General features: G+C 47.7%; 1 protein-coding gene across 1 annotated transcript; it reads left to right on the forward strand.

The window, feature by feature from the left end:
- The first annotated feature begins 26,406 nt into the window (after positions 1–26,406).
- LOC143998142 (uncharacterized) lies at positions 26,407–96,126 on the forward strand. Its single transcript, XM_077493883.1, has 8 exons — positions 26,407–26,754; positions 35,581–35,707; positions 39,586–43,944; positions 73,279–73,399; positions 77,993–78,191; positions 84,525–84,651; positions 93,561–93,647; positions 93,722–96,126. Exons 1-8 carry the CDS (start codon positions 26,740–26,742, stop codon positions 96,040–96,042), a joined length of 7,356 nt encoding a protein of 2,451 aa, XP_077350009.1. The 5' UTR covers positions 26,407–26,739; the 3' UTR covers positions 96,043–96,126.
- Positions 96,127–144,179: the final 48,053 nt, after the last annotated feature.

The raw sequence follows: 144,179 nt of genomic DNA on the forward strand, positions 1-144,179 counted from the left end.
TTAGTACCCTCTCCTGTCTCCCTAAATTTACGGATGTGGCATTATGAGTGCTTCCCCTTCTCATTCCACCAATCATCACACTCTAACCTAGGCCACTCCCCTTGACATATTTTCCTCCTTCCCCCAAATATGCCCCCCCCAACCATACATGTACATCCCTCACATATACCCCCCCCACCCCCATCCATACCGGGGACAGGCAGCCTGCCATAAACATTTTTCAAAAAAATGAGCTTCGAGGGTCTTAGCTCAGCGACCTGAGGGGGGTAGGTAGCCAAAGTCCCACCCCACCACTGCTAAAAATTTGGGGCTCCTTTCATTGATTGACACAGTTGTGTAGTGGTTAGCACTCTCACCTAGCAGTAAAAAGGGTCCCTGGTTCAAATCCCAACCACGACACTACCTGCCTGGAGTTTGCATGTTCTCCCTGTGCCTGCGTGGGTTTCCTCCGGGTACTCTGGTTTCCTCCCATAATCCAAAGACATGCAGGTAGGTTAATTAGCTTCTGTCCAGAATTGGCCCTAGTATATATATGAATGGGGACCTTGGATTGTGGGCTCCTTGAGGGTAGGGACCGATGTAAGTGTGCGATGTACAGGGATAGGTACAATTCAGGGACTCACTCAGGTTGAACTGGATGGACTGGTGTCTTTATTCAACTATATGTAACTATCTATGGTTACAGGACTCCTTGTACAGCCTGTCAGAAGCTGCATACAGAGCGGCCAGTATAAATACAATCAGACTGAGATCACAGAGCCTCTCCTCACTTACTGTCAAATGCACTGAACTCAATGGACAGCTTGGAGCCTTAGACCAATAGTAAAGCACCATTGGTCCAATAAAAATGCTGCAGTGGAGGCACACCTCTCACTGCAATGTCATAGAAGGGGGCGTGTCTTAAAGACAAATGCTCCCTTCCAGCCCTCTTGTCTACAAGGACATACACGTGTTTATGTGTATAAGATTTACCCACAATCCCGTGTTTTTCTCGCACAGTTAAAGCGGAGGTCTGGCCGTTTAAAAAAAAAAAAGTCAGCAACTACAAACACTGTAGCTGTTGACTTTCAATAAGGACACTTACCTGTCCAGCGATCCCACAATGTGACCCCCCCCCCCCCCCAGGCTGATCCGTACATTGAATCGGGTGCCGGCGCCGCCATCCTGACTAAGGGAAACGGACAGTGGAGCCTTACTACTGTGCATGCGCGAGTCGCGCGGTGCTTTGTGAGTGGCCCTGTGGTTTTCTGGGACACACACACACGTCCCAGAAGACAGCGGGGTGCCGCTCGCCCAAGAGGAGGAAGTGAAGGAGCAGCGCTGCGCAATAGGAAGAGGCAGATTAGGAAGACTGCCTAGCAACAGCCATTTCTGGTAAGACATTTTTTTATTTATTTTTTTTCACATTTTTTTAAATATTTTTTTTTGTAGAATGTTAATGTCATTTTTAATTGTAGGGTGGATCTCCGCTTTAAGGGGGAGAGTGAGAATCTTCTGCTGCTGAAAAGGTACAAGATAAATCACATATTATTATGTTACATCTTATTAGATCATCATTTATTATTTATCTATTTACTGTGAAATTATTATGATGGAAGTTATAACCTCAGTCTTCAGAAATTTCTCCGGTAATCCATCTGCTCGAGTTCAGGTTTTGAGAATATAGTAAATTACCTTAAAAAAATTTATAATAATTATCTGTATATTACTTATGGCAATTAACCCCTCGCCACCCGGGCCAATTCTGACACTTCTCTCCTACATGTAAACATTTTATTTATTTTTTGCTAGAAAATTACTCAGAACCCCCAAACATTATATATATATATATTGCTTCAGCAGAGACCCTAGGGAATAAAATGGCGGTCGTTGCAACTTTCTATGTTACACGGTATTTGCACGGCAATTTTTCAAACGTGTTTTTTTTCTTTGGAAAGAAACTGTTTCAGGAATATAAAAAAAACAAAAAAAAACACTACTGTTAGCTCAAATTATTTGGATAATGTGAAAGATGATGTTGTTCGGAGTAAATAGATACCCAACATGTCAGGCTTTGAAAATTGCGCACGCTTGTGGAATGGTGCCAAACTTCAGTACTTAAAAATCTCCACAGGAGACACTTTACCATTTTTTACAGGTTCCACGTTTACAGTTACAGAGGAGGCCTAGTGCTAGAATTATTGCTCTCACTCTAACGATTGTGGTGTATGTAACCTGTGTGTATCTGGCTCTGATACCAGTCACTCACCTCACCGCATTAATACATGTATTCCCCCAACCATATATACACCCCCCCATCCATACATGTATCCCCTCCATCCCCCACATACACCCCCCATCCATAAATGTATCCCCTCCATCCCCCAGATACACCCCCCATCCATACATGTATCCCCCCATCCCCCACATACACCCCCCATCCATACATGTATCCCCCCCATCCCCCACATACACCCCCCATCCATACATGTATCCCCTCCATCCCCCAAATACACCCCCATCCATACATGTATCCCCTCCATCCCCCAAAATACACCCCCATCCATACATGTATCCCCCCCATCCCCCACATACACCCCCCAACCATACACCCCACAATCCATACATGTATCCCCTCCATCCCCCAGATACACCCCCCATCCATACATGTATCCCCCACATACACCCCCCATCCATACATGTATTCCCCTCATTCCCCACTTACACCCCCATCCATACCTGTAACCCCCCTATCCCCCACATACACCACCCCATCCATACATATACCCCCCAATCCATACATCCCCACATACATCCCCACATACAACCCTGTCCATACATGTATCCCCCACATACACCCCCCCATCCACAGGGGCGGACTGACAACTCATGGGGCCCCCGGGCAATAGGAGATTATGGGGCTCCCAGGCAATAAGAGATTATGGGGCCACACAGTATACAAAAACACACACAAACAGTATACAATCACACAGTATACACAGACATGTACACATAGTATACACAGACATGTTTCTATTGGCTGAGAAGGCACTGGAGAAGATTTTTACATACTGTCCCTGGTTTTACTGAGGCTGGCAAACCTGATGGGGCCCCCTAGTGTCCGGGGCCCTCGGGCAGTGCCCGAGTTGCTGAATGGTCAGTCCGCCCCTGCCCATCTATACTATCTCCCACATATACCCCCCATCCCCTACCCATAGTAGAGAGAAGGGTGGAGGACACTGAATGGAGGTCAGTGGAGGGATCAGCAGAGAAGGGTGGAGGACATCCATACATGTATCCACCACATTCACCCCCCCCCCCCCATCCATACATATATCCCCCCATCCCGCAAATATACCCCCAAATCCATACATGTACATCCATACATACACCCCCCATCCATACATGTATCCCCCACATACACCCCCATCCATACATGTAGCCCCCCATCTCCCACACATACCCCCCCATCCCCTACCCATAGTAGAGAGGGGTGGAGCACACTGAATGGAGGTCATTGGAGGGATCAGAAGAGAGGGGTGGAGGGCACTGAATGGAGGTCAGTGGAGGGATTGGTAAAGAAGGGTGGAGGACACTGAATGGAGGCCAGTGGAGGGATTGGCAGAGAGAGGTGGAGGACGCTGAATGGAGGCCAGTGGAGGAACAGTAGAGAGGGGTGGAGGACACTGAATGGAAATCAGTTCAGGGATTAGTAGAGAGGGATGGGAAAAGAGGTGTGGAGGACACTGAATGGAGGTCAGTGGAGGGAATGGTAGAGAGGGGTGGAGGACACTGAATGGAGGTCAGTGGAGGGAATGGTAGAGAGGGGTGGAGGACATTGAATGGAGGTCAGTGGAGGGAATGGTAGAGAGGGGTGGAGGACACTGAATGGAGACCAGTGGAGGGATGGGCAGAGAGGGGTGGAGGACACTGAATGGAAGTCAGTGGAGTGATTGGTAGAGAGGGGTGGAGGACACTGAATGGAGACCAGTGGAGGGATCAGTAGAGAGGGGTGGTGGACACTGAATGGAAGTCAGTGGGGGGGATTGGCAGGGAGGCGTGGAGGACACTGAATGGAGGTCAGTGGAGGGAATGATAGAGAGGGGTGGAGGACACTGAATGGAGGTCAGTGGAGGGAATGGTAGAGAGGGGTGGAGGACATTGAATGGAGGTCAGTGGAGGGAATGGTAGAGAGGGGTGGAGGACACTGAATGGAGACCAGTGGAGGGATGGGCAGAGAGGGGTGGAGGACACTGAATGGAAGTCAGTGGAGTGATTGGTAGAGAGGGGTGGAGGACACTGAATGGAGACCAGTGGAGGGATCAGTAGAGAGGGGTGGTGGACACTGAATGGAAGTCAGTGGGGGGGATTGGCAGGGAGGCGTGGAGGACACTGAATGGAGGTCAGTGGAGGGAATGATAGAGAGGGATGGAGGACACTGAATGGATACCAGTGGAGGGATTGGCAGAGATGGGTGGAGGACACTGAATGGAAGTCAGTGGAGGGATTGGCAGACAGGGGTGGAGGACACTGAATTGAGGTCAGAGGAGGGATTGGCAGAGAGGGGTGGAAGACATGGAATGGAGGTCAATGGGTGGATTGGTAGAGAAGGGTGGAGGACACTGAATGTAGGTCAGTGGAGGAATCAGCAGAGAGGGGTGGAGGACACTGAATGGAGACCAGTGGAGGAATTGGTGAAGGACACTGAATGAAAGCCAGTGGAGGGATTGGCAGAGAGGGGTGGAGGACACTGAATGAAGGCCAGTGGAGGGATCAGTAGAGAGGGGTGGAGAACATTGAATCAAGGTTAGTAGAGGGATTGGCAGAGAGGGGTGGAGGACACTGAATGGAGGTCAATGAAGAGTTGGAAGAGAGGGGTGGAGGACACTGAATGGATGTCAATGGAAGGATTGGTAGAGAGTGGTGGAAGACACTGAATGGAGACCAGTGGAGGAATTGGCAGAGAGGGGTGGAGGACACTGAATGGAGGTCAGTGGGGGGATTGGCAGAGAAGGGTAGAGGAGACTGAATGGAGGTCAGTGGAGGGATCTGCAGACAGGGGTGGAGGACACTGAATGGAAGTCAGTGGAGGGATGGGCAGAGAGTGATGGTGGACACTGAATGGAGACCAGTGGAAGGATTGGCAGAGAGGAGTGGAGGACACTGAATGGAAGTCAGTTCAGGAATTGGTAGAGAGGGATGGAGGACACTGAATGGAGACTGGTGGAGGGATTGGTAGAGAGGGATGGTGGACACTCAATAGAGGCCAGTGGAGGGATTGGCAGACAGGGGTGGAGGACACTGAATGGAGGTCAGTGGAGGATCTGCAGAGAGGGGTGGACGACACTTAATGAAAGCCAGTGGAGGGATGGGCAGAGAGGGGTGGAGGACACTGAATGGAGACCAGTGGAGGGATTGGCAGAGAGGGGTGGAGGACACTGAATGGAGACCAGTGGAGGGATTGGTAGAGAGGGGTGGAGGACACTGAATGGAGACCAGTGGAGGGATTGGCAGAGAGGGGTGGAGGACACTGAATGGAGACCAGTGGAGGGATTGGCAGAGAGGGGTGGAAGACACTGAATGGAGGTCAGTGGAGGGATTGGTAGAGAGGGGTGGAGGACACTGAATGGAGGTCAGTGGAGGGATTGGTAGAGAGGGATGCAGGACACTGAATAGAGGTCAGTGGAGGGATTGGTAGAGAGGGGTGGACGACACTGAATGGAGACCAGTGGAGGGATTGGTAGAGAGGGGTGGAGGACACTAAATGGAGGTCAGTGGAGGGATTGGTAGAGAGGGGTGGAGGACACTAAATGGAGGTCAGTGGAGGGATTGGTAGAGAGGGGTGGAGGACACTGAATGGAGACCAGTGGAGGGATTGGTAGAGAGGGGTGGAGGACATTGAATGGTGGTCAGTTTAGGGATTCGCAGAGAGGGGTGGAGGACACTGAATGGAGACCAGTGGAGGGATTGGTAGAGAGGGGTGGATGACACTGAATGGAGGTCAGTGGAGGGATTGGTAGAGAGGGGTGGAGGACACTGAATGGGGGCCAGTGGAGGGATTGGTAGAGAGGGGTGGAGGACACTGAATGGAGGTCAGTGGAGGGATTGGTAGAGAGGGGTGGAGGACACTGAATGGAGGTCAGTGGAGGGATTGGTAGAGAGGGGTGGAGGACACTGAATGGAGGTCAGTTTAGGGATTGGTAGAGAGGGGTGGAGGACACTGAATGGAAGTCAGTGCAGGGATTGGTAGAGAGGGGTGGAGGACACTGAATGGAGGCCAGTGGAGGGATTGGTAGAGAGGGGTGGAGGACACTGAATGGAGGTCAGTGGAGGGATTGGTAGAGAGGGGTGGAGGACACTGAATGGAGGTCAGTTTAGGGATTGGTAGAGAGGGGTGGAGGACACTGAATGGAAGTCAGTGCAGGGATTGGTAGAGAGGGGTGGAGGACACTGAATGGAAGTCAGTGGAGGGATTGGCAGAGAGGGGTGGAGGACACTGAATGGAAGTCAGTGGAGGGATTGGTAGAGAGGGGTGGAGGACATTGAATGGAGGTCAGTGGAGGGATTGGTAGAGAGGGGTGGAGGACACTGAACGGAGGCCAGTGGAAGGATTGGCAGAGAGGGGTGGAGGACACTGAATGGAGACCAGTGGAGGGATTGGCAGAGAGGGGTGGAGGACACTGAATGGAGGTCAGTGGAGGGATTGGCAGAGAGGGGTGGAGGACACTGAATGGAAGTCAGTGGAGGGATTGGCAGAGAGGGGTGGAGGACACTGAATGGAGGTCAGTGGAGGGATTGGTAGAGAGGGGTGGAGGACACTGAATGGAGACCAGTGGAGGGATTGGTAGAGAGGGGTGGAGGACACTGAATGGAGGCCAGTGGAGGGATTGGCAGAGAGGGGTGGAGGACACTGAATGGAGACTAGTGGAAGGATTGGCAGAGAGGGGTGGAGGACATTGAATGGAGGTCAGTGGAGGGATTGGTAGAGAGGGGTGGAGGACACTGAATGGTGGTCAGGTTAGGGATTGGCAGAGAGGGGTGGAGGACACTGAATGGAGACCAGTGGAGGGATTGGCAGAGAGGGGTGGAGGACATTGAATGGTGGTCAGGTTAGGGATTGGCAGAGAGGGGTGGAGAACACTGAATGGAGACCAGTGGAGGGATTGGCAGAGAGGGGTGGAGGACACTGAATGGAGACCAGTGGAGGGATTGGCAGAGAGGGGTGGAGGACATTGAATGGTGGTCAGGTTAGGGATTGGCAGAGAGGGGTGGAGGACACTGAATGGAGACCAGTGGAGGGATTGGCAGAGAGGGGTGGAGGACACTGAATGGAGACCAGTGGAGGGATTGGCAGAGAGGGGTGGAGGACACTGAATGGTGGTCAGGTTAGGGATTGGCAGAGAGGGGTGGAGGACACTGAGCGGTTAGTAAGGTCTGGCAGCATCATTCATGATGGACTGAAGAGGGAATAGTTTGTGCGGAGGTTGGCCAACGAGGGGGCGGAGTTGAGAGATAACCAGGGAGTGAAGCTTTGTGGTGTCATTGGTTAGGAAGGGGTGTATGTTGGAGATGTTGCGGAGGATGAGGCGGCAAGCTTTGGACAGTGATAAAGCATAGTTCAGAGTTCAGGATTACACCTCGCACCCTGCTATGGGGGAAGGGACTGATAGTTGTGCCATTGATCTCAGAGGAGAAGTCGGGGCACATGGGAGAGGAAATATTAGGAGCCGGTTTTGTATAGATTGTGACAGTGATGTGACCTCCAGGCTGATAGGTGAGGAGACTGATGGGGTGAGCTGAGGGGTGGAGAGATACATTTGGGTGCCGTTACCATAGAGATGGAAGCCATGAAAGGTTATCAGCTGACCCAGCGAGGAGGTGTAGATGGAGAATAGAAGAGGACCAAGAACAGAACCTTGGGGGACCCCAACAGAGAAAGGAGGGAGAGTTGTAGGCGGCACTGAAGGCGCTGAAAGATACAGTACGTAGGATGACCTTCAACCAAGAGCACTGAGACCAAAGATGAGGAGTCTTTTGAGGAGGAGGAGGACCGTGCCAAATACAGCAGAGAGGTTCAGAAGTAGGAGGACAGAAGAAGGAAGACAGAAGAAGGAGGACAGAAGAAGGAAGACAGAAGAAGGACACAAGAAGTAGGGCAGAAGTAGGAAGACAGAAGTAGGAGGACAGAAGTAGGAGGACCAAAGAAGGAGGACAGAAGTAGGAGGATAGAAGTAGGAAGACAGAAGTAGGAGGATAGATGTAGGAGGACAGAAGTAGGAGGACACAAGAAGGAGGACAGAAGTAGGAGGACAGAAAAAGGAGGACAGAAGTAGGAGGATAGAAGTAGGAAGACAGAAGTAGGAGGATAGCAGTAGGAAGACAGAAGTAGGAGGATAGAAGTAGGAGGACAGAAGTAGGAGGATAGAAGTAGGAGGACAGAAGTAGGAGGATAGAAGTAGGATGACAGAAGTAGGAGGACACAAGAAGTAGGACAGAAGTAGGAGAACAGAAGAAGGAGGACAGAAGTAGGAGGATAGAAGTAGGAAGACAGAAGTAGGAGGATAGAAGTAGGAAGACAGAAGTAGGAGGATAGAAGTAGGACAGAAGTAGGACAGAAGTAGGAGGACAGAAGTAGGACAGAAGTAGGAGGACAGAAGTAGGAGGACAGAAGTAGGACAGAAGTAAGAGGACAGAAGTAGGAGGACAGAAGTAGGAGGACAGAAGAAGGAGGACAGAAGTAGGAGGACAGAAGAAGGAGGACAGAAGTAGGAGGACAAAAGTAGGAAGACAGAAGGAGGAGGACAGAAGTAGGAGGACAGAAGTAGGAGGATAGAAGTAGGAGGATAGAAGTAGGAAGACAGAAGTAGGAAGACAGAAGTAGGAGGATAGAAGTAGGAAGACAGAAGTAGGAAGACAGAAGTAGGAGGACAGAAGTAGGAGGACAGAAGTAGGAGGACAGAAGAAGAAGGACAGAAGTAGTAGGACAAAAGTAGCAAGACAGAAGTAGGAGGACAGAAGTAGGAGGATAGAAGTAGGAGGATAGAAGTAGGAAGACAGAAGTAGGAGGACAGAAGTAGGAGGACAGAAGTAGGAGGACAGAAGAAGAAGGACAGAAGTAGTAGCACAAAAGTAGCAAGACAGAAGGAGGAGGACAGAAGAAGGAGGACAGAAGTAGGAGGACAAAAGTAGCAAGACAGAAGGAGGAGGACAGAAGTAGGAGGACAGACGTAGGAGGATAGAAGTAGGAGGATAGAAGTAGGAGGACAGAAGTAGGAGGATAGAAGTAGGAGGACAGAAGTAGGAGGACAGAAGTAGGAGGACAGAAATAGGAGGACAGAAGTAGGAAGACAGAAGTAGGAGGACAGAAGAAGGAAGACAGAAGAAGGAAGACAGAAGTAGGAGGATAGAAGTAGGAGGACAGAAGTAGGAAGATAGAAGAAGGAGGACAGAAGTAGGAAGATAGAAGAAGGAGGACAGAAGAAGGAGGACAGGAGTAGGAGGACAGAAGTAGGAGGACAGAAGTAGGAGGACAGAAGAAGGAAGACAGAAGAAGGAAGACAGAAGAAGGAAGACAGAAGTAGGAGGATAGAAGTAGGAGGACAGAAGTAGGAAGATAGAAGAAGGAGGACAGAAGAAGGAGGACAGGAGTAGGAGGACAGAAGTAGGAGGACAAAAGTAGGAAGACAGAAGGAGGAGGACAGAAGTAGGAGGACAAAAGTAGGAAGACAGAAGGAGGAGGACAGAAGTAGGAGGACAGAAGTAGGAGGATAGAAGTAGGAGGATAGAAGTAGGAAGACAGAAGTAGGAGGATAGAAGTAGGAAGACAGAAGTAGGAGGACAGAAGTAGGAGGACAGAAGTAGGACAGAAGTAGGAGGACAGAAGTAGGACAGAAGTAGGAGGACAGAAGTAGGAGGACAGAAGTAGGAGGACAGAAGAAGAAGGACAGAAGTAGGAGGACAAAAGTAGCAAGACAGAAGAAGGAGGACAGAAGAAGGAGGACAGAAGTAGGAGGACAGAAGTAGGAGGACAAAAGTAGCAAGACAGAAGTAGGAGGATAGAAGTAGGAGGACAGAAGTAGGAGGATAGAAGTAGGAGGAGAGAAATAGGAGGACAGAAGTAGGAGGACAGAAGAAGGACAGAAGTAGGAGGACAAAAGTAGCAAGACAGAAGGAGGAGGACAGAAGTAGGAGGACAGAAGTAGGAGGATAGAAGTAGGAGGACAGAAGTAGGAGGACAGAAATAGGAGGACAGAAGTAGGAAGACAGAAGTAGGAGGACAGAAGTAGGAGGACAGAAGAAGGAAGACAGAAGAGGGAGGACACAAGAAGTAGGACAGAAGTAGGAAGACGGAAGTAGGAGGACAGAAGTAGGAGGACAGAAGTAGGAGGATAGAAGTAGGAAGACATAAGTAGGAGGATAGAAGTAGGAAGACAGAAGTAGGAGGATAGAAGTAGGAGGACAGAAGTAGGACAGAAGTAGGACAGAAGTAGGAGGACAGAAGTAGGACAGAAGTAGGACAGAAGTAGGAGGACAGAAGTAGGAGGACAGAAGTAGGAGGACACAAGAAGTAGGACAGAAGTAGGAGGACAGAAGTAGGAGGACAGAAGAAGGAGGACAGAAGAGGACAAAAGTAGGAAGACAGAAGGAGGAGGACAGAAGTAGGAGGATAGAAGTAGGAGGATAGAAGTAGGAAGACAGAAGTAGGAGGACAGAAGTAGGAGGACAGAAGTAGGAGGACACAAGAAGTAGGACAGAAGTAGGAGGACAGAAGAAGGAGGACAGAAGTAGGAGGACAGAAGTAGGAGGACACAAGAAGTAGGACAGAAGTAGGAGGACAGAAGAAGGAGGACAGAAGTAGGAGGACAGAAGTAGAAGGATAGAAGTAGGAGGACAGAAATAGGAGGACAGAAGTAGGAGGACAGAAGTAGGAGGACAAAAGTAGCAAGACAGAAGGAGGAGGACAGAAGTAGGAGGACAGACGTAGGAGGATAGAAGTAGGAGGATAGAAGTAGGAGGACAGAAGTAGGAGGATAGAAGTAGGAGGACAGAAGTAGGAGGATAGAAGTAGGAGGACAGAAATAGGAGGACAGAAGTAGGAGGACAGAAGTAGGAGGACAGAAGAAGGAAGACAGAAGAAGGAAGACAGAAGTAGGAGGATAGAAGTAGGAGGACAGAAGTAGGAAGATAGAAGAAGGAGGACAGAAGTAGGAAGATAGAAGAAGGAGGACAGAAGAAGGAGGACAGGAGTAGGAGGACAAAAGTAGGAAGACAGAAGGAGGAGGACAGAAGAAGGAGGAAAGAAGTAGGAGGACAAAAGTAGGAAGACAGAAGGAGGAGGACAGAAGTAGGAGGACAAAAGTAGGAGGACAGAAGTAGGAGGACAGAAGTAGGAGGATAGAAGTAGGAAGACAGAAGGAGGAGGACAGAAGTAGGAGGACAGAAGTAGGAGGATAGAAGTAGGAAGACAGAAGTAGGAGGACAGAAGTAGGAGGACAGAAGTAGGACAGAAGTAGGAGGACAGAAGTAGGACAGAAGTAGGACAGAAGTAGGAGGACAGAAGAAGAAGGACAGAAGTAGGAGGACAAAAGTAGCAAGACAGAAGGGGGAGGACAGAAGTAGGAGGATAGAAGTAGGAGGATAGAAGTAGGAGGACAGAAATAGGAGGACAGAAGTAGGAGGACAGAAGTAGGAGGACAGAAGAAGGAGGACAGAAGAAGGAAGACAGAAGAGGGAGGACACAAGAAGTAGGACAGAAGTAGGAAGACGGAAGTAGGAGGACAGAAGTAGGAGGATAGAAGTAGGAGGATATAAGTAGGAGGACAGAAATAGGAGGACAGAAGTAGGAAGACAGAAGTAGGAGGACAGAAGTAGGAGGACAGAAGAAGGAAGACAGAAGAGGGAGGACACAAGAAGTAGGACAGAAGTAGGAAGACGGAAGTAGGAGGATAGAAGTAGGAGGACAGAAGTAGGAGGATAGAAGTAGGAAGACAGAAGTAGGAGGACAGAAGAAGGAGGACAGAAGTAGGAGGACCAAACAAGGAGGACAGAAGTAGGAGGATAGAAGTAGGAAGACAGAAGTAGGAGGATAGAAGTAGGAAGACAGAAGTAGGAGGATAGAAGTAGGACAGAAGTAGGACAGAATTAGGACAGAAGTAGGAGGACAGAAGTAGGAGGACAGAAAAAGGAGGATAGAAGTAGGAGGATAGAAGTAGGAGGACAGAAGTAGGAAGACAGAAGTAGGAGGACAGAAGTAGGAGGACAGAAGTAGGAGGACAGAAGTAGGAAGACAGAAGTAGGAGGACAGAAGTAGGAGGACAGAAGTAGGAGGACACAAGGAGGAGGACAGAAGTAGGAGGATAGAAGTAGGAGGATAGAAATAGGAGGACAGAAGTAGGAGGACAGAAGTAGGAAGACAGAAGAAGGAGGACAGAAGAAGGAAGACAGAAGAAGGAGGACACAAGAAGTAGGACAGAAGTAGGAAGACAGAAGTAGGAGGATAGAAGTAGGACGACAGATGTAGGACAGAAGTAGGAGGACACAAGAAGTAGGAGGATAGAAGAAGGAGGACAGAAGAAGGAGGACAGAAGAAGGAGGACAGAAGTAGGAAGACAGAAGGACAGAAGAAGAAGGACAGAAGAAGGAGGACAGAAGAAGGAGGACAGAAGAAGAAGGACAGAAGAAGGAGGATAGAAGTAGGAGGACACAAGAAGTAGGACAGAAGTAGGAGGATAGACGTAGGAGGATAGAAGTAGGAGGACAGAAGAAGGAGGACAGAAGAAGGAAGACAGAAGAAGGAGGACACAAGAAGTAGGACAGAAGTAGGAAGACAGAAGTAGGAGGATAGAAGTAGGAGGACAGAAGTAGGAGGATAGAAGTAGGAAGACAGATGTAGGACAGAAGTAGGAGGACACAAGAAGTAGGACAGAAGTAGGAGGACAGAAGTAGGAGGACAACAGAAGTAGGAGGACAGAAGAAGGAGGACAGAAGAAGGAGGACAGAAGTAGGAGGACAGAAGTAGGAGGACAGAAGAAGGAGGACAGAAGGAGGAGGACAGAAGAAGGAGGACAGAAGTAGGAGGACAGAAGTAGGAGGATAGACGTAGGAGGATAGAAGTAGGAGGACAGAAGTAGGAGGACAGAAATAGGAGGACAGAAGTAGGAGGACAGAAGAAGGAGGACAGAAGAAGGAAGACAGAAGAAGGAGGACACAAGAAGTAGGACAGAAGTAGGAAGACAGAAGTAGGAGGATAGAAGTAGGAGGACAGAAGTAGGAGGATAGAAGTAGGAAGACAGATGTAGGACAGAAGTAGGAGGACACAAGAAGTAGGACAGAAGTAGGAGGATAGAAGAAGGAGGACAGAAGAAGGAGGACAGAAGTAGGAGGACAACAGAATTAGGAGGACAGAAGAAGGAGGACAGAAGTAGGAGGACAGAAGAAGGAGGACAGAAGAAGGAGGACAGAAGGAGGAGGACAGAAGAAGGAGGACAGAAGAAGGAGGACAGAAGTAGGAGGACAGAAGAAGGAGGACAGAAGTAGGAGGACAGAAGAAGGAGGACAGAAGTAGGAGGACAGAAGAAGGAGGACAGAAGTAGGAGGACAGAAGAAGGAGGACAGAAGAAGAAGGACAGAAGTAGGAGGACAGAAGTAGGAGGACAGAAGAAGGAGGACAGAAGTAGGAGGACAGAAGAAGGAGGACAGAAGTAGGAGGACAGAAGAAGGAGGACAAAAGTAGGAGGACAGAAGAAGGAGGATAGAAGAAGGAGGACAGAAGAAGGAGGACAGAAGTAGGAGGACAACAGAAGTAGGAGGACAGAAGAAGGAGGACAGAAGAAGGAGGACAGAAGTAGGAGGACAGAAGGAGGAGGACAGAAGAAGGAGGACAGAAGAAGGAGGACAGAAGTAGGAGGACAGAAGAAGGAGGACAGAAGTAGGAGGACAGAAGAAGGAGGACAGAAGAAGGAGGACAGAAGTAGGAGGACAACAGAATTAGGAGGACAGAAGAAGGAGGACAGAAGAAGGAGGACAGAAGTAGGAGGACAGAAGAAGGAGGACAGAAGAAGGAGGACAGAAGGAGGAGGACAGAAGAAGGAGGACAGAAGAAGGAGGACAGAAGTAGGAGGACAGAAGAAGGAGGACAGAAGTAGGAGGACAGAAGAAGGAGGACAGAAGTAGGAGGACAGAAGAAGGAGGACAGAAGTAGGAGGACAGAAGAAGGAGGACAGAAGAAGAAGGACAGAAGTAGGAGGACAGAAGTAGGAGGACAGAAGAAGGAGGACAGAAGTAGGAGGACAGAAGAAGGAGGACAGAAGTAGGAGGACAGAAGAAGGAGGACAAAAGTAGGAGGACAGAAGAAGGAGGATAGAAGAAGGAGGACAGAAGAAGGAGGACAGAAGTAGGAGGACAACAGAAGTAGGATGACAGAAGAAGGAGGACAGAAGAAGGAGGACAGAAGGAGGAGGACAGAAGAAGGAGGACAGAAGAAGGAGGACAGAAGTAGGAGGACAGAAGAAGGAGGACAGAAGTAGGAGGACAGAAGAAGGAGGACAGAAGAAGGAGGACAGAAGTAGAAGGACAGAAGAAGGAGGACAGAAGTAGGAGGACAGAAGGAGGAGGACAGAAGAAGGAGGACAGAAGAAGGAGGACAGAAGTAGGAGGACAGAAGAAGGAGGACAGAAGTAGGAGGACAGAAGAAGGAGGACAGAAGAAGGAGGACAGAAGTAGGAGGACAGAAGAAGGAGGACAGAAGTAGGAGGACAGAAGAAGGAGGACAGAAGTAGAAGGACAGAAGAAGGAGGACAGAAGAAGGAGGACAGAAGAAGGAGGACAGAAGTAGGAGGACAGAAGTAGGAGGACAGAAGTAGGAGGACAGAAGAAGGAGGACAGAAGTAGGAGGACAGAAGAAGGAAGAAGGAGGACAGAAGTAGGAGGACAGAAGAAGGAGGACAGAAGTAGGAGGACAGAAGAAGGAGGACAGAAGTAGAAGGACAGAAGAAGGAGGACAGAAGAAGGAGGACAGAAGTAGGAGGACAGAAGAAGGAGGACAGAAGAAGGAGGACAGAAGTAGAAGGACAGAAGAAGGAGGACAGAAGAAGGAGGACAGAAGTAGGAGGACAGAAGAAGGAGGACAGAAGAAGGAGGACAGAAGTAGGAGGACAGAAGAAGGAGGACAGAAGAAGGAGGACAGAAGTAGAAGGACAGAAGAAGGAGGACAGAAGTAGGAGGACAGAAGAAGGAGGACAGAAGAAGGAGGACAGAAGTAGGAGGACAGAAGAAGGAGGACAGAAGTAGGAGAACAGAAGAAGGAGGACAGAAGTAGGAGGACAGAAGAAGGAGGACAGAAGAAGGACAGAAGGAGGAGGGCGAAATTCAGACTGAATGGGGATGAAGAAGTTTGTTCTCAGTCGGTTGTAGACAGGCAAGGAGTTTGAAGGAAAAGGGGAGCGAGGAGATGGGGTAGGAGGAGATGGGTAGGAGGAGATGGGGTAGGAGGAGATGGGGTAGGAGGAGATGGGTAGGAGGAGATGGGGTAGGAGGAGATGGGGTAGGAGGAGATGGGGTAGGAGGAGATGGGGTAGGAGGAGATGTGGTAGGAGGAGATGGGGTAGGAGGAGATGGGTAGGAGGAGATGGGGTAGGAGGAGATGGGTAGGAGGAGATGGGGTAGGAGGAGATGGGTAGGAGGAGATGGGTAGGAGGAGATGGGTAGGAGGAGATGGGTAGGAGGAGATGGGGTAGGAGGAGATGGGTAGGAGAAGATGGGGTAGGAGGAGATGGGTAGGAGGAGATGGGGTAGGAGGAGATGGGGTAGGAGGAGATGGGTAGGAGGAGATGGGTAGGAGAAGATGGGGTAGGAGGAGATGGGGTAGGAGGAGATGGGGTAGGAGGAGATGGGTAGGAGGAGATGGGGTAGGAGGAGATGGGGTAGGAGGAGATGGGGTAGGAGGAGATGGGTAGGAGGAGATGGGTAGGAGGAGATGGGGTAGGAGGAGATGGGGTAGGAGGAGATGGGTAGGAGGAGATGGGTAGGAGGAGATGGGGTAGGAGGAGATGGGGTAGGAGGAGATGGGTAGGAGGAGATGGGGTAGGAGGAGATGGGTAGGAGGAGATGGGGTAGGAGGAGATGGGGTAGGAGGAGATGGGTAGGAGGAGATGGGGTAGGAGGAGATGGATGGGGTAGGAGGAGATGGGTAGGAGGAGATGGGGTAGGAGGAGATGGGGTAGGAGGAGATGGGTAGGAGGAGATGGGGTAGGAGGAGATGGGGTAGGAGGAGATGGGTAGGAGGAGATGGGTAGGAGGAGATGGGGTAGGAGGAGATGGGTAGGAGGAGATGGGGTAGGAGGAGATGGGGTAGGAGGAGATGGGTAGGAGGAGATGGGGTAGGAGGAGATGGATGGGGTAGGAGGAGATGGGTAGGAGGAGATGGGGTAGGAGGAGATGGGGTAGGAGGAGATGGGTAGGAGGAGATGGGGTAGGAGGAGATGGGGTAGGAGGAGATGGGTAGGAGGAGATGGGGTAGGAGGAGATGGATGGGGTAGGAGGAGATGGGTAGGAGGAGATGGGGTAGGAGGAGATGGGGTAGGAGGAGATGGGTAGGAGGAGATGGGGTAGGAGGAGATGGGGTAGGAGGAGATGGGTAGGAGGAGATGGGTAGGAGGAGATGGGTAGGAGGAGATGGGGTAGGAGGAGATGGGTAGGAGGAGATGGGTAGGAGGAGATGGGGTAGGAGGAGATGGGGTAGGAGGAGATGGGTAGGAGGAGATGGGTAGGAGGAGATGGGGTAGGAGGAGATGGGGTAGGAGGAGATGGGTAGGAGGAGATGGGGTAGGAGGAGATGGGGTAGGAGGAGATGGATGGGGTAGGAGGAGATGGGGTAGGAGGAGGTTGTTATGGTGGGGGAGGTCCAGTGAAGACTTTTCGTGTCCTTTTATCTGGACAAATAATAGAATAGAAATGTATCTCCAGTCAGAGGATCTTCCTGATCAAAGTAGATAAAAAGGACATTTTCTTCAAATGTTGTCACATTTATTATCTATAGAACGGGTCTCCTTCCTAAACAAAGGGCAAGGTCAATATCCTTCAGACTTTAAAGGGGCCGGACTGTGGCCAGTAGCAGTAGAAAATGTCCAGGCTTCGGTAACAATGCCCCATCATTGTTATCAGTGGGAGGAATAGTGCCCCATCATTGTTATCAGTGGGAGGAATAGTGCCCCATCATTGTTATCAGTGGGAGGAATAGTGCCCCATCATTGTTATCAGTGGGAGGAATAGTGCCCCATCATTGGTATCAGTGGGAGGAATAGTGCCCCATCATTGGAGAAGCAGTACAGCTGTCTGCAGTGCCCATGTGCTAACAAGGAGCATGCTGATAGACAGAGCACGCATATGGCTATATATATACACAGAATCAGAATTCTTTTTTTTTTAAAGAGACAATGTTAAAAAAAAAAAAAAAAAAATTAGAAAAAAATAAAAGATTTTTAAAACGCCCCTCCCCCGCGAGCTCGCACAGCAAAGTAAACACCCACGTAAGTCGCACCCGCAAATGTAAATGATGTTGAAATCACACATGTGAGGCATCGCCGCGATCGTCAGAGTGAGAGCGATAATTCTAGCCCTAGACCTCCTCTGTGACTCTAACCTGGTAACCATTCTTTTTTTTTTCAAGCGTTGCCTATGGAGATGTTTAGGTACCGTCATTTTTCACCATTTCCACAAGCGCGCAATTTCAAAACATGACATGTTGGGTATCTATTTACTCGGCGTGACATCATCTTTCACATTATACAAAAAAAATTTGGCTGACTTTACTGCTTATTTTTTAATTCATGAAAGTGTCTTCTTTCCCAAAAAATTGCATTTGAATGACCGCTGCGCAAATTCCGTGTCACAGAAAATATTGCAGCGATCGCCATTTTATTCTCTGGGGTCTCTGCTAAAAAATATGTACTGTGTATAATACTCGGGGGGTTCTAAGTAATTTTCTAGCAAAAAATATGGACTTTAACTTGTCAGAAATAGGCGGGGGCATGAAAGGGTTAAATGCTGAGCACTAAAGAAACAACATTAGGCCTCATGCACACGGACGTTTTTACAGCCGCTTTTTTGAGCTTTTTTTGCAGCTTAAAAAGGCCTGTCCATGTTAGTCTATGGCTTCATGCCCACCTAGGCGTTTTTGAGCTGCAAATGGCATAGGCGTTTTTAAGCTGTAAAAAAAACCCAGGACCAGTGCGTTCCGTGGCGTGGAGCTCGAGCTGTAAAAACGCGAATCGCGCACAAACGCGCAAAAACGCCAATGCAAAACGCTGTAAAAATCAAGTTTTTAACGACGATTTTTCCAGGCGTCGGAGCTAGCTTTGCAGCCAGTTTTTTAAAACGTCCGTGTGCATGAGCACTTAAAATGGGGAAAAAAAGATACAAATGTTACAATGTTTATATAGAAATGTTACAATGTTTATATAGAAATGTTACAATGTTATCTGAAATGTATCACTCTGCTCCATAGGAATGTACAGGGGAGATGAATAGGGACTTCCAGGCAGGGCCGGATTAACATAGGGGCTATTGGAGCTGCAGCTCCAGGCCCCTTTCTCAAGATAGGCCCATTTGCCCAAAAAAAAAGAAAATAAAAATAAATAAAAAAAAAAAAATTAAAAAAAATCGACTTCGAGGATTGTAGCTCGGCGATCAGGAGTCACAGAGACCCCATATTTGGTGGGTAGGTAGCTAAAGACCCCCTCCAGCACTGGTTAAAATATGGGGCTGCTATCATCTATGGTTCCGGAGATACAGGTCTCTTTGCGCAGCCTGTCAGAAGCTACATACAGAGCGGCAGTATAGATACAAGCTGGAACGCTCTGCAGCAGACGGAGAGGATGACATCACAGTGCTTATAATAATTATTTGTATATTACTTATGATAATTAACCCCTTGGCAACCAGGCCCATTCTGAGACTTCTCTCCTACATGTAAAAATCATCATTTTTTTATGCTAGAAAATTACTCAAGCATTATATATTGTTTTAGCAGACACCCTATGGAATAAAATGGTGGTATTTGCAACTTTTTATGTTGGAAAGAAACTGTTTCATTCATAAAAAAAACACTAAAGTTATCACGATTTTTTGTTGTGTATTAAACCATGCTTTACATTTTTTTACAGGTTACGTGTTTAGAGTTACAGAGGAGGTCTAGTGCTAGAATTATTGCTCTCGCTCTAATGATCTTGGCGTATGTAACCTGTGTGTATCTGGCTCTGATACTAACCAGTGCCTACCCAGGGACTGACTAGTATCTCTCCCCAGCCTGTCCCCACACACCCTCTCACCCGCTGACCTGTGAATGGGGCGATCACTCCCGCAGTGTTATTGTGTTCTGCCAGTGAATACAATGATTAGTGTTGCTAACTATAGCTGGCAGCACTGATTGTTTTGGGGAAAACCTGACAGGCTGGTTGCACTCAAGTCGGTTAATAGGTTGACTTGTGTAAAACCAGCTAGCCCATACATAGATCGACTATGGCTGGTCTCTGCTTAATTGGTGTAATTTCAATCCATGTCTGGCCAGCTTAACCACTACGCAGTCCCTAAACATCCTTCCACAAACCTTTACATTTTTCCTTCCCAGATTACTTCATCCTCCTCTCCTATACATAGTGCCCACTGTCATACTCTCCACACTCCTCTCCTATACATAGTGCCCACTGTCATACTCTCCACACTTCTCTCCTATACATAGTGCCCACTGTCATACTCTCCACACTTCTCTCCTATACATAGTGCCCAGTGTCATACTCTCCACACTTCTCTCCTATACATAGTGCCCACTGTCATACTCTCCACACTTCTCTCCTATACATAGTGCCCACTGTCATACTCTCCACACTTCTCTCCTGTACATACTGCTCACTGTCATACTCTCCACACTTCTCTCCTATACATAGTGCCCACTGTCATACTCTCCACACTCCTCTCCTGTACATAGTGCCCACTGTCATACTCTCCACACTTCTCTCCTATACATAACGCCCGCTGTCATATCCTACACTCTCCTCACCTGTACATAGTGCCCGCTGTCATACACTTCTCTCATGTACATAGTGTCAACTGTCGTACCCTTCACACTCCTCTCCTATACAGTGCCCAACGACATACCCTCCATACTCCTCTCCTATACATAGTGCCCACCGCCATACCCTCCATACTCCTCTCCTATACATAGTGCCCACTGCTATACCCTCCATACTCCTCTCCTGTACATACTACTCACTGTCATACCCTCCACACTCCTCTCCTATACATAGTGCCCACTGTCATACCTCCAACACTTCTCTCCTATACATAGTGCCCACTGTCATACCCTCCACACTCCTCTCCTGTACATACTACTCACTATCATACCCTCCATACTCCTCTCATATACATAGTGCCCACTGTCATACCTCCAACACTTCTCTCCTATACATAGTGCCCACTGCCATACCTCCAACACTTCTCGCCTATACATAGTGCCCACTGTCATACCCTCCACACTCCTCTCCTGTACATACTACTCACTATCATACCCTCCATACTCCTCTCATATACATAGTGCCCACTGTCATACCTCCAACACTTCTCTCCTATACATAGTGCCCACTGTCATACCCTCCACTCCTGTACATACTACTAACTTTCATACCCTCCATACTCCTCTCCTATACATAGTGCCCACCATCATACCCTCCCTCCACACTCCTCTCCTGTAATTACTGCTTACTTTCCTACTCTCCTGTACATAGTGCCCACTGTCATACCCTCCACACTCTTCTCTTATACATAGTGCCCAATTTCATACCCTCTACACTCCTCTGCTGTGCATACAGCCCACTGTCTTACCCTTCACACTCCTCTCCTGTACATAGTGCCTTCTGCCATACCCTCTGCACTCCTCTCATGTACATAGGGCCCACTGTTAGACCCTCAACATTCCTCTCCCTCACCTGCACATACTTCCCACTTTTATACCATCCACACTCCTCCCCTATGCCTCTTACCCACAAAAACTGTTCTTTAAAATTATATGTTAAAATTATATGTGCCTCAATGTTATCAGCTCTAGAATGGGCACTTTTGTCAGTTCAACTAAAGGAAATCTCACAGTCCTAATATTTGTTCTGCCCCATTATTAGTACTTATTTTATTTTGTAATGACTATTGTGATGTATAGAGGAACACGGGGGATGTCAGCTACTCTAAATATAGCACTTGGAAAAAAAGCGTCCCTAAAATATATTTGAAATGTTGACAACCATGTACTTAGGCACTGTCCAAGGGCCACAGGGTCAGTAGGGGCCCCATGAGAGGCTCCGGTGATAGTAAAGCGGTAGTAAACTTTTCTAACATTACTACTTTTTAGAGGCCCTTGGGGAGATTATGCAATAATGTACAAGTGTGCCCAGCATATTAGCACATTAGGGCAGGGCTCGACAAAACCCGGGCGCCAGGTCGCATTGGCGACTAGAATTAGCGACTGGCGCCTGGGGCAGCACAGCTGGGGGTATCCTGTCTCCGTGGACCCCCCCAGTGTGATTGCGTCGGGCCGCGCCGCCGGCGGCCGGTAATTGAGCCCCCGGCTTTGAGGCCTTCTGTGATGCTAGCTATTCCCTTCTGTGATCCTATTCCTTCTGGAATCTGGCGCCATCTTGTGGTGGCCGTTGGAATTACAACCATTAATGATTAATGCTAATAGATCTCCTTCCATTTACTTAGAAAACCTAAACATTACATACATACATATATATGTATGTGTGTGTATATATATATATATATATATATATATATATATATATATATATATATATATATATATACACATACATACATACACGCACTTTTTTTTTCTTTTTTATTCTAACAAACTAGAGAGTAAAATGGTGGTCGTTGCAATAATGTCTGTCACACCATATTTGCACAGCGTACTTACAAGCGCACTTTTTTTGGGGAAAAAATAATTTATTTAATAAAAAAAAATAAGACAACAGTAAAGTTAGCCCAATTTTTTTTATATTGTGAAAGATAATGTTACGCTGAGTAAATTGATACCCAACATGTCATGCTTCAAAATTGTGCCCGCTCATGGAATGGCGACAAACTTTTACCCTTTAAAATCTCCATAGGCGACGTTTAAAAAATTCTACAGGTTGCACGTTTTGAGTTACAGAGGAGGTCTGGGGCTAGAATTATTGCTCTTACTCTACCAATCGCAGTGATACCTTACATGTGTGGTTTGAACATTGCTTTCATATATGCGTTCGCTTCTGCACGCAAGCTTGGCGGGACAGGGCGCATTTAAATTTTTTTTTTTTTTCTTATTTTTAACTTTTATTTTTATTTTTTTTCACTGTTCTTTTAAAAAAAAAAAATGTGTGTCACTTTTATTCCTATTACAAGGAATGTAAAAATCCTTTGTAATAGAAAAAAGCATGACAGGTCCTCTTATATATGAGATTCGGGGGGTCAGAGAGACCTCACATCTCATATTTACACTAAAATGCAATTTAAAAAAAAATCGTCATTTGAAAAAAATAAAACAAATAAAATGTCCCTCTAATAGCTATGGACAATGACTTGGAGACAGGTGGGGGGGCTGGGGGCGCTATCTTCCCCTCACTCGTCTCCATGTCAGGCCAGGGACAGGTCCAGATCGCCGTCACGGACTTGGCTCCTAACTTTTTTAGCTGGCTCCTAGATTCCAAGCAAATTTGTCAACCCCTGCATTAGGGTACACTTAAATTGTCAGACTGAGCCCTCCAGTGCTGTGCTGTGATCAGTCTGGCGGGGCCCGGGCACTTCCATCTTCACCCGGTCTTCCTTCTGGGTTCTGTGCCTTCCGTCATTTGCCTTGGCCAGGCTGCGTTGATGTCATTCCCTCTTTCTCCCATCCCCCCCTTTCTCTCTCATCCTCCCTCCCTTACCCCTCACACCTCTTTCACCCCCTTTCTCTCTCTCTCTCTTCCTCCCTCTCTCTCTTTAATTGAATTTGTTATAACAAAAAAGTTTATTTTTATTTATTTATTGTTTATAAAAGGCCTCATCAAAATCCTCAGCACCAGGCCCACGATGTTCTTAATCTGGCCCTGCTTCCAGGGACAATCATTGCTGTCCCTACAATGACTCTGATTCCCTATACATTATATATGGGGGGCGGAGCTCTGCTCCATAGGGATGTACTGGGGAGATGAATGGGGACTTCCAGGGACAATATATAAGGGGGCGGAGCTCTGCTCCATAGGGATGTACAGGGGGATATTAATAGGGACTTCCAGGGACAATAATTCCTGTCCCTACAATGACTCTGAGTCCCTATACATTATATATAAGGCGAGAAGAGCTCTGCTCCATAGGGATGTACAGGGGGAGATGAATAGGGACTTCCAGGGACAATAATTGCTGTCCCTACAATGACTCTGAGTCCCTATACATTATATAAGGTGGGCTGGGCTCTGCTCCATAGGGATGTACAGGGGGGGATGAATAGGGACTTCCAGGGACAATTATCATCCCTGTCCCTACAATGACTCTGAGTCCCTATACATTATATATAAGGGGGCTGGGCTCTGCTCCATAGGGATGTACAGAGGAGATGAATGGGGACTTCCAGGGACAATCATCATCCCTGTCCCTACAATGACTCTGGGTCCCTATACATTATATATAAGGGGGGCAGAGCTCTGCTCCATAGGGATGTACAGGGGGATATTAATAGGGACTTCCAGGGACAATAATTCCTGTCCCTACAATGACTCTGAGTCCCTATACATTATATATAAGGCGAGAAGAGCTCTGGTCCATAGGGATGTACAGGGGGAGATGAATAGGGACTTCCAGGGACAATAATTGCTGTCCCTACAATGACTCTGAGTCCCTATACATTATATAAGGTGGGCTGGGCTCTGCTCCATAGGGATGTACAGGGGGGGATGAATAGGGACTTCCAGGGACAATTATCATCCCTGTCCCTACAATGACTCTGAGTCCCTATACATTATATATAAGGGGGCTGGGCTCTGCTCCATAGGGATGTACAGAGGAGATGAATGGGGACTTCCAGGGACAATCATCATCCCTGTCCCTACAATGACTCTGGGTCCCTATACATTATATATAAGGGGGGCAGAGCTCTGCTCCATAGGGATGTACAGGGGGATATTAATAGGGACTTCCAGGGACAATAATTCCTGTCCCTACAATGACTCTGAGTCCCTATACATTATATATAAGGCGAGAAGAGCTCTGGTCCATAGGGATGTACAGGGGGAGATGAATAGGGACTTCCAGGGACAATAATTGCTGTCCCTACAATGACTCTGAGTCCCTATACATTATATAAGGTGGGCATGGCTCTGCTCCATAGGGATGTACAGGGTGGGATGAATAGGGACTTCCAGGGACAATTATCATCCCTGTCCCTACAATGACTCTGAGTCCCTATACATTATATATGGGGGGCTGGGCTCTGCTCCATAGGGATGTACAGAGGAGATGAATGGGGACTTCCAGGGACAATAATTCCTGTCCCTACAATGACTCTGAGTCCCTATACATTATATATAAGGGGGCTGGGCTCTGCTCCATAGGGATGTACAGAGGAGATGAATGGGGACTTCCAGGGACAATAATTCCTGTCCCTACAATGACTCTGAGTCCCTATACATTATATATAAGGGGGCTGGGCTCTGCTCCATAGGGATGTACAGGGGAGATGAATGGGGACTTCCAGGGACAATAATTCCTGTCCCTACAATGACTCTGAGTCCCTATACATTATACAAGGGGGGCTAGGCTCTGCTCCATAGGGATGTACAGTGGGAAATGAATGGGGACTTCCAGGGACAATCATTGCTGTCCCTACAATGACTCTGAGTCCCTATACATTATATATAAGGGGGGCGGAGCTCTGCTCCATAGGGATGTACAGGGGAGATGAATATTGACTTCCAGGGACAATAATTGCTGTCCCTACAATGACTCTGAGTCCCTATACATTATATAAGGTGGGCATGGCTCTGCTCCATAGGGATGTACAGGGGAGATGAATGGGGACTTCCAGGGACAATCATCATCCCTGTCCCTACAATGACTCTGAGTCCCTATACATTATATATAAGGGGGCTGGGCTCTGCTCCATAGGGATGTACAGGGGGAGATGAATGGGGACTTCCAGGGACAATCACCCCTATCCCTACAATGAATCTGAGTCCCTATACATTATATATGGGGGGCTGGGCTCTGCTCCATAGGGATGTACAGGGGAGATGAATGGGGACTTCCAGGGACAATCACCCCTATCCCTACAATGAATCTGAGTCCCTATACATTATATATAAGGGGGCTGGGCTCTGCTCCATAGGGATGTACAGGGGGAGATGAATGGGGACTTCCAGGGACAATCACCCCTATCCCTACAATGAATCTGAGTCCCTATACATTATATATGGGGGGCTGGGCTCTGCTCCATAGGGATGTACAGGGGAGATGAATGGGGACTTCCAGGGACAATCACCCCTATCCCTACAATGAATCTGAGTCCCTATACATTATATATAAGGGGGCGGAGCTCTGCTCCATAGGGATGTACAGGGGGAGATGAATGGGGACTTCCAGGGACAATCACCCCTATCCCTACAATGAATCTGAGTCCCTATACATTATATATGGGGGGCTGGGCTCTGCTCCATAGGGATGTACAGGGGGATGAATGGGGACTTCCAGGGACAATCATTCCTGTCCCTACAATGACTCTGGGTCCCTATACATTATATATAAGGGGGCGGAGCTCTGCTCCATAGGGATGTACAGGGGGAGATGAATGGGGACTTCCAGGGACAATCACCCCTATCCCTACAATGAATCTGAGTCCCTATACATTATATATGGGGGGCTGGGCTCTGCTCCATAGGGATGTACAGGGGAGATGAATGGGGACTTCCAGGGACAATCATTCCTGTCCCTACAATGACTCTGGGTCCCTATACATTATATATAAGGGGGCGGAGCTCTGCTCCATAGGGATGTACAGGGGGAGATGAATGGGGACTTCCAGGGACAATCACCCCTATCCCTACAATGAATCTGAGTCCCTATACATTATATATGGGGGGCTGGGCTCTGCTCCATAGGGATGTACAGGGGGAGATGAATGGGACTTCCAGGGACAATCACCCCTATCCCTACAATGAATCTGAGTCCCTATACATTATATATGGGGGGCTGGGCTCTGCTCCATAGGGATGTACAGGGATGAATGGGGACTTCCAGGGACAATCATCCCTGTCCCTATAAATGATATATAAGGAGGGCTGAGCTCTGTAGCTGGCGGTGGGGGGAGGGGAGCCCTGGGGGATTCTGGGAGTCGTAGTCTGCGCTCAGCAAACATTAACCAGGAAGGCGATTGCTGGAGGAGCGCAGTGCATGATGGGAAGAGGCTTTGCTCCTGAGCTGTGGACTATGCAGAGTGTTTAACCCTTGCGGTGCTGTGTGGCTGGGCGAGCAAAGAAAAAAAAAGAAGGGTGACAGAGAGACCCACAGCAGCCTGCATGTCCCATCCCCCTCCCTGCTCAGGTTGGAGCCCAAGAGCTGACACTCCAATGCCACCCCCCTGCAGCCTCCTGTCACCTGCCTCTCCCTGGATCCCCTGATCTCCTCCTCCTCTGACCGGCCTGAGACTTCCAGCCCTGCCCTGGGGTGCAAAGTACCCTCCGAGCCTGACCGGGCACCGCCACCATGGCCGCCATGTGGGTGAGTACCCCCCAGAATCATAATTCTCTGCCTCTGCGGGGTGATTGTTAGGAGTAGATGCTGCATAGGGTTGGGGGGAGGGGGGGAGGGCAGCCTGCTGGGAGCTGTAGTTCTACAAAATAGTCGCCCCCCGTGGCTGTGTACACAGCAACTGCTAATGTTTACACCAAGCCGTGTCCTGCACTGATGAGACGAGGAAGACGGGAAACATCTGTATGTATCCCTGTGTGTAGGATGTGTGTGGGCTATCAACCCAGCAGAGCTCAGACTGGGAGAGGGAGAAGCAGCACAGCTGTCTGCAGTGCCCATGTGCTAACAAGTAGCATGCTGATAGGCAGAGTAAGCATATGGCTATGTAGTGTGTGTATATATATATATATATTACATACACACGGGGGGGGGGGGGGGGGGGGTTAACGATCGTCTCCCCTGCAGATTGTGTAAGTTTGCCCACTTACAAAGAAATGAAGAGTCTATAATTTTTCTCAGAGGTGTATTTTATATGATAGAGACAGAATATCAACCAAAAATCCAGAAAAAAAACAGGATATAAATGGAGTAAAATAAGTATTTGATCCCCAACCAAGCAACAATAACCCTCCCCCCACAGACTGGCTCCAGTAGGTGCTCATGTGGTGCACAGATCAGTCCCGTCAATGTAAGAAGGTTCTCCTAACGACAACTCGTTATGTGTATAGAAGACTCCTGTCCACAGAATCCCTTCCCTCCAATCCTCACCATCATGGGGAAGAGCAAAGATCTGTCAGAGGACGTCGGGGAGAAGATTAGAGACCTGCACAAGGCTGCGCAAGAAGCTTGGCGAGAAGAAGACGAGTGTTGGAGGGATTGGATGAAATACAAAATAACCATCAATGGTCCTCGGTCTGGAGCTCCATGGAAGATTTCTCCTCATGGGGTGAGGATGGTCATGAGAAAAGTGAGGGATCCGCCCAGAACTACACAGGGAGGAGCTTGTGAAGGATCTCAAGGCAGTTGGGACCACAGTCACCAAACCAACCATTAGTGACACAATACACCGCAAAGAACTGAACTCCTGCAGTGCCCGCAAGGTCCTCCTCCTCAGGAAGACACATGTACAGGTCCTCCTCCTCAGGAAGACACATGTACAGGTCCTCCTCCTCAGGAAGACACATGTGCAGGTCCTCCTCCTCAGGAAGACACATGTACAGGTCCCCCTCCTCAGGAAGACACATGTACAGGTCCCCCTCCTCAGGAAGACACATGTACAGGTCCCCCTCCTCAGGAAGACACATGTACAGGTCCCCCTCCTCAGGAAGGCACATGTACAGGTCCTCCTCCTCAGGAAGACACATGGACAGGTCCCCCTCCTCAGGAAGACACATGTACAGGTCCTCTTCCTCAGGAAGACACATGTACAGGTCCCCCTCCTCAGGAAGACACATGTACAGGTCCTCCTCCTCAGGAAGACACATGTACAGGTCCTCCTCCTCAGGAAGACACATGTACAGGTCCTCCTCCTCAGGAAGACACATGTACAGGTCCTCCTCCTCAGGAAGACACATGTACAGGTCCCCCTCCTCAGGAAGACACATGTACAGGTCCCCCTCCTCAGGAAGACACATGTACAGGTCCCCCTCCTCAGGAAGACACATGTACAGGTCCTCCTCCTCAGGAAGACACATGTACAGGTCCACCTCCTCAGGAAGACACATGTACAGGTCCACCTCCTCAGGAAGACACATGTACAGGTCCCCCTCCTCAGGAAGACACATGTACAGGTCCCCCTCCTCAGGAAGGCACATGTACAGGTCCACCTCCTCAGGAAGACACATGTACAGGTCCCCCTCCTCAGGAAGACACATGTACAGGTCCCCCTCCTCAGGAAGACACATGTACAGGTCCCCCTCCTCAGGAAGACACATGTACAGGTCCCCCTCCTCAGGAAGACACATGTACAGGTCCCCCTCCTCAGGAAGGCACATGTACAGGTCCACCTCCTCAGGAAGACACATGTACAGGTCCCCCTCCTCAGGAAGGCACATGTACAGGTCCACCTCCTCAGGAAGACACATGTACAGGTCCCCCTCCTCAGGAAGACACATGTACAGGTCCACCTCCTCAGGAAGACACATGTACAGGTCCCCCTCCTCAGGAAGACACATGTACAGGTCCCCCTTCTCAGGAAGACACATGTACAGGTCCCCCTCCTCAGGAAGACACATGTACAGGTCCCCCTCCTCAGGAAGACACATGTACAGGTCCCCCTCCTCAGGAAGACACATGTACAGGTCCCCCTCCTCAGGAAGACACATGTACAGGTCCACCTCCTCAGGAAGACACATGTACAGGTCCCCCTCCTCAGGAAGACACATGTACAGGTCCCCCTTCTCAGGAAGACACATGTACAGGTCCCCCTCCTCAGGAAGACACATGTACAGGTCCCCCTCCTCAGGAAGACACATGTACAGGTCCCCCTCCTCAGGAAGACACATGTACAGGTCCACCTCCTCAGGAAGACACATGTACAGGTCCCCCTCCTCAGGAAGACACATGTACAGGTCCCCCTTCTCAGGAAGACACATGTACAGGTCCACCTCCTCAGGAAGACACATGTACAGGTCCCCCTCCTCAGGAAGACACATGTACAGGTCCCCCTCCTCAGGAAGACACATGTACAGGTCCCCCTCCTCAGGAAGACACATGTACAGGTCCCCCTCCTCAGGAAGACACATGTACAGGTCCCCCTCCTCAGGAAGACACATGGACTGGAATGTCTGAAGTCTACCAATGAACATCTAAATGACTCAGAGAAGGATCGGGGAGAAAGTTCTGTGGTCAGATGAGACCAAAATTCAGCTCATTGGCATCAACTCAACTCGCCGTGTTTGCAGGAAGAAAAATGGTGACTATGACCCTAAGAACACCATCCCTACAGTCACACACAGAGGTGGGAACATGGACACCGTCCCTACAGTCACACACGGAGGGGGGAACATGAACACCATCCCTACAGTCACACACGGAGGGGGGAACATGAACACCATCCCTACAGTCACACACGGAGGGGGGAACATGAACACCATCCCTACAGTCACACACGGAGGGGGAACATGAACACCATCCCTACAGTCACACACGGAGGGGGAACATGATACTTTGGGGCTGTTTCTCGGATAAAGGTTCAGGCCGACTTTGCCGCATTGAGGGGCCAATGGACGGGGGTCATGTATTGTAAGATCTTGGAGGAGAACCTTCTTCCCTCATCCAGAACACTGAAGATGGGTCATGGACGGGTCTTCCAGCATGACAATCACCTAAAACATATCGGCAAGGCATTATTTCCAAAACTGAGGTGAAGCCACCAAATCAAATGATACCACATCCCAAATAAATATACAAATATAGAACAGGGAAAGAGGTAACCAACCTCGCGGGACTTTTTAAGGGTATCAATTAAACATAATATAGGGAGGACCCATAGGGATCAAACACATAGACCAAAGATAAAAAAAATCTCAGAGTTTATTACAAAAGACAAAAAAAAGAAACAATTTATGCTAAAAACATAATACATAAAGATCCATCCAATACACGAAGATTTTGGAGAATTTCTTTTGAATTCAATCAATATAGTTTATACCGCTATCGACATGTTTCACTCAAAACGAGTTTCATCAGGAGCTTTATATGAATAGATATAACGTTGTAATACTGTATGGATAGACACATAATAGATTATATAATAGATATATTTCTATATATGATGTGACTATTTATTTCTCTGTTTTATATCTAATATATACAGTGGTGTGAAAAGTGTTTGCCCCCTTCCTCATTTCCTGTTCCTTTGCATGTTTGTCACACTTAAGGGTCGGTTCACACTGCAGGCGAGGCGACTCCGACTTGCCTCGCGGCGACCTGCCGCGACCTCAGCGGCAACTTGCAGATGACTTCTGTATAGAAGTCAATGCAAGTCGCCCCGAGGTCGCCCGAAAGTAGTACAGGAACCTTTTTTCTGAGTCGGAGCGACTCGAGTCGCTCCTCTCAGAACGGTTCCATTGTACAGAACGGGGGCGACTTGCGAGAGCGAGGCGAGGCGAGTCGTGTCGCCTCGCTTCGCCCGCTGTGTGAACCGGCTCTTAGTGTTTCGGAACATCAAACCAATTTAAACAATAGTCAAGGACAACACAAGTAAACACAAAATGCAATTTGTAAATGAAGGTGTTTATTATTAAAGGTGAAAAAAAATCCAAACCATCATGGCCCTGTGTGAAAAAGTGATTGCCCCCCTTGTTAAAACATACTATAACTGTGGTTGTCCACACCTGAGTTCAATTTCTCTAGCCACACCCAGGCCTGATTATTGCCACACCTGTTCACAATCAAGGCATCACTTAAATAGGAGCTGCTTGACACAGTAAGGTCCACCAGAAGATCCTTAAAAGCTACACATCATGCCGAGACCCAAAGAAATTCAGGAACAATTGAGAAAGAAAGTAATTGAGATCTATCAGTCTGGAAAGGGTTATAAAGCCATTTCCAAAGCTTTGGGAATCCAGCGAACCACAGTGAGAGCCATTATCCACAAATGGCGAAGACATGGAACAGTGGTGAACCTTCCCAGGAGTGGCCGGCCGCCCAAAATTACCCCAAGAGCGCAGCGACGACTCATCCAAGAGGTCACAAAAGACCCCACAACAACGTCCAAGGAACTGCAGGCCTCACTTGCCTCAGTTAAGGTCAGCGTTCATGCCTCCACCATCAGGAAAAGACTGGGCAAAAATGGCCTGCATGGCAGAGTTCCAAGGAGAAAACCACTGCTGAGCAAAAAGAACATCAAAGCTCGTCTCAATTTCTCCACAACACATCTTGATGATCCCCAAGACTTTTGGGACAACATTCTGTGGAGCGATGAGACAAAAGTGGAACTCTTTGGAAGGTGTGTGTCCAAGTATATCTGGCGTAGAAGGAACACTGCATTTCATAAAAAGAACATTATACCAACAGTAAAATATGGTGGTGGTAGTGTGATGGTCTGGGGCTGTTTTGCTGCTTCAGGACCTGGAAGACTTGCCGTGATAAAAGGAACTATGAATTCTGCTGTCTACCAAGAGATCCTGAAGGAGAATGTCCGACCATCTGTTCGTGTACTCAAGCTGAAACCAACTTGGGTTCTGCAGCAGGACAATGATCCTAAACACACCAGCAAGTCCACCACCGAATGGCTGAAGAAAAACAAAATGAAGACTTTGGAGTGGCCTAGCCAAAGTCCTGACCTGAATCCTATTGAGATGTTGTGGTATGACCTTAAAAAGGCCGTTCATGCTGGAAAACCCTCTAATGTAACTGAATTAGGACAATTCTGCAAAGATGAGTGGGCCAAAATTCCTCCAGGACGCTGTAAAAGCCTCATTGCACGTTATCGCAAACGCTTGGTTGCAGTTGTTGCTGCTAAGGGTGGCCCAACCAGTTATTAGGTTTAGGGGGCAATCACTTTTTCACACAGGGCCATGATGGTTTGGATTTTTTTTCACCTTTAATAATAAACACCTTCATTTACAAATTGCATTTTGTGTTTACTTGTGTTGTCCTTGACTATTGTTTAAATTGGTTTGATGTTCCGAAACACTTAAGTGTGACAAACATGCAAAGGAACAGGAAATGAGGAAGGGGGCAAACACTTTTTCACACCACTGTATATATATATGGTTATTTGTGAAACATTTTTTGTAATGTTCTATTTAAGCTTCTGTATCTAATCTATTATGTGTCTATCCATACAGTATTACAACGTTATACATACATGTTCGCTTCACAGAACAGCTGTATTTATACTGAGATGAAATGACACACAGGTGGACTCTATTTACGAATTGGGTGACTTCTGAAGGCAATTGGTTCCTCTAGATTTTAGTTAGGGGTATCAGAGTAAAGGGGGCTGAAAACAAATGACCCTCATAAGTTTCACATATTTATTTGTATAATTTATAATTTTCCTTCCACTTCACAATTATGTGACACTTTGTGTTGGTCCATCACATAAAATCACAATAAAATACATTTATGTTTTTGGTTGTAACATGACAAGATGTGGGGAATGTCAAGGGTATGAATACTTTTTCAAGGGACTGTATTATATATATATAAATGGTTAAAATAAGTATTGAACACATCACCATTTTTTTTCTATTGACATGAAATGTTCCCCACATGTCGGTAACAATCCATACATACAAAGATACCAAAACAAATCCATTCAGAAATGAAGTTCCGTGTAATAAAATGGAAGGACACCGGGACAAATTATTGAACCCTCTCACTGAAACGTATTTAATATTTGGTACAAAATCCTTTGTTGGTGATGACGGCATCAAGACTCCGCCTCCTGTATGGAGAAACCAGTCACATGTGTTGCTCAGGTGAGATTCTTCAAATCTTGAAGGTCCCGTGGGCCTCTTCTAGGAACTCTGATCTTTAGTTCTTGCCATAGATTTTCTATTGGATTCGAGTCAGGTGATTGGCTGGGCCATTCTAGCAGCTTTATTTTCTTTCTCCTTGGCTTTGTGTTTGGGATGATTGTCCTCCTGGGATGTCCTCCTGGGATGTCCTCCTGGGATGTCCTCCTGAGATGTCCTCCTGAGATGTCCTCCTGAGATGTCCTCCTGAGATGTCCTCCTGGGATGTCCTCCTGGGATGTCCTCCTGAGATGTCCTCCTGAGATGTCCTCCTGGGATGTCCTCCTGAGATGTCCTCCTGAGATGTCCTCCTGGGATGTCCTACTGAGACGTCCTCCTGGGACGTCCTCCTGGGACGTCCTCCTGGGACGTCCTCCTGGGACGTCCTCCTGAGATGTCCTCCTGGGATGTCCTCCTGAGATGTCCTCCTGGGATGTCCTACTGAGATGTCCTCCTGGGACGTCCTCCTGGGACGTCCTCCTGAGATGTCCTCCTGGGATGTCTTCCTGGGATGTCCTCCTGGGACGTCCTCCTGGGATGTCCTCCTGAGATGTCTTCCTGAGATGCCCTCCTGGGATGTCCGCCCTCCTTCCATCTTCATCATCCTGGTAGATGGCAGCAGATTTTTTATCACCATTCATCCTTCCTTCAGTGATATGAAGTTTGCCAAAAACCAGCCCCGCCCCCACACCATGGTGTCCCCACCTCCAAACCTCATTGTTGGTATGGGGGGGGGTGTGTTTGGGGTGATGTGACCTCCAAGCATGGTGTGTATTATGGCATCCAAAGAGTTCCATTTTGGTCTCCTCTGAGCTGACTATATTCTCCCCGTATTTCACAGGCTTGTCTAAATGTTGTGCAGCAAACTTTAATCGAGCTTCACCATGCTTCTTCTTCAGCAATGGAGTGTTGTGTGGTGATCGGTCATACAAGCCACGCCGGGGGAGTGCATTACTTATTGTGTACCTGCCAATTCCAGGTCTTTCTGAAGCTTGCCACAAGCGGTCCTCGGCTCTTAGACAATTCTTCTGATAATTCTTTTCAATCCTCTGTCAGAAATCTTGCGAGGAGCACCTGGTCGTGGCCCATTTATGGTGAAATGATGATCTCTCCATGTCCAGATTATGGCCTCTACAGTGCTCAATGGAACATGCAGACGTTTAAAAGTCCTTCTGTACCCAATGCCATCCATATGTTTTTGTCAGGAAAAGTTCCACCTGCTGGTGGCGCTTTGAGACCTTTTGCTTGCAGTACTGGTGTCCACCAGCGGGTGTCTCCTGGCGGCCTGGAACAGTCAGGAATGGTTTGACCTGCTGGTGGCACTGTCTGATCCTTGGGCCGCAGTACTGGCGTCCACCAGCGGGTGACTCCCAGCATTATCGCCTGCGATCAGGCGTCACCGGAGCCTGATTGCGGGAGATGCGTATTAATACCCGGGAAACACACATACGCTGGCCTTGGTATTGTCTTTGTGCTCTGACCTGTACCTGTGATCTTTGAACCTGTCCCTCCTGTGACCCCGTTACCTTGTGCCCTTGCCCTGCAGCCTGATCCCGTCCACCTTCTCCCTGTCCTGTTTGCTCCTTGCCCCCATCTACTGATCTCCCATGGATGACCTTGGCCTGGCTCCGTTTCCAATTTTGGTATTTCCCATGTATTGTATATTCCTGTTTACTGTTGTTATATATGGGTCTCTGTCTGGTAGTTGGATTGCTGTGCGCTGTGCTGGAGGTGTTTGTATTTATATTTCACTTACCTTAATAAATGACACTATTTCACTTTACATGCGTTTTGGTTTCCTCTGTTGCTGTCCACGCAGTTCTGGACACACACTTGTTCATGACAGTTTTGCAACAATAAGGTTGTGAAGGTCTTCAGAGAGCTCTTTGCTGTTACCCATCATGAGATGTTTCCTGTGTGACACCTTGGTAATGAGACACCTTTTTCTAGGCCATCAGGTGAGACTGAACCGGCTGATATTAATTGGCACAGGCAAGGGTCAGGATTGCTTTCTAATTACTGATAGATTTCAGCTGGTGTCTTGGCTTTCCGTGCCTTTTTGCACCTTCCTTTCTTCATGTATATTCAATACTTTTTCCCTGTGTCCTTCCATTTTATTACACAGAACTTCATTTCTGAACGGATTTGTTTTGGTGTCTTTGCATGTATGGATTGTATGGGTTCTTACCGACATGTGGGGAAAAATTCATGCCAATATCACCTTTACCAATAGATTTACCTGAAAAAATGGTGATGTGTTCAATACTTATTTTACCCGCTGTGTGTATCTGATGTGACTGGAATTCAGATATAACTCTCCTGAAATATTCGTTCTCAGCCTCCAAAGTGCCATTTTGTACTCCTGATTCCTTGTTGCTCTTTCCTCCAGCTCCCGGTCTCCTTTGAGGAGGTGTCGGTGTATTTTACAGAGGAGGAATGGAGTCTTCTCCAGGACTGGCAAAGAGATCTCTATAAGGAAGTGATGCAGGACAACCTGGACTCGGTGCTCCTAGTGGGTGAGTGTGAGATCCTGGACTCTACGCTCTGTTTTATTCTATTTTCCATTCTATTATATTCCTTAATTTCCTTTTTTTTTATCCATTTTTTTCTATTATATTTTATTTTATTCTATTCTTATGGTACCAGCTGATTGGAGAAAAGCCAATGTATCACCAAAATTTAACAAAAGTCCCAAAATACATCCCTGGGAATTACAGACCAGTTAGCCTAACATCAATAGTATGTAAACTCTCTTGGAGAGGATGATAAGGGACTATATACAAGATTTTAGTAATCAGCATGGATTCATGAAGAATCCTTCTTGCCAAACCAACCTACTAACCTTCTATCAGGAGGAGAGTTTCAATAAAGGAAGGAAGTTTCAGATAAAGGAAGGCCCGTAGATGTTGTGTATCTAGATAAAGGACGGCCCGTAGACGTGGTGTATCTGGATAAAGGAAGGCCCGTAGACGTGGTGTATCTAGATAAAGGAAGGCCCGTAGACGTGGTGTATCTGGATAACGGAAGGCCCGTAGGTGTGGTGTATCTAGATAAAGGAAGGCCCGTAGACGTGGTGTATCTGGATAACGGAAGGCCCGTAGACGTGGTGTATCTGGATAAAGGAAGGCCCGTAGACGTGGTGTATCTAGATAAAGGAAGGCCCGTAGACGTGGTGTATCTGGATAACGGAAGGCCCGTAGGTGTGGTGTATCTAGATAAAGGAAGGTCCGTAGACGTGGTGTATCTAGATAAAGGAAGGTCCGTAGACGTGGTGTATCTGGATAAAGGAAGGCCCGTAGACGTGGTGTATCTAGATAAAGGAAGGCCCGTAGACGTGGTGTATCTAGATAAAGGAAGGCCCGTAGATGTGGTGTATCTAGATAAAGGAAGGCCCGTAGATGTGGTGTATCTGTATAAAGGAAGGCCCGTAGACGTGGTGTATTTAGATGAAGGAATTCCCGTAGACGTGGTGTATCTAGAAAAAGGAAGGCCCGTAGATGTTCTGTATCTAGTTAAAGGAAGGCCCGTAGACGTGGTGTATCTGGATAAAGGAAGGCCCGTAGACGTGGTGTATCTAGATAAAGGAAGGCCCGTAGACGTGGTGTATCTAGATAAAGGAAGGCCCGTAGACGTGGTGTATCTGGATAAACGAAGGCCCGTAGACGTGGTGTATCTAGTTAAAGGAAGGCCCGTAGATGTGGTGTATTTAGATGAAGGAATTCCCGTAGACGTGGTGTATCTAGAAAAAGGAAGGCCCGTAGATGTGGTGTATCTAGTTAAAGGAAGGCCCGTAGACGTGATGTATCTAGATAAAGGAAGGCCCGTAGATGTGGTGTATCTAGATAAAGGAAGGCCTGTAGACGTGGTGTATCTAGATAAAGGAAGGTCCGTAGACGTGGTGTATCTAGATAAAGGAAGGCCTGTAGACGTGGTGTATCTAGATAAAGGAAGGCCTGTAGACGTGGTGTATCTAGATAAAGGAAGGCCTGTAGACGTGGTGTATCTAGATAAAGGAAGGCCCGTAGACGTGGTGTATCTAGATAAAGGAAGGCCCGTAGACGTGGTGTATCTAGATAAAGGAAGGTCCGTAGACGTGGTGTATCTAGATAAAGGAAGGCCTGTAGACGTGGTGTATCTAGATAAAGGAAGGCCTGTAGACGTGGTGTATCTAGATAATGGAAGGCCCGTAGACGTGGTGTATCTAGATAAAGGAAGGCCTGTAGACGTGGTGTATCTAGATAAAGGAAGGCCCGTAGATGTGGTGTATCTAGATAAAGGAAGGTCCGTAGACGTGGTGTATCTAGATAAAGGAAGGCCCGTAGACGTGGTGTATCTAGATAAAGGAAGGTCCGTAGACGTGGTGTATCTAGATAAAGGAAGGCCCGTAGACGTGGTGTATCTAGATAAAGGAAGGCCCGTAGACGTGGTGTATCTAGATAAAGGAAGGCCTGTAGACGTGGTGTATCTAGATAAAGGAAGGCCCGTAGACGTGGTGTATCTAGATAATGGAAGGCCCGTAGACGTGGTGTATCTAGATAAAGGAAGGCCCGTAGACGTGGTGTATCTAGATAAAGGAAGGCCCGTAGACGTGGTGTATCTAGATAAAGGAAGGCCCGTAGATGTGGTGTATCTAGATAATGGAAGGCCCGTAGACGTGGTGTATCTGGATTTTGCAAAAGCATTTGACACAGTTCCCCATAAACGTTTACTGTACAAAATAAGGTCGGTTGGCATGGACCATAGGGGTGAGTACATGGATTGAAAACTGGCTACAAGGGTGAGTTCAGAGGGTGGTGATAAATGGGGAGTACTCAGAATGGGCGGGGGTGGGTAGTGGGGTCCCCCAGGGTTCTGTACTGGGACCAATCCTATTTAATTTGTTCATAAATGACCTGGAGGAGGGGGATGGGGGAAACAGTTCAATCTCTGTATTTGAGGACAATACTAAGCTAAGCAGGGCAATAACTTTTCCGCAGGATGTGGAAACCTTGCAAAAAGATCTGAACAAATGAATGGGGGGAGGGGCAACTACATGGCAAATGAGGTTCAATGTAGAAAAATGTAAAATAATGCATTTGGGTGGCAAAAATCTGAATGCAATCTATAGACTGGGGGGAGGGGAACCTCTGGGGGGGATCTAGGATGGAAAAGGACCTGGGGGTCCTAGTAGATGATAGTAGATGATCAACTCCAGAGATAAAAGGATAATTCTCCCCTCTACAAGACTCTGGTCCGGCCGCACCTGGAGTATACTGTCCAGTTCTGGGCACCAGTCCTCAGGAAGGATGTACTGGAAATGGGGCGACTACAAAGAAGGGCAACAAAGCTAATAAAGGGTCTGGAGGATATTAGATATGAGGAAAGGTTGTGAGCTCTGAACTTATTCTCTCTGGAGAAGAGACGCCTGAGAGGGGATATGATTTCATTATATAAATACCGGACTGGTGACCCCACAATATCTAAATACCAGACTGGTGACCCCACAATATCTAAATACCAGACTGGTGACCCCACAATATCTAAATACCGGACTGGTGACCCCACAATATATAAATACCGGACTGGTGACCCCCCAATATCTAAATACCAGACTGGTGACCCCACAATATCTAAATACCGGACTGGTGACCCCACAATATATAAATACCGGACTGGTGACCCCACAATATATAAATACCGGACTGGTGACCTCACAATGGGGATAAAACTTTTTTGCGGAAGGGAGTTTAACAAGACTCGTGGTCACTCATTAATATCAGAAGAAAAGAGGTTTAACCTTAAACTACATAGAGGGTTCTTTACTGTAAGAACAGCAAGGATATGGAATTCCCTTCCACAGGCGGTGGTCTCAGCAGGGGGGCATCAATAGTTTCAATAAACGATTAGATAAGCACTTGAAGGACCGCAACATACAGGGATATACAATGTAATACTGACATATAATCACACACATAAGTTGGACCTGATGGACTTGTGTCTTTTTTTAACCTCACCTACTATGTGACTATGTAACTATTTAATTCCTTTATTTTTTATTCTATTCTATTCTATTCCTTTATAGTCTATTATATTCTGTTTTATTCTATTCAATAAAGCAGCCTTATTTCACTTTTATGTCTTACTATATTTATTTCAATATGTTTCCATTTCAAACTTAAATTCATTTTGGAATTTGGATAATTTGTTTCGTTGTTGTAATTTATTTCGGATTTGTTGAAATGTGTTACTTTTGTGATTCGGAAATCTGTGTACATCCAAATGTCTGAATAACAAAAATTTTGTACAAATTTTGTTTCGTAACGAAACTAATCGCACGTTTCTAGTTAGGAACCTTTTAAAATTGTAGACAAGTTTTCTTTTTAAAACGGTTTTCATTTTTATTTGTGTTTTTCAGAAGACCTCTGGGAGCCCCATATTAAAACGGAAGATATTACTGTGGATGCAGAAGGATCACCATGGAAGGTGGAAGAACAGACCCAATGGGACACTGTCTATTCGACGAGCTGGTTTGATAGGTACAAGAACTTCAATGGTGTGCTGGACAAAGTCCACCACAGGTGCTCTGACTGCCGAGAGGTTGTGGGAAGTTGGTCTCTTCTCGTTGACCACAAACGAAGTCACCAGAGAGGTAACCACAACACAAACCATAAGCCATTTGATCCAATGATCCAACAAATAAAACACGACCAGGGGAAGCCCTATAATCTCCGCGGCATCAAGAAATGGTCTTCTAATCCATATTCACGTCCAAGGTGGGCTTTGTCAACCAATGAAGAAACATACCCAGAAAGAGTGGACACGATAGCAGGTGGCAAATCCCTCGCGAAATATAAAGAATTGGAAAATTTGGTCGGCACAAAAACCTTTGGCCAGGCGGAAAATGGAAAACAGTTGTTAAAATGTTTTAGCTGTCCGAAAATATTCACAGACGTTAACCTTTTCATCGTGCACAAAAAGTCACACAAAGAAAACAAGAGCTTCACCTGCCCGGACTGTGGGAAAGGTTTCGTCAGAAAATCCGTCCTGAAACTCCACCGAAGGACTCATACCGGAGAACGTCCCTTTGCCTGTTCCGAATGCGGCAAACGTTTCAGTCAGAGGTTCAACCTTGTGATTCATCAGCGGATTCACTCTGGGGAAAAACCTTATAAATGTTCCTCCTGTGATCGGAGTTTCCGCTACAAGCCGGCTCTTGTAAGGCACGAGGGCAAATGTGTGAAGACTAATCACAGAACACGTCCTGGAGGAAAGTCTAAGCACTCGCAACAGCCTTCTCCAACTATCGTTCATCCAGAAGCTAAGACCTTGGCCGGTAGACCACAGTCATCTTCCACCTCATCCAATGCTAAACCCTTTCCAGTATCCCTGACCACTGGTGGGCAAGGTACGGACACTTGCATCTTGCAGAGTTCATCATCTAAACCACCAATATCTTCAACAAGCCCTGTTTGTTCTCAGTTGGTTCCTAGAGATAAGTCATCTTCCAGACATCTCACCGGTCTTCAGTCTGCAAACAAACGATCCTCATTATCAAACAATTCAATTTGTGAACAATCTGGTACTAAGCCTAGGTCCATGGCATCTTCCTCATCAAGTCGTAAATCTCCATCTTCATCTGTCACTTCCATCCGTCATAAATCGGGGGATAAACCTTTGGCATTTGCACCATCTTATATACGTTATTCATCTGCTAATAGACCCCCAACTTCTTCTCACCAATTAAGTCCTTCTTCAAATGCAGTGGTCACTCATCAGTCTGGTATAAAGCCTAACTCAAAGACATCCTCTTCTACTTATCCTTTATTAAAGATGGGGTCTCCACCCAATTTGTCCTCAGAGTCGAGTCCCCCTTCAGGAGTACAACCTCATTTGATTTCCTCTTCTACAAACAATCATCAGTCAAGCTTGAAATCTCATTCGGTCTTGTTTCCTGCCATGCATCAAGCAATAGGTGGCAAACGTTCATCGCTTTCATTTGGCCAAGGCTTTAAATCTCCCACAGCTTCACTGTCACCTAAATATCACCCCATGTATTCAAAATATCATTCAATGTCGTCATCTTCTAATTGTATCACCAGAGGAACAAAGCCTGTTGTGTCTTCACCGTGTTCTATGTCTTGTCAATTGATTAATACCACTCTGTTATCGCCATGCAAACCCCCTCGATCGGCTTCCTCTAGACCTTCAACCTCAGACTATAAAACCTCGTTTGTGAAAAACGCTTCATCCTCCTCCTCCTCCTTGGTCTACCATGCATCCTTTGCTAAACATTCCTTGTACGAGCGTCCTAGATCTCACGTGAAATGCTCAACATCTTTTAGCCCCCCACTGTATTCCAATCATGCCAACTCTCCCTCTTCTTCGTGTACAGTTCTGCATCCAAAGTCTGGAACTGCATGTCCTCCCCCAGTGCAGCCCATCCTCCATCATTCATCCAGTTCTAAGCCCCATTCTACATCGTCCTTATCTAAAGTTCCTTCACCCCATACCTTGGCAGTAGGTAACAAACCTTCGTTTAGTCCACCATTGGTCTTGCCTTCCCCCGGCTGTAGTTCATCTGGTAATAAGTCTCCCTCACGGTCATCATCCTTTGTCTGTGATAAATCATTCCCCCATTTTCCGGCCTCCATGCCCAAAAATTCTTCTTCGGTTCCAACACTACAACAATCAGCAATGGCCAGCAAGTCCATTGTTAAAGCAACAAAACGGCCAGAAATTAAGGAAGGTGGTCAGACAATGCAACCCATTGAGAATGTGTTTGAATGCAGCCAGTGTGAGAGGTCTTTCACAGACCTAGGCCAGTTTACGGAGCACCAGAAGACCCACTTGGGACCTAAGAACACGTGCCCGGAATGTAACAAGATTTTCCATAGGAGGTCCACGCTCCTTCTCCACAAAAGAACTCACACGGGAGAAAAGCCGTACACTTGTACCGAATGCGGCAAGAGTTTTAGCCAGCGTTTTAATCTTGTGGTTCATGAACGCATTCACACAGGGGAGCGACCTTACACCTGCAACGAGTGCAACAAAGCTTTCCGCTACAGAACGGGTCTTCTCCGTCATCAGACCCATGCCCTTTGCATGAGGAAACGACCTGTTGAAAATTGTCCCGTCATACCACCACCAGCCTCTAGAGTAAAGAAATCTATCAGCTTGATAGATACTTGTCAAAGCCTAACAATGTCTAATGTATTATCCTCTTCTGGTTTGTCCAAAGATGAAACTAGGAAAGTACCACCTTCAGAAGATACCCAAGAGGACATCCCTTTGTTCAAACCAACATCTACATCCAAATCACAGACTCTGACTTATGAGAACACCCCAACAAAGATGTCAATGCCCCACAATGTTACCCAAGATAACATTCCACCAACGCCGCCAACATCTACATCCAAACCACAGATCCTGACTTGTGAGAACACCCCAACAAAGACGTCAATGCTCTGTAATGTTACCCGAGATAACATTCCACCAACACCACCAACATCTACATCCAAACCCCAGACCCTGACTTGTGAGAACAGCCCAACAAAGACGTCAATGCTCTGTAATGTTACCCGAGATAACATTCCACCAACACCACCAACATCTGCATCCAAACCCCAGACCCTGACTTGTGAGAACAGCCCAACAAAGACGTCAATGCTCTGTAATGTTACCCGAGATAACATTCCACCAACACCACCAACATCTGCATCCAAACCCCAGACCCTGACTTGTGAGAACACCCCAACAAAGACGTCAATGCTCTGTAATGTTACCCGAGATAACATTCCAACACCACCAACATCTACATCCACCAAACCACAGACCCTGACTTGTGAGAACACCCCAACAAAGACGTCAATGCTTTGTAATGTTACCCGAGATAACATTCCAACACCACCAACATCTACATCCACCAAACCACAGACCCTGACTTGTGAGAACACCCCAACAAAGACGTCAATGCTTTGTAATGTTACCCGAGATAACATTCCAACACCACCAACATCTACATCCACCAAACCACAGACCCTGACTTGTGAGAACACCCCAACAAAGACGTCAATGCTTTGTAATGTTGCCGGAGATAACATTCCACCAACACCACCAACATCTACATCCGAATCACAGACCCTGACTTGTGAGAACAGCCCAACAAAGACATCAATGCCCCTTCTAAAAGCTCCTATGAAAATAAAATTACTGGCAAATAAAAAAGAAAATGAGGTTTCTCGAGTCCCCTCTCCCCTTCCTCCTCCTTCTCCCTCTCATACTTCATGTTCTCCCCACCCTATGAATGTTATGCTATCAAACCCACCACCTCAAGCACCCCCAGTCAAGAACATTGACCAAAACACCAACAGACCAAAAACCAACGGCAATGATGCAAACAGCTCAGGTTGCAACGAGGCACTAAAATCGGATGAGGAAAAGATGCAGTTTAAGTGCGAACATTGTAAGAGAAGCTTCGATAACTTGGATAAATTCATGGAGCACCAGATCACGCACAGCACGGCGCGGCACGCGTGCGCCGAGTGCGGAAAGGCCTTCAGCAAGACATCTCAGCTGGTTCTCCACCAGCGCACTCACACGGGCGAGAAGCCCTATTGCTGCCCTAAGTGCAGCAAACAGTTCAGCCAGAAGTTTAACCTCGTCGTTCACCAGAGGATTCACACCGGTGAAAAACCCTACAGATGTTCCGACTGCAGCAAAGAGTTCCGCTACCGCACCAGCCTCATCAAACACCAGAAATACGGCCTGTGTTCCTGATCTTCAAAACCCCCAACACTACGAACACCATTCTAAAGACTTGCAGGGGGAGGGGGTATCTTTGCACAGTTCAGATGTCCAGAGATCCTCCTCCAGGCACTCAGGGATAATGACAAAACTCAATGCTAATTGTTGTAATTTAAATGTTGAGGGGCCACTCCACCCAAAAATGAGATTTCACCTGAGCTGATTCGCCTGCTGCGTTATTTTACCTGCCAACGGTGAGAGATGCCCCTGTGGTGTAGTCTACAATGGAAAAAAAAGGGCGTCCAAGGGGCATTAGGAATTTGATATGAGTTTATACAAGGTACTGAGAGGGCAAGAAACATTTGAAGAGCCCACTGGCTTAGGTTAGGCTCATGGCCGTCTTTAAGGCGGGGCAAAAGGGGCAGCTGCCCTGGGCCCTGTCATTGTTGTGGGGCCCAAAGCAGCTGCCTCATACTTTGCCAACTATTTCAGTTTAAATTCCCTTGTCCCTTGAAGTTTTAATCCCTTGCTGTGTCCCGATATCTCAGTGTGAAGTGCTGCCACTAATGCTGCCCAGCTCTGCCCTATGGTTGTGTACAGATGACTCACCTGCAGACCTTGTGTTTACATGTAAATAACCGGCATTCATATGCAAATAGCAGCATTCATATGTAAATAGCTGCATCCGGTGGCATAGATATGTATAGCATGCCCCCTGCAGTGGTGAGATGATGTGCTGTAACCTCTAGCAACCAATCAGTGAGCATTATTACTGTACAGTAATCTCTAGAAACCAATCAACAAGCAGAAATCGCGTGCTGTGACATCTAGCAACTATTCAGTGAGCTGTAATGTGTGTTGGAACCTCTAGCAACCAGTCAGTAAGCCGTAATTTTACACTGTATCCTCTGGCAACCAATCACACTTGCTTTCTGATCTGATACAGTAAACTGATTTTAAGTCTAGCTGCTAATCAGTGAGCATTATTACTGTACAGTAATTTCTAGAAACCAATCAACAAGCAGAAATCGCGTGCTGTGACATCTAGCAACTATTCAGTGAGCTGTAATGTGTGTTGGAACCTCTAGCAACCAGTCAGTAAGCCGTAATTATACACTGTATCCTCTAGCAACCAATCAGTGAGCATTATTACTGTACAGTAATCTCTAGAAACCAATCAACAAGCAGAAATCGCGTGCTGTGACATCTTGCAACTATTCAGTGAGCTGTAATGTGTGTTGGAACCTCTAGCAACCAGTCAGTAAGCCGTAATTTTACACTGTATCCTCTGGCAACCAATCACACTTGCTTTCTGATCTGATACAGTAAACTGATTTTAAGTCTAGCTGCTAATCAGTGAGCATTATTACTGTACAGTAATCTCTAGAAACCAATCAACAAGCAGAAATCGCGTGCTGTGACATCTAGCAACTATTCAGTGAGCTGTAATGTGTGTTGGAACCTCTAGCAACCAGTCAGTAAGCCGTAATTATACACTGTATCCTCTAGCAACCAATCAGTGAGCATTATTACTGTACAGTAATCTCTAGAAACCAATCAACAAGCAGAAATCGCGTGCTGTGACATCTAGCAACTATTCAGTGAGCTGTAATGTGTGTTGGAACCTCTAGCAACCAGTCAGTAAGCCGTAATTTTACACTGTATCCTCTGGCAACCAATCACACTTGCTTTCTGATCTGATACAGTAAACTGATTTTAAGTCTAGCTGCTAATCAGTGAGCATTATTACTGTACAGTAATCTCTAGAAACCAATCAACAAGCAGAAATCGCGTGCTGTGACATCTAGCAACTATTCAGTGAGCTCTAATGTGTGTTGGAACCTCTAGCAACCAGTCAGTAAGCCGTAATGATACACTGTATCCTCTGGCAACCAATCACACTTGCTTTCTGATCTGATACAGTAAACTGATTTTAAGTCTAGCTGCTAATCAGTGAGCATTATTACTGTACAGTAATCTCTAGAAACCAATCAACAAGCAGAAATCGCGTGCTGTGACATCTAGCAACTATTCAGTGAGCTCTAATGTGTGTTGGAACCTCTAGCAACCAGTCAGTAAGCCGTAATGATACACTGTATCCTCTGGCAACCAATCACACTTGCTTTCTGATCTGATACAGTAAACTGATTTTAAGTCTAGCTGCTATTTATCGTATGTCTCAGAGCAGGTGGAGAGCGAAATTATATGGGGGGGGGCCCCCCAAGAAAATGTTTGCCCAGGGTCCAATCAATATTAAAGACGGCCCTGGTTAGGCTTCTCACAACAGGCAAGGCTACCCTACTTGATTAATTTGATTTTTGTAGCGCAGCTTCTCTATTCCCAAGGCTACCCTACTGTGGGTGCTCCAGCAGGTCACCAGGAAAAGACGTGTACAATGGTTTTTCCCAAGGGACCTTTTCTACTCCCCAGGGCCACAGTCCAAACGTCTGAAGGACAGTAAACCGGTCCTTTTGTCTTAGAAAGTCTGGAGACCCCTGGCCTAGAATACACCAGATGTGCATACATGGAAGGAGCAAGATAATGCTGCGTACACACGACCCGACTTTTCGAGGGGCTAGGTCCGGCGGTCTTTCCGACGAAGTTTCGACGGAGTTCCGACGGACTTTTCCGTATAAAACGGACTCGGCCACACACAATCACACCAAAGTTCCGACGGATTCGAAACGTGATGACGTATGACCGGACGTAGAATAAGGAAGTTCATAGCCAGTAGCCAATAGCTGCCCTAGCGTCGTTTTTTGTCCGTCGGACTAGCACACACACCAACGGATTTCTCGCTCCGGTGGAAAAATTTAAAACATGTTCTATTTCTAAAGTCCGCCGGGATTTTTGGCAAGCAAAGGTCCGATGGAGCCCCACACACAAGATCGAATTGTCCGACGGACTCGTTCCGTCGGACCTTTGCCGTCAAAAAGTCCGGTCGTGTGTACGCGGCACAAGAGTCCACGTTAATTTATTGATGTTGCGTTTTGGAGGTCCGAAACGTGATGGATGTCTTTTAACGCAACATCAATGAATGAGTTTGGTCTGATGTTCCTTCCATATAGTCACATCTGGTGTATTCCGGGCCGGGGGGCCTCCAAACTAGCTGAACAAAGGACCGGCTGACTGTCCTTCAGACTGTTGGGGGGGGGGGCGGGCTGTGGCTCTTCAGAGTAGAAAAGGTTCCCACATCAGTAGGGAAAAAACAATCACCTACCCGTGAGTGTCATTGGGAGTAATTGTGCCCCATCAATGGTGTCTTCGAGCCCAATTGTTGGTATCACCGGGAGTAATTGTGCCCCATCAATGGTGTCTTTGAGCCCAATTGTTGGTATCATCGGGAGTAATTGTGCCCCATCAATGGTGTCTTCGAGCCCAATTGTTGGTATCACCGGGATTAATTGTGCCCCATCAATGGTGTCTTCGAGCCCAATTGTTGGTATCACCGGGAGTAATTGTGCCCCATCAATGGTGTCTTTTAAGCCCAATTGTTGGTATCACCGGGAGTAATTGTGCCCCATCAATGGTGTCTTCGAGCCCAATTGTTGGTATCACCGGGAGTAATTGTGCCCCATCAATGGTGTCTTCGAGCCCAATTGTTGGTATCACCGGGAGAAAGTGTGCCCCATCATTGGTGCCATTCGGAGGAATTGTGCTCCTCGGGCATGCGAGGGGCCGCAGTTTGGAGACCATTGTTCTAGGCTCTGCACCCTATGGCGTCTCACCGCACACTGCTACGTTATTCATAGAGTATTATATATGAAAAACTTAACCTGGAGTGGGGGACCCCTCTAAGAGCCGCAGCAGGGGGGGGGGGGCGGAGCTGGGAATTCAGGTGCAAAAATCTTACTGAAGCTGGTAGGTGATTCAGCCTTCGGGAGTGAAATTTCAGGGTTGGAGGTTGTGGCCCCTTTTAAAAGGTTTCATTTGTTTTTGCTGCTTAGTTGGTGAATGATTCCTCCGTTCAGCCCTGACAATAAAAGCTGCATTTATTAGACACCTCCGCCTCGTCACTTCCTCAAAGACACACGCCTACCAAGGACGTTCATGTTCTGGCAACCGATATTCTGCAAAAGACAAAAGGGAAGGTTTGTAGGCGGGGCTTATTTAATGACCAAATTAAGCCCCGCCCCTTGCATGGCTTTCCAAAATTATCAACCCCCATCAACCGCCAATGTCACTGGCAGGGAAGGGGTTTACCACTAGGGGGGGGGGGGCGATCAAGAGGTTAAGTGTGTTCCCTCGGTGTGTTCTAACTGTAGGGGGGGTGGGCTCACTAGGACATGACCAGAGATCACTGGGAGCAGTAGATCCCTGTCATGTTGCTATGCAGAACAGGGAAATGCCTTGTTTACATCGCGGGCCCCCGGTGGACATCGAGTCCCCAGGACCTGCGGGCACACACGCGCGCCCGCTAGCCGCCGATGACAGAGTGGCGTACGGGTACGTCGTTTTGCGCACCCGTGCCACTTTGCCGACGTATATCGGCGTGAGCCGGTCAGAAATTGGTTAAATCATTTTGTTCAATTAAATTTGTTTAATTTAGTTTTCAGAATTCCTTTAAGTTTCGCTTTGTTTAACCAGTTTCGAATTTGATTCAAATTTTCCGAATTTGGTCAAATTGAATTAAATTGGACTGAATTCGAAAATTTTGAATCGGCATTTCGAAATTCAAATTTCAGAAGAAGTTTAAACTCTATTTTATTCTATTCTATTTTATTTTCTATTCTTTTCTATTCTATTTTGTTCTTCTCTATTCTAATCTATTCTATTTAAATTCTAATTTATTCTATTTGACTTTTGGAAGACGGTTATAGTCTTTGCATTTTGTTCTATTCTAGTCTATTCTGTGCTATTGTTTTTCTATTCTATTCCAATTTGAATTTATTCTATTTGAAATTCAAATTTCAGAAGACGGTTGTTTCTTTCTATTCTTTTATTTTCTATTCTTTTCTAATATATTTTATTCAAATTTATTCCATTGGGAATTCAAATTTTGGATGACAGTTATATTCTATTTTATTCTATTTCATTGTTTTTTCTATTCTTTTTTTTTTTCTATTCTTTCTAATCTATTCTATTCTAATTTGAATTTATTCTATTCAAAATTTGAATTTCGGAAGTTAGTTATATTTTTTTCTATTTTATTTTATTCTATTCTATTCTTATTTTCTATTCTTTTCTAATCTATTCCATTCAAATACATTCTATTCGAATTTCAGAAGACGGTTATATTTTTTCAATTTTTTATTCCATTCTATGTTTTTTCTTCTATTCTATTCTTTTCTAAAATATTCTATTTTTTATTTTCTATTCTATTTCTTTTCTATTTTATTTTATTCTTTTATTTTCTATTCTGTTCTGTTTTACGCTATTCTTTTCTATTCTATTTTATTCTATTTGAATTTCAGAAGACTGTTATATTTTTTCTATTTTTTATTCCATTCTATGTTTTTTTCTATTCTATTCTTTTCTAATATATTCTATTTCTTATTTTCTATTATTTTCTATTCTATTTCTTTTCTGTTTTATTTTATTCTTTTATTTTCTATTCTGTTCTGTTTTACTATATTCTTTTCTATTACTTTATTTTTTAATTCTATTTTATTCTATTCTTTTTTTATTTTTAAGTCTGTTCTGTTTTACTCCATTTTGTTCTATTCTTTTATTTTCATTTTTTTTTATATTTTCTATTCTATTTCTTTATTTTGTATTCTTTTTTTCCTCCCATACTTGTTTTAAATTTTGATTTCCTTTTCAAATTCGATTTGATTCGAATTTAGGATGACATTTAGTTTTACTATTTATTTCTGATTTGTTTAAATTCGTTACTATTGTAATTTGGAAATTCGGATACAGCCCTGACAGTCTCTGGGGGAAATAGAAGATGAGGCCATGGTATCGGGTGGATCCGCCCCCCTGGGAGTCTCCAGGGGCCAAAGAATATAAGGCCATAGTATGATGCAGATCCAACCCTGGCAGTGACAGGATGCCAATGAAGGTATGGCCATGCTATGGCATGGATCCAGCCCTGACAGTCTCCGGGGGCCATAGAAGATAAGGCCATGGTATGGTGTTGATCCAGCCCTGGCAGTGACAGGAAGCCATAGAAGATAAGGCTATGGAATGGCATGGATCCAGTCCTCACAGTGACAGGAACCATAGAAGATAAGACCATGGTAGGGTGTAGATCCAGTCCTGACAGTCTCTGGTAGTCATAGAAGATAAAGCCATGGTATGGTTTGGATCCAACCCTGACAGTGACAGGATGCCATAGAAGATAAGGCCATGGTATGGCGTGGGTACAGCCCTGACAGCCTTTTGGGGGCCATAGAAGATAAGGGCCTGTATGGTTTGGATCCAGCCCTGGCACTGACAGGGAGCCATAGAAGATAAGGCCATGGGATGGTGTGGGTACAGCCCTGACAGTGACAGGGAGCCATAGAAGATAAGGGACTGTATGGTTTGGATCCAGCCCTGGCACTGACAGGGAGCCATAGAAGATAAGGCCATGGGATGGCGTGGGTACAGCCCTGGCACTGACAGGGAGCCATAGAAGATAAGGCCATGGGATGGCGTGGGTACAGCCCTGGCACTGACAGGGAGCCATAGAAGATAAGGCCATGGGATGGTGTGGGTACAGCCCTGACAGTGACAGGGAGCCATAGAAGATAAGGGCCTGTATGGTTTGGATCCAGCCCTGGCACTGACAGGGAGCCATAGAAGATAAGGCCATGGGATGGCGTGGGTACAGCCCTGACAGTGACAGGGAGCCATAGAAGATAAGGGCCTGTATGGTTTGGATCCAGCCCTGGCACTGACAGGGAGCCATAGAAGATAAGGCCATGGGATGGCGTGGGTACAGCCCTGGCACTGACAGGGAGCCATAGAAGATAAAGCCGTGGTATGACGTGGATCCGGCTCTGATAGTGACAGGGAGACTAGAATTTCTTGTTCATACATCGTGGGACACAGAGGCTTAGCAATTACTTAGTGGGTTAGATGGTCACCTTCAGGTGATTGGACACTGGTAACCGTAATTACAAGTGAGTTCCTCCCCTATAGAACCCCTCCAGTATGGAGAGTACTTCAGTTTTTGCGCCAGTGTCTAAGGTGGTTGGTCACGTTCAAGATGTGCTAAGAAGAAAGCTCTGCCTTATGGTCTCTACGAAGGTCTAGGAGCTATACAACGGATCCATGCCTCGGGCCCAGTGGCGGAACTACCGCCATAGCAACCCACGCGGTCGCTATGGGGCCCGCAGTCGCTATGGGGCCCGAAGCCTAGTGGAACTGCTGCCGAATGGGGGCCGCTGCCGAGCGGTCCGGGGCTCGGCAATGCATTGCAAACTTCTGTCCTGCCCAGAACACCGGCGTCAGCCCCCTCCCATCGTCGTGACGTCACTCGGCCGGAGGCTCGATGGGCGGAGCGTCAATGCAGAGCTACTGCAGCCTGCATACACAGGAACCAGGCAGCACCGCCGAGGAGGAACCAGACTCACCCTCACCCTCGCAAAATTTGCAGACCATTCATTGCAATCAGACAGAGGTACTGTACAAGCTAAAGTAAGCTGATGCAATGATGGGGCCAGACTGCAGTCTAAACATTTTGAACTGTCTGAGTTTAACTGATTTTTATAATATGCAGCATGGCGGGGGGGGAGGGGGGTGAATGTCCTGCACTGGTCACTGTAATTGTATTAATGTCCTGCACTGGTCACTGTAATTGTATTAATGTCCTGCACTGGTCACGGTCGAATGATTTTACTGGTTACGGTCACTGATGAATGATTTTACTGGTCACAGATGAATGATTTTACTGGTCACGGTCGAATGATTTTACTGGTCACGGTCGAATGATTTTACTGGTTATGGTCACTGATGAATGATTTTACTGGTCACAGATGAATGATTTTACTGGTCACGGTCGAATGATTTTACTGGTCACGGTCACTGATGAATGATTTTACTGGTTACAGTCACTGATGAATGAATTAACTGGTCACGGTCACTGATGAATGATTTTACTGGTCACGGTCACTGATGAATGATTTTACTGGTCACGGTCACTGATGAATGATTTTACTGGTCACGGTCACTGATGAATGATTTTACTGGTCACTGATGAATGATTTTACTGGTCACTGATGAATGATTTTACTGGTCACTGATGAATGATTTTACTGGTCACGGTCACTGATGAATGATTTTACTGGTCACTGATGAATGATTTTACTGGTCACGGTCAAATGATTTTACTGGTCACGGTCACTGATGAATGATTTTACTGGTTACGGTCACTGATGAATGATTTTACTGGTTACGGTCACTGATGAATGATTTTACTGGTCACTGATGAATGATTTTACTGGTCACAGATGAATGATTTTACTGGTCACGGTCGAATGATTTTACTGGTCACGGTCACTGATGAATGATTTTACTGGTTACAGTCACTGATGAATGAATTAACTGGTCACGGTCACTGATGAATGAATTTACTGGTCAAGGTCACTGATGAATGATTTTACTGGTCACGGTCACTGATGAATGATTTTACTGGTTACGGTCACTGATGAATGATTTTACTGGTCACTGATGAATGATTTTACTGGTCACAGATGAATGATTTTACTGGTCACGGTCGAATGATTTTACTGGTCACGGTCACTGATGAATGATTTTACTGGTTACAGTCACTGATGAATGAATTAACTGGTCACGGTCACTGATGAATGAATTTACTGGTCAAGGTCACTGATGAATGATTTTACTGGTCACGGTCGAATGATTTTACTGGTCACGGTCGAATGATTTTACTGGTCACGGTCACTGATGAATGATTTTAGTGGTCAGTCACTGATGAATAAATTTGCTGGTCACTGATGAATGATTTTACTGGTCACTGTGGAATGATTTTACTGGTAACAGTCACTGATGAATAAATTTACTGGTCACGGGCACTGATGAATTAATGTCCTGCACTGGTCACTGTAATTGTATTAATGTCCTGCACTGGTCACTGTAATTGTATTAATGTCCTGCACTGGTCACGGTCACTGATGAATGATTTTACTGGTCACGGTCGAATGATTTTACTGGTTACGGTCACTGATGAATGAATTTACTGGGGGGGGCTGTTTGCAGGGGGGCCCCATACAACATTTTGCTATGGGGCCCTGTGATTTCTAGTTACGCCCCTGCTCGGGCCTATACTAAAATGCCTAAGATGGATGGTACCCGGGCCTCATGATAAGAAGAAACAAGGTTTTGCCTGTAATGTCCCTCCTTGGAGGTCTGGGATCCAAACCTCGGTGTACTAATATACCAGTGACACGAAAGGTCCCCGGCAGAGACTTTTACAGGTCCAGGGAGGTGATTCCTCTAAATAGGAAACCAGAACCCTGAAGGTTGGCACACCGCTACCCGCCATGATGGGTGAAGGCTGGAATCTGTCTGTTCTCAGCAGTTCCTGCGGCGGGGATAAGGTAAGTGAAGACAATCCTAAAGTTTACACATTATGGATTATCGTCTGTGAGTAGTTGCATGTCTTACCAGGTTTCGGCCGCTAGAGGGAGTAAGAGACAACCTGGTGTATACTTGCATGCCTTGCAGGATACACGCTCAGTGAAGCTGGTCTGTGAATGCCACTCACCTCCTCCGCTGCAGGCTCTGCCACATAAGATACAAACCCAAGGATAAACTGAGGAAAAAACCAAGCTTTACTTACCACCAGCCCACAGACAACCAGATAACCTGTCTAACAGTATGCATTAAAAACAGGGGTTTAGTCTGCACACATTTGCAAATGCATGCGTAAGCCACAGAGCCGCGCCAAAAGCACCCCAATATCTGTGGTACGTAACACTAACTTACAGTGCCTTGCGAAAGTATTCGGCCCCCTTGAACTTTCCAACCTTCTGCCACATTTCAGGCTTCAAACATAAAGATATAAAATTTTAATTTTTTGTAAAGAATCACCAACAAGTGGGACACAATTGTGAAGTGGAACGAAATCTATTGGATATTTTAAACTTTTTTAGCAAATAAAAAACTGAAAAGTGGAAAAGTGAAAAGTGCAAAATGATTCGGCCCCTTTACTTTCAGTGCAGCAAACTCACTCCAGAAGTTGAGCGAGGATCTCTGAATGATCCAATGTTGTCCTAAATGACTGATGGTGATAAATAGAATCCACCTGTGTGTAATCAAGTCTCTGTATAAATGCACCTGCTCTGTGATAGTCTCAGGGTTCTGTTGAAAGCGCAGAGAGCATCATGAAGACCAAGGAACACACCAGGCAGGTCCGTAATACTGTTGTGGAGAAGTTTAAAGCCGGATTTGGATACAAAAAGATTTCCCAAGCTTTGTGCAAGCGATCATTTTGAAATGGAAGGAGTATCAGACCACTGCAAATCTACCAAGACCTGGCCGTCCCTCTAAACTTTCAGCTCAGACAAGGAGAAGACTGATCAGAGATGCAGCCAAGAGGCCCATGATCACTCTGGATGAACTGCAGAGAACTACAGCTGAGGTGGGAGAGTCTGTCCATAGGACAACAATCAGTCGTACACTGCACAAATCTGCCCTTTATGGAAGAGTGGCAAGAAGAAAGCCATTTCTCAAAGATATCCATAAAAAGTCTCGTCTAAAGTTTGCCACAAGCCACCTGGGAGACACACCAAACATGTGGAAGAAGGTGCTCTGGTCAGAGGAAACCAAAATCCAACTTTTTGCCCACAATGCAAAACGATATGTTTGGTGTAAAAGCAACACAGCTCATCACCCTCAACACACCATCCCCACTGTCACACATGGTGGTGGCAGCATCATGGTTTGGGCCTGCTTTTCTTCAGCAGGGACAGGGAAGATGGTTAAAATTGAGGGGAAGATGGATGCAGCCAAATACAGGACCATTCTGGATGAAAACCTGTTGGAGTCGGCAAAAGACCTGAAACTGGGACGGAGATTTATCTTCCAACAAGACAATGATCCCAAACATACAGCAAAATCTACAAAGGAATGGTTCACAAATAAACGTATCCAGGTGTTAGAATGGCCAAGTCAAAGTCCAGACCTGAATCCAATCGAGAATCTGTGGAAAGAGCTGAAAACTGCTGTTCACAAACGCTCTCCATCCAACCTCACTGAGCTCCAGCTGTTTTGCAAGGAAGAATGGGCAAGAATTTCAGTCTCTCGATGTGCAAAACTGATAGAGACACCCCAAGCGACTTGCAGCTGTAATCGCAGCAAAAGGTGGCTCTACAAAGTATTAACACAAGGGGGCCCAATCATTTTGCACGCCCCACTTTTCATTTTTTTATTAGTTAAAAAAGTTTCAAAAGTCCAATAGATTTCGTTCCACTTCACAATTGTGTCCCACTTGTTGGTGATTCTTCACAAAAAATAAACATTTTATATCTTTATGTTTGAAGCCTGAAATGTGGCAAAAGGTTGAAAAGTTCAAGAGGGACGAATACTTTCGCAAGGCACTGTATATATACACTACACTGCCTGCACTGTATATCAATCACCAGGGAGGCACCAGTAGCCTGGATGCCCAAAAGGAAGTGAATCACATTTTTCTCTGGGCAGAAAAGAATATTCCTTGCCTGCCTGCGGTCTTTATTCCAGGGGTAGAAAATTGTCAGGCAGATTTTCTAAGCCGCCAGTAGCTGTGTGGAGGAGAATGGTCCCTACACCCCAACATATTTCAGCCCATATGTTAAAATTGGGGTACCTGTTTGGTAGATCTGTTTGCGTCCAGATTCAGTAAAAAACTGGACGGCTTTGTATTAAGGACAAAGGATCTGCTAGCACAAGGGTCAGATGCCTTAATGATTCCATTGGATCAGTACACTCTGATCTAAGCCTTCCCTCCAATTCTGCTTCTTTCGCGGTCAAGAGGGAAGCAAAGTCAGTCATTTTGGTGGCTCCGCGACTTGGCCCAGGCGACCTTGGTATGCAGAGGTCGTAAAGATGGCAGTGAGAAGACCTTGGGTTCTTCTGCTGCGTCCAGATCTACTCTCACAAGGTCCAATATTCCATCCTGCCTTACAAAATCTAAATTTGACGGTTTGGCTGCTGAGACCCACATTCTAAAGGGCCGTGGACTCTCGGAATCAGTCCTTTCCACTCTGGTTAATGCTAGGAAGCCGGCCTCCAGGCTCCTCTACTACAGAATCCAGAAGGCATATGTTTCCTAGTGTGAAACCAGGGGATGGCACCCTAGAAAGTATGCCATTAGCAGGATTCTTGCCTTTCTTCAATTAGGCATTGAAATGGGACTGGCTTTGAGCACGATCAAGGTCCAGATCTCGGCCTTATCAGTATTCTTTCAAAAGCCAATTGTCTCACATTCCCTGGTCCGGGTCGTTGTTCAGGGGGCACTTTGCTTGAATCTGCCAGTCAAACCTCCTGTGTGCCCATGGGATCTGAATTTGGCTTTGTCTGTTTTTACAAGAACAACCATTTGAACCATTACACCATGCTTCTTTATTTCTTCTGACAAAAAAGCTGGTCTTTTTGGTAGCCATTTCCTTGGCTAGAAGAGTATCAGAATTGGCGGCTCTTTCTTGTAAAGAGCCATACTTGACTATTCACAAAAGACAGGGTGGCGTTGCGTCCTCACCCAACTTTCCTACTTAAAGCGGGATTCCACCCTAAAGTGGAACCTCCGCTGATCGGAACCCCCCCCCCCCCTCCGGTGTCACAATTGACACCTTTCAGGGGGGAGGGGGGTGGAGATACCTGTCAAAGACAGGTATTTTCACCCACTTTCGGGCATAGACTCCCGTGGGAGTCTACGCCATTTCCTGCCCTGCCGCGCTGTCTGCTGGGACACACACGGGTCCCAGTGACAGCGCGGAGATTTCCTATTGCGCGGCGCGGCTCGCGCATGCGCAGTAGGGAACCGGGAAGTGAAGCCGATTCGCTTCACTTCCTGATTCCCTCACCTAGAATGGTGGCGACAGCAGCCCAGGGCCGAGCGATCGATCGGCCTCGGCTGCCGACATCACTGGAACCCGGGACAGGTGAGTGTCCATTTATTAAAAGTCAGCAGCTGCAGTATTTATAGCTGCTGGCTTTTAATATTTTTTTTTTTGGTGGAATCCCTCTTTAATAACCACTACAATACAGGGCACTTTCGCCCCCCTTCCTTCCCAGCCCAATTTTCAGCTTTCATCGCTCTCTCACTTTCAGTGACAATTGCGCGGTCATGCTACACTGTACCCAAATGAAATTTTTATCATTTTGTTCGCACAAATAGAGCTTTATTTTGGTGTTATTTATTCATGACTCCGTTTTTTATTTTTTTGCGACATAAGCGCAAAAAAGCGGAAATTTGGAGAAAAAAACAATATTTTCTTTTTTCTATTTTAAAAGAAATCCAAAAAAATCAAATTTTGTCATTAATTTAAGCCAAAATGTATTCTGCTACATGTTCTTGGTAAAAAAAATTACGTTAAGTGTATAATAATTGGTTTGTGTGATCACGGACATATGTATGCAAATGATCATGTACATATGTGTGCAGGTGATCATTGGAACATGTGATTTTAGTGGGACATATGTGGGGGACATGCGTTTTTTTATTTGGGGACATGTGTGGTGAGATGTGTATTGTGGTGACATGTGTGTTCAGGCATGTACTGGCCATAAGGACTATAGGGAGTTTCCCAGTGGGCCGATGGCTCAGTGGGCCGGTTTCAGTGACAGCCAGTGGCATCGCTGGGGGGGACTTTTGGGGCTATATCCCCGAATCTGGGGCCCATAGCCCCGAGTCAGTCCAGGAGTCACCAACCACAGGGTCCCGGCCCACTACCTGCCCTCTTTCTGGTGACCCTGATGCAAGGAGGGGCTCTCTGGGGAACCTGATGTAAGAGAGAGGCTCTCTGTGGACCCGGATGTAAGGGGGGGCTCTGCGGGGACCTGGATGTAAGGGGTTGGCTCTCTAGGGACCCTGATGTAAGAGGGGCTCTCTGGGGACCCTGATGTAAGGGGAAGGCTATATGGGGACCCTGACGTAAGGGGAGGCTCTCTGGGGACCCTGATGTAAGTGGGGGGTCTCTGGGGACCCAGATGTAAGGAGGGGCTCTCTGTGGACCCTGATGCAAGGGGGGATCTCTAGGGGCTTTTTTGCCCAATTGCGTACAGTTTATATACTGTTTTTTGCGTGTTTGCAAAATTAAAGTGGGCCGGTCAGGATGAAGTCCAGGGCCAAATTTTTGTCCCAGTCCAGCCCTGTGTGTGTTTACACTGTGTGGTGATTTGTGTATTACACTAGACTGGCGATCAGTGAGTAAAAAGCTGTAAAAACATCTCATACTCACTGATCATCAGCCGGCTGCAGCGATCTGCTCTCCTCTCCTCAGCGATGACTTCTGTGTGAGGAGAGGAGGAGCCGATTGCCTAGCAACCGGCTGTTTGTTTACATCACATGACGGCCGTGATTGGACACGGCCGTCATGTGATCAGGAGGGCCAATCACAGAGCCCTCCTGCCGATCCGAGATGCGCCGTGTCCGGGTGACACGAGCACATCGGGATCACGCCGCTGCGCGGGCACGCCGCTGCGCGGGCACGCGCGCGTGCGCGATCCCCCTCCTTCTGAAGGACGTTCCTGAACGTCCTATCAGAAGTAGACGGCTCCCACCCGGCCGTATATGTGCATTGGCCGGGTGGGAAGTGGTTAAGGTAGTGTCAGGATTCCATCTGAATCAAGATGTGGTTCTACCGTCCATTTTTCCAGATCCGCAGTCCGCGGAAGAGCAGTTGTTACACTCTCTCCATGTTATAGTCAGTATCTATCTGCAGGCAACCGCTCAGATACGAAAGTCTGATTGTCTGTTTTTTTTTCTGCCAGAAGACCCCAGGAAGAGCCAGGCAGCGTAGAAATCCACTATTTCTAGATGGATTCGGCAGGTTATTAGTCAGGCCTATGGTATAAAAAAGAAGATTCCTGCTTTTCAGGTTAAAGCGCACTCAACTAGAGCAGTTGGTGCTTCTTGGGCAGTGCATCACCAGGCCTCCATGGCTCAGATCTACAAGGCTGAAACTTGGTCTTCAGTCCATAAATTCACTAGATTTGATCAGGTGGATGTAAGAGGGCATGAGGATGCCGCCTTCGGGTGCAGTGTGCTGCAGGCAGCAGTTTAGATCCTCTTGTCCATTGGCGGTCTATGTATTTTCTGATCTGTGTCTTCCTCCCCTCAATTTGGGCATTGCTTTAGGACAGGGCTCGACAAAACCCGGGCGCCAGGTTGCATTTGCGACTAGAATTAGTGACCTGGTGCCTGGGGCAGCACAGCTGGAGGTATCCTGTCTACGTGGACCCCCCCCGGCGTGATCGCGTCGGGCCGCGCCGCCGGCGGCCGGTAATTGAGCCCGCGGCTTTGAGGCCTTCTGCGATCCTATGGTTCCTTCTGGAATCTGGCGCCCTCTTGTGGTGGCCGTTGGAATGACAACCAGCAATGCTAATGGAGCTTCCCCTGCCTGCCAGCCTATCTCCTTCCCTTTACTTAGAACTCCTAAACATTATATATATTTTTTATTCTAACACCCTAGAGAATAAAATGGTGGTCGTTGCAATACTGTCTGTCACACCGTATTTGCACAGCGGACTTACAAGCGCACTTTTTTGGGGAAAAATAATTAATTTATTTAACCACTTTCAGACCGGACCATTTTGCTGGTCAAAGACCAGACCACTTTTTGCGATTCGGCACTGCATCGCTTTAACTGACAATTGCGCGGTCGTGCGACGTGGCTCCCAAACAAAATTGACGTCCTTTTTTTCCCACAAATAGAGCTTTCTTTTGGTGGTATTTGATCCCCTCTGCGGTTTTTATTTTTTGCGCTATAAACAAAAATAGAGCGACAATTTTGAAAAAAACGCATTATTTTTTACTTTTTGTTCTAATAAATATCCCCCAAAAATATATAAAAAAACATTTTTTTCCCTCAGTTTAGGCCGATACGTATTCTTCTACATATTTTTGGTTAAAAAAAATCGCAATAAGCAATTATTGATTGGTTTGCGCAAAAGTTATAGCGTTTACAAAATAGGGATAGTTTTATAGCATTTTTATTAATAATTTTTTATTACTTTTTTTTTTACTAGTAATGGCGGCGATCAGCGATTTTTATTGTGACTGCGACATTGTGGGGGACCCATCGGACATTTTTGACACATTTTTGGGACCATTGTCATTTATACAATAATCAGTGCTATATAAATGCAGCGATTCCTGTGTAAATGACACTGGCAGTGAAGGGGTTAACCAGTGGGTGGCAGTGCAGAGGTTAAGTGTTCCTAGGGGTGTGTTACTAACTGTGGGGGGGTTGGGCTTTCATTTAGTGAACACTGATCTCTGCTCCAATCACATGGAGCAGAGATCAGCGTCACTAGTTGCTAGGCAGAATAGAGAAATGTTGTCTACACAGCATTTCCTCCATTCGGCCGCTCCGTGAGACGATCGCGGGGATGCCCGCGGCGATCGAGTCCGCAGGTCCCGCGACCGGACTCACGGGGGTCCCGACCAGCACGGGAGCGCGCCGCCGGCAGCGCGCTCCCGATGGCAGGGCGGCAAATTTAAAGGGACGTACCTGTACGCCCATTTGCCTGCCCGTGCCATTCTGTCGACGTACATCGTCGTGCGCTGGTCGGCAAGTGGTTAATAAAAAAAAAACAGTAAAGTTAGCCCAATTTTTTTTTATATTATGAAAGATAATGTTTAGATTCCAAGCAAATTCGTCAACCCCTGCCTTAGGACATTCCACTTGGACCCCTTTCACATTGGGGTGTTTTTCAGGTGCTTTAGCATTAAAAAAAAGCATCTGTAAAGTGCTTGAAAGAAGCCTCATCTGCAATCTCAATGTGAAAGCCCAAGTGCTTTAATAGCCCTTTCAAGCGCTAGTGGGGCGCTTTTAACCCCCGCTAGTGGCCAAATAAAGGGTTAAAAGCGCCCACGAAGCGCCACTTCCAAAAGCACTTTTTCAGGTGTTTTGCAAGCGCTTCCCATTGATTTCAATGGGAAGGGGCGCTTTAGAAACGTTGTATTCACTGCTCCAAAAGCGTTGCAAAGAAGCTGCTTGCAGAGCTTTTTTTGATGCCCTGCCAGAGCAGCGCCTCGGTGTGACAGCACTTCGGCTTTCACATTGGGATTGCAGATGATCCTTCCGATATCCACCAAGCACTCTCCAGTGAGGGAGACGGGAACTCACCCCACCACAGGATAGCTGGACATCTTTCCCCCAACTCCCTCCTGGTGCTCTCCAGTGAGCTTCTCCAGTCCTAAATGAACTCCAGGACTAAACTTTTCTGAATAGGCTCCCCAGCTCTAACCTCGGCTGGGACCTTAGTGACTTCTGGTTGGCACCTTAAAAAAACCTGCCTAAGGGGCAGAGTCCCTGCACAGGGGTTTCCTCCAGCAAGCCTGGACCCAGGCACTCTGCGGTACTGCCTCGGGCCCCATACTATTTATTCACTCTTCCACCACCTTCTGGACACACCTCCCCAGGGATTGGCTGGAGTTCCATAAATATTAATCATGCTATACTATCAGGGGGCGTGTAATTGGCCCTAAATTTATTCTGTAGCAGGACAACCACTCCAAACATACAGCCAAGGTCATTAGGAACTGTGTTCAGGCATGTACTGGCCATCGGGACTACTGGGAGTTTCCCGGTGGGCCGATGGCTCAGTGGGCCACTCTGATGTAAGGGGGCTGGTGATGGGGCACTCTGATGTAAGGGGGCTGGTGATGGGACACTCTGATGTAAGGGGGCTGGTGATGGGACACTCTGATGTAAAGGGGCTGGTGATGGGCCACTCTAATGTAAGGGGGCTGGTGATGGGACACTCTGATGTAAGGGGGCTGGTGATGGGACTCTGATGTAAGGGGGTGCTGATGGGACACTCTGATGTAAGGGGGCTGGTGATGGGACACTCTGATGTAAGGGGGCTGGTGATGGGACACTCTGATGTAAGGGGGCTGGTGTTGGGACACTCTGATGTAAGGGGTGCTGATGGGACACTGTGATGTAAGGGGGCTGGTGATGGGACACTCTGATGTAAGGGGTGCTGATGGGACACTCTGATGTAAGGGGGCTGGTGATGGGACACTCTGATGTAAGGGGTGCTGATGGGACACTCTGATGTAAGGGGGCTGGTGATGGGACACTCTGATGTAAGGGAGCTGGTGATGGGACACTCTGATGTAAGGGGGCTGCTGATGGGACACTCTGATGTAAGGGGGCTGCTGATGGGACACTCTGATGTAAGGGGGCTGCTGATGGGACACTCTGATGTAAGGGGGCTGGTGATGGGACACTCTGATGTAAGGGGTGCTGATGGGACACTCTGATGTAAGGGGGCTGGTGATGGGACACTCTGATGAAAGGGGTGCTGATGGGACACTCTGATGTAAGGGGGCTGGTGATGGGACACTCTGATGTAAGGGAGCTGGTGATGGGACACTCTGATGTAAGGGGGCTGCTGATGGGACACTCTGATGTAAGGGGGCTGCTGATGGGACACTCTGATGTAAGGGGGCTGCTGATGGGACACTCTGATGTAAGGGGGCTGCTGATGGGACACTCTGATGTAAGGGGGCTGCTGATGGGACACTCTGATGTAAGGGGGCTGCTGATGGGACACTGATGTAAGGGGGCTGCTGATGGGACACTCTGATGTAAGGGGGCTGCTGATGGGACACTCAAAATGTAAGTGGGCTGGTCTGGATGAAGTCCAGAGCCAAATTTCTTTCCCAGTCCAGCCCTGACTGTGTTCAGTGTAAAGAAGAACAAGAAGTCCTGGAAGTGATGGTTTGGCCTCCACAGAGCCCTGATCTTGCCATCATGGAGTCTATCTGGGATGACATCAAGAGACAGAAGGGTTGAAAGCAGCTGACACCCACAGAAGATATGTGCTTAGTTTGCCCAGGTGTAGGACAACATAGGACAACCTACCTGCTGAGTTCCTTCAACAACTATGTGCAAGTCTACCTAGAAGAAGGCAAAGGGGGGGGGGGGTCCCCCAAATATTGATTGGATCTGGATTTCTCTTCTGTTGCTTTCCATTTTGTTAATTGATAAAAAACAAAAAAACAAAACATTAACACTTCTCTTTCTGAAAGCATTCTTCATTCACAGCATAACTCCTGCCTAAAACCTTTGCACAGGACTGTATATATTGTGGTAGACATATACACTACCGTTCAAAAGTTTGGGGTCACATTGAAATGTCCTTATTTTTGAAGGAAAAGCACTGTACTTTTCAATGAAGCTAACTTTAACCACTTGCTTACTGGGCACTTAAACCCCCCTCAGTCCCAGACCAATTTTCAGCTTTCAGCGCTGATGCACTTTGAGTGACAATTGCGCGGTCATACAACACTGTACCCAAATGAAATTTTTATCATTTTTTTCCTACAAATAGAGCTTTCTTTTGGTGGTATTTAATTACAGCTCGGAGTTTTATTTTTTGCTAAACAAACAAAAAAAGATGCAAAAAAAAAAAAAAAAAATCATGTTTTAATAGTTTGTTATAAAATTTTGCAAACGGGTCATTTTTCTCCTTCATTGAAGTGCGCTGATTAGGCGGCACTGATAGGCTGCATTGGTGGGCACTGATGGGCTGCATTGGTGGGCACTGATGGGCTGCATTGGTGGGCACTGATAGGCTGCACTGGTGGGCACTGATAGGCATAGTTAAGGCGGCACTAATAGGCACAGATAAGGCGGCACCGATGGGCACAGATAAGGCGGCACTGATGGGCAAAGATGGGCACAGATAAGATGGCACGGATGGGTGGCACGGATAAGTGGCACGGATGGGTGGCACGGATGGGCACTGATAGGTACCACAGATAGATGGGACTGATGGGCACTGATAGGTGGCACTGATAGGTGGCTCTGATAGGTGGCACTGCTGGGCACTGATGGGCGGCACTGCTGGGCACTGATGGGCGGCACTGCTGGGCACTGATGGGCGGCACTGGGGTGCAGCACCTGAGGCAGATTTTGGGTGGCACTGTGGGTGGCACTGCTGGGTGGCACTGTGGGTGGCACTGTGGGCACTGCTGGGTGGCACTGTGGGCACTGCTGGGTGGCACTGTGGGCACTATGGGCACTGCTGGGTGGCACTGACAGGGGGGCACTTACTTTATTCAGGATGGCACTGCGGGTGGCAGGTGGGCACTGGCAGGGGGCAGGTGTCCTTTTAAATTGCTGGCCGTGATCGGGACTGATGTCCCGAACACGGCCGCCGGCGATCGGCTTTTTTTTTTTCTCCTCGCGCTGTCAGCGCGAGGAGGAATACTAGCCGATTACCGGCTCCGTTTTATCACATGATCAGCTGTCATTGGCTGACAGCTGATCACGTGATAAGGGGTCGGGATCGACCCCTTACACGGATCGGTGATCAGGCGAGTCTCACGGACTCGCCGATCACAGAGCGCGCCGCGCGCGCCCCTCAGGGGGCGCGCAGGCCGCTCGTAACCGGGACTACGTCAATAGACGTAGTCCCGAAAATGTGGGTCCGCGCTATTGCCGTCATTTTGCAATAGCGCGGGTCCCAAGTGGTTAAACTAGTCCTAACTATAAACAAATATACTCTATACATTGCTAATGTGGTAAATGACTATTCTAACTGCAAATGTCTAGTTTTTGGTGCAATATCTACATAGGTGTATAGAGGCCCATTTCCAGCAACTATCACTCCAGTGTTCTAATGGTACAATGTGTTTGCTCATTGGCTCAGAAGGCTAATTGATGATTAGCAAACCCTTGTGCAATCATGTTCACACATCTAAAAACAGTCTAGCTCCTTCCAGAAGCTACAAAACTGACCTTCCTGTGAGCAGATTGAGTTTCTGGAGCATCACATTTGTGGGGTCAATTAAACGCTCAAAATGGCCAGAAAAAGAGAACTTTCATCTGAAACTCGACAGTCTATTCTTGTTCTTAGAAATGAAGGCTATTCCATGCGAGAAATTGCAAAGAAATTGAAGATTTCCTACAACGGTGTGTACTACTCCCTTCAGAGGACAGCACAAACAGGCTCTGACCAGAGTAGAAAAAGAAGTGGGAGGCCGCGTTGCACAACTAAGCAAGAAGATAAGCACATTAGAGTCTCTAGTTTGAGAAACAGACGCCTCACAGGTCCCCAACTGGCATCTTCATTAAATAGTACCCGCAAAACACCAGTGTCAACATCTACAGTGAAGAGGCGGCTGCGGGATTTTGGGCTTCAGGGCAGAGTGGCAAAGAAAAAGCCATATCTGAGACTGGCCAATAAAAGAAAAAGATTAAGATGGGCAAAAGAACACAGACATTGGACAGAGGAAGACTGGAAAAAAGTGTTGTGGACGGATGAATCCAAGTTTGAGGTGTTTGGATCACAAAGAAGAACGTTTGTGAGACGCAGAACAAATGAAAAGATGCTGGAAGAATGCCTGACGCCATCTGTTAAGCATGGTGGAGGTAATGTGATGGTCTGGGGTTGCTTTGGTGCTGGTAAGGTGGGAGCTTTGTACAAGGTAAAAGGGATTCTGAATAAGGAAGGCTATCACTCCATTTTGCAACGCCATGCCATACCCAGTGGACAGCGCTTGATTGGAGCCAATTTCATCCTACAACAGGACAATGACCCTAAACACACCTCCAAATTGTGCAAGAACTATTTACAGCAGAAGCAGGCAGCTGGTATTCTATCGGTAATGGAGTGGCCAGCACAGTCACCAGATCTGAACCCCATTGAGCTGTTGTGGGAGCAGCTTGACCGTATGGTACGCCAGAAGTGCCCATCCAACCAATCCAACTTGTGGGAGCTGCTTCTAGAAGCGTGGGGTGCAATTTCTCCAGCTTACCTCAATAAATTAACAGCTAGAATGCCAAAGGTGTGCAATGCTGTAATTGCTGCAAAAGGAGGATTCTTTGACGAAAGCAAAGTTTGATGTAAAAACAATGTTATTTCAAATACAAATCATTATTTCTAACCTTGTCAATGTCTTGACTCTATTTTCTATTCATTTCACAACGTATGGTGGTGAATAAGTGTGACTTTTCATGGAAAACACAAAATTGTTTGGGTGACCCCAAACTTTTGAACGGTAGTGTATGTAGACATCTTTAGGAGCACAAATAACGGAAATGTTGCTTTAGGGGAAATTAAAGTTAAATGCACTTACAAAAAAAAAATTCCTGACAGACTCCATGGCAGCAACGTGTGGGGTTAAGTCCCGCCTCCACTACCCTTTAGGACACTACTCCCATAAATCTTTGCTCCCTGGCCCTGGCCATGTTCTTTTTTTGTCGCCCTCCGAAGGACCCAGAGGTGATCTTTCTAGCCAAAGATCTGTCATTCCCACGATCGAGGTCGGCCGGTCTGCGACTCTGGGTCTGGAAAGTCGCATTACTCCGCTAAGCCCTAGCTATTAGCAGGGTATGGAGTGGGCAGTGGAAGAGGCGCTGTGAAGAAGCCCGTGCCCTGGCATTGGTCGGATAGCCAGCTATTAGCAGGTGACCTGTTTTGCCCCCTGGAAAGTCCGGTGTCACCTTACCTTATCTTCGGCCTGGTTATCGATCCTGGTGGGAGCGGTGAGAGGTTCTATAGTTCGTCATGGCAGCAGTTTGTGTTATTTTCTTATCTGTCCTCGTTTTTCTGTTTGTTTGTCTGTGTAGGCATGGCGGCTGGTTCTTGTGCGTTCCAGCCGCCGTTTCACTTCCGGGTTTGTGTTCTCGGGCCGTACTGCGCATGGGCGAGTACGGTACGAGATGGAGGCTGGGTTTTGCGCATGCGCAGTAGCGGCATAATGACGCTATTCGCGCATGCGCACAGGCGCGGCGGTGACATCACAGGGGCGGGCTATTTAAACTGGGAATTAGTCTGCAAGCTTTGGGAATGCTTGCGGGCTGTTGCGGTGACTTCCCCCTGCCTCTGTGTTGCATCTATTGGTAAGTGGCATTCTGGGACAGGGTAGTTGTCCCTTCCCTGTCCCTTGCACTGATCCCTTGTCATCTTTTCAGCGAGTATGGATATCGCTGAGGACATGGATCCTCTGCCGCCTGTCTGTGGCCAGCCCTCTCATAAAAGGTATTTTTAATGTTGTCTTTCCACCTGAGGGTCCGGTGGTTAGGGGGGTGTGTTTCTGTTATCTTTTTGCTGATGTCTTGTCTCTTGTGGTTTCTTGTCTTGTTCTTGTATCAGCCCTTCCAGGTCAGAACAGCATTGCAGCTCTCACAGAGGGAGCGACTCCTCCAAGTCGCATCACCGGCACTCCTCTTCCAAATCAAAACATTACGGTTCCTCCTCAAGATCAGGACACCGTGGTGAGGAACGGTTGCACTCCTCGAGGACTCAATCCAGTCACTCAGCTAGTGCCTGCTGGGGGTGCAGAGCTCTTGTACCGGCAGGGAAATCTTTGTGTGATCTCTGCTACGCCAAGGCCTCTAATGAAAGGGGTGACGCGGATCAACAACTTAAATCCCTGGTGGAAAAGGTTGTGAAGGAGTCCCTCAGAAATATTGATGACCAGTCCTATGTTCCTCCTGCAGAGCCGTCACCTTCTCCAGGGAGGGAGACTCAGCTGCAGGATACTTGGGAATCCTCTGTGCATAGCCACCCCTCAGCTGCCATATCTGACAGTGACTCTGATGAAAGTGACCCCTGTGTGGGTTTTGATTTCCCTCTACTTCCTCCTCTGGTCAGAGCTGTTAGAGAGACACTGAATTGGGAAGATCCGGTGGCTGCCCCTTCCAAACAGAGAAAATTCTTTAACCACTAGGGATCCGCGCTATAGCCGAATGACAGCTACAGAGCGGACCTGCTTTGCCGGGACGACGTCTATTGACGTCGTCCCATGCACGAGCGCGGCGCGCTCTGTAATCAGCGAGTCTATGAGACTCGCCTGATCACGGATCGGAGCAAGGGGTCGATCCCGACCCCTTACCACATGATCAGCTGTCAGCCAATGACAGCTGATCATGTGACACAACAGAGCCGGTAATCGGCTATTTTTCCTCCTCGCGCTGTCAGCACGAGGAGAAAAAAAAAAGCCAGCTTATCGGTGCCCACCTGCCCCCTGCCAGTGCCACCTAACTAATAAAAAAGTGCCCATAGTGCCACCCATCAGTGCCCACAGTGCCACCCATCAGTGCCCACAGTGCCACCTATCAGTGCCCAAAATCTGCCTCAACAACAGTGCTGCACCCCAGTGCCACATATCCGTGCCCATCAGTGTCATCTACCAGTGCCCATCAGTGCCGCCCAGCAGTGCCACCTATCAGGGCCACCTATCAGTGCCACCTATCAGTGCCCATCAGTCCCCTCTATCAGTGGTACCTATCAGTGCCCCTTAGTGCCACCCATCCGTGCCACCCATCAGTGCCATCTTATCTGTGCCCATCTTTGCCCATCAGTGCCGCCTTATCTGTGCCCATCAGTACTGCCTTATCTGTGCCTATCGGTGCCACCTTATCTGTGCCTATCAGTGCCCACCAGTGCAGCCTATCAGTGCCCACCAGTGCCGCCTCATCAGCACATTTCAATGAAGGAGAAAAATGACCCGTTTGCAAAATTTTATAACAAACTAAGAAAACATATATATATTTTTTTTTTACATCTTTTTTTGTTTGTTTAGCAAAAAATAAAACTCCGAGCTGTAACTAAATACCACCAAAAGAAAGTTCTATTTGTGGGAAAAAAAATGATAAAAATGTCATTTGGGTACAGTGTTGTATGACCACGCAATTGTCATTCAAAGTGCATCAGCGCTGAAAGCTGAAAATTGGTCTGGGCAGGAGGGGGGGTTAAGTGCCCAGTAAGCAAGTGGTTAAACAATTAAAGAAGGAACGGGTTAATTTTCCTTTTATCTCTGAACTGGGTGAGATCATCACAGATGAATGGGGCAAGGTGGAGAAGAAAAATTCCATGTTGTCTAAGATTTCAAAACTCTATCCTTTCAATGAAGAAGAGGTGAAGCATTTGGAGTCAGCGCCGTTGGTAGACGCGGCAGTCATGAAGCTGGTGAAACATGTGACACTTCCCTTAGAGGATACTGTGTCTTTTAGGGATGTTCTGGACAGACGGATTGACGCTGCTTTAAAGAGCATGTATCTCACAGCAGGAATGGCCTGTAAGTCAGCGTTGGCTCTGGCCGCTATGTCCAAAGCAATGGAGATATGGATGGATAATGTAGACGAGATGCTCAGGAATATCTCGGAAGATACGGCCAAGAGCTCGCCTATCCTAGAGCTTAGGCTCTCCTCTGCCTTTCTTGGGGAGGCCTCTATCGACATCATACGCCTGGTGGCTCGGGTGATGCTTTCTTCTGTTACGGCCAAGCGGGCTCTGTGGCTCTGTCCTTGGCTGGCGGACCCAGCTTCGAAACAAGTATGGTGCCGTATCCCCCTTTGAGGGGTCCTCCCTTTTCGGCAATAAGTTAGATGAGGCTATTACCCGAGCCACTGGTGGGAAGTCGGGGTTCCTTCCCCAAGACTGGCATTTGCAAGGCCAGAGAAGGTCTTTTCCAAAGAGACAGTACCAGGAACGAGCTAGGAAAGCTCACAGTTACAGACCAGGCTGTGAATTCTCCAGGTCCTGGAAATCAAGACAATCGTCTTTTAAAAAATCTGCAAAAAGTGATTCAAAAGGAGAGAGGGATCCGACCAAATCCTTTTGAGGCTGGGCCCGCTCAGACAGGGCAGGTGGGGGCTCGTCTGTTCCACTTTCGCCATGTCTGGGTGGCCTCGATCCAAGACTTCTGGACCGTCAAGACGGTCTCCTCAGGACATGCTTGGACCTTCAAGGAATCTCCCAGGCTCAGATGGGTCCCCACCTCTCTTCCGACTACAGAAGAAAAAAGGCTAATTCTTCTAGCCTACATGGAATATTTGTTGGCTCAAGGCACCGTTATCCATGTTCCAGTCATTCAGCGAGGCATGGGAATCTACTCTCCTCTGTTTATGGTCCAGAAAAGAGCGGGGCCTGGAGGCCGGTCATAGATCTAACTCACTTGAACAGTTTTATCAAAAAAGAAAAGTTCAAGATGGAGACATTATCCACAATTCAACAATCTGTTCGAGCAGGGGACTGGATGGTCTCCATAGACCTCAAAGACACCTATTTTCATGTTCCTGTTGCAGAAAATTTCCAGCAGTTTCTCCGCTTCTCCATGGGTGAGCTCCATTTTCAATTCACATGCCTTCCCTTCGGGCTATCAACTTCTCCACATGTATTTTCAAAAGTACTGTTGGCAGTGGTGGCTCTTCTGAGGACCAAAGGGATTCATCTACATCACTATCTAGACGACCTTCTGCTGTTGGCACAAGACAAGGTTCAACTTCTAGTACACAGAGAGCAGGTCCTCTCTACCCTACAGGAGTTTGGGTGGATCTTGAACTTGGAGAAGAGTCAGCTATACCCATCTCAGTCGCTGGTTTTCTTAGGGGCCCTATTCAACACCGTCAGAGGCACCATCTCGTTACCAGAAGAGAAGATGTCAGTGGTCAGGGACAGAATCCATCCAGCCCTCTCTGCCTCTCATCTCCAGGCTCTCCAGTGCTTGAAAATTTTAGGCACTATAGTAGCGACAATTCCAATGGTGAAGTGGGCGCAGTGGAGGATGAGGCCCTTTCAGAAGGGTTTCCTTCATCAATGGTCAGGCAACAAAACCCAACTGATTCGGATCACCTCATCCATGAGGAATTCCCTTCCGTGGTGGCTCCAACGGGAAAGTCTCTGCAATTGCCATTCCATTCTCCCCATCTCATGGGTAACTATAACGACGGATGCCAGCAACAGAGGCTGGGGCGCCCACTGCCTGGCGGAAGTGGCTCAGGGCACTTGGGTTCTTCCCTCCTGAAGAACGGTGTAAAAAATCTTGGAGTTAAGAGCAGCCTTTCAAGCTCTGCTAGCCTTTCGGCATCTGATTTCAGGAGCCTTGGTCTTACTCAGACTAGACAATACCACAGCAGTAGCGTACATAAGAAGGCAAGGGGGTACCCGAAGTCTAACCTTCTCCAGGAGGTGGAACCGATCATGACCTGGGCTCAGAGGAACCTGATGGATCTGACAGCAACATATGTTCCGGGGATTCAGAATGCCCAGGCAGACTTCCTTAGATATTTCTAGACAACAACGAGTGGTCTCTTCACGAGGAAGTGTTCAATTGGATCCTGACGTTGGGGCTCTCCCCGGAAGTCGACCTGTTTGCCTCCCCCTGCAACAAAAAACTGGAGAGGTACTATTCCATGTACAGGGATCCTCAAGGCTACAGGCTGGATGCCTTGACGGAGAAATGGTGATTCCACAGGGTCTATGCCAGTGATGGCGAACCTTGGCACCCCAGATGTTTTGGAACTACATTTCCCACGATGCTCATGTACTCTGCAGTATAGTTGAGCATCATGGCAAATGTAGTTCCAAAACATCTGGGGTGCCAAGGTTCGCCATCACTGGCCTATGCCTTCCCACCAACTCCCATCATTCTTCAGTTCCTGAGGAGACTCAGGTTAGAGACAGCAGAAGTGATAGCCATAATCCCTTATTGGCCCAACAGGCCTTGGTTTCCGCTTCTGATGCTCCTCAGTGTCAGGGATCCAATTCCTTTACCATCCAGACCAGACCTTCTGCCTCAAGGGTCGAGATTACATCCTTGCCCGGATCACCTGCGCCTAAAGGCTTGGTTTTTGAAAGGGGACGGTTGGAGGCATTAGGCTGTCCTGAAGAAGTCATTCCCACTCTTCTTAGTGCACAAAGAAGTAGTAGCAATCGGGTTTATGAGAGAATTTGGGCGAAGTTTACAAGTCACTTGTCTTCAAGGTTCAGTTCCTGTAATACCCTGACAGTCCGAGACGTTTTAAGCTTCTTACAGTCAGGATTGGATATCTCTCTTTCAGTTAGTTCTCTCCGGGTCCAGGTATCAGCACTTTCAGCTTTTTCTGGAGTCGCATGGGCCAATCATCCTTTGGTCCAACGATTTTTCAAAGGAGCAGTCTGGCTTAGGCCACAGAGGAAGCCTAGATTCCCCAAATGGGACCTTCCATTGGTTCTCGATTTCTTCTCTCAACTCGACAAAACTCTCTCAGTCAGGGAATTAACCCTTAAAACCTCTTTCCTGGTAGCCATAACTTCGGCGAAGAGAATCTCCGAAATTCAGTCTCTAGGTGCAAAGGAACCTTTTCTCACCTTCTTTCCAGATAGGGTGGTCCTAATTCCGATGTTAGGAACAAATCCCAAGGTTACCTCTGTTTTCCATGAAAACCAGGAAATCACAATTCTTACCTTCAATTCTGCTGGGAGTCCGGATCCACATTCACTTGATTTGGGAGTTACTCTAAGGCAATATCTGGATGTTACATATCTGGATATTTCTAGACAACAACGAGTGGTCTCTTCATGAGGAAGTGTTCAATTGGATCCTGATGTTGGGGCTCTCCCCGGAAGTCAACCTGTTTGCCTCCCCCTGCAACAAAAAACTGGAGAGGTACTACTCAAGGTACGGAGATCCTCAAGCCTACGGGGTAGATGCCTTGATGGAGAAATGGTGATTCCACAGGGCCTATGCCTTCCCACCAACTCCCATCATTCTTCAGTTCCTGAGGAGACTCAGGTCAGAGACATCAGAAGTGATAGCCATAATCCCTTATTGGCCCAACAGACCCTGGTTTCCGCTTCTGATGCTCCTCAGTGTCAGGGATCCAATTCCTTTACCATCCAGACCAGACCTTCTGTCCCAAGGGTCGAGATTACATCCTTGCCCGGATCACCTGCGCCTAAAGGCTTGGTTTTTGAAAGGGGACGGTTGGAGGCTTTAGGCTGTCCTGAAGAGGTCATTCCCACTCGTTTTAAGCTTCTTACAGTCAGGATTGGATATCTCTCTTTCAGTTAGTTCTCTCCGGGTCCAGGTATCAGCAATTTCAGCTTTTTCTGGAGTCGCATGGGCCAATCGTCCCTTGGTCCAACGATTTTTCAAAGGAGCAGTCAGGCTTAGGCCACAGAGGAAGCCTAGATTCCCCAAATGGGACCTTCCATTGGTTCTCGATTTCTTCTCTCAACTCGACAAAACTCTCTCAGTCAGGGAATTAACCCTTAAAACCTCTTTCCTGGTAGCCATAACTTCGGCGAAGAGAATCTCCGAAATTCAGTCTCTAGGTGCAAAGGAACCTTTTCTCACCTTCTTTCCAGATAGGGTGGTCCTAATTCCGATGTTAGGAACAAATCCCAAGGTTACCTCTGTTTTCCATGAAAACCAGGAAATCACAATTCTTACCTTCAATTCTGCTGGGAGTCCGGATCCACATTCACTTGATTTGGGAGTTACTCTAAGGCAATATCTGCATGTTACATATCTGGATATTTCTAGACAACAACGAGTGGTCTCTTCATGAGGAAGTGTTCAATTGGATCCTGATGTTGGGGCTCTCCCCGGAAGTCAACCTGTTTGCCTCCCCCTGCAACAAAAAACTGGAGAGGTACTACTCAAGGTACGGAGATCCTCAAGCCTACGGGGTAGATGCCTTGACGGAGAAATGGTGATTCCACAGGGCCTATGCCTTCCCACCAACTCCCATTATTCTTCAGTTCCTGAGGAGACTCAGGTCAGAGACATCAGAAGTGATAGCCATAATCCCTTATTGGCCCAACAGACCCTGGTTTCCGCTTCTGATGCTCCTCAGTGTCAGGGATCCAATTCCTTTACCATCCAGACCAGACCTTCTGTCCCAAGGGTCGAGATTACATCCTTGCCCGGATCACCTGCGCCTAAAGGCTTGGTTTTTGAAAGGGGACGGTTGGAGGCTTTAGGCTGTCCTGAAGAGGTCATTCCCACTCGTTTTAAGCTTCTTACAGTCAGGATTGGATATCTCTCTTTCAGTTAGTTCTCTCCGGGTCCAGGTATCAGCAATTTCAGCTTTTTCTGGAGTCGCATGGGCCAATCGTCCCTTGGTCCAACGATTTTTCAAAGGAGCAGTCAGGCTTAGGCCACAAAGGAAGCCTAGATTCCCCAAATGGGACCTTCCATTGGTTCTGAATTTCTTCTCTCAACTCGACAAAACTCTCTCAGTCAGGGAATTAACCCTTAAAACCTATTTTCTGGTAGCCATAACTTCGGCGAAGAGAATCTCCGAAATTCAGTCTCTAGGTGCAAAGGAACCTTTTCTCACCTTCTTTCCAGATAGGGTGGTCCTAATTCCGATGTTAGGAACAAATCCCAAGGTTACCTCTGCTTTCCATGAAAACCAGGAAATCACTCTTCTTACCTTCAATTCTGCTGGGAGTCCGGATCCACATCCACTTCATTTGGGAGTTACTCTAAGGCAATATCTGGATGTTATAGCCTCCTTTCCTCAGACTGACTTTCTCTTCACGTTGTTTAACGGGAAAAATAGAGGCTCTAAGGCCTCCGTTAGTTCCATCGCTGCTTAAGTGGTCCAGGCAATCCAATGGGCTTATAGAGAGAAGGGCTTGGCTCCTCCGAGGCGGTTACGGCTCACTCTACCAGAAGTCTCTCAACCTCATGGGCGGTCTCTCAACCTCATGGGCGGCCTCTCATCATGTTGCGCCTGATGTAATCTGCAGAGCGGCCTCCTGGTCTTCAATTCATACTTTCATGTCTCACTATTGTGTTGAGCCAACATCCTTATCCTCTGTTGATTTTGGTTTGACAGTTCTGTCGGCTGACAGTGTTAAATAAATCTTTTTGTTCAGCATTTTGCCCACCCGGGTGTGTTTGGCGAGTTATTTCCCACACGTTGCTGCCATGGAGTCTGTCAGGAAAATGGAAAATTCCTATCAAACTACTTTCCGTAATTTTCCTTTCCTGATGGACTCCATGGCAGCAGGAGATCCTCCCTAATGGCTGGAGTAGGCTAGTTACCGAACACGGCCTGTGGCAGGGAGCAAAGATTTATGGGAGTAGTGTCCTATAGGGTAGTGGAGGCGGGACTTAACCCACACGTTGCTGCCATGGAGTCCATCAGAAAAGGAAAATTACAGTAAGTATTTTGATAGAAATTTTCCATTTTATTCCCAATAAAAAAGAAAATTAAGATATATGTATCAAAATTGGCTACCAAATTAAAGCCTGATCTAGGAAAAACGATGCATAAAACACTGGAGTAGGCCACAAACGAGGAAAAAAAAACAAAAAAACAAGAGATTGGTGAAATAGAACACTCGAGGCTGAAGGGGTTCAGGACCTCATTGCATCTGAGAGACATCCAGATACAATGTATAGAGATGTGGAAGATACAATGTATGGAGATGAGGATACAATGTATGGGGATGAGGAGGATACAATGTATGGAGATGAGGAGGATACAATGTATGGAGATGATGAGGATACAATGTATGGATGAGGAGGATACAATGTATGGAGATGAGGATACAATGTATGGGGATGAGGAGGATACAATGTATGGAGATGAGGATAGAATGTATAGAGATGTGGAAGATACAATGTATGGAGATGAGGATACAATGTATGGGGATGAGGAGGATACAATGTATGGAGATGAGGAGAATACAATGTATGGAGATGATGAGGATACAATGTATGGATGAGGAGGATACAATGTATGGAGATGAGGATACAATGTATGGAGATGAGGATACAATGTATGGGGATGAGGAGGATACAATGTATAGAGATGAGGAGGATACAATGTATGGAGATGATGAGGATACAATGTATGGATGAGGAGGATACAATGTATGGAGATGAGGAGGATACAATGTATGGAGATGAGGAGGATACAATGTATGGAGATGAGGAGGATACAATGTATGGAGGTGATGAGGATACAATGTATGGGGATGATGAGGATACAATGTATGGGGATGAGGAGGATACAATGTATGGGGATGAGGAGGATACAATGTATGGAGATGAGGATACAATGTATGGGGATGAGGAGGATACAATGTATGGAGATGAGGATACAATGTATGGAGGTGAGGAAGATACAATGTATGGAGATGAGGATACAATGTATGGAGATGAGGATACAATGTATGGGGATGAGGAGGATACAATGTATGGAGATGATGAGGATACAATGTATGGAGATGAGGATACAATGTATGGGGATGAGGAGGATACAATGTATGGAGATGAGGAGGATACAATGTATGGGGATGAGGTGGATACAATGTATGGAGATGATGAGGATACAATGTATGGAGATGAGGATATAATGTATGGGGATGAGGAGGATACAATGTATGGAGATGAGGAGGATACAATGTATGGAGATGAGGAGGATACAATGTATGGAGGTGAGGAGGATACAATGTATGGGTATGAGGAGGATACAATGTATGGAGATGAGGATACAATGTATGGAGATGAGGAGGATACAATGTATGGAGATGATGAGGATACAATGTATGGGGATGATGAGGATACAATGTATGGAGATGAGGATACAATGTATGGAGATGAGGAGGATACAATGTATGGAGATGAGGAGGATACAATGAATGGGGATGAGGAGGATACAATGTATGGAGATGAGGAGGATACAATGTATGGCGATGAGGATACAATGTATGGGGATGAGGAGGATACAATGTATGGGGATGAGGAGGATACAATGTATGGAGATGAGGATACAATGTATGGAGATGAGGATACAATGTATGGGGATGAGGAGGATACAATGTATGGAGATGAGGAGGATACAATGTATGGCGATGAGGACGATACAATGTATGGAGATGAGGATACAATGTATGGAGATGATGAGGATACAATGTATGGGGGATGAGGAGGATACAATGTATGGGGATGAGGAGGATACAATGTATGGAGATGAGGAGGATACAATGTATGGCGATGAGGACGATACAATGTATGGAGATGAGGATACAATGTATGGGGATGAGGAGGATACAATGTATGGAGATGAGGATACAATGTATGGAGATGAGGAGGATACAATGTATGGAGATGAGGATACAATGTATGGGGATGAGGAGGATACAATGTATGGAGATGAGGAGGATACAATGTATGGAGATGAGGAGGATACAATGTATGGCGATGAGGACGATACAATGTATGGAGATGAGGATACAATGTATGGGGATGAGGAGGATACAATGTATGGAGATGAGGATACAATGTATGGAGATGAGGAGGATACAATGTATGGAGATGAGGATACAATGTATGGGGATGAGGAGGATACAATGTATGGAGATGAGGAGGATACAATGTATGGAGATGAGGAGGATACAATGTATGGCGATGAGGACGATACAATGTATGGAGATGAGGATACAATGTATGGGGATGAGGAGGATACAATGTATGGAGATGAGGATACAATGTATGGAGATGAGGAGGATACAATGTATGGAGATGAGGATACAATGTATGGGGATGAGGAGGATACAATGTATGGATGAGGAGGATACAATGTATGGGGATGAGGAGGATACAATGTATGGAGATGAGGATACAATGTATGGAGATGAGGAGGATACAATGTATGGAGATGAGGATACAATGTATGGGGATGAGGAGGATACAATGTATAGAGATGAGGAGAATACAATGTATGGAGATGATGAGGATACAATGTATGGAGATGAGGATACAATGTATGGAGATGAGGATACAATGTATGGGGATGAGGAGGATACAATGTATCTTTATTATTCTCAGTCACAAGTCTATAGTGCCGTCCTCCTCCGTGGCGTAGTACAAAGTGATCAGATCCTGGGGTCAGATCTCACATTACAGGCACAAAGGCTTCTGGGAGTTGTAGTTGTGACGCAGAGGGAAGGGGTCATGTGACCAGCAGGGTGTGCAGTGTGGAGGCAGCAGCAGGATATACAGGAGGGGTGGAGAGAGATGTCACCCAGAGCTGTGTACCACCCTACTGCCTCTGTCAGCAATATTATTGGACGATTCCACTCACGACTCCCAGATCTCTGTAGGGATCCTGTGAAGGGTTAATGATGTCTGCGGGAGCTCGGTGGTCGGTGAGTATTCGGGCTTAACCCTTCGAATATCTCGTGTATGGCGTCTCGCTGGCGCTGCGCCTTTAAACGTTTGACCACCCGCAGTGAACAGCTGAGCACGACAACCCAGAACAACCAATCAGGTTGAAGCTTTGGCAGATTGACCGCATGCCATGTGTGATGTGGTCCCTTCACCGCCACTGCGCTCTGAGCAGCCTCTATACACCATACAACCGGATTGTACAATGTTTGAGCCGTAGTCTGCAGAAATCAGAAGACGTGGGAAAGAGAATATTAGGAAACGATTGGGTGAGACAAACATCACCGAACTATACAGATTGTATTTTGTGTGTGCACGATTCTTCAAAATGTGAGATCAGAGTCTGTGTATGGCCATACGCTATACAATCGGATTGGACAATCTTATAACAGTAACACTAATGCCGCGTACACACGAGAGGACTTATGTCCGACAGACTTCCGAAGGAGTTCCGTCGGAGTTCTGACTGACTTTTCAGCGGAACGGACTTGGCCACACACAATCACACTAAACTCCGACGGATTCGAACGTGATGACGTACGACTGGATTCGAATAAGGAAGTTCATAGCCAGTAGCCAATAGCTGCCCTAGCGTCGGTTTTAGTCCGTCAGAATAGCACACACACGAGCAGATTTTTCGAAGGGGACCGGGTCCGGCGGAGTTCCGTCGGGAAAATTTGAAGCATGTTCCATATTCTAAAGTCCTTCGGACTTTGGCGAGTCAAAAGTCCGTTGCAGCCCACACACGATCGAATAGTCTGACGGACTCAGTCCGTCGGACTTTGGATGTTGAAAAGTCCGCTCGTGTGTACGCGGCATTAGGCTCACAGGCTTACATGTTACAATCTTGCCATACAATCTCTGTACAATCAATTTCACATTTACCAAAACTATGTAATATGGGGACTTACCTAATGTATCCAATCAATTTGTATCCAATCAATTTGTATCCAATCAATTTGTATCCAATCAGGCCGGTCCTTGTACTTTATAGTTGGTAGATCTAAAGGAGATTGTACAATCAGATTGTAACAAGTGCAGTGAGCCTAATAGGAGGACAAATCTACACAATATATTCAATTTGCATCCAATCAGGTATGCCCCTGTACCACGTAGTTGATGGTAAATCTAAATCTCACCATACATTATACAATATTAGTGATGGCCGAACGGTTCGCCCAGCGGTCGTTTCACGGCGAATTTCGGCTGTTCGCGGTCCGCCCGTTTGGCGGACTATTGGCGCCGTTCGTTCGGCGGACTTCCGTGTTTACTGTGTAAAAGAACTTTGACCTATGATGACACATCCATCATGGGGTACAGGACAGCCAATTGAGACATTACAGCACATGGACACTTGGACATTCCCCCTAACCTATAAATACACCCGATCCGGCGGCCATTTTACATTCTTTCTTCTGTCACTATAGGGAGAGGTTGCTGTGTGGAGCAGGGAGAGATTGCAGTGACCCAAATCGCTTGCTATTTGGTACACAAAAGTTCTTTTCATGACTGGTATAGGTGTTAGGTGTATATAGGTTTGCTGTGCTACTGATTGTTGCAGCAGCCTGAGTGTCTTTTGTCAGTGTAGAGAAAGGGACAGGACGCTGTGTGCTGCAGGGAGAGTGAGTTTAATCATTAGCTGTTACTATCAGGTCCACAAAAGTGCTATTCCAGTTATTGTTCCAGTAGCCTCTGTTTTGTCAGTTTATATAGGGACAGGAAGGAAGCAGTGTGTGAGGCAGTGAGGGTCAGTTTAATCAGTAGCTGTTACTATATTAGGTCCACAAAGGTTCTTTTCAGGACTGGTATCAGTGGTACGGTAATAGGCTTGTACACGTATAATATTCTTTCTTCCAAATATAGAAAGAATATTATACTTGACTGCTGCCCTTCTGCTGCAGTCTGCTAATCATTCACAACCTACTTGTTCCACAAAGGTCCTTATAAGGACTGGTAACTTGGTCTGTCTAAGGTGCTACAGTACATAGGGTTGAGTGAGGTACAGTCTGCTATTCTATAAGGACTGGTATCGGTCCACAATACATAGGGTTGAGGTGCACCACTGCTGACCGCTTCCCTATACTGCAGCAGTCCTTTATCAGTATAGAGACTGACGTACAGTCTGCTAATCAGTCACACACAACCTACTTGTTCCACAAAGGTCCTTATAAAGACTGGTAAGGTATATAGGGTACTACAGTACATAGGGTTGAGTGAGGTACAGTCTGCTATTCTGTAAGGACTGGTATAGATCCACAATACATAGGGTTGAGGTGCACTACTGCTGAACGCTGCCCTATACTGCAGCAGTCCTTCATCGATATAGGGACTGACGTACAGTCTGCTAATCACTCACACACAACCTACTTGCTCCACAAAAGTCCTTATAAGGACTGGTAACTTGGTCTGTCGAGGGTTCTACAGTACATAGGGTTGAGTGAGGTACAGTCTGCCATTCTATAAGGACTGGTATAGGTCCACAATACATAGGGTTGAGGTGCACTACTGCTGACCGCTGCCCTATATTGCAGCAGTCCTTCATCGGTATAGGGACTGACGTACAGTCTGCTAATCACTCACACACAACCTACTTGGTCCACAAAGGTCCTTATAAGGACTGGTAAGGTATAGGGTACTACAGTACATAGGGTTGAGTGAGGTACAGTCTGCCATTCTATAAGGACTGGTATCGGTCCACAATACATAGGGTTGAGGTGCACTACTGCTGACCGCTGCCCTATACTGCAGCAGTCCTTCATTGGTATAGGGACTAAGAGTTTTGTCACAGGGTCATTTAAAAAATGACAGGCAGAGGAAGAAGCAGGCCCTTCCGCAGGGGTGGTAGGGGTAGGGCAGGAGCAACAGTCTTGAGCCAAAGTGGGAAGTTGCAGAAGGTGCGTTCAATTACTTTAAAGGACGCACCAGACTTGGTTGAGTGGCTCACTCAGCCTTACTCTTCTGCACCCTTCTCATCCTCTCGATCTGCACCCTCTTCTTCACTCTCTATGTGCACCCCCAAAGACACTACCACCGACAACACCACCACCACCACCACCACATACCCTCCGCTTGAGTCACAGGAATTATTTTCCGATCCATATTAAGACATTTCTGATGCGCAGCCACTCTTGGTATTGGATCAGGAAGAGGAGGTAGCAACAACCGCTACTCAGCAGTCTGACAACAGTACCCAGATCAGCCCAAGGAGGAGGTTGGTCCCCGGTGTTGCTGCCTACTCCGAGATCTCTACTTATAGCGGTGGGGAAGGTGACGTTGATGATGACGTGTCTAGTGATGTCACGTGGGTGCCCACAAGAGAGGAAGAGGAGGGGAGTTCAGAAGGAGATATGGACCAGCAGATAGGGAGGAGAAGCAGGAATAACTTACATTGCACAGGAGGGACAAAGCAGACTGCAAATGTATCAGGAGCGAGTCATCGACCATGTACGGTCACATCTGGCGCTCCCAGGACACCGGCACATGGCTCCGCAGTGTGGGCTTTTTTTAACGTGTCCGCTGCTGACAATAGCGTTGCCATCTGCAATCTTTGCAGTCAACGCATTAGTTGCGGTAAGCCCAACACTCACCTAGGGACGACGGCCTTAAGACGGCACATGAGCAGCCATCACCGAGCCCAGTGGGAGCAACGGAACACACAAAGCCACACTCCAGGCTCTCACCGTCCAGCCTCGTCTTCTACTTCTCCTTCTCCTCACAATTGTCCTCCACTCCACCTTCCATCACGCCAAGCTCACGTTTTTCTGCAAAAAGGCAGGCTTCCGTGGGCCTAATGTTCGAGCGTAAAAAAATTATGACGCGGGATAACCCTCTTGCCCAACGGTTGACGGCTGGCTTGTCAGAACTGATAGCCCGCCAACTACTGTCATATAAACTGGTGGACTCAGAGGCCTTTCGCAAATTTGTGGCCATTGGAACACCACAATGGAAGGTCCCAGGAAGGAAGTATTTCTCACAGAAGGGCATCCCAGAGCTATATGGCCATGTTCAGCGGCAAGTGAATGTATCTCTGGCACACAGTGTCGGTGCCAAGATACATCTGACCACAGACACGTGGTCTAGCAAACACGGGCAGGGAAGGTATATCACTTTTACTGCCCACTGGGTGAACCTTCTGATGGCCATCAAGCATGTAACCCATGGCACCCGTGTAGATTTGGTTTTACCGCCATGGATTGCATGCAGGCCTGACTCTTCTTCTCCTCCTCCTCCTACTCCATCCTCCTCCCTCTCCTCCTCAGCTGACTCCTCCTTTTCCGCTGCTAGCGTCTCTTCCGCTGCGCCGCCAAAGCTCCCCAGAACCTATTCGATATGCCAGGTGAGACGTTGCCATGCCGTGCTGCGTCTGTTGTGCCTGGAAGCCAAGAGCCACACTGGCCCGGCACTCCTTTCAGCTTTGCGTTCACAGGCAGATCAGTGGCTAACACCGCTCAATTTGACAGTTGGTAAAGTGGTGTGTGACAACAGTGCCAATCTGCTTAGCGCATTGAAACAGGGCAAAATCACGCACGTGCCATGCATGGCACACGTCTGAAACTTGGTCGTGCAGCGATTCCTTGTCAAATACCCTGGGGTCCAGGACATCTTGCGGCAGGCAAGGAAAATCTTGGCCCATTTCAGAAGATCTTACACGGCCTTGCTGACATTCAGCGGCGCCCACCATCCCTGTGCTATGCTCATTATGAGGGGCTCCCACCATCCCTGTGCTATGCTGACTTCCTCCTGGGGCTGCTTACGGTGCAGGTGTCAGTGCTGTATATCACGGTGCTGGTGTCAGTGCTGTATATCATGGTGCTGGTGTCAGTGCTTCATGTCACACTGCTGATGTCAGTACTCTCTATCACTGTGCTGCTCTCAGTGCTGTATATCACGGTGCTGGTGTTAGTGCTTTATGTTACACTGCTGATGTCAGTGCTCTCTATCACGGTGCTGTTGTCAGATGACTCTATCACGGTGCAGGTGTCAGTGCTGTATATCACGGTGCTGATGTCAGTGCTCTCTGTCACGGTGCTGCTGTCAGTGCTGTATATCACGGTGCTGGTGTGAGTGCTTTATGTCACGCTGCTGATGTCAGTGCTTTCTATCACGGTGCTGCTGTCAGTGCTGTATATCACGGTGCTGGTGTGAGTGCTTTATGTCACGCTGCTGATGTCAGTGCTCTCTATCACGGTGCTGCTGTCAGTGCTGTATATCACGGTGCTGGTGTTAGTGCTGTATGTCACGCTGCTGATGTCAGTACTCTCTATCACGGTGCTGGTGTGAGTGCTTTATGTCACGCTGCTGATGTCAGTACTCTCTATCACGGTGCTGCTGTCAGTGATGTATATCACGGTGCTGGTGTAAGTGCTTTATGTCACGCTGCTGATGTCAGTGCTCTCTATCACGGTGCTGCTGTCAGTGCTGTATATCACGGTGCTGGTGTGAGTGCTTTATGTCACGCTGCTGATGTCAGTACTCTCTATCACGGTGCTGTTGTCAGTGCTGTATATCACGGTGCTGGTGTTAATGCTTTATGTCACGCTGCTGATGTCAGTGCTCTCTATCACGGTGCTGGTGTCAGATGACTCTATCATGGTGCAGGTGTCATTGCTGTATGTCACGCTGCTGGTGATCATCTCCTGCATCCTCTTCTTTGCCTACCCTGGTCCCTGACCTTCCCTCTCCTCCATTGCCTTCATGCGCTCCACAGTCCTGAATTGTCACAACAATTTCCCATATAAAAAAAGAATGCTTGTAGTTGTCGATCCCAGATTCACCTCATACATGTGTTATGTCATTGGCCATGTGGTGGGACTATGTTTGCACAGCTATTAATTATTTTGTGGCTGCAAATTTGACCTGTAGGTTTGCGAAGTTCGCCTCCTATTGAAGTCAATGGGGCCCACCGCGAACGTTCCGGTTCACGAACTATCGGCCGTGTTCGCGGTCCGCGTTCACGAAACGTCCCGTCGGAAGTTCGTCCATCACTATACAATATGATTGTTCATTCTCCTTTAGGTCCTTCATCAATTATGTAGTGCAAGGGCCTGCCAGACCGGATACAGACTAACTGTATAGATTAAGTGTGTGTGCCTATTATATAGTTTGGGCAAATCTTAGGGAGATTGTATATTGTATGGTCACCTTAAAGGAGATTGTACTATGAGGGCATAGATACAATCTGATTGGATAGTAGAGGTTAGTTCTCATAGTTTTGGTAGAACTAAAGTTGATGAATTGATGGCCGACCGTACAATCTGATTGTACAATCTCCTTTTGATCTACCAAAACTGTGACACACATGGAGCTGTCTGATACAAATTGAATAGGTTTGTCCTCATGTTACATCATTGTTTTGGTAGCGAGTGAGATATTGGTTGGACGGATTCCCGGTTGGGATGAATCCAGAACAAGTTGTGCCGCCAGGACAGGATCTCTTGTTAGGCCCTGTAGGCTTGTGCCTAGAGACCGCAGAACGGAAAGGGGCAGCTTCTCCCAGCATGGTCATTGGACACACATTGATTTCCCACCATCAGTAGAAATACGGTCCTATGACCTCACATGACCTCACAAGCATGTTCTCAGTGTTGATTTTTGGCTTGCAGGTCCCCATTGCCTTCGATGAGGTGGCGGTGTATTTCCTGGAGGAGGAATGGCGCCATCTAGAGGAGTGGCAAAGAGAGCTGTACCAGGAGGTGATGAGGGACAATCTGGAGGCCGTCCTATCACTGGGTATGTATGGATTATACCGGATTTAAATTTTATTCAGGATTTGTTTTTCTGACCACAACATAGAACATAAATCTGTACAAAACCCCCCAAACAGTCCATTTAATTACCCCTCAGCATATCCGGGAACCTTTTAGAAGTGGTTAGGACTGAAATTACCAAGGGTAGGAGATCCAACAGAGGGTAGGAGAGCCAAGAGAGGAAACCTGTATAGGGTGCCAATCAGGACCAGTACCATGCATAGGGGGATGGCCAAGTTGGGTATCATTTACAGGGTGTCCATTAGGACCAGTACCATGTGTGGGGGGGATGGCGAGGTTGGGTACCATATATAGAGTGGCTGCCACGACCAATACCATGTATGGCGGATGGCCAAGTTGGATATTATATACAAGGTGCCCATCAGGATCAGTACCATGTATGGGGGTAATAGCCAGGTCGGTATCATACAGGGTGGCTGCCAGGACCAGTACCATGTATGGGGGGGGTGGCCAAGTTGGGTATCATATAAAGGGTGCCCATCAGGACCAGTACCATGTATGGGGGGATGGCCAGGTCAGGTATCATATACAGGGTGCCCGCCAAGACCAGTACCATGTATGGGGGGATGGCCAGGTCAGGTATCATATACAGGGTGGCTGCCAGGACCAGTACCATGTATGGGGGGAAGGCCAGGTTTGGTACTACATACAGGGTGCCCGCAAGGACCAGTACCATGTATGGGGGGATGGCCAGGTTTGGTACCACATAAATGGTGGCTTCCAGGACCAGTACCATGTATGAGGCAATGGCCAGGTTGGGCTCTATATATAGGGTGGTCGCCAGGACCAGTACCATGTATGGGGGGATGGCCAACTTGGGTATCATATACAGCAGGGATATGCAATTAGCGGACCTCCAGCTGTTGCAGAACTACAAGTCCCATGAGGCATAACAAGACTCTGATAGCTACAAGCATGACACCCAGAGGCAGAGGGATGATGGGACTTGTAGTTTTGCAACAGCTGGAGGTCCGCTAATTGCATATCCCTGATATACAGGGTGCCCATCAGGACCAGTACCATGTATGGGGAGGATGGCCTGGTCAGGTATCATATACAGGGTGCCCATCAGGACCAGTACCATGTATGGGGAGGATGGCCTGGTCAGGTATCATATACAGGGCGGCCGCCAGGACCAGTACCGTGTATGGGGGCATGGCCAGGTTTGGTACCACATACAGAGTGGCTGCCAGGACCAGTTGCATGTATGGGGGTTGGCCAGGTCAGGTATCATATACAGGGTGGCCACCAGGACCAGTACCATGTATGAGGGGATGACCAGGTTGGGCACCATATATAGTGTGGTTGCCAGTACCATGTATGGGGGGATGGCCAAGTTGAGTATCATATACAGGGTGCCCATGAGGACTAGTACCATGTATGGGGGGATGGCTGGGTTGGATACCACATACATGGTGGCCACCAGGACTAGTAGCATGTATGGGAGTGATGGCTGGGTTGGGTACTATATATAGGGTGGCCACCAGAACCAGTACCATGTTGGGACGGGGGGTGACAAGGTTGGGTACCACATATAGGATGGCCGCAAGGACCAGTACCATGTATGGGGGGATGGCCAGGTCAGATGTCATATATAGGTGGTCACCGGGACCAGTACCATGTATCTGGGGATGGCAAGGTCAGGTGCCATGTACAGGGTGGCCACCAGGACCAGTGCCATGAATGGGGGGATGGTCGGCTTGGGCACCTTATACAGGGTGTCCACCAGGACCAGTACCATGTTTGGAGAGATGGCCAGGTCAGGTACCATATACAGAGTAGTCATTAGGAGCAGTACCATGTAGGGGGGGTGGGCAGGCCGGGTACCATGCACAGGGTGCTCACCGCCAGGATCGAATCATGCACTCAGGGTTCCCACTGCCCAGTCAATAGGGGACACTAAGTAAGATGCCCACCAGAATCAGGCCAGTGGGAAGTAAAGTTCCCCAGACTCAGGCACCATTTGAGTCACCCACCAGGCCAGTGAGGTAGGTACATATATAGCGCTGAATGGCCACAACTCACCACCATAACGATTAGGGATGCACCGAAATTTCGGCCGCCGAAACATATCGGCCGAAAATGCCCATTTTGGCGATTTGCCGAAAGAGAAAACGGCCGACAATGGAGCCAAAAATGGGGCGTGGTCTGGGTGTGTGGGGGGGGGGCCTGGGCTCCACCCCCCGCCCCTGGTGCCGCCCATCATGGGGGGTGTATAGCACAGGAGAGCCGCCTCCGTCGCCTGTTTGATCACAGAGCCGGGAACATCACAGCTTTTATTCAATAGCTGTGTGTTCCCGGACGCGCCGTCACACACAGCCCCTCCCCCTTGTCCGGGCACTTTGATAGACAGATCACCCGCACGATTGGACGGATGATCCGTCTATCAAAGTGCCCGGACAAGGGGGAGGGGCTGTGTGTGACGGCGCGGCCGGGAACACACAGCTATTGAAATGAAAGCTGTGATGTTCCCGGCGCTGTGATCAAACAGGCGGCGGAGGCGGCTCTCCTCTCTTCCCTGCACAGGCTGGCTGCAAAATGGGACACAGGCACACTGGCTGCAATGGGACACAGGCACACTGGCTGCAATGGGGGACACCTCCTGTACCACGTCCTCTGTCTCTGACCATCTCCTGTACCATGTCCCCTGTCTGACCATTTCCTGTACCATGTCCCCTGTCTGACCATCTCCTGTACCATGTCCCCTGTCTCTGACCATCTCCTGTACAATGTCCCCTGTCTCTGACCATCTCCTGTACCACGTCCTCTGTCTCTGACCATCTCCTGTACCATGTCCCCTGTCTGACCATCTCCTGTACCATGTCCCCTGTCTGACCATCTCCTGTACCATGTCCCCTGTCTCTGACCATCTCCTGTACCATGTCCCCTGTCTCTGACCATCTCCTGTACAATGTCCCCTGTCTCTGACCATCTCCTGTACCACGTCCTCTGTCTCTGACCATCTCCTGTACCATGTCCCCTGTCTGACCATCTCCTGTACCATGTCCCCTGTCTGACCATCTCCTGTACCATGTCCCCTGTCTCTGACCATCTCCTGTACCATGTCCCCTGTCTCTGACCATCTCCTGTACCATGTCCCCTGTCTGACCATCTCCTGTACCATGTCCCCTGTCTGACCATCTCCTGTACCATGTCCCCTGTCTCTGACCATCTCCTGTACCATGTCCCCTGTCTCTGACCATCTCCTGTACCATGTCCCCTGTCTCTGACCATCTCCTGTACCATGTCCCCAGTCTGACCATCTCTTGTACCATGTCCCCAGTCTGACCATCTCCTGTACCGTCTCCCCTGTCTCTGACCATCTCCTGTACCGTCTCCCCTGTCTCTGACCATCTCTTGTACCATGTCCCCAGTCTGACCATCTCCTGTACCGTCTCCCCTGTCTCTGACCATCTCCTGTACCGTCTCCCCTGTCTCTGACCATCTCCTGTACCATGTCCCCTGTCTCTGACCATCTCCTGTACCATGTCCCCTGTCTCTGACCATCTCCTGTACCATGTCCCCTGTCTCTGACCATCTCCTGTACCATGTCCCCAGTCTGACCATCTTCTGTACCATGTCCCCTGTCTCTAATCATCTCCTATACCGTGTCCTCTGTCACTGACCATCTCCTGTACCATGTCCCCTGTCTCTGACCATCTCCTGTACCATGTCCCCAGTCTGACCATCTTCTGTACCATGTCCCCTGTCTCTAATCATCTCCTATACCGTGTCCTCTGTCACTGACCATCTCCTGTACCATGTCCTTTGTCTCTGACCATCTCCTGTACCATGTCCCCTGTCTGACCATCTCCTGTACCATGTCCCCTGTCTCTGACCATCTCCTGTACAATGTCCCCTGTCTCTGACCATCTCCTGTACCACGTCCTCTGTCTCTGACCATCTCCTGTACCATGTCCCCTGTCTGACCATCTCCTGTACCATGTCCCCTGTCTGACCATCTCCTGTACCATGTCCCCTGTCTCTGACCATCTCCTGTACCATGTCCCCTGTCTCTGACCATCTCCTGTACCATGTCCCCTGTCTCTGACCATCTCCTGTACCATGTCCCCAGTCTGACCATCTCTTGTACCATGTCCCCAGTCTGACCATCTCCTGTACCGTCTCCCCTGTCTCTGACCATCTCCTGTACCGTCTCCCCTGTCTCTGACCATCTCTTGTACCATGTCCCCAGTCTCTGATCATCTCCTGTACCATGTCCCCTGTCTCTGACCATCTCCTGTACCATGTCCCCTGTCTCTGACCATCTCCTGTACCATGTCCCCTGTCTCTGACCATCTCCTGTACCACGTCCTCTGTCTCTGACCATCTCCTGTACCACGTCCCCTGTCTGACCATCTCCTGTACCATGTCCCCTGTCTGACCATCTCCTGTACCATGTCCCCTGTCTCTGACCATCTCCTGTACCATGTCCCCAGTCTCTGACCATCTCCTGTACCATGTCTCCTGTCTCTGACCATCTCCTGTACCATGTCCCCAGTCTGACCATCTCTTGTACCATGTCCCCAGTCTGACCATCTCCTGTACCGTCTCCCCTGTCTCTGACCATCTCCTGTACCGTCTCCCCTGTCTCTGACCATCTCCTGTACCATGTCCCCTGTCTCTGACCATCTCCTGTACCATGTCCCCTGTCTCTGACCATCTCCTGTACCATGTCCCCTGTCTCTGACCATCTCCTGTACCATGTCCCCAGTCTGACCATCTCCTGTACCATGTCCCCTGTCTGACCATCTCCTGTACCATGTCCCCTGTCTCTGACCATCTCCTGTACAATGTCCCCTGTCTCTGACCATCTCCTGTACCACGTCCTCTGTCTCTGACCATCTCCTGTACCATGTCCCCTGTCTCTGACCATCTCCTGTACCACGTCCTCTGTCTCTGACCATCTCCTGTACCATGTCCCCTGTCTGACCATCTCCTGTACCATGTCCCCTGTCTGACCATCTCCTGTACCATGTCCCCTGTCTCTGACCATCTCCTGTACCATGTCCCCTGTCTCTGACCATCTCCTGTACCATGTCCCCTGTCTCTGACCATCTCCTGTACAATGTCCCCTGTCTCTGACCATCTCCTGTACCACGTCCTCTGTCTCTGACCATCTCCTGTACCATGTCCCCTGTCTGACCATCTCCTGTACCATGTCCCCTGTCTGACCATCTCCTGTACCATGTCCCCTGTCTCTGACCATCTCCTGTACCATGTCCCCTGTCTCTGACCATCTCCTGTACCATGTCCCCTGTCTGACCATCTCCTGTACCATGTCCCCTGTCTGACCATCTCCTGTACCATGTCCCCTGTCTCTGACCATCTCCTGTACCATGTCCCCTGTCTCTGACCATCTCCTGTACCATGTCCCCTGTCTCTGACCATCTCCTGTACCATGTCCCCAGTCTGACCATCTCTTGTACCATGTCCCCAGTCTGACCATCTCCTGTACCGTCTCCCCTGTCTCTGACCATCTCCTGTACCGTCTCCCCTGTCTCTGACCATCTCTTGTACCATGTCCCCAGTCTCTGATCATCTCCTGTACCATGTCCCCTGTCTCTGACCATCTCCTGTACCATGTCCCCTGTCTCTGACCATCTCCTGTACCATGTCCCCTGTCTCTGACCATCTCCTGTACCACGTCCTCTGTCTCTGACCATCTCCTGTACCACGTCCCCTGTCTGACCATCTCCTGTACCATGTCCCCTGTCTGACCATCTCCTGTACCATGTCCCCTGTCTCTGACCATCTCCTGTACCATGTCCCCAGTCTCTGACCATCTCCTGTACCATGTCTCCTGTCTCTGACCATCTCCTGTACCATGTCCCCAGTCTGACCATCTCTTGTACCATGTCCCCAGTCTGACCATCTCCTGTACCGTCTCCCCTGTCTCTGACCATCTCCTGTACCGTCTCCCCTGTCTCTGACCATCTCCTGTACCATGTCCCCTGTCTCTGACCATCTCCTGTACCATGTCCCCTGTCTCTGACCATCTCCTGTACCATGTCCCCTGTCTCTGACCATCTCCTGTACCATGTCCCCAGTCTGACCATCTTCTGTACCATGTCCCCTGTCTCTAATCATCTCCTATACCGTGTCCTCTGTCACTGACCATCTCCTGTACCATGTCCCCTGTCTCTGACCATCTCCTGTACCATGTCCCCAGTCTGACCATCTTCTGTACCATGTCCCCTGTCTCTAATCATCTCCTATACCGTGTCCTCTGTCACTGACCATCTCCTGTACCATGTCCTTTGTCTCTGACCATCTCCTGTACCATGTCCCCTGTCTGACCATCTCCTGTACCATGTCCCCTGTCTCTGACCATCTCCTGTACAATGTCCCCTGTCTCTGACCATCTCCTGTACCACGTCCTCTGTCTCTGACCATCTCCTGTACCATGTCCCCTGTCTGACCATCTCCTGTACCATGTCCCCTGTCTGACCATCTCCTGTACCATGTCCCCTGTCTCTGACCATCTCCTGTACCATGTCCCCTGTCTCTGACCATCTCCTGTACCATGTCCCCTGTCTCTGACCATCTCCTGTACCATGTCCCCAGTCTGACCATCTCTTGTACCATGTCCCCAGTCTGACCATCTCCTGTACCGTCTCCCCTGTCTCTGACCATCTCCTGTACCGTCTCCCCTGTCTCTGACCATCTCTTGTACCATGTCCCCAGTCTCTGATCATCTCCTGTACCATGTCCCCTGTCTCTGACCATCTCCTGTACCATGTCCCCTGTCTCTGACCATCTCCTGTACCATGTCCCCTGTCTCTGACCATCTCCTGTACCACGTCCTCTGTCTCTGACCATCTCCTGTACCACGTCCCCTGTCTGACCATCTCCTGTACCATGTCCCCTGTCTGACCATCTCCTGTACCATGTCCCCTGTCTCTGACCATCTCCTGTACCATGTCCCCAGTCTCTGACCATCTCCTGTACCATGTCTCCTGTCTCTGACCATCTCCTGTACCATGTCCCCAGTCTGACCATCTCTTGTACCATGTCCCCAGTCTGACCATCTCCTGTACCGTCTCCCCTGTCTCTGACCATCTCCTGTACCGTCTCCCCTGTCTCTGACCATCTCCTGTACCATGTCCCCTGTCTCTGACCATCTCCTGTACCATGTCCCCTGTCTCTGACCATCTCCTGTACCATGTCCCCTGTCTCTGACCATCTCCTGTACCATGTCCCCAGTCTGACCATCTTCTGTACCATGTCCCCTGTCTCTAATCATCTCCTATACCGTGTCCTCTGTCACTGACCATCTCCTGTACCATGTCCCCTGTCTCTGACCATCTCCTGTACCATGTCCCCTGTCTCTGACCATCTCCTGTACCATGTCCCCTGTCTCTGACCATCTCCTGTACCATGTCCCCTGTCTCTGACCATCTCCTGTACCATGTCCCCAGTCTGACCATCTTCTGTACCATGTCCCCTGTCTCTAATCATCTCCTATACCGTGTCCTCTGTCACTGACCATCTCCTGTACCATGTCCTTTGTCTCTGACCATCTCCTCTACCGTGTTCCCTGTCTCTGACCATCTTCTGTACCGTGTCCCCTGTCTCTGACCATCTCCTGTACCGTGTCCCCTGTCTCTGACCATCTCCTGTACCATGTCCCATGTCTCTGACCATCTCCTGTACCATGTCCCCTGTCTCTGACCATCTCCTGTACCATGTCCCCTGTCTCTGACCATCTCCTGTACCATGTCCCATGTCTCTGACCAACTCCTGTACCATGTCCCCTGTCTGACCATCTCCTGTACCATGTGCCCAGTCTCTGACCATCTCCTGTACCATGTCCCCAGTCTCTGACCATCTCCTGTACCATGTCCCCTGTCTCTGACCATCTCCTGTACCGTGTCCCCTGTCTGACCATCTCCTGTACCATGTCCCCTGTCTGACCATCTCCTGTACCATGTGCCCAGTCTCTGACCATCTCCTGTACCATGTCCCCAGTCTCTGACCATCTTCTGTACCATGTCCCCAGTCTCTGACCATCTCCTGTACCATGTCCCCAGTCTCTGACCATCTCCTGTACCATGTCTCCAGTCTCTGACCACCTCCTGTACCATGTCTCCAGTCTCTGACCATCTCCTGTATAAAAATATTTTTTTTTAAATATGTTTCGGTATCGGTGCTGTTTCGGTATCAGTTTTCGGTTTTTCGGCCTAGTGTATTTTTCATTTTTGGTATCGGTTTCGGCACCAAAAAACCCATTCGGTGCACCCCTAATAACGATCATTGGGGTTTCTCTAAAGTTGTCCAAATTCCCTTATTCCATATATGATTCTAATGAATCCCTTTAATTAGGTAAAGGGGATCTCCAGACAAAATGTTTTGTTCTGTTTATCACTGGGATTCATAGAGGGGTGAATCCTCGTAGTGGGAATCACTGACAATGGTTCCAACCCTTCCACACTCCATCCAAAGGTGTTGGGAGTAGATTGTAGAGTCCAAGTGGGAAGGTCTTCCTAGTTAGGTTGCTAGTAGGGTTCAGGTAAATTATTATTATTATTTTTTTTTGGCTCCTCTGTAAACCAGTAGAGCAGAATGGGATTATTTATGGCTGTTCTGGTCTCGGCTGGTTGCAGGCTCAACTATTTCCCCCTGTCTTCTGGTGTGTTCTAGACTGTAGTGGGCATGAAGAGGCAGACCCTGCACTTGAATATTCATACAATCTTAGCCAATCCCTGGGGAAAGAGAATGCCCAGTAGGGGGCTGAGGGGCGTATAAATAGTCTGGGGCTGACCCGGCATTTTGATATTTGCATAACTCCTCTTAAGCTTAGTGCAACGTATTAAAGCTCTACATACTTGAATATGGTGCCGTGACTAAAATTGCCATGTTTTTTCACAGGATACGAGTATTGCCAGCCCCCTTCCCCACCGAGGGTCTTCACAGAAGATGATAAATGGATAGTTCGATATTCTGAAGATCCCTTGGGTAAGTGAAGCTATGTCATCAGGCCTTCAGTGTACCAACAAAGGAGCAAGTGATTTGCTTATTTGTTGTTTCAGAGACAGATGAAGAGAAGGGGCCACCCAACGAGGTTCAGAAGACATTCAAGAATTATTCTCCTGGTTCTTCAGGACATTTAACAAATGGAGTCACCCAGCATGAGAACCTGAAACCTCCATCTGCTAAGAAACTTCACCAGTGTTTGGAGTGTAAGATCAACTTCGGTAGCTGGTCCCAACTTGCTGCACATAGACGGACCCATGACCAGGAAAAAGCCAAACATGGCAATACAAGACAAGCAGTAAAACCAGAATATTCCCAGAGGCAGGCCCATGACCAGAGAAAAGTCCAGAGCCAAAGTAAAACTGACACGGTAAAACCAGTTACCTCCCTGTCTGTTACTCCTGGTGGAAAGGTCTTTAAGTGCAATAACTGCGACAAAACCTTTATCAACAGGTCGGTCCTCTCTTTGCACCAGAGGACTCACACTGGGGAGAAGATCTTTAAGTGCCTTGAATGTGAGAGGAGCTTCACTAAAAGGGCGCAGCTGGTGGTGCACAGAAAATGCCACATCGAGGACAGGCCCTACAAGTGTACACTCTGCGAGAAAAGCTACAACCAACGCTCAAAGTTGGTGGAACACCACAGGACTCACACGGGAGAGAAACCATTTCAGTGCTCGGTGTGCGGGAAAGGCTTCACCAAGAGGTCCCACCTTAAAGAGCACCTGCGGATCCATAACGGCGATAAACCCTATAAATGCGACCAGTGCGATAAGACTTTCCACTACCCATCCAATCTGGTAGAACACCAGAGAACTCATTCTGGGCACAGGCCATTCCAGTGCACTGAGTGCGAAAAGAGCTTCATTAAAATGTCCAAACTTATTGTCCACCTCCGCGTCCACACCGGGGAACGACCATACAAGTGTTCTGAGTGCGGAAAAAGCTTCAGTCAGCAGTCTAATCTGGTCGGCCACCAACGGACACATACCAGACAAAAGCCATTCAAGTGTGGCGAATGTGATAAGAGTTTTAGCCACCATTATGCTCTTGTGGTCCACCAAAGATCCCATTCAGGGGAAAAACCCTACAGATGCACTTTATGTGATAAAGCCTTCAGCCAGAACTCCAATCTTAAACTTCATATGAAGGTTCACGAGCCACAGAAGGACCAAGACAGGCGCCAGAAGACCAGGCACTTTCCACAACCTCAAGATATTTCGGATGCATGCATGAGGAGCAATCAGGAACCTCAACCATCCAGTGACCTTGATGTATGCAAGAAGAACAATCGGGAACCATTAAGTGTCCATAATGAATACAAAAAGACTTCTTCTGAGAAAGAACATAATATCTCTGAAATATGCAAATCCCAACATGATCTACAATCAAGGAATGGCCTTGACTTGAGCAAGAATAAAGTTTGTAAACCTAAGCCAAAGAAAGGGCCTGACATTTGCAAGAAGCCCCATTGTAAACCACAAGAAGTAGACATGCATGGAACACACAAGAAGACACCTAATGAACTACAATCACCCAATGTTCCTTCTGTTTGCAGAAAAGCTTGTCAGAAATCACAAACACATAATGACATAGACCTATGCAAGAAGACTTCTCCCGAGCCCAAACCAACGAACAGCCATGATGTATTCAAGAAGACCCATCAAGCACCCCAACAAATGAACCATCATGACCTCTCCAGGAGGACAACCAATGAGTCACAACCACAAAACTGCACTGACGTAAAGGAGAAGACCGCCCTAAAACCGCAGATAGACCTCCAAACCTCCTGCTCTGATGATGCCACTAAAGGACCTGAGAGTGGAACAGAACCTGTACCGACTCGGACAGCTGACACAGAGAATGAACCAGATGTCACAGACGACTTAGAAGACGCGTATCTTCCATGGTCCCCCTTGAGTCAGTACCTGGCGGCTGTGTGGCCCCCAGAGAAGCAGTACAGCTGCGGTGACTGTGACAAAACTTTCCTGGAGAAATCCAAGTTCGTTGTCCACCTTCGCACGCACACTGGGGAGCGCCCCTTCAAATGCTCACAGTGCGGCAAGGCCTTCATCCAATGGTCACGCCTGACAGAGCACCGCAAAACCCACACCGACAAGAAGCCTTATGTGTGCGGCGAATGCGGCAAAAGCTTCATCAAACGCTGCAAGCTGACCATCCACCAGAGAATTCACAGCGGGGAACGCCCTTACGCCTGCCCCGAGTGCGGCAAACGGTTCAGCCAGCAGTGCAACATGGCCGTCCACCAACGCATCCACACCGGGGAAATGCCCTTTAAGTGTGCAGAGTGTGATCGGTTGTTTAGGTACCAGACGGCGCTCAACAGACATAGGCGGAGTCACGCGTCTGAGACGTAGCCCTGCCCCCGTTGTCGGAAATGTATAGGTCAAAGAAAATAAATCGTTTTAAATCTACAAATAAATACAAAACCATTAACCGTTTGTGAAGATCTATGTGTGTACATAGTAAAGATTGCGTGAATTTGTCTTATTGGTAAAAACCGATGTTCTCGGGAGTGAGAATGTGAAGTGGTCTCAATATAATAAATATAAAAATGCATGGAGGGGGTGTGGAGGGTTTACATCTACAGACTTGAATAAGGATTGTTTGTTGTGCTGGGTTGGGTACCATATATAGGGTGGCCGCCAAAACCAGTACCATATATGGGGGGATGGCCAGGTTGGGTACCACATACAGGGTGGCCACCAGGACCAGTACCATATATGGGGGAATGGCCGGGTTGGGTACCATATATAGGTTGGCCGCCAGAACCAGTACCATTTTGGGGGGGGGGGGTGGCAAGGTCAGGTTTAATATACAGGTGGTCACCAGGACCAGAACCATGTATCTGGGGATGGCAAGGTCGGGTACCATGTACAGGGTAGCCACCAGGACCAGTGCCATGAAATGGAGGATGGCCGGCTTGGGTAGCTTATACAGGGTGTCCACCAGGACCAGTACCATGTTTGGAGGGATGGCCAGGTCAGGTACCATATACAGAGTAGTCATTAGGAGCAGTACCATGTGGGGTGGGGGGTGGGCAGGCCGGGTACCATGCACAGGGTGCCCACCACCAGGATTGCATCATGCACTCAGGGTTCTCACTGCCCAGTCAATAGGTGACACTAAGTAAGATGCCCACCAGAATCAGGCCAGGGTTTTGTTCCTTCTCAACCAACAAGCTGAATATCCCCCCCGATGACCCCTCCAAGGACCTTAGGACCGGAACCTCCAAGACATTTAGAGCAATCAGCTTCTACAGAAATATTCTCAACTCGCATATTTGGAAGGTTGTGTGTCCTACCCGACAGGGTCACCGCAACCTCGCCAAAGGTAAGTCACTATTTTGAGTACTTCTATCTAAATCACTATTATAGTAACTATTCGGGCTACATACCAAATAATACCATACAAATTACCATACAAATTACACTATAATGGCTGCCCCGCCATTCCCGTAATTTTCTTGGTGGATATACGCCGAGTTGTTCCCTGGGGCTTTATCTTACTCCCATGGCTGTACCCCATTCAAACCCTGAGGACAACCAACTATATGGGTATTACGCTGTACCTTTAACTTCCTGTCCATGTGTCAGCATGATTGACAGCAACAAGTTTTGTGAAGTTTGGCATCCCCAGCATCCATCACATCTTTGAAAGTCATTGGGTATAGAAAAGAACCCCCCCCCCCCCTTAAAATAATCAAATTTTGTTGTTTTTCAGCCTGAAATGAAGACAGACACAGTTTTTGTTTTATCCAGCTGTATTTACTTATACAACTTATAACATAAAATTGAGAGATCGAACACCAACATGTCAGAAAAATATAAAATAAATAAATACAGAATCACTGAGTTGGAAAAAGGATCCCCCCTTGTGTCAGTATAGGTGGCGGCCTGTCCATAGAGGGCGCAGAGTGTTTTTTTGAAGCACATGATTAGAGCCTGAGGCTCTCATAGGCTTCAAAAAAGGGTGGGAACGGGGTGCAGTGCACTGCGCCTGAAGCCCACCCGGTTGTGTGACACTAAATCTCCTCCCCGCAAATCAGGAAGCGGGTCTGAAGCCCCATTGGTCAAAAGGTCAGGCGATCCTATTGGACGCCTAGCGCCTAGCCTAGGAGAAGGTGAGGAATGTCCACCAATGATCACACAGTGGTCAGAGGAGAAGGCGGGGAATGTCCACCAATGGGCACACAGCGGTCGGAAGAGAAGGCGGGGGAATGTCCACCAATGATCACACAGCGGTCGGAGGAGAAGGCGACAATGTCCACCAATGAGCACACAGTGGTTGGTTTAGAAGGCAGATAATGTCCACCAATGAGCACACGGTGGTCGGAGGAGAAGACGGGGAATGTCCACCAATGAGCACACGGTGGTCAGAGGAGAAGGCGGGGAATGTCCACCAATGAGCACACAGCGGTTGGTTTAGAAGGCAGGTAATGTCCACCAATGAGCACACGGTGGTCGGAGGAGAAGACGGGGAATGTCCACCAATGAGCACACAGTGGTCAGAGGAGAAGGCGGGGAATGTCCACCAATGAGCACACAGTGGTCGGAGGAGAAGGCGGGGAATGTCCACCAATGAGCACATGGTGGTCAGAGGAGAAGGCGGGGAATGTCCACCAATGACCACACAGCGGTCGGAAGAGAAGGCAGGTAATGTCCACCAATGAGCACACGGTGGTCGGAGGAGAAGACGGGGAATGTCCACCAATGAGCACACAGTGGTCGGAGGAGAAGGCGGGGAATGTCCACCAATGAGCACACAGTGGTCGGAGGAGAAGGCGGGGAATGTCCACCAATGAGCACACAGTGGTCAGAGGAGAAGGCGGGGAATGTCCACCAATGAGCACACAGTGGTCGGAGGAGAAGGCAGGGAATGTCCACCAATGAGCACACAGTGGTCGGAGGAGAAGGCGGGGAATGTCCACCAATGAGCACACAGCGGTCGGAGGAGAAGGCGGGGAATGTCCACCAATGATCACACAGTGGTCGGAGGAGAAGGCGGGGGATGTCCACCAATGAGCACACAGTGGTCGAAGGAGAAGGCGGGGAATGTCCACCAATGAGCACACAGTGGTTGGAGGAGAGGGCGGGGAATTTCCACCAATGAGCACACAGTGGTTGGAGGAGAGGGCGGGGAATGTCCACCAATGATCACACAGTGGTCGGAGGAGAAGACGGGGAATGTCCACCAATGATCACACAGTGGTTGGAGGAGAGGGCGGGGAATGTCCACCAATGATCACACAGTGGTCGGAGGAGAAGGCGGGGAATGTCCACCAATGACCACACAGTGGTCGGAGGAGAAGACGGGGAATGTCCACCAATGAGCACACAGTGGTTGGAGGAGAGGGCGGGGAATGTCCACCAATGATCACACAGTGGTCGGAGGAGAAGGCGGGGAATGTCCACCAATGATCACACAGTGGTCAGAGGAGAAGGCGGGGATTGTCCACCAATGAGCGCACAGTGGTCGGAGGAGAAGGCAGGAAATGTCCTTGCCTGGCTTAGTTAGAGCCCAGACGTAATTCCCATTGAAAATCTGTGGAATGAGTTGAAGACTGCAGTCCACAAACGCTCACCAACATCAAAGGTAACTGAACTTGAGCACTTCTGAAAAGAAGAGCGGGCAAATATTGCAAAATCTAGATGTGCAAAGTTACCCGAGACAAATCCCACCAGACTAAGGCCCCTTACACACTGGGGCACTTTGCAGGCACTACAGTGCTAAAAATAGAACCTGCAAAGCGCCCTGAAAGTGCCGCTGCTGTCTCTCCAATGTGAAAGCCGCGAGGGCTGTCCCACTGGAGCGGTGTGCTGGCAGGACGCTAAAAAAAAGCTCTGCTAGCAGCAACTTCTGAGTGGCGAAGGAGCGGTGTGTAAACGCAGCGGAGCTATTCCGCCAGCATAGCGCTTTGCGGTGGTTTTAACCCTTTCTCAGCCACTAGCGGAGGGTAAAAGATCCCCACTAGTGGCAGAATAACGCTGCGAAATTGACGTTAAAGCGGCACTAAAAAAGCAACGTTTTACCACCAGCACACCACCCCAGTGTGAAAGGGGCCTAAAGGGGCCTCAGGTGCTTCTCTGGTCTTGCCCATGCCATCGGATGCCAGAGAATCGATCACCACTGGAAGTTGCGTTGATGGTTCCCAGTCACCGCTATGAGGCCCGGACAGGATGTAAACAAAGCCGAGAACGTGGCTGAAAAGGCAGAGAGAGTTCTTTTTTTTTCTTTATCGGACATAGAGCCACAGTATTTACTGTATGGGTTATATAGGCACCTTCAGGCAATGGACACTGGGCACAGCCTAGACTGGAAGTTCAATTCCCCATATAACCCCTCCTACTGGGAGTACCTCCGTTTTTTGCCAGTGTCTTAGGTGTTGGTCCCCAGTAAAGATGTGCTGTGCTGAGTTCCACTGGAATATTCCTTGCTGGGGCAAGCCATGCAACCGGATCCATTCAAAGGGTCTTTTCCAGAACGAATTGAATGGTACACGGGCCTCGTGTCCGAAGAAATTAGGTTATACCTGTAACGCTTCTCTTTTTCGAGAGCTGGACCCCGGGGATCCAGTATTTGATTTTTTCAGCCATATGCCAGGCGGGGTGCTTTTTACAGGCCCAGGGCTGCGGATCCCCCGATAAAAAGGGGGCCCCAGTCCCTGAAGGAGCCCACTGTGAGAGGTGAAGATTGGGTCTGTTATCACAGAACCCTGCCGCTGGATAAGGTAAGGGAGATTCCTAAGGAATTTTTCTAAGTCTTTTGGGTATTTCTCCTTTAAAGTAAATGTTGTCATGTTTTTCAGGTGCATACAGCTAAAGGAGGGATGCAGAGCAGACGGGCGCTGCTATATCCTCTGTGAATAAAAGTTTGACTCGTCCTTTTGACAATGCGCAAATGCTTATGGATCCAACTGATAAGAGACTGGAATTCCTGGTAAAAGATATTTTTTCGTTGGCAGGTTCAGTAGCTCAACCTGCAGTGGCAGCAATTGGGTGTACGTCAGTCCTTGAGAGACCATTTGAAACAGGTGCTCAAGATTTTCCCTGAACAGCAGGCCCGGGAATTAGCTGAGCTGCCAGCAGCTTTGTGTTTTACAATTGATGCGATTCTATCCTTCAAACCTCTCGCCTTACGCTTGGGTTGGTGCATATGCGAGTCTTATGGTTGAAAAGTTGGTCATCCGAAGAGCCATGCAAAAAGCTCTTGGCTGGTTTTCCTTTCTGTGGTGTAAGGCTGTTTGGGGGTGATTTGGACAAATATATCCAAAAAATATCAAGTGGGAAAAGTACCCTATTGCCAGTTAAGAAAAGGAGTAAACGGGCTCTTTTTCCAGTATCGGGGGCATCAGCCTCCAGGCAGTCAAGAGGTAAACCTCGGGGTCAACCCCAGGAACAAAAGAAATCCTGCCAGGTTTGCTCCAGCGATGAAGAGGGAGGGGATGATGAGGGCACTGACTCCACATGGGTGCCTGGTAGGAGAGAGGAGGAGGAGGAGAAGGCACATCTCCAATGAGGCAGGATGCCCTCCGGGGGCCAGCTTAGGGGCAGCACACGGACTGAATCACACTGCAGAGCTCTGCCTGTGCAGGGCTCTGCCTGTGCAGGGCGCTGCCTCTGCGCGTTATTCCAAAAGTTCTTTGGTGTGGGCCTTTTTTGAGACGAGTGCATCAGATCGCACCGCTGCTATTTGCAACATATGTCTCAAGCATATCTCGCGTGGCCAAAACATCAGCTGCTTGGGCACCACATGCTTGACCAGACATATGTTGACCTGCCATGCAGCTCGTTGGCAAGCGTACCTCAAAGACCCACACCAAAGAACAAAGCGGACCTCTCCTTGCTCCTCATCAGCTGGGATCTCCAACCCCACTAGACCTTCAGTCCTCTCTGAAACCTGCTCTGAGAGGAATGAAGGTGTAGAATTAGGTGTGTCACAGCCAAGTGCTTCCGGGCACTCTGCTAGCGGTACACCCACGTCCGATTATAGCAGGCAAATGTCCCTGCCCCAGCTGCTGGACCGTAGAAAGAAGTTCACTCCCAGCCATCCACATGCCCAGCGGTTGAATGCTAGCTTGGCTAAATTGCTAGCACTTCAACTGCTACCTTTTCAGTTGGTAGACTCGGCCCCCTTCCGTGAGTTTGTACAATGTGCGGTTCCTCAGTGGCAGGTCCCCAAACGCCACTTTTTCTCACGGAAGGCAATTCCGGCTCTCTACCGGCATGTGGAAGGCAATGTCCTTGCCTCGCTGGACAGGGCGGTCAGCGGTAAGGTGCATATTACCGCTGACTCATGGTCCAGCAGGCATGGACAGGGACGTTACCTGTCTTTCACGGCCCATTGGGTCACTCTTCTGGCAGCTGGGAAGGATGCAGGACAAGGTGCAATAGTGTTGGAGGTTGTTCCGCCACCACGCCTCCAAAATGCTACTATTGGTTGTGACACACCTCTCTCCTCCCCCCCCTCCTCTTCTTCTTCCTCCATGGCCTCTTCCAGTGCTCTGTCCTCAGAACCAGCGGTGCTCCGTAGGTGTTCCAGGGGCTACGCAAGTACGCAGGCAAAACGATGCCATGCAGTCCTTGCGCTGCTTTGTTTGGGGGACAGGAGCCACACTGGGGCAGATGTTTTGTCAGCTCTGCAGGGGCAGGCCAAGAGGTGGTTGACGCCACGCCAGCTTAAGCCAGGAATGGTGGTTTGCGACAATGGCACCAACCTCCTCTCCACCCTCCGACAGGGACAACTGACCCATGTGCCCTGTGTAGCTCACGTCCTTAACCTGGTGGTGCAGCGGTTCTTGGGCAGGTACCCGGGCTTACTGGATGTCCTGAAGCAGGCCAGGAAAGTCTGTGTGCATTTCCGCCGATCATTTAATGCCTGTGCTCGGGTGGCTGAGCTCCAAAAGGAGTTGAACCTGCCCAAGAACCGCCTTATATGTGACATGCCCACCAGGTGGAACTCAACGTTGGCCATGCTGCAGCGGCTGCACACGCAGCAGAGGGCCATCAATGAGTACCTGTGCGACTATGGTACCAGGACAGGGTCAGGGGAGCTCGGTTTTTTCTCACCACTCCAGTGGGGCATGATCAGGGATGCATACACTGTCCTGTCACCGTTGGAGGAGGCCACAAGGATGGTGAGCAGTGACAGTGCATGCATCAGTGACACTGTACCTCTTGTCCACCTCTTGGAGCATACGCTACATGGAATAATGGACAGGGCACTTGAGGCAGAACAGAGGCAGGAAGAGGAGGACTTCCTTGCCTCTCAAGGCCCCCTTTACCCAGACAGTGTTCCTGCTGTGCCACCCATCACACAGGAAGAGGACGAGGAGGAGGAGGAGGATGATTGTGTCAGCATGGAGGTGGAGGCTGGCACTCAGCATCAGCAGCAGCAGCAGTCTTGTAGGGATGATTTACAGTCCCAAGAAACCCGTGGGCTTGTACGTGGCTGGGAGGAGGTAGCTGCGGATCATGTTGTCCTTAGTGACCCAGAGGACTCCGGACCGAATGCCTCAGCTAACCTACGCTGCATGGCCTCCCTGATCCTGCAAAGCCTGCGGAAGGATCCTCGTATTCTTCGGATCAAGGAGAGGGACCATTACTGGCTGGCCACTCTCCTTGATCCACGGTACAAGGGTAAGGTTGCCAAGCTTATCTTGCTGTCGCAGAGGGAGCAGAGGATGAGACATCTCCGGGAGGCCTTGCAGAAAGGTCTGTGCAACGCGTTCCCAGAGACTGGGAGGTTACAAACTCCTGGTCCTGGACAACGTGTTGCTGAGGCATCGGTCAGAAGGAGTGGTGGAGAAGGTGGCCGTCTGACCGATGCGTTCAGACAATTTTTTAGTCCGCAGCCCCAAGGTATGATCGGTTCCAGCAACCATCGCCAGCGTCTGATTTACATGGTGCAGGAATACCTAGGGGCAAGGTCAGACTTGGACACCTTTCCCACCGAAAATCCTCTGGCTTACTGGGTCTTGAGGATGGATCACTGGCCAGAGCTTGCACAGTATGCAATTGAGCTACTGGCCTGTCCTGCATCCAGCGTTCTTTCGGAACGCACCTTCAGTGCTGCTGGTGGCTTTGTTACCGATCACAGGGTGCGCCTGTCCACCGAATCAGTTGATCGACTGACCTTCATCAAGATGAATCAGTCTTGGATCACCCACAGCTACCAAGCACCTGAAGCTGATGTAACCGAATAATTTTTTTGGAAATATCACATCCCTTCAAGACTGCCTATGCTGATGCTGAGTGACTGTCCTGTTATGTTGATTGTCTATCCTCTTCCTCCTCCGCTGATATGTTGGAAGAACATTTTTGGTTCTGGGTGATGCCAGCAGCCCAATTTTTCTGCCCCTGTTTAACAGGGGCGTTTAATTACAATTTTTGATGCAATGCTTTGCAGCAGGGCTAATTCCTGCAATAAAACTAGAGTATATGGCAGAGGTTGCAGTGTGGTGGCACCAGTGCCTAAGGCCCAATTTTTCTGCCCCTGTTTAACAGGGGCGTTTAAGTACAATTTTTGATGCAATGCTTTGCAGCAGGGCTAATTCCTGCAATAAAACTAGAGTATATGGCAGAGGTTGCAGTGTGGTGGCACCAGCACCAGTGCCTAAGGCCAAATTTTTCTGCCCCTGTTTAACAGGGACATGTAATTACAATTCTTGATATAATATTTCACAGGAGGGCCCCTTCCTGTGCCCACCCAGAGTAACGGTGAGGACTTAGTGTTGTGGCACCAGCACCACAACCACCAAAGGTCAATTTTTCTACCACTGTTCAACAATGGCATGTAATTACAATTCTTGATATAATCGGTCACAGCAGGGCGCTCCAGCGCCCACCAAGAGTCACTTTGAGGGCTTACAATGTTGTGGCAAACCAACACCTTGTTCCACCATTTCTGCAGAGCATATAGGGCAGGCCCCTACTTTCAAACATCCAACTTACAAACGTCTCCTACTTGCAAACGCAAGGAGACAACAGCAAGTGAGATGAAAAAAGATGGACGACAAAACAAATTATACAGGGGTGATAACCCTTCCCTATGTTTTCCAAAAAGCTTAAAAATAGTTTTTTTGACTGGAGCTACACTTTAAAAATGTACCAGTTGAAAATTACAAACAGATTAAACTTAACACAACAAACCTACACAGTCCCTGTCTTGTTTGCACCGCCTGTATACTGCTGTTCTGAGTATATAGGGCCTGGGGGCCACACGTATTTCCTTTTTTTAATATGGGTACGGGGTTCCCCTTAATATGCGTACAAGACCCAAATAGGCTGGTAATGGGCAGGGAGGGCTACCCATGCCATTTTTCTCAATGATTTTCATCCATATTGCAGGAACCAGATTTAACATTAAAACCGCAAGCAGCTTTAAATGACGTTATTTCCGTTAAATGTAATTTTGTGCAGGGACTGTTCTAAACACGGGAAACACGTGGCACTTCACAGGCATACTACAGACACCCCCCAGGCACCATATTTAAAGGAATATTTCACTTTTTTTTTCACTTTAACCTCCCTAGCTGTATGATTCAGTCTGGATTTAGGTGCTGAAAGCGGTACAATTATTTTGCATGGAAATTTGGCGTTTTATATTGTAGTCCTGTAATTGTTAGGAATAACTCTCTTAAAGTGGTGTTGCCACCAAAAAATTAAAAGTAATTAAAATTCATAAAAAAAAATAAAAATAATAATTGACAAAAAAATTTTTTTTTACTCACCTCTAAATACCGGTTGCTAGGGGGTCCCTCGTAATCTGCCTTCCTCATTGCCCAGGCTGGTGACATCACTTCCCCTCGCGCCGCACATTCACCTGGGACCTGTCATGTGTCCCAGGTGACTGTACGGCGTATCACGGCGCCCTGCGCCGCTCGCGCATGCGCAGTGGGTGCCCGGCTGTGAAGCCACAGCCGGGTGCCCACAGTATGCATGACGGCGCCGCGAGCGGAGCGGGGAGCGAGGGGGGGCTTCGTTCCCCCGCATCGCTGGACCCTGGGGCAGGTAAGTGTCCGATTATTAAAAGCCAGCAGCTGCAGTATTTGTAGCTGCTGACTTTTAATTTTTTTTTTTTAGGGGGTACCCCACTTTAAATCTGTTCAAACCAGAGTCTAGCAGACATCCCGGGTATGATAAAGTTTATAATCTAATAAAGAATAATAAAAATTATTCAACAATATAATCAAATCCTAAAACACTGAAAAAGGGACACTTTTTGGTTGCTATGGACAATCTCCAAATTTCAGGCAGAAAAAACAGTATTTATAATATAAAAGTGCATGCAGGGCACTGCACAGACCACTAGGGACAAAGGGGGGTGTGTATTTTTTAATACAGTACTGTAATCTGTAAGATTACAGTGCTGTGTGTGTTTTGTGTGTTTTTACTTTTTAGAATTTGCCGCCGTTCTCCGTTCCCGTGCGCCGTAACGTCGCAGGGAACGCAGCTCGGCGGCATTCGGCACTGTGAATCGAGCGGAGGACAGCTCGATCACACAGCGCGGAGGACATCACTGGATCCAGGGGACAAGGTAAGTAACTCTCCCTGTGTCCTCCCCTGCATCCAGCGATGCGATCCCGAGTCTGGCTCGGGGTTACCGCTCCTGTCAGTAAAATCCCAACCCGAGCCAGACTCGAGATTACCTCCAGGGGGGTTAATTGTCATTAAAATCAGTGCTCCCGCCAAAACAGCCATTTTTAAAAACATTTTAGGCATTGAGCCAGGTCCCCAAACCCTTTTTAGGACAGTATCTTGCATATTAGCCATTAAAATTAGCACTTTTAATTTCGAACGTTCGAGTCCCATAGACTTCAATGGGGTTCTAAAGTTCGTACGAGGGGGTGTTTGGCTCATCCCTACTGACAACCATTGTCGAGGAGATTTGTACTGACCACCAATGTAGGTTTACACTGACCACCAATGTTAGGGAGGATTTACACTGACCACCAATGTAATGGGGCTTTACACTGACCACCAATGTAAGGAGGACCTTCACACTGGCCACTGGTGTGAATGAAAGGGTTGTACACCAAGTCCCAATATAATGAGAAGATTTACACTGACCACCAATGTAACTGAGAGTATTAGCCTACGTTTACATTTGTGTGTGTCAGAAATGCATGGAAAATCCCTTTCCTGACACCACAGACATGTAAAAGAAAAATTGTTGTGTTTCGAGACTTTATATGAGGCAGTGACCTATGTAGGTCCTATGCCTTCATCCCTATTTATGGCGGAAGAAGGGGGGGGACGACAAAAATTTGGGACTTTAAATGAAGCCCGTAGCTGCAAAGGAGTACAATGGTTGTGTAAAAACATATTTATTAATAAATGAAATACAAAAAAGAAGAGACCAGCATAACGGATTATAACGGTACCAGAAAGGAGAATCTAGTATTTTACAATATTTATTTACAAATTAGAAAATACATGATAAAAACATTAATATATGAACTTGGTTAGAACAATAGTGGTTTAAGTGTCAAAAATCCAAGGTCGACGCGTTTCGCAAAGTAGCTTCCTCAGAACCAGAATTCTGACTATTAACCACGACACTTTCAAAAAGAAGAAAAAGTAAAAGCAGAACAGATATTAGAACCATCAACCCATCCAGGATTATCAGAATACCCATAGTAAACACCCAAACATACCAAAACAAAAAACAGCCCACCTCAAAAAATTGAGGACTTGTTAAATTGTTGACACCAGGGGGGGTGAAACCAAAGGCACAAGCAGTGTCCCCCGAAATACATATTAAATTGGGGAAAGTGCAGAAAAGTGGGGGAATGTGGGACCCGGATTCCTGGTTCCTGTAAATTGTACAAAGATAATAATAATTAAGTCTACCTATAAACCAGTCACCCAAAGAGCAACCACCCGAGTATCGGCTATATAAACGCACATATTGAAAATGAGATCATGGAGGATATTTTTATTACCTGTAATGCCCCGTACACACGATGGGACAAACCGCCGGACTATGGTGGGAGTCCGCCAGGACTTTTGAAATGAACGGACTTGCCCACACATGGAGGAAAATCTGTTCATTTTGAACGTGGCTCCAGGTAGCCGGGACTAGCGAAGGAAGTCAATGTCGCTGCCTTCGGCGGCGAGATTGACACCTCACTGGCCCCATCACCTGGTATGGACTTAAAGGGGAAGCCCTGCGCCGAAAAAACGGCATGGGGGTCCCCCCCCAAAGTCCATATAAGACCCTTATCCGCACGCAGCCTGGCCGGTCGGGAAAGGGGGTGGGGACGAGCGAGCACCCCCCCTCCTGAGCCGTACCAGGCTGCGTGCCCTCAACATAGGGGGGTGCTTTGGGGAAGGGGGGCCCTGCGGCCCCTCCACCCCAAAGCACCTTGTCTTCATGTTGATGAGGACAAGGGCCTCTTCCCAACAACCCTGGCAGTTGGTTGTCAGGGTCTGCAGGCGGGGGGCTTATCGGAATCTGGGAGTCCCCTTTAATAAGGGGGCCCCCAGATTCCAGCCCCCCCACCCTATGTGAATGAGTATTGGGGTACCATGTACCCCTACCCGTTCACCTGGTGAAAAAAGTGTAAAGAAAAAACACAACAAAACAAAAACAAAAAAATTGATTTATTGCACAGCTCCGGGGGTCTTCTTCCCGGACTCCTCTATCTTCTGCTAGCTCTTTTACTAGAGGAGGAGCCCGGCTTTCTTCTTTGCCGCCGTCCGGGGGTCTTCTCTGAATTTGGGGGTCTTGTCCCCCTCTTGGGGTCTTCTTGCCGGGCCCTCCGCTTTCTTCTTCCAGCTCTTTTACTAGCGGTGGCCTGGGCCTTCTGTCACCGCCGCCTCTTCTTCCGACTTCGAGGGTCTTTTCCCCCTCTTTGGGGGTCTTGTCCCCCTCTTCGGTTCTTCTTGCCGGGCCTCCGCTTTCTTCTTCCAGCTCTTTTACTAGCGGTGGCCCGGTCTTCTGTCGCCGCCTTCTCTTCCTCTTTTCTTCCTCCTTAAGATGTTGACTCGACGCTCTCTCTGGCCGCCATGACAGGGACGCGTTGTATAGGGACTCATATAGGGACAATGGGCGGCGTCACCAGGTGATGTCACATGATGACCCTGCCCCTTTATGATGTCACAGTCCCGGAGGATGCATGGGTAGGGGTTCATGGTACCCCAATACTCATTCACATAGAGTGGGGTGCCGGTATCTGGGGGGCCCCCTTATTAAAGGGGGCTCCGGGATTCCAATAAGCCCCCCTGCCCGCAGCCCCCGACAACCAACGGCCAGGGTTGTCGGGAAGAGGCCCTTGTCCTCATCAACATGGGGACAAGGTGCTTTGGTGTGGGGGGGGGCCGCAGGGCCCCCCCTTCCCCAAAGCACCCCCCCATGTTGAGGGCACGTGGCCTGGTACGGCTCAGGAGGGGGGGTGCTCTCTCATCCCCACCCCCTTTCCTGACCGGCCGGGCTGTGTGCTCTTATAAGGGTCTGATATGGACTTTGGGGGGACCCCCACGCCGTTTTTTTGGTGTAGGGCTTCCCCTTTAAGTCCATACCAGGTAACGGGGCCAGCGAGGTGTCAATCTCGCTGCCAAAGGCAGCGACATTGACTTCCTTCGCTAGTCCCGTCTACCTGGAGCCGCGTTCAAAATGAACGGACTTTCCTCCGTGTGTGGGCAAGTCCGTTCATTTCAAAAGTCCGGCGCACTAGCCGGATTGTCAATTTTGAGTCAAAACTTCTTTCTAAGTCCGCCGGAGCCCACACACGGGCGGATTGTCCGGCGGACTCTGGTCCAGATAGTATGATGGTGTGTACGTGGCATTAGGGGCATGGATTGTCTGTTCAGCTATGGTTCTATCTGAAGGCCAGGATCTTTATGGCTGCTCCGTTATGTGGTGATTAGTCTTTCCTAATGGGGAAGCGGATTATCTCATTTTCAATATGTGTATTTATATATCCGATACTTGGGTGGTTGCTCTTATTCATTGTGCATTACTCATTACTATTGCATAATGTATAATGCATGATAATGATACATTCCATAGAGGAATTCATTTGCACAATCACACTGAAGGGTACAAAAGAAATCTATAAATAACAGGATAATAGACAAGAATTTATTGCTCATAATAAATAACTTGTTGTAATTGATATACAAATATACACATACGGGGTAATACAATTCAGTGACAAGTTGGTTGATTGTATATATAGCCTCCAGACTAACTCCTCCACATAGACCGCAATGGAATAGAAGCCCATAATACATGACATGCGGATCCTGTAACCACATGAGATCCAATCAATATGGCTTAATGGATGTGTATAAATATAAAATTAGGGCATAGCTTATAGTTGGCTTGACGCGTTTCGTGGCGGGGTAGTTACCACTCTTCGGGAGCAAGCGTTTTTCACCTTAATGCAGAGGAGTTCCACCCAAAAATGGAACTTCTGCTTTTCAGAATCCCCCCCCCCCCCCCGGTCACATTTGGCACCTGTCAGGGGGGAGGGGGGAACAGATACCAGTCTAATCCAGATATTTTGCTCCCACTTCTGGGCATAGATAGCCTAGCCACCCCCAGGTATCTACTCCACTTCTGGCGCCTTCTCCACCCCCCCCCCCCCCACTGTCTTTTGAGAGACACACAGATCCCAGGAGACAGTAGGGACTGGTGGCATCGCGCATGCGCGGTAAGGAACCAGGAAGTGAAGCCGCATTGATTTCCTTACTGAAGATGGCGGCGCCTCCACCTCAGAGCCGAGGAGCGGGTCGGCTTCAGGTGCCGACATCGCGGGCCCCCTGGACAGGTAAGTGTCCTTATTTTAAAAGTCATCAGCTGCAGTATTTGTAGCTGCTGACTTAAAAAAAAAAAAAAAAAAATTAGACGGAACTCCGCTTTAAGGTGAAAAACCTCCTGTCATGCAGCTGCCCCCCAGAGCCCCCCTTTTACTTACCTGACCGCGGTCTTTCCAGCGACGGGGAGGAGTGCACCAGCTCCAGCCGGTGTGCCGTGTCCTGATTGGATAAATTGATAGCAGCGCAGCCATTGGCTCCCGCTGCTGTCAATCACATCCAATGACAGCCAAAAAAGTAGAATTTCAGTCTCCTCTGACCAGATCACCTTCTTCCACATGTTTGCTGCCCCCTCCCCCACATGGCTTCTCACAAACTACAAACCGGACTTCTTATGACTTTCTTTCACCAATGTCTTTCTTCTTGTCACTCTTCCATAAAGGGCAGATTTGTGGAGAGACGACTAATAGTTGTCCTGTGGACAGATTGTCCCCCCTGAGCTGTGGATCTCTGCAGCTCCTCCAGAGTTACCATGGACCTCTTGGCTCTTCTCTGATGAATGCTCTCCTTGCCCGGCCCGGTCAGTTTAGGTGGACGGCCATGTCTTGGTAGGTTTTCAGTTGTGCCCATACTCTTTCCATTTTCCGATGATGGATTGAACAGAGCTCCGTGAGATGGTCAAAGCTTGGGAGATTTCTTTATAACCTAACCCTGCTTTATACTTCTCCACAACTTTATCCCTGACCTGTCTGGTGTGTTCCTTGGCCTTCATGATGATGTCTGTTCACTAAAGTTCTCTAACAAACCTCTGAAGGCTTCACGGAACAGCTATATTTATACTGAGATTAAATGACACACAGGTGGACTCTATTTACTAATTAGGTGACTTCTGAAGGCAATTGGTTCCTCTAGATTTTAGTTAGGGGGTATCAGAGTAAAGGGGGCTGTATACAAATGCCCCTCCCCCCCACACTTTTCACATATTTATTTGTATCATTTATCATTTTCCTTCCACTTCACAATTATGTGACACTTTGTGTTGCTCCATCACATAAAATCCCAATAAAATACATTTATGTTTCTGGTTGTAACAAAATGTGGAAAATTGCCAGGGGTATGAATACTTTTTCAAGGCGCTGTGTGTCTTCATTTTAGGCTGCAAAGCAACAAAATGTAACAATTTTAAAGGGAGACGATTCTTTTTCTATAGTCTCTGTAAATCCGGGGAAGACAAATGGAAGATGATTGTTATTTGTGGTGCAGTGTGATGATATACGGGGGATTTCGGGCAATGCTTCCAAATAACTATGACTCCATTCCGGTGGATTACAACATCACGGGCACAAGACGTTTCACAATGTATCTGCCTTGGGCTACAATTATTCTACAAATATGGAAACATCTCACCGTCCAACCGGATTACAATATTACCGGCAAAGGAAAGTTATAACACGTTTGCTTCAGATTAGAATGTCCTGATAAGACTTGGTCACCGTTACACCGACACATGGAGGCCGGGGAGTCACTGGGGGGTTATTTGCTGCTAATGTGCAATATTTGTGACATTACTTGTAGAGTTTTGACTTTTCTCAATGTGAGCGTAGACGTGGTGTATCTGGATAAAGGAAGGCCCGTAGATGTGGTGTATCTAGATAAAGGAAGGTCCGTAGACGTGGTGTATCTGGATAAAGGAAGGCCCGTAGATGTGGTGTATCTAGATAAAGGAAGGTCCGTAGACGTGGTGTATCTAGATAAAGGAAGGCCCGTAGACGTGGTGTATCTAGATAAAGGAAGGCCCGAAGACGTGGTGTATCTAGATAAAGGAAGGCCGGTAGACGGGGTGTATCTAGATAAAGGAAGGCCCGTAGACGTGGTGTATCTAGATAAAGGAAGGCCCGTAGACGTGGTGTATCTAGATAAAGGAAGGCCCATAGACGTGGTGTATCTAGATAAAGGAAGGTCCGTAGACGTGGTGTATCTAGATAAAGGAAGGCCCGAAGACGTGGTGTATCTAGATAAAGGAAGGCCGGTAGACGGGGTGTATCTAGATAAAGGAAGGCCCGTAGACGTGGTGTATCTAGATAAAGGAAGGTCCGTAGACGTTGTGTATCTAGATAAAGGAAGGCCCGTAGACGTGGTGTATCTAGATAAAGGAAGGCCCATAGACGTGGTGTATCTAGATAAAGGAAGGTCCGTAGACGTGGTGTATCTAGATAAAGGAAGGCCCGAAGACGTGGTGTATCTAGATAAAGGAAGGCCGGTAGACGGGGTGTATCTAGATAAAGGAAGGCCCGTAGACGTTGTGTATCTAGATAAAGGAAGGCCCGTAGACGTGGTGTATCTAGATAAAGGAAGGCCCATAGACGTGGTGTATCTAGATAAAGGAAGGTCCGTAGATGTGGTGTATCTAGATAAAGGAAGGCCCGAAGACGTGGTGTATCTAGATAAAGGAAGGCCGGTAGACGGGGTGTATCTAGATAAAGGAAGGCCCGTAGACGTGGTGTATCTAGATAAAGGAAGGCCCGTAGATGTGGTGTATCTACATAAAGGAAGGCCCGTAGATGTGGTGTATCTAGATAAAGGAAGGCCCGTAGACGTGGTGTATCTAGATAAAGGAAGGTCCGTAGATGTGGTGTATCTAGATAAAGGAAGGTCCGTAGATGTGGTGTATCTAGATAAAGGAAGGCCCGTAGACGTGGTGTATCTAGATAAAGGAAGGCCCGTAGACGTGGTGTATCTGGATAAAGGAAGGCCCGTAGACGTGGTGTATCTAGATAAACGAAGGCCCGTAGACGTGGTGTATCTGGATAAAGGAAGGCCCGTAGACGTGGTGTATCTAGATAAAGGAAGGCCTGTAGACGTGGTGTATCTGGATAAAGGAAGGCCCGTAGACGTGGTGTATCTAGATAAAGGAAGGCCCGTAGACGTGGTGTATCTAGATAAAGGAAGGCCCGTAGACGTGATGTATCTAGATAAAGAAAGGTCCGTAGACTTGGTGTATCTGGATAAAGGAAGGCCCGTAGACGTGATGTATCTAGATAAAGAAAGGTCCGTAGACTTGGTGTATCTAGATAAAGGAAGGCCCGTAGACGTGGTGTATCTAGATAAAGAAAGGTCCGTAGACTTGGTGTATCTAGATAAAGGAAGGCCCGTAGACGTGATGTATCTAGATAAAGAAAGGTCCGTAGACTTGGTGTATCTAGATAAAGGAAGGCCCGTAGACGTGGTGTATCTAGATAAAGGAAGGCCCGTAGACGTGGTGTATCTGGATAAAGGAAGGCCCGTAGACGTGGTGTATCTGGATAAAGGAAGGCCCGTAGACGTGGTGTATCTAGATAAAGGAAGGCCCGTAGATGTGGTGTATCTACATAAAGGAAGGCCCGTAGATGTGTGTAGTGGGGTCCCCCAGGGTTCTGTGCTGGGACCAATCCTATTTAATTTGTTCAGAAACGACCTGGAGGAGGGGGATGGGGGAAACAGCTCAATCTCTGTATTTGCGGATGATAATAAGCTAAGCAGGGCAATAACTTCTCCGCAGGATGTGGAAACCTTACAAGAAGATTTGAACAAATGAATGGGGGGAGGGGCAACTACATGACAAATGAGGTTCAATGTAGAAAAATGTAAAATAATGTATTTGGGTGGCAAAAATCTGAATGCAATCTATAGACTGGGGGGAGGGGAACCTCTGGGGGGGATCTAGGATGGAAAAGGACCTGGGGGTCCTAGTAGATGATAGTAGATGATCAACTCCAGAGATAAAAGGATAATTCTCCCCTCTACAAGACTCTGGTCCGGCCGCACCTGGAGTATACTGTCCAGTTCTGGGCACCAGTCCTCAGGAAGGATGTACTGGAAATGGAGCGACTACAAAGAAGGGCAACAAAGATAATAAAGGGTCTGGAGGATATTAGTTATGAGGAAAGGTTGTGAGCTCTGAACTTATTCTCTCTGGAGAAGAGACGCCTGAGAGGGGATATGATTTCATTATATAAATACTGGACTGGTGACCCCACAATATATAAATACTGGACTGGTGACCCCACAATATATAAATACTGGACTGGTGACCCCACAATATATAAATACCGGACTGGTGACCCCACAATATATAAATACCGGACTGGTGACCCCACAATATATAAATACCGGACTGGTGACCCCACAATATATAAATACCGGACTGGTGACTTCACAATATATAAATACTGGACTGGTGACCCCACAATATATAAATACCGGACTGGTGACCCCACAATATATAAATACCGGACTGGTGACCCCACAATATATAAATACTGGACTGGTGACCCCACAATATATAAATAGCGGACTGGTGACCCCACAATAGGGAGAAAACTTTTTTGCGGAAGGGAGTTTAACAAGACTTGTAGCCACTCATTAAAATTAGAAGAAAAGATGTTTAACCTTAAACTAAGTAGAGGGTTCTTTACTGTAAGAGCGGCAAGGATGTGGAATTCCCAGCGGGGGGCATTGATAGTTTCAAGAAACTATTAGATAATCACATGAACGACCGCAACATACATGATATACAATGTAACACTGACATATAATCACACAACATACATGATATACAATGTAACACTGACATATAATCACACAACATACATGATATACAATGTAACACTGACATATAATCACACAACATACATGATATACAATGTAACACTGACATATAATCACACAACATACATGATATACAATGTAATACTGACATATAATCACACAACATACATGATATACAATGTAACACTGACATATAATCACACAACATACATGATATACAATGTAACACTGACATATAATCACACAACATACATGATATACAATGTAATACTGAGATATAATCACACAACATACATGATATACAATGTAACACTGACATATAATCACACAACATACATGATATACAATGTAACACTGACATATAATCACACAACATACATGATATACAATGTAACACTGACATATAATCACACAACATACATGATATACAATGTAACACTGACATATAATCACACAACATACATGATATACAATGTAACACTGACATATAATCACACAACATACATGATATACAATGTAACACTGACATATAATCACACAACATACATGATATACAATGTAACACTGACATATAATCACACAACATGCATGATATACAATGTAATACTGACATATAATCACACAACATACATGATATACAATGTAATAGTGACATATAATCACACAACATACATGATATACAATGTAATAGTGACATATAATCACACAACATACATGATATACAATGTAATACTGACATATAATCACACAACATACATGATATACAATGTAACACTGACATATAATCACACAACATACATGATATACAATGTAACACTGACATATAATCACACAACATACATGATATACAATGTAATAGTGACATATAATCACACAACATACATGATATACAATGTAATAGTGACATATAATCACACAACATACATGATATACAATGTAACACTGACATATAATCACACAACATACATGATATACAATGTAACACTGACATATAATCACACAACATGCATGATATACAATGTAATACTGACATATAATCACACAACATACATGATATACAATGTAACACTGACATATAATCACACAACATGCATGATATACAATGTAATAGTGACATATAATCACACAACATACATGATATACAATGTAATAGTGACATATAATCACACACGGGTCGGACTATGAGATTTATTGAATAAAGCTTTTGCCCCGTTCTGGTTGGCTGGGTGACTATATCGCTCTTCCATAGTAGTGAATTTCTCGGTATACATTGTAACATTTCTCATCTTTCCTGAACTCTTCCTGTATTCTGCTTTCATGTCTCGGCTCCCATCTTTTTGGGAATTATTATTCAGAAGTAATTCTGCATCAGAAGGAAAGAAGAGGATGTGGCATTCCGGGAAAAGAGATGAAGAATCTACATGAAAACAATGACACATTCAGTTCATATTAATAATCATCTCCTCAACATTGTCCTTATCTGCCCCCTGTTCAGAGTTTGTTTCTAATGATTTATTATTGACAGCCCCTCCCCCACACTTCAGCGCTATTATATCCAGCTGTGATATCTGCAATGTAAGGGGGGGGGGCTGTGATGTATGAGGGGGGCTGTGATGTAAGAAGAGAGTGCTGTGATATGGGGGGGGGGGCTGTCTGTGATATGGGGGGGTTGTGATATAGGAGGGGCTGTCTGTGATATGGGGGGTGGCTGTGATGAGAAGGGTGACTGTGATGTAAAGAGGCGGGGGCTGTGATATGGGGGGGTTGTGATATGGGGGGGTGGCTGTGATGAGAAGGGTGACTGTGATGTAAAGGGGTGGGGGCTGTGATATGGGGGGGCTGTTATATGGGGGGTGGCTGTGATGAGAAGGGTGACTGTGATGTAAAGGGGCGGGGGCTGTGATATGGGGGGGCTGTGATATGGGGGGGTAGCTGTGATGAGAAGGGTGACTGTGATGTAAAGGGGCGGGGGGCTGTGATATGGGGGGCTGTGATATGGGGGACTGTGATATGGGGGGGCTGTGATATGGGGGGGTAGCTGTGATGAGAAGGGTGACTGTGATGTAAAGGGGCGGGGGTTGTGATATGGGGGCTGTGATATGGGGGGTAGCTGTGATGAGAAGGGTGACTGTGATGTAAAGAGGCGGGGGCTGTGATATGGGGGGGTTGTGATATGGGGGGTGGCTGTGATGAGAAGGGTGACTGTGATGTAAAGGGGTGGGGGCTGTGATATGGGGGGGGGTAGCTGTGATGAGAAGGGTGACTGTGATGTAAAGGGGCGGGGTTGTGATATGGGGGGGCTGTGATATGGGGGGGTAGCTGTGATGAGAAGGGTGACTGTGATGTAAAGGGGCGGGGGCTGTGATATGGGGGGGTTGTGATATGGGGGGGTGGCTGTGATGAGAAGGGTGACTGATGTAAAGGGGCGGGGGCTGTGATATGGGGGGTTGTGATATGGGGGAGGGGTGGCTGTGATGAGAAGGGTGACTGTGATGGAACGGGGCGGTGGCTGTGATATGGGGGGTGGCTGTGATGAGAAGGGTGACTATGATGTAAAGGGGTGGGGGCTGTGATATGGGGGGGCTGTGATATGGGGGGTAGCTGAGATGAGAAGGGTGACTGTGATGTAAAGGGGCAGGGGCTGTGAAATAAGTGGGGACTGAGGATACTGATGGAAAAGGGAGAGGACCATGATGTAAAGGGGGACTGTGACCTGAAAATTGGGCTGAGAATAATGCTGTAAAGGGGGGTCTGTGATGTAAATAGGGGGAATGAGGACTGATGTAAAAGGGAGGGGGGCTGTGATGTAAGGGGGTTGGCTGTGATGTAAGGGAGGGGGACTGTGACACAGGTGGGGACAGAGGACACTGATGTAAAAGGGATGGGGTCCATGATGTAAAGGGGGGCTGTAATCTGAAGACAGGGCTAAGGATAATGCTGTAAAGGGGGTCTGTGATGTAAATAGGGGGAATGAGGACTGATGTAAAAGGGAGGAGGGCTGTGATGTGAAGGGGAATGTGATGTAAGAAGGGAGGGCTGTGATGTGGAGGGTGGCTATGATGTAAGGGGTCGGGGGACTGTGAGATAAGTGGGGACTCAGGACACAAAGGGAGGGGGGCTGTGATTTAAGGGGAATGTGATGTGAAGGGTCCCTATGATGTAAGGGGTGAAGCGACTATGACATAAGTGGGGATAGAGGACAGTGATGTAAAAGGGATAGGGACCATGATGTAAAGGGGGGGTTTTGGAGAGGGGCAAGCCTCCTACCCACTGATTATGGCCCATGGAGAGAGCAGATCATTCTATAATGATGGACAATGTGATGAACGCTTCGATTACTTCTCCAAATAAGGACAATGAAGCTTCCCTTCTGGAGTGGGTGGAAAAGTGTAATATTAACCGGTTCCCGACCAGCGCGTTGTACATCGGCAGAATGGCACAGGCAGGCATATTGGCGTACAGGTACGTCCAATCTTTAATGCCGCCCTGCCGTCGCGAGCGCGCCGGTCGGGACCCCCATGAGTCCGGTCACGGGTCCCGCGGACTCGATCGCCACGGGCATACCCGCGATCGACTCACGGGGCGGACGAATGAAGAAATGCCGTTGTAAACAGCATTTCTCCATTCTGCCTAGCAACTAGTGACGCTAATCTCTGCTCCATGTGATTGGAGCAGAGATCAGTGTTCACTAACACATAGCCCAGCCCCCCCACAGTTAGTAACACGCCCCTAGGAACACTTAACCCCTACACTGCCACCCACTGGTTAACCCCTTCACTGCCGGTGCCATTTACACAGGAATCAGTGCATTTATATAGCAGTGATTGCTGTATAAATGACAATGGTCCCAAAAATGTGTCAAAAATGTCCGATGGGTCCCCCACAATGTCGCAGTCACAATAAAAATCGCTGATCGCCGCCATTACTAGTAAAAAAAAAAATATTAATAAAAATGCCATAAAACTATCCCCTATTTTGTAAACGCTATAACTTTTGCGCAAACCAATCAATAATCGCTTATTGCGATTTTTTTTTTTTTACCAAAAATATGTAGAAGAATACGTATCGGCCTAAACTGAGGGAAAAAATGTTTTTTTTTATATATTTTTGGGGGATATTTATTATAACAAAAAGTAAAAAATAATGCGTGTTTTTTTCAAAATTGTCGCTCTATTTATGTTTATAGCGCAAAAAATAAAAACCGCAGGGGTGATCAAATACCACCAAAAGAAAGCTCTATTTGTGGGAAAAAAAGGACATCAATTTTGTTTGGGAGCCACGTCGCACGACCGCGCAATTGTCAGTTAAAGCGACGCAGTGCCGAATCGCAAAAAGTGGTCTGGTCTTTGACCAGCAAAATGGTCCGGTCTGTAAGTGGTTAATCTCGTACAGGGTAATGATCAGAGGGAATATGGTGGTCCTCCTGCAGACTGGCTTGGAGAGGCTCCTTCACTTGGGACAGAAATATTTATCAATGATGTAGCGCCCTGGGGTTTAGTCGGGGAGCTACTCACCAAATTCCTTGTCAGGAGTAGCTACTGTAGTTAAAGAGGAAGTAAACCCTGATGAGTTTACTTCCTCTTTGATTCCCTGCAAAGGTAAAGCATAATGGACTACTATGCATCGCATCGCATCGCATCGCATAGTAGTCCATTATGTGTCACTTACCTGACACAGGAGCCAGCGAAGTCACCTCTGTCCCCTGTAGTCCGGAGCCTCCATCTTCTCGGTGGGTCTCGCTGCTCCGCCGCTGTCATTCGGCGAAGCCGCGATGGCGTCACTCCTGCGCATGCGCACGGGAGCCGCCACTCCCGGCATATCCCTGTTGACCGCGGCGTGCTCCATGCGCCTGCGTGCCGCTGTCTACGGCGCCTGTCTTTCGGCAAATATCTCCTAAACCGTGTAGGTTTAGGAGATATTTCTTGGACCTACAGGTAAGCCTTAATCTAGGCCAGTGATGGCGAACCTTGGCACCCCAGATGTTTTGGAACTACATTTCCCATGATGCTCATTCACTCTGCAGTGCAGTGGAGGATCATGGGAAATGTAGTTCAAAAACATCTGGAGTACCAAGGTTCGCCATCACTGATCTAGGCTTACCTGTAGGTCAAAGTTGGTTGTAAGGGTTTACAATCACTTTAATGACCAGGGATCCATTGACTTCTCCCTAAGTTTGGCCTGGTTGTACTTTCCTCTTCTACCACCAGGTGGCCAGGCACTTGGAGGTGTTAGATTGAGAAGGACAACTCAAGGTCAGGTTATGGGTATATGGGGTATCTCAGCCAATGGGCAGGGATTTTGGGCCTGCTGGGAAAGCCTATATATTCGGGTGGGGTCAGGTGATCCAGGTTCTTGTGTTCTGGGTGGACGTGTGTCATCTGCCCCGGGCTGCTAGGCAATAGATTGGGCTGTGTGAGGGCCTATCCAGAAGTAAGAGGGCAATGCAGGGTTGGGATTGAGGCTTGCAGTCCAACCAAAAGTGACGGTTCTGTCAGCCAGAGAACCTGTCGTGGTCAGTGGTAGAAGGGAAGCTGTCACCACTAAGGGACCAACCACCGTATTACCAGGGACCACGGTGAGGAACTGAAGTACCAGAGCAGTATTCTCACCGAACGGGCACAGTGGAAAATCGGGAAACTTCAGGTGGGGATCAAGTCAGGGACCCAACCAGAGTTGATGCTTGCAGAGCAGCCTTGTGTGCCAAGCCAAGGACCAAACCGGTCATCAGGGGTGAAGCTTGAAGGTATCCGAAGTGCCAAGCTAGGGACCCAGTAGGGAAGAGTGGGTGACGCTTGAGGGAGATACCAAAAGCCTTGAGGAGATGACTGGATTCAGAGTCAGTGAATTAGAGGGTCCAGTGAGAGATCAGGAGCTCCAGAGGCTGAAGAACTACAAGGAGACGTTGTAGTACAGATGAGAGAACTGTTACTTTGAGTTAGGAACTGTTTAAGTACTGTTACCATAGGAGACAGCAATCCTGCATGTGCAGAAGTGGAACCTTGCTGGGGCCTTTCCCTGTACGGCTGTCCTCCTATTGAAGTCTCGGAGTCTGCCATTTTAAATTGCAACTGCTTAAGGGTGTCCTGGACCTAACCCTCTTTCCCTTGCAAAATATAAAAAGGACTGTCAAAGAAATAAAACCTATTTTACATCCAAGAAGTGTCTGGCACCCAATGACTTTTACCACCCTTGCACCCACTATGCCTCACAACCCACCACATATTGAAGGGTATCGGTTATCTTTGGCCTTGAAGGTTCGCATTAGACTGGAAGAGGTCGGAGATTCTGCTACAACAATATCCCTCTTACCAAACTATTTCATTAAGATCGCTGTTAGTTGGTAATTGGATTGGTGTTTGGAGATGGCACTGTCATGCTAATAGCCTCAAGAGGGGAAGGTCCTCCTGAGGGGTACAAATTATGTGTCTGAGTTTTAATAAAGAGTCATTCCTTCGGTTCTTATCCCAACATCTTGTCTTTGTACGATGCTTGGGGGGGTAAAAGGGCCGGTATTCCCTCTCAGTCTGCTGGAAGGTTTGGAGGGCAGGGGGAGGCACTGTTTGGTGGAAGCAATTAATCGGGGGGTGCCAAGCGGTTCCGTCATAGCCTCTAGTATAAAAGGATGTGAACAGCTCAGGGGGATCCCGCACTGCAAACAGCCCAGAGGAACAGTCACTCTCAGAGGTGTAACTACAACCATCAGGGCCCCGGTGCAAGAAAACATGAAGGGCCCCCCTAACCCCCGGCCTGGGCCTTTCCCTCCACGCCTGAGGCCCTTCCCACTGATCCTGGGGCCCTTTACCCCCATCGCCGGGCCCTTTATTATGGTCCATACATATGTTCTAACTGAGCCCCCTTCCTGCCGTCTTGGGGCACCGCCCCCCCATGGTGGCAGAACACTAGGACCCAGATGTAAGTGCAACGTTTGCAACCCTGGCAGCTCCGCCACTGGGGTCAGTATTTATTTATTATTGTTTTTGCTATTTAATTTTATTACCATTTTAATTAATTAACTCCTTCAGATCCGCGTTGCCAGGAGGCCGTCAATAGACGTCGTCCCCTTTGCACGCTCCGCGCTGTGATCACTGAGACTCGGGTGATCACAGATCGGAGTAAGGGGCCCCTTACCTCGTGATCAGCTGTCAGCCAATAACAGCTGATCACGTGATGTAATCAGAAGATCGGTAATCGTTTATTGTTTTCCTCAGACTGACAGCGTGAGGAGAAAAAAAAACCCGATCACCGGCTTCAGTGCAAAGGGCATCGGTCCCGAAGAGGAAGAGGCGAAGCCGCCTCATTTGTGCCAACCAATACCACCTTCCAGTGCCACCTGCCAGTGCCCACACAGTGCCCACCAGTGCATAAGTGCCAGCAATCAGTGCCACCTATCAATGCCCATGATTACCACCTATCAATGCCAATCAGTGCCACCCAGCAGTGCTGCCTATCAGGGTCACCAACCAGTACCGATCAGTACCCATCAGTGCAGCCTCATCAGCGCATATCAATAAAGGAGAAAAATTACCTGCTTGCAAAATGTATTAACAAAATATAAAACGGTTTTGTATTTTTTTTTTTTTCTTAAATTTTCGGTCTTTTTACATTTTTTTAAACAAAAAACCCCCAGAGGTGATCAAATACCACCAAAAGAAAGCTCTATTTGTGGGAAAAAATGAGAAAAACTTCATTTGGGTACAGTGTTGTATGACCACGTAATTGTCATTCAAAGAGTGACAGCGCTGAAAGCTGAATATTGGTCTGGGCAGGAGGGGGGTTTAGGTGCCCAGCAAGCAAGTGGTTAATTCATTTTTTTTTTTATGTTATTATTTTTTCATATTTTTTTTTAGGACCCCCGTTGGGGGGGGGTTTAGTGAAATATCAGGGGTCTAAACAGGCCTCCGATGTTCCACATTTGAGACAGAGAAAAGAGGATTGAGGACACACAGCCCTCAATCTCCATCTCTGCAGCCTGAGCTGTACAGAATGAATGGACAGGAAGAGCTCTGAGGCTTCCCATTCATTCACAAACTGAAGCATATAGTATAGGAAGCAGAGCCTCACCTGCCATGACCATAAAAAAAACAAAAAAAAGATCGAATTTGAGGGTCATAGCTCGGCGACCTGGGGAGACACATTTGGGGGATACGGTAGGTGGCTGAAGTCCCACCCCACCACTGGTCTAAATTTGGGGCTCCTATCATCTATGGTTCCGGAGATACGGGCCTCCTTGTACAGCCTGTCAGAAGCTGCATACAGAGCGGTCAGTATAAATACAATCAGACTGAGAGGATGAGATCACAGAGCCTCTCCTCACTTCTTGTCACAGGCACTGAGCTCAATGGACAGCTTGGAGCCCTGGACCAATAGTAAAGCACCATTGGTCCAATAAAAATGCTGCAGTGGAGGCACGCCTCTCACTGCAGTGTCATAGAAGGGGGAATATTTTTAAAAGTCTAATGCTCCCTCCCAGCCCTGACCTCTTATCTACAAGGAAAAAACATGTTCGTCGGTCTACCTGACCGTGGTTTGGTTTCACCAGAACCCCTCATTTTCCACTTCTTGATTATAGTTTGAACACTGCTGATTGGCATTCTCAATTCCTCGGATATCTTTTTATATCCCTTTCCTGTTTTATACAGTTCAACTACCTTTTCCCGCAGATCCTTTGACAATTCTTTTTTTGCTTTCCCCCCCCATGACTCAGAATCCAGAAACATCAGTGCAGCACTGGATGGAAGATGTAAGGGTCTGTCAGGAGTCCAGAAACTCATTGGCCTTTTATACACACACTAATTACAAGCAGATCACAGGTGAGGATGGTGACCTTTAACCACTTCAACCCCGGACCATTTGGCTGGCCAAAGACCAGAGCACTTTTTGCGATTCGGCACTGCTTCGCTTTAACTGACAATTGCGCGGTCGTGCGACGTGGCTCCCAAACAAAATTGACGTCCCCCCCCCCTCCACAAATAGAGCTTTCTTTTGGTGGTATTTTTATCACCTCTGCGGTTTTTATTTTTTGCGCTATAAACAAAAAAATGCGCCAATTTTGAAAAAAAATAAAAGACATAAATTTTTGCTTTTTGCTATAATAAATATCCCCCAAAAATGTATAAAAAAAACCATCTTTTCCCCTCAGTTTAGGCCGATACGTATTCTTCTACATATTTTTGGTAAAAAAAAAGCGTTTGGTTTGCGCAAAAGTTATAGCGTCTACAAAATAGAGGATAGTTTTATGGCATTTTTATTATTTATTTTTTTACTGGTAATGGCGGCGATCAGTGATTTTTATCATGACTGCGACATTAGGGCGGACACGTCGGACATTTTTGGCGTGATTTTGGGACCATTCACATTTATACAGCGATCAGTGCAATTAAAATTGCATTGATTACTGTGTAAATGTGTAGTGAAGGATTAACACAAGGTGGCGCTGTAGGGGTTAAGTGTGTCCTAGGGAGTGATTCTAACTGTGGGGGGGAGGGGCTGTGTCTGACATGTCACTGATCTCTGCTCCCGATTACAGGGAACTATGATCGGTTTCCTGTCACTAGGCAGAACGTGAGACGATCGCGGGTATCCCCGGGGACATCGCGTCTGCGGGACCCGCGACCCGACTCACAGAGCTCCCGGCCGGCGTGCGCACGCGATGGCACGGCGGCAAATTCAAAGGGACGTACAGGTACGCCCATTTTTCAAGCCGTGTCATTCTGCTGACGTACATCGGCGTGCGCCGCTCGGGACACGGTTAAGAGCCAATCAAACCCCTTTGTGTCACCTTGTGTGCGTGTTATCAGGCCAAAATCACCGGGGTGTGAAAACTTTTGATCAGGGGGCATTTGGGTCGTTTCTGTTGCCATTATGATATAAAAAGAGTAAACAGCTGATTGATAATAAATGGCTTCAGCCAATCACTGACCATGAGTGAGAGAGAAGGTTTTGTTTATCATTCATATTCTCTGAAAAAATGGCCAAGAAATCCTAAATTCTGGGGTGTGTAAACTTATGAGCACAACTGTATATATAATAATTATCTGTATATTACTGGTGATAATTAACCCCTTCCCACCCCGGCCAATTCTGACACTTTTCTCCTATATGTAAAAAATTTTTCTTTTTTTTTTTTGCTAGAAAATTACTCAGACCCCCCAAACATGATATATATTGTTTTAGAAGACACCCTAGGGCAGTGATGGTGAACCTTGGCACTGCAGATGTTTTGGAACTACATTTCCCATGATGCTCAGCTACATTGCAGAGTGCATGAGCATCATGGGAAATGTAGTTCCAAAACATCTGGGGTGCCAAGGTTCGCCATCACTGCCCTAGGGAATAAAATGGCGGCCGTTGCAACTTCTTGTGTTACGTGGTATTTGCGCAGCAATTATTAAATTGTAGCGATGATTGGGGGGTATTTATGCTAGGAGGGGAAATAGTTTTTTTTTTTTGGGGGGGGGGGGTTGTGCAAGTAGGGATGATAGGGGGGTGTTTATGTAAGGAGGGGAAATTTTTCGGGGGGGTGATTTGTGCTAGTAGGGATGATAGGGGGGTATTTATGCTAGGAGGAGATTTTTTTTTGGGGGAGCGGGTTGTGCTAGTAGGGATGATTTGGGGGGTAGGATTTGTTCTAGATGGGGAGATTGGGGGAGGAATTTGTGCTGGGTGGGGGGATTGGGGGAGGAATTTGTGCTGGGAGGGGGTATTCGTACCGAGGGGAGAGAATTTGGCCTTGCAGGGGAAATTTGAGGGGTAGAAGATTTGTGCTGACAGGGGTGATTTTTTTTAATTGGGGTAGATTTGTGCTAGGTGGGGGTCGGGGGAGGAATTTGTGCTAGGTGGGGGGATTGGGGGAGGAATTTGTGCTAGAAGGGATGATTGGGGGGTATTTATGCTAGGAAGAGAAATATTTGAGGGGTAGAATTTGTGCTAGGTGGGGGGATTGGGGGAGGAATTTGTGCTGGGAGGGGGGTTGGGGGAGGAATTTGTGCTGGGAGGGGGGATTGGGGGAGGAATTTGTGCTAGGTGTGGGGATTGGGGGAGATTGGGGCAGGAATTTGTGCTAGGTGGGGGGATTGGGGGAGGAATTTGTGCTAGGTGGGGGGATTGGGGGAGGAATTTGTGCTAGGTAGGGGAGATTGGGGGAGGAATTTGTGCTGGGAGGGGGGATTAGGGGAGGAATTTGTGCTGGGAGGGGGGATTAGGGGAGGAATTTGTGCTAGGTGGGGGGATTGGGGGAGGAATTTGTGCTAGGTGGCGAGATTGGGGGAAGAATTTGTGCTAGAAGGGAAGATTGGGGGGTATTTATGCTAGGAAGAGAAATATTTGAGGGGTAGAATTTGTGCTAGGTGGGGGGATTAGGGGGAAGAATTTGTGCTGGGAGGGGGGATTGGGGGAGGAATTTGTGCTGGGAGGGGGGATTGGGGGAGGAATTTGTGCTGCGAGGGGGGATTAGGGGAGGAATTTGTGCTGGGAGGGGGATTTGTAGCGGGGGGAGTGAATTTGTCCTTGCAGGGGAAATTTGAGGGGGAGAAGATTTGTGCTTGGAGGGATGATTTTTTTATTGGGGGGGGGGAGATATGTACTGGGGGGGATTTGGATAGAGAGATGATTTGAGCTTGGAGGGGGTGTAGGGGGGGGCAGATTCGTACTGGGAGGAGGGGGAATTTAGTGCATGATTTCTTTTTGGGGGGGTTTTGCTGACACCTGCTCAAACATCTGGGGGGGGGGGGGGGGTTGGTATGCTTGCCGTGGGCTCTAGATGACCACGTCCCACCACACTGCCTACAACCAGAGCCTCTGACTAGGAGGTGCCACATATAGAAATTCCTGGAATGATAGATTATTAAATATCACCAGTAAGACAGAAGATGAGGAGGTTGCAGTGGAATAGGGAAGGGTTCTGACTCATCTGTAGGTTTGGATCCCACAGCTGGCAAGTCCCAGTAAGGGGGGGAGGGGGAAGGTGGTATATAAGAAGTGCTCTCAGCACTGAGAGGTATACGGAGGGTGGGGGTCACACATCGGACGTCTTTCTGTCTTGTTGCTGTAGTGAGGATTGGGGTGAAGGTCAGTGATGAGGACTCTGCTGATCTTGGGGGTTCTCGTGGTCTGCGTTCTTCTGGTGACCCCATCTAATGGCGATCGGACGGTGACTGGAAAGGACGGAGGGGGAGAGGTGAGTTCATCATAAGCCCTTCTATAGACACAACTAGAAATGTCCATATATCTCAATGCCTAGTTATCACCGAGCAATGTTCTGCAGATCTAGAATGAGGACAATGTATCAATACGTATCTGTCATGTATATATAGTAATTACCATGTTATTGCCGTAATCTGTCTAATATGTGTATTTCCTTTGATCATCAGCTCCATCTAGTGGCCAAAAGGGGATATTTTGCTGATTGAGGCGTTTCAGGAAAAATACTGCATTTTGGCCACTAGAGGGAGCTGACTTATGATATTGTTTTCCAGCAGATCCTCCTGTGTGCGGCCGTTTACTGACTCTGGTGGGTGTAAGCCGTCTTCTCCAGGCGTTTAAATCTGATTGTATGACCCATACATGCGCACTAATCGAGTGTGTCCCGTGTGTCTAGACTGCAGTGTTATGTACCCCTCCCCCCCCTGTACAGTGCAGTCAGTTCTAAACGCCCGGTGCGGAACGCTCTGAGCGCGGTGATAGTACTCGGGTCACTCGCACTCCGGCCCCTCCATTCTATAAACATCTTCGATTATTTTCAGCAAAGGCAAGGTGCTCTGTGATTGGAGGAGGGGAGATTGTGATGTTCATCCAGCCCCTCCTCCAATCACAGGATGCTTAGTGAACGGAGGAGCCGGAGAGCGAGTGACCCGCTGTGACCTGAGTATTCTCACCGGAATCAGAACAGTCAGCACAGGACTGGAGAACCGGACGGATCCAGATCCGGGATTTAGGTGCTCGGTACCCCCGGGGTATTATTTACATGAAGTTGGGGGTAAGTTGTAACTTCCATAAAAATTGAGTGTAAGGTTTCTTCCTCTGGAGGTATTGGATGATGTTGGGAGGTTGAGGGGTTCAATGTGAATGGAAGGGGGGGGTTTGGATATAAAGTTGCCCAGATGACAGTGTAGGAAGTCGCCCCCGAGGAAGTCGTATTCTGAAAGAATGTGTTGGGGGGAGGGGAGGTTTCTGATGACATCATATTAAGCTGGCAATGTTGGTAAACGTCTCCCGATGTCTGGAGGTCAAGTGATCATCTTGTATATACTGTATATGAGGAGGCAAGTAATACCTTGGACAGAGGGGTGGCTGTGGACGTGGTATACTTGGACAGAGGGGTGGCGGTGGACGTGGTATACTTGGACAGAGGGGTGGCTGTGGACATGGTATACTTGGACAGAGGGGTGGCAGTGGACGTGGTATACTTGGCCAGAGGGGTGGCGGTGGACGTGGTATACTTGGACAGAGGGGTGGCTGTGGACGTGGTATACTTGGACAGAGGGGTGGCAGTGGATGTGGTATACTTGGACAGAGGGGTGGCAGTGGATGCGGTATACTTGGACAGAGGGGTGGTGGTGGACGTGGTATACTTGGACAGAGGGGTGGCGGTGGATGCGGTATACTTGGACAGAGGGGTGGTGGTGGACATGGTATACTTGGACAGAGGGGTGGCTGTGGACGTGGTATACTTGGACAGAGGAGTGGACGTGGTATACTTGGACAGAGGGGTGGCGGTGGATGCGGTATACTTGGACAGAGGGGTGGCGGTGGACGTGGTATACTTGGACAGAGGGATGGCGGTGGACGTGGTATACTTGGACAGAGGGGTGGCGGTGGACGTGGTATACTTGGACAGAGGGGTGGCGGTGGATGCGGTATACTTGGACAGAGGGGTGGTGGTGGACATGGTATACTTGGACAGAGGGGTGGCTGTGGACGTGGTATACTTGGACAGAGGGGTGGCGGTGGACGTGGTATACTTGGACAGAGGGGTGGCGGTGGATGCGGTATACATGGACAGAGGGGTGGTGGTGGACATGGTATACTTGGACAGAGGGGTGGCGGTGGACGTGGTATACTTGGACAGAGGGGTGGCAGTGGACATGGTATATTTGGACAGAGGGGTGGCAGTGGATGCGGTATACTTGGACAGAGGGGTGGCAGTGGACGTGGTATACTTGGACAGAGGGGTGGCGGTGGACGTGGTATACTTGGACAGAGGGATGGCGGTGGACGTGGTATACTTGGACAGAGGGATGGTGGTGGACGTGGTATACTTGGACAGAGGGGTAGCGGTGGACGTGGTATACTTGGACAGAGAGGTGGCTGTGGACGTGGTATACTTGGACAGAGGGGTGGCTGTGGACGTGGTATACTTGGACAGAGGGGTGGCTGTGGATGTGGTATACTTGGACAGAGGGGTGGCGGTGGACGTGGTATACTTGGACAGAGGGGTGGCAGTGGACGTGGTATACTTGGACAGAGGGGTGGCGGTGGACGTGGTATACTTGGACAGAGGGGTGGTGGTGGATGTGGTATACTTGGACAGAGGGGTGGCTGTGGACGTGGTATACTTGGACAGAGGGGTGGCAGTGGACATGGTATACTTGGACAGAGGGGTGGCAGTGGACGTGGTATACTTGGACAGAGGGGTGGCAGTGGATGTGGTATACTTGGACAGAGGGGTGGCGGTGGATGCGGTATACTTGGACAGAGGGGTGGTGGTGGACATGGTATACTTGGACAGAGGGGTGGCTGTGGACGTGGTATACTTGGACAGAGGGGTGGCGGTGGACGTGGTATACTTGGACAGAGGGGTGGCGGTGGATGCGGTATACATGGACAGAGGGGTGGTGGTGGACATGGTATACTTGGACAGAGGGGTGGCTGTGGACGTGGTATACTTGGACAGAGGGGTGGCAGTGGACATGGTATATTTGGACAGAGGGGTGGCAGTGGATGCGCTATACTTGGACAGAGGGGTGGCAGTGGACGTGGTATACTTGGACAGAGGGGTGGCGGTGGACGTGGTATACTTGGACAGAGGGATGGCGGTGGACGTGGTATACTTGGACAGAGGGATGGTGGTGGACGTGGTATACTTGGACAGAGGGGTAGCGGTGGACGTGGTATACTTGGACAGAGAGGTGGCTGTGGACGTGGTATACTTGGACAGAGGGGTGGCTGTGGACGTGGTATACTTGGACAGAGGGGTGGCTGTGGACGTGGTATACTTGGACAGAGGGGTGGCGGTGGACGTGGTATACTTGGACAGAGGGGTGGCAGTGGACGTGGTATACTTGGACAGAGGGGTGGCGGTGGACGTGGTATACTTGGACAGAGGGGTGGTGGTGGATGTGGTATACTTGGACAGAGGGGTGGCTGTGGACGTGGTATACTTGGACAGTGGTGGGGTGGACAGAGGGGTGGCGGTGGACGTGGTATACTTGGACAGAGGGGTGGCGGTGGATGCGGTATACTTGGACAGAGGGGTGGTGGTGGACATGGTATACTTGGACAGAGGGGTGGCTGTGGACGTGGTATACTTGGACAGAGGGGTGGCGGTGGACGTGGTATACTTGGACAGAGGGGTGGCGGTGGATGCGGTATACATGGACAGAGGGGTGGTGGTGGACATGGTATACTTGGACAGAGGGGTGGCTGTGGACGTGGTATACTTGGACAGAGGGGTGGCAGTGGACATGGTATATTTGGACAGAGGGGTGGCAGTGGATGCGGTATACTTGGACAGAGGGGTGGCAGTGGACGTGGTATACTTGGACAGAGGGGTGGCGGTGGACGTGGTATACTTGGACAGAGGGATGGCGGTGGACGTGGTATACTTGGACAGAGGGATGGTGGTGGACGTGGTATACTTGGACAGAGGGGTAGCGGTGGACGTGGTATACTTGGACAGAGAGGTGGCTGTGGACGTGGTATACTTGGACAGAGGGGTGGCTGTGGACGTGGTATACTTGGACAGAGGGGTGGCTGTGGACGTGGTATACTTGGACAGAGGGGTGGCGGTGGACGTGGTATACTTGGACAGAGGGGTGGCAGTGGACGTGGTATACTTGGACAGAGGGGTGGCGGTGGACGTGGTATACTTGGACAGAGGGGTGGTGGTGGATGTGGTATACTTGGACAGAGGGGTGGCTGTGGACGTGGTATACTTGGACAGAGGGGTGGCAGTGGACATGGTATACGTGGACAGAGGGGTGGCAGTGGACGTGGTATACTTGGACAGAGGGGTGGCAGTGGATGTGGTATACTTGGACAGAGGGGTGGCGGTGGATGCGGTATACTTGGACAGAGGGGTGGTGGTGGACATGGTATACTTGGACAGAGGGGTGGCTGTGGACGTGGTATACTTGGACAGAGGGGTGGCGGTGGACGTGGTATACTTGGACAGAGGGGTGGCGGTGGATGCGGTATACATGGACAGAGGGGTGGTGGTGGACATGGTATACTTGGACAGAGGGGTGGCTGTGGACGTGGTATACTTGGACAGAGGGGTGGCAGTGGACATGGTATATTTGGACAGAGGGGTGGCAGTGGATGCGGTATACTTGGACAGAGGGGTGGCAGTGGACGTGGTATACTTGGACAGAGGGGTGGCGGTGGACGTGGTATACTTGGACAGAGGGATGGCGGTGGACGTGGTATACTTGGACAGAGGGATGGTGGTGGACGTGGTATACTTGGACAGAGGGGTAGCGGTGGACGTGGTATACTTGGACAGAGAGGTGGCTGTGGACGTGGTATACTTGGACAGAGGGGTGGCTGTGGACGTGGTATACTTGGACAGAGGGGTGGCTGTGGACGTGGTATACTTGGACAGAGGGATGGCGGCGGACGTGGTATACTTGGACAGAGGGGTGGCGGTGGATGTGGTATACTTGGACAGAGGGATGGCGGTGGACGTGGTATACTTGGACAGAGGGGTGGCTGTGGACGTGGTATACTTGGACAGAGGGGTGGCTGTGGACGTGGTATACTTGGACAGAGGGGTGGCGGTGGACGTGGTATACTTGGACAGAGGGGTGGCTGTGGACGTGGTATACTTGGACAGAGGGGTGGCTGTGGACGTGGTATACTTGGACAGAGGGGTGGCTGTAGACGTGGTATACTTGGACAGAGGGATGGCGGTGGACGTGGTATACTTGGACAGAGGGGTGGCAGTGAACGTGGTATACTTTAACAGAGGAAACATAAAATAGGGGGACTTTGGACTTTTTAGGCACAATTTGACAAGGTATACAATAAATGTTAAAAAAAAAATATGATTGTTAAAAAAACATAGAAAATAATTACAATTGTTTTAAAACAAGTTTCTCACAATGAATCAATATAAATGTGATACAATACTACCGCCACCAAATACAAGCAATATTGTCAGTGGAACTGAGGATGCAGATATGACATTCCATCATCTGAAAGAAGTCCAAGACTGTGGTTGAGAGGCAGCGACACGATAATATATCAAAATAGATGACTCAACATGTTTCGTGTCTATAAACGCTTCTTCAGGAGCTTTAGTTTACAAAATTGTGGTATTCAGCAAACAATCATGTGACAGATCTTCATGAATAGAGAAATGAGCGGATCTGCCCACACACGACCGGACTGTTTGACTATGGCGGGAGTCCGCCGTACTTTTGAAATGAACGGACTTGCCCACACAGGGAGGAAAGGCCGTTCATTTTGAACGCGGCTCCAGGTAGACGGGACTAGCGAAGGAAGTCGATGTTGTCGCCCCCATTGGTGAGAATGACACGTCGCTGGCCCCATCACCTGGTATGGATTTAAAGGGGAAGCCCTACGCCGAAAAATGACGTGGGGATCCCCCCAAAGTCCATATAAGACCCTTATCCGAGCACGCAGCCCGGCCGGTCAGGAAAGGGGGTGGGGACGAGCAAACGCCCCCCTCCCTCCTGAGCCGTACCAGGCCGCGTGCCCTCAACATGGCCCCCCCACCCCAAAGCACCTTGTCCGCATGTTGATGAGGACAAGGGCCTCTTCCCGACAACCCTGGCCATTGGTCGTCGGGGTCTGCGGGCGGGGGGCTTATTGGAATCCGGGAGCCCCCTTTAATAAGGGGGCCCCCAGATACCGGCCGCCCACCCTATGTGAATGAGTATGGGGTACAATGTACCCCTACCCATTCACCTGTGAAAATTTTTTAAATAAAACACAACACACAAGGGTTTAAAATAATTTATTGCACAGCTCCAGGGGTCTTCTTCCGTCTTGGGGGGTCTTCTCGCCGGACTCCTCCACTATCTTCTGCTAGCTCTTTTACTAGCGGAGGAGCCCGGCTTTTTTCTTCGCCCGGGGGTCTTCTTCCGACTTCGGGGGTCTTGTCCCCATCTTCGGGGGTCTTGTCCCCCTCTTCGGTAGGCGGCGACATTGACTTCCTTCACTAGTCCCGTCTACCTGGAACCGCGTTCAGAATGAACGGACTTTCCTCCGTGTGCGGGAAAGTCCATTCATTTCAAATGTACGGCGGACTAGCGCGCACGCGGCCGGATTGTCCGCTGGACTCGCAGTCCGGCGGAACATTTTTGAGTCAAAACTACTTTCTAAGTCCGCTGGACTTTTGGGGAAAAGAAGTCCGCCGGAGCCCACACACGGGCGGATTGTCCGGCGGATAGTCTGATCGTGTGTACGCGGCATTAGTAAGCAAGTGGATGGAAACCCAGCAGCAGCTACTGTGTATCCACTTGTTTACTTACTACCTGACATGTGAACGGTGCTCAGACCACACATGTGACGTGTCGCCGCGATCGTTGGATCAAGAGCAGAAGGAAGTGACGTCAGGAGCCGCGGGGAGGAAGGGGAAGATTAGAAGGGACCACATAGCAACAGGGATTAAAAAGGTAAGTAAAAAAAAATCTCCAAATGTCATTTGTTATGTTATTTGCTGCGCGTTTATGTAAAATGTTTTTTTTGGGGGATGGAACTCCGCTTTACTTGAAAAGTTAGGAAGCTGCAGTTTCTTTTATTAACCACCAGAGGGAGCCAAAGAGAAAGCTAATGATACAACAAAAGGAGAAAGATCTATAATAAAATTCAGTACATCACAATATGATCTCCATGTATAAATACACAAGGGGGGATATGATCTCCATGTATAAATACATAAGGGGGGATATGATCTCCATGTATAAATACATAAGGGGGGATATGATCTTCATGTATAAATACATAAGGGGGGATATGATCTCCATGTATAAATACATAACGGGGATATGATCTCCATGTATAAATACATAAGGGGGGATATGATCTCCATGTATAAATACATAACGGGGATATGATCTCCATGTATAAATACATAAGGGGGGATATGATCTCCATGTATAAATGCATAAGGGGGGATATGATCTCCATGTATAAATACATAAGGGGGGATATGATCTCCATGTATAAATACATAAGGTGGGAATATGATCTCCATGTATAAATACATAAGGGGGGATATGATCTCCATGTATAAATACATAAGGGGTGATATGATCTCCATGTATAAATACATAAGGGGGGATATGATCTCCATGTATAAATACATAAGGGGGATATGATCTCCATGTATAAATACATAAGGGGGGATATGATCTCCATGTATAAATACATAAGGGGGGATATGATCTCCATGTATAAATACATAAGGGGGATATGATCTCCATGTATAAATACATAAGGGGGGATATGATCTCCATGTATAAATACATAAGGGGGGATATGATCTCCATGTATAAATACATAAGGGGGGATATGATCTCCATGTATAAATACATGAGGGGGGATATGATCTCCATGTATAAATACATGAGGGGGGATATGATCTCCATGTATAAATACATAAGGGGGGATATGATCTCCATGTATAAATACATAAGGGGGGATATGATCATATGATCTCCATGTATAAATACATAAGGGGGGATGTGATCTCCATGTATAAATACATAAGGGGGATATGATCTCCATGTATAAATACATAGGGGTTATATGATCTCCATGTATAAATACATAAGGGGGGATATGATCTCCATGTATAAATACATAAGGGGGGATATGATCTCCATGTATAAATACATAAGGGGGGATGTGATCTCCATGTATAAATACATAAGGGGGGATATGATCTTCATGTATAAATACATAAGGGGTTATATGATCTCCATGTATAAATACATAAGGGGGATATGATCTCCATGTATAAATACATAAGGGGGATATGATCTCCATGTATAAATACATAAAGGGGGATATTATCTCCATGTATAAATACATAAGGGGGGGATATGATCTCCATGTATAAATACATAAAGGGGGATATTATCTCCATGTATAAATACATAAGGGGGGGATATGATCTCCATGTATAAATACATAAGGGGGGATATGATCATATGATCTCCATGTATAAATACATAAGGGGGGATGTGATCTCCATGTATAAATACATAAGGGGATATGATCTCCATGTATAAATACATAAGGGAGATATGATCTCCGTGTATGAATACATAAGGGGGATATGATCTCCATGTATAAATACATAAGGGGGGGATATGATCTTCATGTATAAATACATAGGGGTTATATGATCTCCATGTATAAATACATAAGGGGGATATGATCTCCATGTATAAATACATAAGGGGGATATGATCTCCATGTATAAATACATAAGGGGGGATATGATCTCCATGTATAAATACATAAGGGGGATATGATCTCCATGTATAAATACATAAAGGGGGATATTATCTCCATGTATAAATACATAAGGGGGGGATATGATCTCCATGTATAAATACATAAAGGGGGATATTATCTCCATGTATAAATACATAAGGGGGGATATGATCTCCATGTATAAATACATAAGGGGGATATGATCTCCATGTATAAATACATAAGGGGGATATGATCTCCATGTATAAATACATAAGGGGGGATATGATCTCCATGTATAAATACATAAGGGGGATATGATCTCCATGTATAAATACATAAAGGGGGATATTATCTCCATGTATAAATACATAAGGGGGGGATATGATCACCATGTATAAATACATAAGGGGGGATATGATCTCCATGTATAAATACATAAGGGGGGGATATGATCTCCATGTATAAATACATAAGGGGGGATATGATCTCCATATATAAATACATAAGGGGGGATATGATCACCATGTATAAATACATAAGGGGGGATATGATCTCCATATATAAATACATAAGGGGGGATATGATCACCATGTATAAATACATAAGGGGGATATGATCTCCATGTATAAATACATAAAGGGGGATATTATCTCCATGTATAAATACATAAGGGGGGGATATGATCTCCATGTATAAATACATAAAGGGGGATATTATCTCCATGTATAAATACATAAGGGGGGATATGATCATATGATCTCCATGTATAAATACATAAGGGGGGATGTGATCTCCATGTATAAATACATAAGGGGATATGATCTCCATGTATAAATACATAAGGGAGATATGATCTCCGTGTATGAATACATAAGGGGGATATGATCTCCATGTATAAATACATAAGGGGGGGATATGATCTTCATGTATAAATACATAGGGGTTATATGATCTCCATGTATAAATACATAAGGGGGATATGATCTCCATGTATAAATACATAAGGGGGATATGATCTCCATGTATAAATACATAAGGGGGGATATGATCTCCATGTATAAATACATAAGGGGGATATGATCTCCATGTATAAATACATAAAGGGGGATATTATCTCCATGTATAAATACATAAGGGGGGGATATGATCTCCATGTATAAATACATAAAGGGGGATATTATCTCCATGTATAAATACATAAGGGGGGATATGATCTCCATGTATAAATACATAAGGGGGATATGATCTCCATGTATAAATACATAAGGGGGATATGATCTCCATGTATAAATACATAAGGGGGATATGATCACCATGTATAAATACATAAGGGGGATATGATCTCCATGTATAAATACATAAGGGGGGATATGATCTCCATATATAAATACATAAGGGGGGATATGATCACCATGTATAAATACATAAGGGGGATATGATCTCCATGTATAAATACATAAGGGGGGGATATGATCTCCATGTATAAATACATAAGGGGGATATGATCACCATGTATAAATACATAAGGGGGATATGATCTCCATGTATAAATACATAAGGGGGGATATGATCTCCATATATAAATACATAAGGGGGGATATGATCACCATGTATAAATACATAAGGGGGATATGATCTCCATGTATAAATACATAAGGGGGGGATATGATCTCCATGTATAAATACATAAGGGGGATATGATCACCATGTATAAATACATAAGGGGGATATGATCTCCATGTATAAATACATAAGGGGGGATATGATCTCCATATATAAATACATAAGGGGGGATATGATCACCATGTATAAATACATAAGGGGGATATGATCTCCATGTATAAATACATAAGGGGGGATATGATCACCATGTATAAATACGTAAGGGGGGGATATGATCTCCATGTATAAATACATAAGGGGGATATGATCACCATGTATAAATACATAAGGGGGATATGATCTCCATGTATAAATACATAAGGGGGGATATGATCACCATGTATAAATACATAAGGGGGGATATGATCTCCATGTATAAATACGTAAGGGGGGGATATGATCTCCATGTATAAATACATAAGGGGGGATATGATCTCCATGTATAAATACATAAGGGGGATATGATCTCCATGTATAAATACAGTGGCGCGTGCGTGCCTGCTATGGCTCTTAAATGGACCGACATGCCGGTACGTTGTTTTGCGGTAACGAACCACTTTGCCGATGTAAATGTGCGTGAGCCGGTCGGCAAAGTGGTTAATGGGCCAGTCACATTTTTCAGCACAATCGAAAAAAGTTTGTGTATATGTATAAATCGAGAGGCCGATTGCTAGACAATAATATTTCACCAATTCAGACAATTTTTTCAAAAGAGGGGGATGAAATACCGGGATGGATCAGCGCACTGAAATGTCGCGGCCCAAGAGGGCCAAATCTGAGTCCTCCCAACACGACGCCCTCGGCGTCCGTATGACCTCCCATCCAATATGGCAGGTCCAATGAGGCCCGAAGGTTGCAAACCTATAAGAGACAATCAGAGGATCTTAACAATTTATAGATCAAAAATAACAAAAAACAAACCATAATATTAATTCATCTTACAAGCAGAAAAACAACATAAACAGTAAACCAAATATTGAGTATTGGCCGTCATACTGGCTGGTAATAACCACCCAGAGTGATATGAATTGAAGCCCCACATATCATCATGGCTTTTAACTGGGGAGCAGACCCTTAAAGGAATGGCTTGTAACTAATGGCTCCATTTAGCCCAGGATGTCTGGTAGCTGTTACAGTATAGATCCATTTCGTCTCATGTTGCAGTAGAGATTTATCATTATCCCCACTTCGGGATATGCTATAGAGCAGGGGTCTCAAAATTTTGTAAACAGGGGGCTAGTTTACTGTTCCTCTGACTTTGGGGGGGGGCTGGACTGTGGCCATTGGGAGTAGAGTGTCATTGGGGGAATTGTGCCCCATTGTTGGTGTCATTGGGAGGAATTACATAGTTAGTAAGGTTGAATAAATACACCAGTCCATCCAGTTCAACCTGAGTGAGTGTCTACAATTGTCTCTATCCCTGTACATTGCACACTCACATTGGTTCCTACCCTCAAGAAGCCCACAATCCAAGGTCCCCATTCATATACTAGGGCCAATTTTGGACAGAAGCCAATTAACCTACCTGCGTGTTTTTGGAGTGTGGGAGGAAACCGGAGTACCCGGAGGAAACCAACAAAGGCACAGGGAGAACATGTAAACTCCAGGCAGGGTCGTGGTTGGGATTTGAACCAGTGACCCTTTTTACTGCTAGGTGAGAGTGCTAACCACTACACCACTGTGTCGCCTGAATCGAGGAATTGTGCCTCATCGTTGGTGTCATTGGGAGGAATTGTGCCCCCTTGTTGGTGTCATTGGGAGGAATTGTGCCCCATCGTTGGTGTCATTGGGAGGAATTGAGGAATTGTGCCCCATCGTTGGTGCCATTGGGAGGAATTGTGCCCCATCGTTGGTGTCATTGGGAGGAATTGAGGAATTGTGCCCCATCGTTGGTGCCATTGGGAGGAATTGTGCCCCATCGTTGGTGTCATTGGGAGGAATTGTGCCCCATTGTTGGTGCCATTGGGAGGAAATGTGCCCCATTGGTGGTGTCATTAGGTGAGATTGTGCTCCTTTGTTGGTATTGGTGGGAGGAGTTGTTTTCCCATCATTGATGTCAGTTGGAGGAATTGTGCCCCATCATTGGTGTCATTTTGCCCAGTTGTTAGTGTCCTTGGGGGGTATGGTGTCCCATCATTGGTATAATTGGTATAATTGGAAGGAAGTGTGCCCCTTCACTGCTCTCAGTGTGGGGGGGGGGGGGGTATTATACCTCATTGTTGGTATCAGGGGTTGACATAGTGCCCCAAGGGCCTGATAAAAGCAAGCAGTGGCCCCCGGGCCGCACTTTGGAGACCACTGCTTTCGAGAAAATTTACATTTTTTAGTGCATTGAAATTGTGATAGAGACCAGAGTGACATCTAATAGGAGTTTCCATCCTTTTCTTGTGTATCAATGAGACCTGATTAGGAAGACGATGGAAAAACGGAGTCTTTGTCTTACCAACGTAAAACACACCCCATTCACATCTCATAAAATACACAATTCCTACAGACTGACAATTTTTACAGAATATTTTGGTCTGTAAGTTTGACCGTCTGGCAAAGTGATTTGATCGGCGGCCGGTATATGGCGAAAACCCGAGCCTGCCCCATCTGGTAGTGCCAAAAGTTCTCAAGCCAAGCTCTTCCCTCTCGGCACAATGATGACTGTGAACCAGTTGATCTTCTATAGGGAATTTCGGGATATTCCTTTACATACCTGGAAACCAACAGATGCCAGAACTTCTCCATTATACCCCCAACTTGTTAGTGCCACCCAAGCTTTAAATACAAGGCGCCCTGTGATTGGAGGAGGGGGTGGATGAACATCACAATCTCCCCTCCTCCAATCACTCCTTTGCTGAAAATAATCCAAGATGTTTACTGAATAGAGAAGCGGGAGTGCAAGTGACCCGAGTATTATCACCGGAATCAGAAGGCCTGGTGCGCCGGACGTTTAGAACTGACTGCACTGTATGTGGGGGGAGGAGTTGTACATAACACCGCAGTCTAGACACATGGGGGGGCGCCCAATTAGTGCGGATGTATGGGTCATATAATCAGCTTTAAACACCTGGAGAAGACGGCTTGTACCCACAAGAGTCAGTAAATGACCGCACACAAGAGGATCAGCTCCCTCTATTGGCCATATGCAGTATTTTTCTTTAAATACCTCAATCAGGAACAAAATATCACATTTTGGTCACTAGATGGAGCTGATGAGCATAGGAAATACACATATTAGACAGATTACGGCAATCATGAGTGATGACGGTGCAAATGCTTGAGGCGTTCACACCAACATGTAACATTGTTATTATATATACAGACATGATGGATTAGATAGTATTTACACTTCTTTAGATAGGGAAGGATGGGAGCACCGGGCTGTACAAGTTCAGCAATGGGGGGATTTACTAAGACCGGAGCACACAGAATCTGCAGCTGTAACCAATCAGCTTCCAGTTTCAGCTTGTTCACTTAAGCTCTGAAAGTGAAAGGTAGAAGCTGATTGGTTGCCATGCACAGCTGCTCCAGATTTCTGCTTCTCCAGTCTTAGTAAAACCCCCTCAATGTGTCCATTGCGCCCCCTGGAGGCGGGTACAGGAGCCAAACTGGAGATGGGGTCTTGGCATACCGGCCAATGATCCCGAGCCCTCCTGTCCTGTCATCAGGCCTGCCCATGTGTGTGCGGTGATCCCGGTCCTTGTCATCACCCAATGATAAATCTGTGTTTTATTCTGTAGAAGAAGTCGATGGATTCCGGAGATCTGACAGTCCCAGCAGAACCCAGCGAGAGTCCCTTAAAGAGGAACAGGAGAGCAATCCCGTGCTGCCGAGTGCCAAGAAGGGAGCCTTGCCAGGTACGGGAATGGAGGTGACATTTTGGGGTCTATTTATAAAAGAATCTCCAGAACTATTCGCCCAGCACTACTCCATGTACATTCGTTGTGTACGAGGGATCCAGCGGGTGTGAGGATGGGGAAAATCGAATGTTCTTCAGGTGTTTTCTCATTGGGACGAATGTTCTTATGAATATCAATGACATAAATCAGCGGGCGCCGCCCCTCACCTGCAGATGTAATGAGTGCTAATAGATTATGAATAGTCAGCGCTGATAACAGCGTATTACTAGTAGATGAGCCACAGAAGTGCTGGAAATAATAATCCCATAGACTGGTGATGATGATGATGATGACCCCATAGACTGGTGATGATGATGATGATCCCATAGACTGGTGGTGATGATGATGATGATGGTGATCCCATAGACTGGTGATGATGATGGTGATCCCATAGACTGGTGGTGATGATGATGATGATCCCATAGACTGGTGATGATGATGGTGATCCCATAGACTGGTGGTGATGATGATGATGGTGATCCCATAGACTGGTGATGATGATGGTGATCCCATAGACTGGTGATGATGATGGTGATCCCATAGACTGGTGATGATGATGATGATGGTGATCCCATAGACTGGTGATGATGATGATGATGATGATCCCATAGACTGGTGATGATGATGGTGATCCCATAGACTGGTGATGATGATGATGATGGTGATCCCATAGACTGGTGATGATGATGATGATGGTGATCCCATAGACTGGTGATGATGATGGTGATCCCATAGACAGGTGATGATGATGATGATGATCCCATAGACTGGTGGTGATGATGATGATGATCCCATAGACTGGTGATGATGATGATAATCCCATAGACTGGTGGTGATGATGATGATGATCCCATAAACTGGTGATGATGATGATGATGATGATGTTCCCATAGACTGGTGATGATGATGATAATCCCATAGACTGGTGGTGATGATGATGATGATCCCATAAACTGGTGATGATGATGATGATGATGATGATCCCATAGACTGGTGGTGATGATGATGATGATCCCATAGACTGGTGGTGATGATGATGATGATCCCATAGACTGGTGATGATGATGATAATCCCATAGACTGGTGGTGATGATGATGATGATCCCATAGACTGGTGATGATGATGATAATCCCATAGACTGGTGGTGATGATGATGATGATCCCATAAACTGGTGATGATGATGATGATGATGATGTTCCCATAGACTGGGGATGATGATGATGATGATCCCATAGACTGGTGATGATGATGATCCCATAGACTGGGGATGATGATGATGATCCCATAGACTGGTGGTGATGATGATGATGATCCCATAGACTGGTGGTGATGATGATGATGATCCCATAGACTGGTGATGATGATGATAATCCCATAGACTGGTGGTGATGATGATGATGATGATGATCCCATAGACTGGTGATGATGATGATGATCCCATAGACTGGTGATGATGGTGATGATGGTGATGATCCCATAGACTGGTGATGATGATGATCCCATAGACTGGTGGTGATGATGATGATGATCCCATAGACTGGTGGTGATGATGATGATGATCCCATAGACTGGTGGTGATGATGATGATGATCCCATAGACTGGTGATGATGATGATGATCCCATAGACTGGTGGTGATGATGATGATGATCCCATAGACTGGTGGTGATGATGATGATGATCCCATAGACTGGTGATGATGATGATAATCCCATAGACTGGTGGTGATGATGATGATGATGATCCCATAGACTGGTGATGATGATGATGATCCCATAGACTGGTGATGATGATGATGATCCCATAGACTGGTGGTGATGATGATGATGATCCCATAGACTGGTGGTGATGATGATGATGATCCCATAGACTGGTGATGATGATGATAATCCCATAGACTGGTGGTGATGATGATGATGATGATGATGATCCCATAGACTGGTGATGATGATGATGATCCTATAGACTGGTGATGATGATGATGATGGTGATGATCCCATAGACTGGGGATGATGGTGATGATCCCATAGACTGGTGATGATGATGATGATGGTGATGATCCCATAGACTGGTGATGATGATGATGATGGTGATGATCCCATAGACTGGGGATGATGGTGATGATCCCATAGACTGGTGATGATTATGATGATCCCATAGACTGATGAAGAAGATAATAATCCCTTAGACTGGTGATGGTGGTTGCTAGGGATGAGCTCGGTCTTTGGTGTGAACATTGGTTGGTTGGTTGGTTGGTTGGTTGGTTGGTTGGTTGGTTGGTTGGTTCAGACAGAACTTTGCTTGTCCAGGCATTCATCTGAACTCCCAATCTCTTACCCTTTTGGCGGGACCCGAACGTCATGTATTCCACCATTACTGTTCTGTGTATGACGGCTTCCTTCCTGTCAATGCTGGTGAAGGAAGCCTGAGGAGGTAGCAGAGTCTCTCCATGACCAAAAAAAACTTTTTGGAAAACAGCGCTGTCCAAACGATAACTCAATTAATCAAACCAAGGCCTGAGCCAGTGAAAACAAAATCAAAAGTGATAATGTAAATAATAACAGTATAAATTCCTGCTGCAACCCAATGTGAGATACCCACACTAGACACAAACCCAAAAAATAAGGCTGCGCTAAAACTTATACATTACAGTATTAACAATGTGACGTGTTAAATTCTAGTGTTAAACAATGTATACTATCAAGAAAAATTGTGTATAAAAACATCAAACTTGAAGCACATAAAAATAGTGATGGCCGAACGGTTCGCCCGGCGGTCGTTTCGCGGCGAATTTCCGACTTTCGCCGTCCGCGGGTTCGAACGCCTTTTTCCGTCGTTCGCCCCGGCGGACTTACGTGTTTAATGTATACAAGAACTTTAACCTTTCGTGACACGTTTATCATGTGTTACAGGACAACCAATTGAGA

Source organism: Lithobates pipiens, unplaced genomic scaffold, assembly GCF_037356315.1.
Source record: "Lithobates pipiens isolate NorthernLeopardFrog02 unplaced genomic scaffold, aLitPip1_a1.2 Scaffold_19, whole genome shotgun sequence".
NCBI classification, from domain to species: Eukaryota; Metazoa; Chordata; class Amphibia; order Anura; family Ranidae; genus Lithobates; species Lithobates pipiens.

What these genes read in the sequence shown, in the direction of transcription:
- LOC143998142 (XM_077493883.1), top strand. An exon ending in GGAGGCCGTCCTATCACTGG is followed by an intron (nt 84,652 to 93,560) that starts GTATGTATGGAT and finishes GTTTTTTCACAG; the next exon opens with GATACGAGTATTGCCAGCCC. An exon ending in ATATTCTGAAGATCCCTTGG is followed by an intron (nt 93,648 to 93,721) that starts GTAAGTGAAGCT and finishes TTGTTGTTTCAG; the next exon opens with AGACAGATGAAGAGAAGGGG.